The sequence below is a fragment of the Sabethes cyaneus genome, chromosome 2 (genome assembly GCF_943734655.1).
Source record: "Sabethes cyaneus chromosome 2, idSabCyanKW18_F2, whole genome shotgun sequence".
NCBI lineage: Eukaryota > Metazoa > Arthropoda > Insecta > Diptera > Culicidae > Sabethes > Sabethes cyaneus.
Genome location: NC_071354.1, coordinates 193,929,204 through 194,073,382, shown reverse-complemented (window position 1 = coordinate 194,073,382; position 144,179 = coordinate 193,929,204). Strand labels below are relative to the sequence as shown.

The window sequence follows — 144,179 nt, the reverse complement described above, 5'->3', positions numbered from 1 at the left end:
AACTCATCGCCGTCGATCACTATACTACTGCCCAAGCGATGTCGTTCGGCCTCGGTTCCGCTGGCCAGCATGTACTTTGTTTTAGACGTATTTACCTTTAACCCAATCTTTTCTGTTTCGCGCTTTAATCTGGTGTACTGTTCAGCCACCGCTACAGATGTTCTGCCGATAATATCCATGTCATCGGCAAAGCAGACGAATTGACTAGATTTGTTGAATATCGTGTCCCGCGTGTTGATATCCGCTCGGTTCGTAACACCCTGTAGCGCAATGTTGAACAGCAGGCATGAAAGACCATCACCTTGACGAAGCCCTCTGTGTGATTCGAATGAATTTGACAATCCACCTGAAATCCGAACATAGCACTGTGTACCATACATCGTAGATTTAATCAGTTTGATGACTCTGATCGTCCATGATTTTCCATAGCTCTTTCCGGTCGATAGTATCATATGCGGCTTTGAAGTCAACGAACAAATGATGCGTGGGAACTCTGTATTCACGGCCTTTTGGAGGATTTGCCGCAGTGTAAATTTTTGATCCGTTGTAAACGGACCTTCGACGGCTTGATAAATACCCACAAATCTGTTCGCAATTGGTGATAGTCGGCGAAAAATGATTCGGGACAGCACTTCATAGGAGGCATTGAGAACGGTGATCGCTCGATAGTTCTCACAGTCCAACTTGTCGCCCTTTTTATAGATCGGGCAGATAACCCCATCTTTCCACTTCTCCGGTAGCTGTTCCGTATCACAAATTCTAACAACTAGTCGGTGTAAATAAACGACCAGCTTTTCTGGTCCCATTTTAATAAGCTCCGCTCCGATGCCATCTTTCCCAGCTGACTTGTTGTTCTTTAGCTGCATGATGGCCTCCTTAACTTCGCCTATCGTTGAGGCTGGCACCTCTTTCCCGTTTGTTGCACCGTCGAAATTGCTTTTCCCGCCGCCTGGGCGCCATTCAGGTGTTCGTCGAAGTGCTGCTTCCACCTATCGGTCACCTCACGATCGTCCGTCAGAATACTGCCAGTCTTATCCCATTTCGGCTCGCGGCACAAAGCCTTTGCGGGATCCGTTCAGTTTCTGGTAGAACTTTCGCGTTTCCTGAGAACGAAGCAGCCGCTCAAACTTTGCATATTCCTGCTCTTCCAGGCAGCACTTTTTCTCCCGAAAGATTTGGTTTCGCTGCATCTTCTTCTGTTTGTGTCTTTCCACGTGCTGACGTGTGGCACTGCGCATCTTGGCCGCCCGCGCAGCGTTTTCCTCATCCATCACTATCCTACATTCATCGTCAAACCAATCGTTCCGCTGATTCCGGGCCACATGCCCAATGGAACTCTCCGCTACACTGCTGATGGCTGTTTTGATAGTGTTCCGACAGAACTCGAGAGGGGCTTCGGCCAGCTTGTCCTCTTCCGGCATCGCAGCTTCGAGTGAATGCGCGTAGTTTGCGGCGACGTCTGGCTGCTTCAGCCGCGCTAGATCTATCCGAGGCTGGCATCGGTACCGAATGTTGTTCACAACGGAGAGTCTTGGGCGCATCTTAAACATCACTAGGTAGTGGTCCGAGTCAACGTTAGCGCCTTGATCGCCTGCTACACCAGCCCCTGTTTCACCGGAGGGCCAACAAAGCTTGAAAGAGCCCTCCTTTCCTATCGGCATACGTCCTTGGCTTCCACCTGGGTTGGTTCCCTGATCTCCACCAAAGTTGCTCGTATCCCGGCTGATACCACGAGGAGGTAGGAATAAGAGTTGCTGAATAAGAGGCTATGAACCACTGTAGGGTCTATTTTATGCCTACTCGTGCACAAGGCATCGACGGTACGCATTATTCAACCGTTTACCAGCCATTTGTTCTATGAACAAATGATCAAATTCAAATACTTCAATTTTTATGCTAACTTCTCAACCAGCATTGCGTTCCTTTGACCTCTAGCTAAATATTAACAGAAATTTAATCGTTCCTGATAACTGTATATATCCAATTCAAATAATATGGCTTTTTCCCATTGCAGGTTTGAAGACAATCATCAACGCGCTGCTGCACTCCTTCAAACAATTGGCGGAGGTCATGACGCTTACAATATTTTGCCTAATGGTGTTTGCCCTGTTTGCACTGCAGGTAAGAGTTAAAACATTAACTTGCATAACATTTCACATCCAAAAAAAACCTCGAATAGTTCTAGTCTACCAAAACAATCCGTAGATATCAACATTTGAATATAAATGCACTTTTTAACGAAGTTTGTCCTTATCAATCCGTTCGTGCTGTTTTTCATCCACAGGTGTACATGGGCGAACTGCGTAACAAATGTGTCAAAAACATGCCGGAAGGTTGGAACATTACCCACGAGGAATGGCGGATGTATGTATCACTGTTGTCGTTTCATGTTGCCTTGCAGGTTTGCGCTTTCAATACGATTTGAATGAAAAACATAAAAAAAGAAGCAAATACTGATGGTTACCGTTTAACTTTTCCCATGCTGTCGCGGGTTGGTTTGTTTTCCATCGGGCGGATATTGGTTTCGCTTGAAGAGTACGAATATTTCGAAAACTGACTCCGGACAAAGCAAAACATGTCACTTGAGTTGAAATGTTGTTTAAAATGATTTTTTTTCGTACAAATTGGTAACCAAATTTGGATTTCTGATATCTTTTTAGGTCAGCTTGAAATTCTTTGGTAAACTATTTCATTCAAATCGTAGCGAACGCCATTGTATTTCATAAAAAGTACAATGCGTATTCTCAAGTAACAATATGGGTTTGATTATGTATACTTATAATGGTTTTAGTTACCAAAAATTGTAAAAAAAAAACTTAAATTAAATTTGGATTGTATTGTTTGTGAAAATTTTCTACACGATAAATTGTCTCCTAACCATAACTATAAATAAGTAGTAGACCAATGTTCGTTAAAAACTGCCGATAAATTTTAGAAAGTTTCCTTAAACTTTATTCTACAGTTTCAGTTCAAAATCAAATACACAATGCAAAAGTTTTTTTTGGCTTTTCACATCGCAGATTACTCGCACAGTTCAATAAACAATGTTGTTTTCCATAAACTATTTGATAAATGGGTCTACCGCTTATTTATTGGTAAACAGGAACTAACGTGCAGACAAATCGGAAAACTGAAAGCACATTTTTGTCATGCATATATTTGGTTCGATTTAGGTGGGTGAACGATACGGACAACTGGATAATCGATGACGAGGGTTTGCCAATGCTATGCGGGAACCTAACCGGAGCTCGCCACTGTCCACCAGGTAAATATTTGCTCTGCGAAAGTGAAACATTCGTTAACGACAAAAAAATGCATAGAATCATAAGTAAACACCCGAAGTGAAAAACGTGGCAATTTGGCAGAAAATGCAGGCAGGGGTACGGAACAAATCGATGGCAATCTCTTGGAGGCCTATTTCATTATAAATATTTTTGGTGACTTTCATTTGCTGGTCAGAAATGTCTGACCAAAATATTTCCTTGGTTTTATACGACAGTATTGTATATGTCTATAAATTTAGAGTTTAGTTTACTTCGTAATTAAGAGTTGACTTGAAGAGGTAATAATGTATTTATATTTGAGTTATGCGTTTATTTTGTTCAAACGGCAGCTCATGCTAACATGCTAAAACATTACGTAGCTACTTCGGTTTGGATGCAGATGCATCAGAAAGCATCGGATACATACATAACGCTTATGCAAACACCGATCCATCCAGTAGCTTCCTTTATTATCCTTTTTCCAACATACTGCTTGTTTGTCGATTTCAGTTATTCCGCCCATCGATGCAAATGTCGTTTCGAAGGGATGCCCAACTTGTTTACCCACCAACCTACATTGAATTTACCATTGCCAGTGCAGTGTGCTTACTAGACGACCTAAAACGACCGTGGCAGACAAGTTACCAGTTGCAGTTCGATGAAGTAAATCAATAGAAACCTCACTTCATCTACATTCTACGTTCGTTTCGGGAGCGTTGGACGAGTTCCAAATACAACTGCAACACGTACCACCGATCTCATACAAACTATTTTGTCACTTTCCTTCTGACATCATAGCAAACAGCAAATGGGATGGCGGTTTCCGCAGAGGATTCCAGCGGATTGTGTACAAGTTCAATGGTTCGTGCAGCTAACCTAACAGACCGGCGTCCTTATCGCCTCTGGAGGAAGACATAACTTCCAATGGAGGAGCAAATTGAAATTACCCATTCCCGTTACAGCTTATGGCATCGCCGTTCGTGTGTTCGTTTGTGCCAAAGATTGCACACCAAATGTGATTTTTAAATTTCATACTTTAGAAAAGATCATTAATGGTGCTGTTTCGAAATTTGACCAGGTAGAATGAGATATAATTTTTAATAAAAAGAGTTCTTAACGCTTGATGCAACTTGACCCACACTGTGAGCGTGGGCAAGAAGCAAAAACTCCCCGCTAATTTCAAACAGTATGTGACAACGTTTATTTTGCTGAACCAGAAGAAGTAACAAATTCGAAATAAAGTAGATAAGTGTAACACGTACAGTAGTAGAATGTAGATAAACGATTTAAAGAATGTTGAAAATTATGTTGCTAATGTTCAAGGGCAATTTTGGAACAAATAAAAAATACTGAAGCATTTACTCAAGTTTTTAATTATCTGCCTGCCCCGGTGAATAAATATTGTTGCAGTAAAAAGATATTAAGTGCTGAAGTCAAATAAAGACGTACGTACTTGTCACATTTCTAGAATAATAATGAAACAGCAGCAGCATCCATAAATAACACCAGCACGACTCAAACCCTAGCTGGTTGATGGGATCACTTTCTGGCTGGGAAACAGCGCGAAAACGACATTCCCTTGCATAATTCACAAGACGACAACGCGTATTGGTGCTGTGCGGTAAAAGCTCTGCCGCCTCTCTGGAGAAGGCGCATGGTATCTCACACGCAGTCAAGTGCCACGCGCACTCGTCAAACCCGATGACGCTTTATGCATTATTCAAAGTGACAAACGAATGCGACGAAGCCGCATTTGTCAAGCAATCACTGCAGCAGCACAGTTGCTGTGCTGTCACTGTTCCCATAGGGGAACGTTTGAATGCCAAATATTCCATTGTTATAACGTTATGTTGCGTTGTTGCAACTCTCAGTCTCTAAACTCATGCCGGTCTGTTTCCCGGGTTTCCCCGCCTGCCGCTCGCTTTCACTAATTGTTCATGTCAAGGATTGTTTGCGCTTATGATTTGCGTTCTGTTGTGATTAAAATTTAATGTCGATTTCCTCCTGACTATTTCCAGAGTTCACATGCCTCTGCGTGGGCGACAATCCGAACCACGGATACACCAACTTCGACAATTTCATGTGGTCGATGCTGACAACCTTCCAGCTGATTACGCTCGATTATTGGGAGAACGTTTACAACATGGTAAGTGCGGATGCGGATTGAAATTCACTTTATCATCTGAATCGCAAACTAATGGTACTTGTAGCATGTGCGTTGTTATGTTGTTATGTGACAAAAAGCTCTAGGGAAACATTAACGATTTCATGAATATTAATCAGCCAATTTGTCCCTTTAGTGTGGTACGTTTCCTGATAGCATAAACTTGAAAGTGTCTATGGACTGCTTCCTGAATGCACTAGAATGCTGCTCACATGCAATACATCTATTCGTAAATTCCGTAGAACTGCGAGTATCGATTACGGTTGGGGATTAAGAGTAGCCAGCTTGTGTTTGTGCAAAAGCTACTTTACAGCATCTGCCGGAATGCGATGTCACAATTATTTATTAGACCGTATTATTTGAACAAATCCTAATCTTTTGAAGTCATCTGATTTATAAATTCCGTCTGTGATCGAAGGTAAAGTAGACATTAATTATTTGTTCTCGCAATAGCGTCATATCACGGCTTTAATTCAAAGATAGCTTAAATCCTATCTTACATTTTCACAAAAAAAATCTACGGATTGGATATCTGAAAGCATAAAAATATAGAGTCAAGTCTTCCGCCGAACATTAACAAACTTTCCCGTTGCAGTTTAGTTCGCTGTTAAGACTGCGTTTCTGTTGCATTGTCGAAACTTTATTTTACCTATAAACTGTACAACAAAAACAAAAATTACACCTTTCTGAATTTTCGATACGTTATACAAAACAATTTCAGTTTTCAGAAAAATAAAGAAAACCTGAGTCGTTTTGGATTTTACATCCCAAAAAAATAACTATTTTTGCAATTTTTCTTCAGCTTCAATGCAATATTTTTATTGAAAAGCACATTTAAAACATATAAACGACTGTTATTAATAGTCAGGCGTTTGAAACACTTCTATGTGCTGTTGAATGGTGAAGAACACGGATTTATCGATAAGACGATAGAATGACGATTCCTATGCCGCGAATTTACTTTGAATCAGGACAAACCCTAACACAAGGTAGTCATCTAGGTCCGCTGGTGTTTGTATTGTAGTTGACGATGTAATCCATGAACTAGAATGTTCACGTCTAGTTTTTGCAGATGATTTAAAGTTGTTCAACATAATCCAAAACACTAGTTATGCTTTGTTTCTTTAACAGCAGCCAACGAACCAACGAGACGAATCACAATCCAATCAATTGTTGTGAATTCTAACAAGAAAAAAATCAACAGATAGACCACAACTATAAATTTCATGGGATTCCAGTTCAGGAAGTCAAACAAGCCAAGAATCTCAGTCTGTTACTTAACTGTTAGCTAACTGTCAAACAACACGTTTCATTCATTGTGTTCAAAGCCTCTGGACAACTAGGCTTAATTATACGAATGACAGGTGACTGACACAACCTGATATGTGAGGGACGAGAAGAGAAACCTGGTCGTAAACGAGTGCGAGGTGGTCGACAGATCAAGGTGCTTTCCCAAATTTTGTAACGTCGTCTATCCCCAATAGCAAAAGAGTTCGTAGAGCAGTATCAAGTGGGCTTTATGGGAGCCCGTGCTATTACAGATCTAATCTTTACTCTCCGGCAAATTCTCCATAAATGTCGGGCGTACGACGTACCCACGCATCATATTTCCATGGATTTCAGGGCAGCATATGATACAGTCGCTCCACATATAGGATCTACTACAACGGACCAAATCTTCACCCTTCAGAAGTGCCGCGAATTCCGAGTCCCCACGCACCACTTGTTCATCGATTTCAAAGCCGCATATAATAGCGTAAACCGACAAGAGCTATGGAAAATTTTGGACGAAAATTTCCGGGTAAGCTTACTAGACTTATCATGGCTACGATGGATGGGATCCAATGCTGTGTGAGAATCTTGGGTGGACTGTCGTACCCATTCGAATCCCGCAGGGGATTTCGACAAGGAGATGGTCTTTCCTGCCTTCTATTCAACATTGCGCTCGAAGGTGTTATAAGGCGAGCGGTGATCGAAATGCGGGGCACGATTTTCATTAAATCCAGTCAATTTATCTGCTTCGCTGACGACGTGGATGCTGTTGGCGGAACATTTGAGGCGGTGGAAGATCAGTACACCAGACTAAAACGCGAAGCAGAGAAGATTGGATTGAACATAAATAGGGTAGATGATCCATTAGTTGCGCCACTAAGCACAATATAACTTCATTTTGCTTGTTTATTGAGGTATATGCTTCAATTAATGCTTGTGGGATATAAATTTATCAAATACAAGGTATTTGTCACAAGGCAAGACAATTGCTTTCGTTGTACGAGAAGCGTTATAAAGAAAAAATAAATTTTCCGATTCAATTATATTGTACCAACAGTTGCGCTAATGTTTCCTTAATTAAGTTTGATGTTCCTTTAATTGTGCTATTCCATATACATTGCTAGGTTGCTAAGTGAAAAAACATCGTAGCAAAACTATAGATGAGCGCCTATAGTTGTGCGCTCCAACTGCGCGTTAGATTTTGGAAAATTGGCATTTTAGCAAATAATGCTTTAATTTTAAATGGTGTAGTCCAACTACCAATACTTCTAAAAACCTGTTTTATATAATGAATGTAATTGTTTTATCTAAAATGCTACGGTAACGAAAATATGCATTAATAATGAATAGTAGCGCAACTATTGATACTACCACAACTATTGGATCAACTACCCTATGTCTAAAACGAAGCATATGCTGGCGGGCAGGACCGAGCTCGACAGGGCCCGCTTGGGCAGTACCGTGGTAATCGACGGGGATGAGTTCATATACCTTGGCTCACTGGCAACAGAAGACAACAATACCAGCCGTGAGATCAAAAGACGTATTATCAGCGGAAGTCGGGGCTACTACGAAGTCGGGACTCCACAAACACTTGCGGTTGAACAATCTGAGCCCCCGTACAAAGTGCACACTGTACAAAACGTTAATTAGACCGGTTGTCCTCTACGGGCATGAAAGGTGGACACTGCTAGAAGAGGACCTACGAGCTTTCGGAGTTTTCGAACGGCGGGTGCTAAAAACCATCTTTGACGGAGTGCAAGAGAACGGTGTATGGAGGCGAAGAATGAACCACGAGCTCGCACGTCTCTACGGTGAACCAAGTATTCAGAAAGTGGTTAAAGCTGGAAGGATACGTTGAGCAGGACATGTTGCTAGAATGCCGGACAACTATTCTGCAAAAATGGTTTTCGCATCAAATCCGGTAGGAACAAGACGAAGAAGGGCTCAGCGAGCAAGGTGGCAAGACGAGATGGAGCGAGATCTGGCGAGCACCGGGTGCCCTCGGAACTGGAGACCAGCTGCCATGGACCGAAATAGATGGAGAAATTATACTGCGCAAGCCTTGTTACGACCAATTAAGTAAGTTAGCTATGGCAAATAATGCACCATCGCGGCTTTTCAGACAAACTGATGCAGCTGCTCAAAGCTATCCTAGAGCGAGTGATGTGCAACGTGCGTGTTTCGGAGAAACTCTCGAGTCCTTTTGAATTACGCAGCGGGTTGCGGCAAAGGGATGGACTGTCCTGTTTCCTGTATGTTATTTAACATCGGTAATGAAAGTGTGATTCGGCGTCCACTCACCGAAACCGATCAAAACGAGAGGAACGATGTTCAGCAAGAGTAACCAATTCCTAGCCTTTGCAGACGACCTTGGTGACACTACTAGAAACCTTGGGACGGTGAAGGCAATCTACACCAGACTAACAACGTAAGGTAGGAGGATTGGATTATAAATCAATGCTTCAAAAGCCAAATATATGGTAGGAAAAGACTTCAGAGAAAAAAATCATTTGTCTCTCATGTACAGTGACTATTGACGGCGATGAACTGGAAGTTGTTTAAGAGTACGTATATTTGGGATATCTGATCAGCCCCAACAATAATACGAGTAAGGAGATCCAATGACGCGTGCACATGCCGTATTTGAACGAAAGGTATTGCAGACAATTTTTGGCGGAGTACAAACGAATAGCGGAGAGTAGCGTAGGCGTATGACCCAGGAGTTTCAGGCACTATTTGGAGAAATTCTCATTGCATACCTGACGAAAGTTGGGTGATTACGGTGGGTCGGCTACGGCACAAGGATGCCGGACGACTGTGCAGTGAAATCCGTTGTCTTCACAAATCCCATCGGCACCAGCAATAGAGGGTACCAATGTGCTAGATGGCTCAACCAGGTTGAAGCCGACTTGCGTGTGTCGAGACGCTCAACGAATTGGAGACGGGTAGCTCAAGACCGAGTAGCCACTCCAACTCTATGTTGGTGACATAAATAATATACGTGACTTCAACATCGTTGAATGTTTAGTGGCGCTCTGCGGGCCACTAGTTCAAGCTTCTCTAGAATGCTGCTCTGTAGTATTGATTCCTCACTATAACAATGCTATCTACTGCTTCGAAACACCCAGCGTCGCGTCGTACGCTACGTTTTGACGTAGAACTACGTCTTTCAGGAAGGTAGCTGGTATAGGGGGTAATTCCAAAAAATCTTTCTCGAAAAGTGGTTAGGTTTTGAACGCTAATAGCTTAGTGGTTTCCCGATCGATTTTCAATATTCTTAAACCAATCGATTGGAAAATCTTCTAAGAATTGGCCCAAATGAAGAAAAGTATGGATTTTTGATATTGAACTATTGAAAAATACAAAATAATGAACCTATGTTTTACCAGAATTCTCGCTTCGTGATTGGATCGTTATTGGAAATGACATCATCAAAGTTCAAATGCGTTTTCACGCAACAGCTTATAGTTCAGTCAATTTTCAATAGATTTCCAAGATATTTACACCAATTGATCGGAAGATCGATTTGGAAAATATTGAAAATATAGAACTCTATTGATTTTCAATGCGCGTCATTGAAAAATTGAATTATTTTCATTTTTTTGCCTTCCCACGTCAGTCCTTCCCTAGCACGGATGACAGAAATGTATACGATATGAGCTATGGGTTAAGCTTCCTTATGATTGTATTCAATTTACGCCCTATAGGATCCGATCGAAAATTGTTGAGCTTCAGCTGTTGCTGCTTCCCCGGATAAAGCAACGAAGACATCCAAATTTAGTAAGCGAGACACCAACAAACCGAAGAATCCATCGACTCATCCGCCAGTGAACGATATGGTTTTGGCTGCTATGCCTTTTACTGCGCATCGTCAGTCGGTCAGTGGCTTTCGTTGGTGACACAGTGGCAAGCAGCTAGCTTGCGACACATCGGACAGGCAGCTTTCGAGTCACATCCGTGGCATAATTTTAAAGGTTGTATTTGAAACATTGTTTGCCTTACGGTGCACATCATCGTCAGTTGGTCGTTTTCATCGGCTGCTGAGGAAAGGAAAGTATGCTGAGTGTGTTGGAAGCACTGGAGCACTCGTCTCGCTGCCGTGATGGAATATCTGGCTGCTGAAGTTCTGGAACTGGCAAGAAATATGCTGCTCGCGACAAAAAAAACGACCAGAATTATGCTATGTCACTTGCAGTTGGGCACCTGGCCTGGACTGGTATTTCATCGTGACTCATGACCATACACGAACGACTTCGTCGATTGCATAGCTGCTGAGGCTTTCCGGCTGGTCCGTTGCAACAAGCAGTGCCTGGTTAGCGGTTATCGGTACTCCAACTTACCGAAAAGAGAATTAAGTTAGGTGCGTTAGTGCAAGTTTATTGCAAGCTAGAGTTATGATAATGAAACAAACTATTAAGGATCACACAACGATTGAAGAGTTTATTATATTTTCTTGCCCAGTTAATACCACAATAACACAGGCAACGAGGGAAAAGTTGAACTTTTTGCCATTGCGGATGACCAACAAATGGCGGGAATAAGTTTTCTGGTCACGGGCGACATTTTCTGCCACTTCCAAGACGTCTGCAGCTTGTAAATTGTTTATTATCAGTGTTCTTCTTTAGTAAACTGCAGAAAAGTTTTGCACAAATTTTTCAGCTTTTTAAAACTCGCGCGTACCGTCTATCGATTACCAGAGGAAAAGCACTATTCAACATAGAAACAGATCATGAAAATTTATTTACTGTTTGGTTTAGTGTGACTTCGATTCGTTTTAAAAAACTAGATTCAATCATTCATGGATATAACTCCAAAATCGGTTGAGGATTGAACGTATAGGGGAACTGGGGGGAAAATGAACACCCTTAGCAACTTCACCATTTTCTTCCCCAGGAACCATCCAAATGCCGATCGCACTACATGAATTGAAAGCTGGATTCATATTCCACGTAGCAATATATAAAGATGTTTAAAAAAGGACTATTTGTCATGAAAAATTCCTTTTTTTCGAAAGCGTCACCTTCGAGCCTGATTTTTTTCATGTGGGTAAAATAAACATGCAGTGAGGGCAAAATGAACATGTCATAGAAAACTAAAGTTAACATGCAGTTTACATTATCATTGTTCTACATAAGCCGTAGGTATTCAACAAGGCTGTTGGAATTAAAATGGGAGTCCACAATGTTAACATAATGTATCTTCGCCACGTTCATACAATGCTTGACTTTTAGCTCGCAGGATTTTCCAGCACTCGGTCATTTTCCATCATTTTTCGAGAGACTCGATCATTTTTGTTGCTTGAATTGTAATTATTTCGTAGCTGCTGATAAATGGAAAGTAAAACATCATGATACACACTGTTCATTTTGCCCCCATAGTGAGGTGTTCATTTTACCCGCGAAACACCAATTGTTTTCAAGTGTTTATTATAAACAAACAGTTGATAAAAATATTTGGAATTTTAGACAGATCCGTAGGATAGTGATAAGCAAACAACACTGAATGATACCAATAGTCGAAATTTAATTTGTTTCGCCAAAATAGCCTATTTACTAATAGTGGAAATTACCATCCGCGTCAGATTTCTGCAAATATTTTTTACTTTTTCCATTTTTTTTCACATTGGAAAGCTTATGATCACCACATATTGTCTCAAACAGCTTGAAATACTTCTAGGAGAAGATACCTATTGATCTGGAATAGATTTTAATTGGTTTACTGGGAATTTGGCTGCCTGTTCATTTTACCTCCCCTGTTCATTTTACCCACAGTTCCTCTACAATGTTACTACTTTGATAAACGTTGCGTATGTAGGTTGTATACATGAAAGATCGTATTATTACATACCTGGATACATCCTACTATCGCTACAAAGAGATTTACGAAGTCCTACGTCACCTATGTGGTCGTGTCTTGTGCACAACCCCTCAGATTTTTTCAATAGCGCAATTCGATCCTTCGATGGCGCTAGCCAATAATCAATACCTGATATGAGGATCGTTCCAATTCATTTGAATCGATACTCCTTAATTTCGCCGAGAAACAGCACGCGCCTTGGTTGCTTTCCCGGTTTTTGTATAGGACACGCACTAAGAACCTTTATATATTCTATAGCGCACGCAACGAAAACACCACCTCTTATAAACAATCTAACCATCACAGTTTATTCCGTATCCTTTGTGGCTCGGTAACGAAAATTAAATGCACAATTGCGAAATCTCGCCATAACCGGTGCTAGAGACAACCGCCTCGGCGCTAAAGGGTTTACATCATTCACCCCTACCCGAAAGGAAATCGAGTGAATGCATGAGATCTCGAGCGAGATAGCAGTGAAGGAACTTAGGCGTGGCATGTGATTTGACAATGAGTAGAATAGAATTCTCGTATGAAGAACTCGCCTAGGGAAATAAGGTAGGTGGGGAATTTCCACCCCGCCATAAAGACCAAACGTAGCGATGAAAAATACAGTGTTGGATTTCAACTAGTCGACCCTTAATGTCAATAAGATGTGATTTCTGGTGTCCTTTTATCCTAATATCCGATCTTTTGACGTAGGACTACGTTTGTATTGTTAATTGTATAATTAAAAAATTACGGTGGGTGCACGCGCAGTACCACCCAGTACCAGCGATTTCAACCAAAGTTGGCATAATTGTTCATTCTGACCCCACAACCAATTTTCCAAAATTTTATGCCCATTGATCAATCCCCCTGACGCTACTTCCTTTTTTGCAGATTTTCAAAAAGTCATTTTTCGGTTTCAAATATCCTCTGAAACAGTTTGATGTCAAGACATGCCATAATACTTTCCGTATGCGATTTTGACCGCGCAATCGAATGATGTTATCAGTTTTTATCTAATTTTTCAACATCGTACATTTTTTGTAATTTAAAACAAAAAATGCGAATATCTCAAAACACCCTCAATTTTATTTTAAAATAAATATGCTTAAAATGCTCGCCAGACAATTTTACATAATATTAACTTCATTGCGCTATGGGAAAAACTAGATTAAAAACCCGAATTAATCCACCTAGCGGCGTGACCTAGCCTTTCTACTGCCACAATAATCATTATTTAATTTCTCAGGAACTTAATTGTAGATGTATAGATGTTATATTAGACTATATTTTTAAATATCCGTTTCGTATTCCTCAAAATCCTTATTTGCCAGTAAAATTCACAACGTATTGTGTAGAATTATATTTTCTTTCCTTGGGTGCGTAAATACATGTAAGCGTCATTTATGTTACTTGATGAACACCTTATTTAGTTTTATAATATTTATAGAAAAATAATGTAAACACAAAAGATAATTTTTACAGACTTGAATAAATATGTATAGAAAATTAGAAATTAACCCTCTAACGGGTCTACAGACGGCCTTAACTATCGGGCTTCAGAGCCACATACGAAACTTGTTTTGAATTGACAATATGAAGTATTTGTTCATAGCAGATTTTTTGATATTTTGATATTGATACCATGCATTCAAAAGTTAGCATCTTTGAAAAACAAGAGTTCAGTAAAATTATTATTATATTTCGCTTTTGAAGAAAAAGGATATCTACAACAAAATGATTGATCTCAAAATTTTACTATTGGTTTGCTTGGCTTCAATTTTGCAATATATCTGAACTAAAAAAAAATTACTAAATAGAGCATTAGATATGAAAACGAGTAATGGAACTATTTCTTAGCTAGCGCTCCTTCAGATAATTATTTTTGCATGAAAATCAAAACTTAAGCTTCTTTTTAATGTACTTTCATGAAAAGATAGTCATTAGCTTGATCGCATCGTTTTTACAATGTTAGAGGGTTAGGAAAACTAGATGAGGTCGAAAAATAGTGCCAAAGCTGCGCCATAAACATGCTTGAGAATGGGAAATACGATCGATATGATTCCTAGTGCTTGTCTTTTTTTGATTTATTTATTAAAACATGACATCTGTCCTTTAAAATATCACTAACGAAAACAAATCTTACAAAATTTCTACCGTGCAACGTTTACTTCCTATTTTTTATATAACATTTCTAAGCTCTAGTATCTATTGATTGAAAAGAGCATCTATTGATGCGCAGAATTTGTTTGAAATTTGTACAAATTTATTTGGAAAAATCAACTCACCAGTATTTTTGATTCTATACACCCCTATACCTACATGCTTAAATAAACTGCTTTTCTTCGCTCTTTGCTTTTCTTGTACAATTGTGAGTAACAGCAAGTGAAGAAAATGACAATTGAAATCAAAGAAAAGAAAAAACTTTTCGATTGAATCCCACTATTTAATATTTATTTGCAACAGATACGTAGTTCACCTACGACGTGCAGGCTTCATCAGTGTCTTATTTCAAAGCGTATACGTATCTGTCGCGAATAAATATTAAATAGTGGAATTTAGTCGGTAAAAGTTTTTTCTTTTCTTTAATTTCAGAGTTCGTATTCCACTAAGAGGCTTCAAAAACTTCAGACAATTGACATGTTTCTCACTTTTCTTGAATTTCATTGCAAATTTTAAAATTGCAAATTGTCATCACATACATACATACATACATACACACATACATACATACATACATGCATACATACATACATACATACATACATACATACATACATACATACATACATACATATATACATACATACATACATCACACACATCTCATACATTGAATACAATCAACATTTGATTGATATGTTTTGATTTCACACGTTTTAACGGTTTAATATACGGTGCTTAAGTGTTAAAGTTTGAATAACTTTTGAATGAACCGTCCGATTTTAAATAACTTGGTTTCGTTTGTTAGATCTCAGCAGTAATTTTCAAATAATCATAAAATGTGTGATGTTTTTCATTAAATTAATGCTTATATGTTACATAAATATGTTTTAAATACTATTTTTTCACATTTTTTAAGTAACTTTCAAACTACAAGTCCAATCGTCATGAAATTTGGAAGTTAAGGGTTTGCAAGCCTCCTCTTTCATATGCAATCAATTTTGTTCAAATCGGTTAAGAGACCTATGAGATAATTAAGTCCCATATTTTTCGTATTTTTATACATAACTTTTGAACTAAAAGTCCGATCAGTATGAAATTCAATAGCGACCAATGGGACACCTAGACCTTTCATTTGACACTAAGAACATTAAAATCGGTCCAGCCATCTCCGAGAAAAGTGAGTGAGATTAAAAGCGTCACATACACACACACACACATACACACACACACACACACACACACACACACACACACACACACACACACACACACACACACACACACACACACACACACACACACACACACACACACACACACACACACACACACACACACACACACACACACACACACACACACACACACACATACATACACACACACAGAAAATGCTCAGTTTTCGAAACTGAGTCGAATGGTATATAACATTCGGCCCGCAGGACCTTCTTTCCATTTCCGGTTTTCCAAGTGATTTCTATACCTTTATACTATATATTTATATAGTAGAAAGGCAAAATGGTCGAAATACAGACTCATGTAAAATTTTCCGGCGAATCGCATGATACCCATGCCTTCCCTAATTGTCATCGAAAAATATCAAGTTTTACTAATTATCCACTATTTTTAGCAATATTTAAACTTTTTGGACTACAAGGAAAATGGCTCCGTTTCTCTTGCATTATGGGTATTCCCCTTGGAGAAGTGGTGGGTTTGATGCGTTAGGAACACACGCGTGATCACTAGAGATCAATACGAGAGAGAGAGAGAGAGAGAGAGAGAGAGAGAGAGAGAGAGAGAGAGAGAGAGAGAGAGAGAGAGAGAGAGAAGAAAGAGACATGAAAGAGTGTGATGAGAGATAGAAAGAAACAGAAAGAGAGTGAGGAGAGTGAGTTGAGACAGCGACCAGTAGCAGAGACAGAGACAGATAGATAGATACTAGCTATCTATCTATCTGTCTCTGTCTCTGCTACTGGTCGCTGTCTCAACTCACTCTCCTCACTCTCTTTCTGTTTCTTTCTATCTCTCATCTCACTCTTTCATAGATATATCGAGAATCACGATGCCCAACGTATGAATTGGCAGTTTCCGATCAAAGGATTCGCTTAGTTTGCACTTAGTGGGCAGTCTTGCGGATTTTCTTATAGTTTTTGATCAATCGCGCCACAGTAGGAACTTTTAGGATAAATTATTAATCCAGCCAGCTGCCGAGTTGATGCTGATGGATTTTATAGTTGATTGTGCATAATTCTTTTTTGTTTTCTCCTCCCGATGATGAATCATGTAAGTTGTAAGCTGCAAAAAAATGCCAATCAAAACTTTTTACAAACAATAAAACACTGTCAAAAATTTGCATATGCGATGACTGTGAGCTATCGTCATAAAGTGCCCGATTTCTAAATGATCTAAGCTTTGTACTTCATATGAGGGAGTAAATGAGTTTTTTGTTAATAAAGAATATGTTCGTAAACGAACGTAAACGAACATGTTCGTTCTTCACAAAAAAAACACATATAATTTCTTACATGAAGTACAAAATAAGCTTGACATGTATAAGACGATATCGAAAAGACAAAAGTTGATCTGAGCTTTATTATCAATTTTTGATTGGACATTAGTTGAACGAATGTCGATTTGTATAATTCATCACCGTTTCTATTTTATAATTTCGTTCGCGTAAAGAATTTATCCATAAACCTACCAAACCGAAATGCTATTGGCCAAATGGTTCTCTATAGTCATATGCGATTGGCTGCTAAACCGAGCACAAGAGAATCGTATGCAACTGCACTATAACTATAACTATAACTCAACTATTCAATAAAATGATATTGAAACGAAACAGCTACCGGTCGGTGAAACGTGCCACACCAACATCTTTGTGCAAGTGCTATGCACAAAACAATCGTTGCCATCACTTCTAGTTATAATAATGGTCGTTCCGCAAATTGAAATAATTGATTTATGTCAAGTGAGGCATAAATGCATGCTCGATAAATTATTTTCCGCAATATAAAATAAACTTGATTCAACAGTGGGCACTTTGTATCACTTGCAAACAATGTTAATAATATTATTTCTCTTTCTTCTATCCGGCAGGTACTAGCGGCATGCGGCCCAATGAGCGTTTCGTTTTTTACCGTCGTAGTGTTTTTCGGTTCATTTTATTTGATCAACTTGATGTTAGCCGTAGTAGCTCTCAGTTATGAGGAGGAAGCTGAAATTACCCAGGAGGCAAGTGACAACCCTTTTATTACTTGCTCGCAGCATCTGTCATCAATTATTATTGCCAGCCAATTGAGAACATCCGTTTCCGCTTTTCCAGGAACGACGGAAGGATCTGATCGACCATCGGGATGATTCGACGTTCAGCTTCGATCCGGCTAGTTTGAATGTTAAGCAATTAAGTAAGCAGCAGCGAAAGAAACTAGACGCCCGGAAAGGAGTTCTGCTGGCGTCCTACTCGCGGAAGAAGACCCGACGGAGAAAAAAAGGCAAGGAAAACTGCGGCGGACGGAATGAGAACAATTATGTAAGTCATCAAAAACCACCATCACAGCGGTTTCTTTTTCTTTCTGTGGTTGATTCAGAAATTTTGCAATAAAATTTTATCGTTCGCTATTTTATCGGATTTTCTCCGCTTTGTCATAGTCCAAAAGTCGCTCGGTGACACCGAGTCCCAGTCCGAGTCCGAGGCACAGCATAGTGAGACCACAGGCACTAGCACTGCAGCGAACAAAAGGAATGTTGGCGACGACGTCGAATGTGACGCCCCCGCTGCCGCCCACTCAGCACCAGAATCCCAACACGTTGCACCCTTTAGGTGGGTGGGATTTGTAACAGAAAAAAAGAACTAACTGACTAACCAAAACTGAACATTGAATGCTATTGTTCGATAGTTTGGTTATTGGTACGGTGCAAATACACAATCACTTGCTTAATTAACTCTCACTCGTAGGTCCTCACTATCGAGGCCAGCTGTTACCGTCGAGTCGCCAGGCCAGCTCCAATGCCAGCGAGGGTGGCGTCAATCGGGAGTCTTCCCTCGACGATTCCGGCGTGGTGGATGACCACGAAGAGCAGGACGTCATCGGTACCGAACTGGTGCATCCCGCTATGGTGGAGGTGAGAATTGCGCGCGGATCGTTGCTACATCAATTATCTTTGTTTTTTTCTTTATTTGCTTTCGTGCAATTTGGCACTTGTCTTCTCAGTCGTACGTGTGGCGAATGCATCATTTGCATAAAGTGAGCCTTTTGGAAATTGAACCGCTGGTATTTAGTACGATGATTTATATTCATTGGTATTCCAAGGGTGGTTTTGGGAAGATACTTATTTTTTATTTAATTTCCACTGATTAATACAACTTCTGGAGTATTTTGATACTGTACCAAAGGCCTTCACCCGCAAACTTATTTAAACAGGACACGAATGGTTGACAGAAAGTAGACTTGCATTTGAATCATTTATGAAACTTATATATTCAGAATATTATGTTATAGAAACCCGGCCTTCACCCGTCAACTTATTAAACCATGGCACGAAAGGTTGAAAATAAGTGGACTAGTAATTGAATCATCCATGAAACTTATATAAATAGACTGCTATGTTATCGAAGGAATCTGCTGTTTCGAAGATTCGCTCTAAATGATCACTGGTCTAAATGATTTTACACCATACCTAAAATTCATTAAATTTGGAAAAATTTGCTCGTGTTGAACATTCTAGAATGCCAGATCAGAATGGTCATCAAAATGTGCTAAGTTCCTGCACGCCTAGGGTGATAATGCGCACAATATAACAGTAGGTTTCCGGAATTACCAGAAAACACCGACTCACCTATATGAATTGGCTATGCAGGCAAGCGATTAAAATTTATCAAAAATTAAAAATAAACACGACTTCAGTCTCCCTGGAGCTCACAGCTTTCAGAACATGAATCACCCTTTTGCGCACGAGAAATTGTTAATACGGCTCGTTTGCATATTCTTTGCGTTACCCACTTTAGCAAAGTATACCTCGGCACTGGCAGTGTGTCCTACTGGAGGACTGGCTTCCATTGTTCGTTTGCACTGGGAATATTCCATCCAAAGAGCGTACATGATAGGATTTTCCGGCCAGCTGCACAACATCATTCAAAACTATCTGAAATTCGTGCACACGAAAATTGCCACTGCAAGCGCAGCACCCATTATTTTCGTTGTACCTCCCAATGACAAATGAAAGTAAACAGTGACAATCGTGCTAGCACCTAGAACCAGAACGATACCTTTTCTCATTACAGGAAATATAACTAACACCCCTGGATTAGCCTAATCCATATTGTAACGTTCTACGGTCATGGTGGTAATTATTTTCTCAAATGACCATACGTCTCCATTAAACAGCACACCTAGAAAAAATACTACCTTATTCAGTTGGTTGGCCCAAAAACCTGGCACCTCAACAGGATGCCCGAAATCGGTGCTGGTTCCAACCTTCCGAAACTATTGTTGACCAATTTCACTGACAGCAATTATCTAATTTAAAACGCGCTATCCACTTTTAACCCAATCAGAATGAGTTCATTTTTCCCAACCACCCTTGCCAAAAACTACCCAACCGGGCGACCATTCATTTACATATTTCGTCCTTTCGGTTGGCATCGGCTTCCGTTATAGTTCACACTCACTAACTTTAATCCCTCGGTTTTTCGTTATGGCTTTTTGACTGAAAGCTTTTTTTTTTGTTCGTCGTCTAATTCTCACGTTTCACGTTTGTTCTTTTTCCTCGCTGGCTACCTGCCAACCTGCGGTCGGATCGGAACCCAAATTTGTTACACTCCACAGCAGCGCGAAGTAACACCGGTCACATTGGCGTTATCACCGCGGGAAGTTAGAATAATAAAATGTAACGGTAATTTAGCGAAGGTTAAAAAGCCCAACGTTTATGCCCTCCACCCGGAATACTTATCGCAAATTGTTGTACTAGGTAAGTAGTAAACGTGTGCGAGTTGTTGATGGTGTGGGGCTGTGTAGGCTGTTTGCCGCATCCTTTGCGGTTAAGTGAAAAATTAAACGCATAAGCAGCCAGTATATTGCTCGACAGAATGACTCTGGAGAGTTGTTAAGCTTCCGAAGAGCATGATAATTATGCTGAAACGTTCGCGGAATTGCCTAATAAATGTTGTTCGTTATTTCTTCCACAGACGATCTTCCTGATAGAAATTGTGATAGATGTGTTCAGTGTTGCATCAACTACGAAAGGTGGTTGCAGTTTCAGAATTGTTTATACAAAGTAAGTATTTTACTATCATAAATCCATAAAGTTTTTCTTATAAATCAAGCCCATTACACCATTGCACTAGAAGCGTTTCAAACTTTGAGAATGCTACCTCAATCTTAAGGCGTAATGAGGCAATAAACTTGCAAACCAGCATTTTATATTCAGTGCTCAGCGAGACTGCGGTGGGAATTTGAATACCAGAATTTAAATATAGTTGATCAGAAGCGAAAATGTGCGAATGGAAAATGAAAAGGGGTTCCGTCAGGGAAGTGCGTAAGTGTCTGTAGCAAATGAAGCGATCTGGAAATGAACGTGACCAACATTAACGTGCAGAGAAAACTGTAAAAGTGAAACCAATTTAGAGTAATGATTTACAAAAACTTGCTGATGTGAATGTACAACTGCAGGATCTCTCTCATAGTCATAGATGCCTAGTACAAATTTTGATCTGTGGATTCACCTAAATATTTTGTTGAATTGCTAAGCAAGACTAGATATTTATCTGGTTGGAAACGTTCTGCAAGCTCAAGTTAGATGAATTGTGTGTTACGCTTGCTCTATGCTCTTTAAATATGTATCTGTAATTATTAATCTTTGGCAGGATGGCAGTCTCCGGAGAAAGTTATCAAGATTAAGTTTTGTTATTTTCCCGACGTTTCGATACGTTGTTGGTGTCTTTTTCAAGGGGTACTGTCGTACTGTGGTAAAATACATTTTTAATGTAAGTTTTAAGTTGGTTACAATCATTTTCATTGCTTACATATCGATTACGTCCTAGTGAGATTTGTTGATACTAAGGTTTCCATCGCTACTGGACATCCGTCCTTCAATTGCCTCGAACATCAATTCAACGTATATCCTACTCGACAGTGCACAGTCACCAGAAACGAGGCTCGCCTCGTTATCCTCAACGTCTCCCTGGTTCTCCACTGACGATACTTTTCACAGTTCTTTCGTCAGATATTCAGGCTGCGTGTCCAACCCAATGCAGTCTGCCACTTATTGTATTACCTTCACTATATCAGCATATTTGTATAATTCTCAACCTTTCCTGGTTCGCGAGTCACCTGGAGGGCGAAGGGTTAACATGTCTTGGCCAATACTTAGAAATCTCATATTCAATTTATGGAATACCGGAATACCTCGATATAAGACAATTTATCATTTCAAAAAGTTCTTTTATGGAAATTATCTTGTATCGAAACATGATTTTTTCAAAAAAAATTTCCATTGGCGGTCACCAATTTGCTTTAAGTTGCGTGTTTAGGTTTTATGAGCTTGTTATTATTGGTTGAGCTATCATTTTTTTACAATTTTAAGGGATTATTTTGAAATAACGATCCTTCATGTCGCTGCTTTTGGAATGAAGTTTATCTCTGGTGCCATTGACAACAAGAGGAATTTGTCTGTGAATATTGAGGTAAAAATTGTCTTATATCAAATTGTTTTATATCGAGATTGTTTTATATCGAGGTTGTCTTATATCGAAGTATCTCTGTACAGCTGAATTGAAGCAATATACTGCTCATTCTCAACATACTGCTCATACAGATGAAATCAACTCAGCATTGCCAATCTAAAAACAACGATTCGAGCGTTTATGTTCGCGTTGTTCTCTACATTAATTCATTCTCGATAATAGTGAATGAAATCAAACGTGAATCATTCATTTATTTTGAACTGCCTACAACGGCAAATAAAGTTGCAATAAACGAAAACATCGCTTCGAAGTTTTAATTAATGTCCTTCACCCAGGTTTTGGTAGATTTTAAAGAGCAGGCAGTTTAATAAACTAAACTTTAGATCTAAAATATTAGTCAAGAGCAAGAAAATTGACGACGGGCTAGTCGAGCAATCATTCAGCACTACAATTCATGAACAAATTGTGTTGAAGGGTAGAAAACTGAGTAAGAGAAACACTGTCGGCAGCTCAGTAGTCATGTCCATGGGCTGACAAATAAAAGAATACTACCAGGGGCAAAACACTGTATGCGCTGAATGCGTTTTATATTCGCTTTTATGCAGGGCTGTCAATGTTTTCGAGCACTGGACTTGGTCACACGGCAGTTTCCATTTTTCCGCTAAGTATTGATTGGCTCAAAACCCATACGTTGGCCGAGCCGAGTTGAATGTTTGAGTGGTTAATAATAGGTTTGATATCCTCGTTTAAGTCGGGTACGCGACGTTAGGCATACGGACGATAGACATACAGACATTAGGTATATGGGCTTAAGGCATACGGACATTCGGTATAATGGACGTTAGGCATAAATAAATCAGGCATAATGGACGTAAGGCATAATTTACAAAACTTCGCTTCTTCGTGCTGCTTCTTCTATGAATATGCACTTGAGCCAATTACCGCTCCCTCACAATGTAATATAAACCGGAGCCGCGCAGTTAACATAAATTCATTTCACAAAAGCAAAGCAAAGCCATGGGAAGAACTAGTGATGTCCGAAATTTTCAATTATTCGATTACCGATTAATCGGCGTGCGTTGTCTGCACTAATCGATTAATTCAACTATTCGTGCTAGTGGTATTCGATTAGAAATATTCGCATATTTTTTTCATTAATTCGATTAATCGAACGATTATGAACGATTAGCGGCCATTATTCAGGGATTTTTCGCATTCATATTATTTCCTTTGAACTATTCGATTAATTCAACTACTCGTGCTGACAGTATTCGATTAAAAATTATTCGAATATTTTTATAATTATTCGATTAGTTGAATTAATCGACCGATTAACGGACATCACTAGGAAGAACTTAAACCTTTTTTTATCGAAAGACTTCGAAGCCGGTTATTAGAATACAGGAAAACTACGGGGCTAGTGTAAAGGTCCTATTGACTCAATAGCGGCACCGTCCAGTCGAGATACAAACCTACGATGACTGGCTTGTTAGACCAGCATCGTACCCCGGAGCTAACTGGGTGAACATTTCGCATAATGCTGTTTAGTATAACGTCGTTTCCCATAAAACAAATTGGCATAGACATATGCGACCATCTGAAAGGAAAACATTGAGCATAACGACTTTTGGGCATAATTTCGTAAAAAATATTTTATGACTTTTCATTGATGATTCAGATGTTGCCGCGCCCCGTCGTTGGAAGAGCCGGCTACTGCGGAGGCAGCCCTCCCGCTCAGTATAGAGGATTGATACCACTTTCTATCTTTTAAGCGTGAGTAATGAGTCACGCTTATTATAAGGTTCGAGATCTATTTACTGTGTCCGTAGCAAACGATTCCTAAATGATTCTGGGCGAAATAGCCCGGACGCAGGCCACGAGTGTTCGTCGGCGACTCGCAGTCGGGAGCGCCGGCCACTACGGGGGCAGCCCTGCTGCAGAAATCACCTCTAATTAGGTTTTCTAGGTTTACTGACTAGTAGAGGTTATCCCTTAGCTGACTCCGAACGAGCGGTAGTGAGTAAGGACAGTATATATCCAACATTCGAGCAGATCGACAGCGAATATTTTCTGAAATTTGACCATTCGCTATTCGACCATGTATTTCAGTGATTTGTGATTCAGCCATTCGTGTTTCGGTCATTTGTGATTCCATTAAGTTAAGTTTCGGCCATTTGTGATTCGGTCATTTGTGTTTCGGCCATTCGTAGGTAATCCGATTCACCCTAAACGTGATGCTTTTCTAAACTGAGTCGATGTGACCTTTTGCAAGCTAACGCCAAATTTCGTAAGATTCCGTTATCATACATTATGCCTTCCGCACATTATACTATCATCCATTATTTATTTATTTATTTGCAGTCAATCGTGTGTAGACCGTGATACAAGCTTAACCTAATGTTATCAATCCATTTTTGCTAGTTTTCTGCTAGTATTCTATCGTTATTGATTTGAGTTACTTATTGTCCTAAAATATTGCTTTAATTTGGTTTTTTTAATTGTAAAGTCAATAAAATTACAATGTTGGTTGTATAGCACCCTCATTTGGTTTATGGGCCCGAATTTAGTATGGCTGTCATCTATTATGCATACTGTCCATTATGCCTAACGTCCGTATACCTAACATCCGTATGCCTCATTACCATTCAGCATCGCGAAAACGACTAAGATTTCATTCGTAGGACTTTGTAATCGCACCGTTACGGAGTCTGTATTGAGCAGCGAGCGATCGATTCGAATCTGTACAATTCGATGTCAAGTGACTTCACCGTGGGTTGATTCTCAGACCATTCATTACCCTTCCTTCATGCTGAATTTTGTATTACCCTAATGGAGCCTCTTGACAGTGCTGAAAATCAGTCTTATAGTTAAGTGTACTGGCCAGAGGAACGCATTAGTTCTCGCCTCGTGTCCGCCAGTATTAGGAGAATGTCGTCGTGGTTGGGCCGCCTTTTTGACATTCGCCCATAACTTCCGTTTCAAATAGAATTTTTAAAATCTAAATAGATCGTTGGAAAGGTCTAAGAAAAAGCTATATTTCTGGCAAACATTGAACTGATTTGCTTAAAAAATAATAAAGTTATAGACATTTACGTGAAGACAAAAAATGTTGTCATACTCGGGCCACGTTGTACAGGTTGGGCCACCGCTCTTAATCCAAGAAATACGTTTTGAAATTCTATGTAGAGACATCAAAAGAATTAATTTCGTTAGCAACAGCCCATATAGGTATAAATATCCTATTTTTAATAAAATCTTTGCGAAATTTTTGGTGATCTTGTAAAATCAATCGCGTTTCTCGAAGTGTACTACTGCAATTAAAAATCAGCAACAATTTAGGTTTTCATTATACTAATTTTGCTTTATTTCATAACATTTTCCGCGACGTTCTCTAGCGAAAATTGCGCTTCTGTGCTTAAAATTATGGTGGCCCATCTATGACTACACAAGTGGCCCGACCTTTACAATAAGCGTTTTTGTAGCATTTACCCCCTTACCCTACCCAAACACCTAACTGGACGGGATTTTTCAATACCCTTCGAATAGAGCACAACACACTTAATAAATTTTCAATATTTATCCCAATAATTGCATTTCATGAATCATTTATTGAAGAAAAGTTCACTGCACCTGCAAATTTTTTTTGTATTATTTCAATCAGTGAATTCAGTACGCGTGTTTTGAATACACGATTGAAACTCACAATATTGCGAAGTTAGCTGCCAAAGTAAGAAGTTTTACAATGCTTGTATATACGTATCACGAGTTACTAAAACTGAAAAGATCGTGGTGACCCGACCATAACAGTGGCCCGACGATAACGACATTACCCTACTCGAAAAAAGCTGGTTGCGGTGATTAGTCCACATAGGAAAAAACTGCACTCGTTATTCTGTGGCTTGAATTGGATCCATCTAGCGTTATTCGAATCTGCTTTACAACTTTTATCGATAAACCATGTTCAAACCAAGGTGAATTAAAATAGGTGATCTAGTTTTCACAGTTTGTAGAACAGAAATGCGCGGAACGATTGGTTAGCAACCATCGATGTTGTTTATCCATTCAACAGTTTCCGCTTTGAAAATTTCGGTGATCATCAAGGGTAACACAGCGGGGGTGAAACACAAATTTGAACATGAGAAAACCTCTCTTGACTAACCTTGGTTCAAACATAGTCTTGCACAGCTTATTTCACTTGACAGTATTGGACGCTGTCTTAGAATCCACAAACAGATGATGAGTCTGGAAGTTGTACTCCAGCCAGAATCGTATTTAACAACTGCCGTAGAGTCAACAGAGTCCGTGGAGTCCGTCATATATCTTCACGAAAACCAGCTTTCTCAATCTAAAAACGAGGATACAGAAGAGCCCTGCATACTCCGAATTGAGTATTGTTATGCTTTAATAATTTTTTTCCTCCTGTGACTTATTTAGTCTCCTATATTGTTGGCCTCCAGCTTGGCCGTCGTTTGTAATTCGTTTCTGTTATTCTCTGGACTTCCGTTTCACATGCACACAATGCATTCCTTAAATTCCTCTAGTGGACACTCTTCTTCTCAAATATTTACAATTACTCAGTGCAGTGGTCACCGTGGTACTTCACCACCGTATGCTAATCTTAGCTCGTTCAGTAATTGGTCGTTACCAGCAGAGCCTGACAACGTCATCTTCAATTACAAATCGTCACACAACATGAAGCAATGAAGCTTCAGTATCAACTGAAGTAGCACAGCTTTGCTTCAAAACTGGGTTGAATCAGCGTCAGTGAAACGGGTTTCACTTCATCATGACGTTCGGTTTTAAAGTTTCATTTGTAGTTTTCAATCAAATATTCAGAAGAAAACCAGCAACTTTGAATGCAAATGAATTTGAATTGTAGGAGCATTTCCATCGACAAATCGTCGCTGTCCTTCAGTCGTCGTCACTTGAAACAGTCACCGACTTCAACTGAAGCTTGCTGAAACATTCTACTCAACAAATGAAGCAAGTAGTTTCATGTATGAAGCGAAGGTAAGAGAACATCAGTTTCAGCTTTTTTTTTCGACGAAGCCTGGCTCAGGCCTGTTATTTTTTAACTTTCCAACCTTCTTAACTTCCTGAAGATCAAGTCCGAGCGTTCATCTGCACTTGCTCCTAGGTCGAATGCCACATATTTTCGCTTACCACTACTGTATCGCCGTTAAAATGCTCGTTCGTGGCAGTCAGTGTTGGGCACCGCTAATTCGCTAATTCGCTAACCGACCAATCGAGAAACGCTAGTTATACTTTATAATTTACTAGCTGACCCGACAAACTTCGTATTGCCACAAATTAACCTGTGTTGTACATAAATCATGAATCTCGGATGATCTTTGTCACTATCTCGAGTTTTGCAAGCCCCCCAGTGGGCGGCGCTTCCGACGGCGGGTCACCGGCAACACTCGCGACCGGCTCGTCCTGAATGATCTAGTGTTACTATAGATAGTTTTTGTGGTCTTGTTATTGATTAATGTTTTATGGAAGAGTCTCGAATTTCTCGAGTTGGATTAGTTTTTGAGTTTCGCAAAAATTTCTGTTTTATTTGTATGAGAGTCCATATCCCCCTACCACAGGGGTGAGAGACCTCTAACTATCATAAAATAAATTCAAGACTCAAAAATCTCCTACATGCTAAATTTGGTTCCATTTGCTTGATTAGTACTCAAATTATAAGGAAATTTGTATTTCATTTGTATGGGAGCCCACCCTCTTAAAAGGGAAAGGGGTCGTAATACACCACACCACACCACCAAATGGTTGCCTCCAGAAACACCCACATGCCAAATATGGTTCCATTTGCTTGATTAGTTCTCGAATTATGAGGAAATTTGTATTTCATTTGTGTAGAAGCCCCCCCTCTTGAAGTGTGGAAGGATCCTAATTCACCGTAGAAAATATTTTTGCCTCCAAAAACCTCCACATGCCGAATTTGGTTCTATTTGCTTGATTAGTTCTCGAGTTATGGGGAAATTTGTATTTCATTTGTATTGGAGCCCCCCCTCCTAATGTGGGAAGAGGTCCTAATTCATCACAGAAAAAATTCTTGCCTCCAAAAACACCTACACGCCAAATTTGGTTCCATTTGCTGGATTAGTTCTCGAGTTATGAGGAAATTTGTATTTCGTTTGTATAGGACCCCCCCTCCTAAAGTGGGGAGGGGTCCCAATTCATCATTGAAAAAAAAATTGTCTCCAAAAACACACATATGCCAAATTTGGTTCAATTCGCTTGATTAGTTCTCGAGTTATGAGGAAATTTGTATTTCATTTGTACAGGAGCCCCTCCTCTTAAAGTGGGGAGGGGTCCTAATTCACCATAGAAAATTTTCTTGCTCTCGAAAACCTTCACATGCCAAATTTGGTTGCATTTGCTTGATTAGTTCTCGAGTTATGAGGAAATTTGTATGGAAGCCCCCCCATCTTAAAGGGGAGAGGAGTTATAATTCCTCTTATAAAGAGGGGAGGGGTCTCAATTCACCATAGAATAAATTCTTGTCACCAAAAAAAACACCCACATGCCAAATATTGTTCTATTTGCTTGATTAGTTCTCGAGTTAGGAGGAAATTTGTATTTCATTTGTACAGGAGCCCCCCCTCTTAGAGTGGGGAGGGGTCCTAATTCACCGTAGAAAATTTTCCTGCCCTCGAAAACCTTCACATGCCAAATTTGGTTCCATTTGCTTAATTAGTTCTCGAGTTATGAGGAAATTTGTATGGAAGCCCCCCCTCTTAAAGGGGAGAGGAGTTACAATTCCCCTTATAAAGAGGGAGGGGTCTCAATTTACCATAGAATAAATTCTTGTCACCGAAAACACCCACATGCCAAATTTGGTTCTATTTGCTTGATTAGTTCTCGAGTTATGAGGAAATTTGTATTTCATTTGTATAGGAGCCCCCCTCCTAAAGTGGGGAGAGGTTCTTATTCATCATAGAAAAAATTCTTGCCTCCAAAAACACCTACATGCCAAATTTGGTTCCATTTGCTGGATTAGCTCTCGAGTTATAAGGAAATTTGTATTTCGTTTGTATAGGAGCCCCCCCCCCCCCCACTTAAAGTGGGGAGGGGTCCCAATTCATCATAGAAAAAAATTTTGTCTCCAAAAACACACACATGCCAAATTTGGTTCCATTTGCTTGATTAGTTCTCGAGTTATGAGGAAATTGGTATTTCATTTGTACAGGAGCCCCCCCTCTTAAAGTGAGGAGGGGTCCTAATTGAACATAGAAAATTTTCTTGCCCTCGAAAACTTTCACATGCCAAATTTGGTTCCATTTGCTTGATTAGTTCTCGAGTTATGAGGAAATTTGTATAGAAACCCCTCCTCTTAAAGGGGAGAGGAGTTATAATTCCCCTTATAAAGAGGGGAGGGGTCTCAAATCACCCTAGAATAAACTCTTGTCACCGAAAACACCCACATGCCAAATTTGGTTCTATTTGCTTGATTAGTTCTCGAGTTATGCAGAAATTTGTGTTTCATTTGTATGGGAGCCCCCCCTTTTAGTGGGGGGAGGGGTCTCTAGCCATCACTAAAACCTTTCCTGGCCCCAAAAACCTCTACATGCAAATTTTCACGCCGATTGGTTCAGTAGTTTTTGATTCTATAAGGAACACAGGACAGACAGACAGACAGACAGACAGAAATCCTTCTTTATAGGTATAGATACTCAGACTAGCCGAAATGTTACTGGGCCATGATTCCAAATAAAATGCCGCTGTCTATTTTAAAATTAATAAACTCTATCGCATTTTATCCATTATAATAGGTTTTGATCTTAGGTAAATTAAGAAAAGCCATGTAATAAATGTAAATTACAAATAATTTGTACAGCGATAGATTACAATGCAAGTTATTGCGATATGTTCAAAAATAAAGAGTAACTGTTAATTTGCAGTTTGCGATTAGTGATTAGCGAAATTTCCACGATTATCGAGCAAATTGTATCGGTTAGCGAATTAGCGAATTAGCGAATTAGCGGTGCCCAACACTGGTGGCAGTGCTGCTTTTACCTTTATATCATCTCACACATACATACTCGTTCATTAGAAGATTACGCACCAAATCTTGATACATATCGGCTTGTGGCACATAGCGCGTTAAACTTCTCCAAAGTCCCTGCGTCGTCCATCGCTTCGCTTGAAAACATTGGAGGTCAAACTGCGACCTTCCGCTGAACTGATCCGCATGGCCTGCAAACTGATTTGAGGGATGAAATGGGTCGCGAAAAAATTGGTGCACAGCGACACTCTCTGGTTCTCCTCCATGTGCTGCAGCAGTCGACCTGACAACTACATCCTTGAGAGAAAATGATATACTAGCGCATGTTGAATTTTATTTTCGCTAAGAGGAAAAGTATAAGGTTTTTATGACATTCAATTTATAACCTTAACTTTTATATAGATAGTATTTTTTTCCAATGCAACTTTTATAATTTTGATTTCTTATCACGTGTTTGGTAAAAAGTCTACGTCATTCACGTGTGATCAGAATGCAAGTTTGACTGTAAAGCAATTTCCGAAAATCAATATGTAGCTTATTGTTTTCAAGGGTTCACAACTAAACGGTATTTGAAGAATATCCTAGTATTACTTAACTGTAGTAAAATAGTAAATATAGTAATAAAATGGTAAAATTAATAACGTTTCATTATTACCTTTTTCTTCTTTTGACAGATTGTTAAGGATCCATTGTTCGAATTAGGGATCACACTATGTATTGTTTTAAATACATTGTTTTTAGCGTTAGAGCATCACGGTATGAATGCGAGCGTGCGTGATGCGTTAGATATTGGCAATAGGGTAAGTAGCAAGCAGTAACGTTTCGGTGGATACATGCAGTCTATTACTATTTCATAACTTCCATTACCAGGTTTTTACATCGGTTTTTACACTCGAGTGCATATTGAAAGTGTTGGCCCTTTCGAAGGATTTTTTCTTATGTGGCTGGAACATATTCGACCTGATTATCGTTTCAGCCAGTTTGCTCGACCTAATCTTCGAACTGATGGAGGGCCTAACTGTGCTGCGAGGGCTAAGACTGGTCAGTTTCCATCCGTACCCAGCACAATATTTCAGTTAGTTTTTACTATTCATTTTTTGTCAATTTTCCACAGTTACGGGTACTAAAACTAGCACAATCATGGACCACGATGAAGGTCCTGCTAAGTATTATCATATCCACAATAGGTGCTTTAGGTAATTTGACGTTCGTGTTGGTGATTGTTATCTATATATTTGCCGTTATCGGAATGCAATTGTTTTCCAAAGACTACACGCCAGACAAGTTTGCACCGGATCCGGTGCCAAGGTACGTTCTGTGCGAAACTTACTTTTTATTGCAGTTGCAATAAAGTTTTTGCATTTTTAAATGCAGGTGGAACTTTAACGACTTTTTTCATTCCTTCATGATGATTTTTCGCATCCTGTGCGGAGAATGGATTGAGCCACTCTGGGACTGCATGCGGGCAGAAGAAGAGGTAGAATTTTATTCTCTTTATGTGTTCTTCAAATTATGCACTTTTATTATACAGCAAAAGACTAATTAGAATGATGTTTGTCTCCCGACTAACTCCAGCAAGGAGCCTCGACGTGTTTCGCAATATTTTTACCGGCACTTGTGATGGGAAACTTTATGGTTCTCAACTTGTTCTTGGCCTTGTTGCTCAACAGTTTCAATTCGGAGGAGCTGAAATCGAAAAAGGAGGTAAGTGTTCCGGAACTTTTAACGATGCACTTCGACCCAAACACGTTCATTGAACACCTTACATCACTCTCACACAATTGTCACATTCACGAACACAATAAACAACAATCTGTACTGTACCAAAATCAGTCACTAATTCAATTTTATTTTACACGAATGGCAAATCTATCCTACTGTCGCGATTGATCGTTAGATGTTTTCCACGTAGAACAAAAAAATACATTCTCATCCCTAACTTCAGAACATTGATGTAACATTAGATGGCTGTTAGATATGTGTCAATTTTGTTAAGTGAATGCACAGTGTCCTAGGTTTAAAAGCGTATTTCTCAACAACTACCTACTAATTCTGCACTTTCTATTTCGACTGCTTGTACGTGCGTCCGAAGAAATTTGAATTTCTCTTCTAAAAAATACGTAAGCTTTTGAAATCTACCAGAAGGGAAATTGGGGACAATAATTTGTTGTCAAACTAACACGTTAAATTGCTCAAATTGTTGTCACGGAGCGGTTCAAAATGGGTTCACACCTAGCTCGTTTTATTTTCCAGCCTGTTCAGAAAACCTTTTCAGAGGAAACCAATTGTTACTATGTAGGTATATACTAAACCGTTTAGCAAGCAAATTGTTGTTTGCCGGGAAAATCCAACAGCAACTTTCGATTTTGCCAGAATATAAATGATCTGATTTTCACTGGTTTCACAATGCTAATTTTCACGGTGCTTGCAATTTGCCGTTCGGTTATTACTTATGCTGGGGCTCATCAGAATCGAATAGTGATTTTCCAGGGCTATGGCGGTGAAAACGGGTTTGCTGCGTAGCTTACTAAAGAGCAATGCATAAATGTATGCTGCTATTTGGTAGTCTAATGCTGTATGGCATATATTCACATGCTGTGTACAGAGAATATTTGCATGTTGTCAAGTGCCATACAATAATCAAACAGCTTTTTTAGGTTAAAGCACGAAGAACTTTAAAATAACAGGATTAAATGAATGAAAGAATGAAAATTAATAAAGGAATATTGTTTAAAATGCTGTACCCATAACATAATAACTTGATCAACCAGATGTGACAATTGATTGAAATGGATAAAAAAAGAAAAGGTCTACATCGAAATTTTTCAGTTCGTCTAATTAATCATTCTTTGCATCAGACACTTTCTCCATTTCTTAAAAAATTACAAACTTAATTTTTTTTATTATTGCTTCTTGATTAGTTCATTACCAATTAATAAGACAATATGTTATAGAAATCGTAATGTTATGAAACTGACATAACCTTGTTATGGACTCCTGATCGAATAGACTTGTTATAGTGAAAGTATATAGTGCTTTAAGATACTATAAACTCCTCTTTGAATAAATATAGCTTTCCGAACCATACTTGTGCATTCTGCTATAGCTGTTCGCGTTCAACTGTGTCGTATGCTGCCCTGAAATCCACGAAAATATGATGCGTGGGTACGTTGTACTCTCGACCTCAAGCCAGTACCATTCTTATATCGGGCCCCGGCTAGAGGCTTTTACTTTGCATCTCCAATCCCGTTCCTAGAATCAGGAAGCATGAAGCATGTTATAATTTGTCCATGGACTAAAGGGATCAATACGCATCTCGAGCTAGTATCACTTTTATAAAATTGCCCTAGCAATCACCCTTATTGTTGGTAAATGCAGAATTTAATGAACAGCATCCCTTTCGAGCACTCGCTCTTATTTATTCATGCACTGCGACGAGTTTTTGCGAGTGTGTATTTAGTTAATAGCCACGGTCATCGCTCTCGCTCGTCAGTGCAGCCCGAGCAACTGATACCGATCACTCCCAAAAGTCTTCCCAAAAACTTTCGAATACCGCAAATTCAGCCAAAGACAATCTTCAGTTAATTGCTGCTTTACGTACGTAACCGTAGATAGTATTGCTGTATCTTGCAAAAATTTTCTAGTACAAATGCCGCTTTTACAACTATTTCTGCAGTTGTGTAGCCATTGGCTACCCATAGAATCATCAAAAACTTTAGCGATTCGCGCGTAAGAATTTGATGTTTGAGACATTTTTACTATAGTGCAAATATTTTGAGATAAAAAATGAAATACCAGCTTTACAGCTTTTATGATTACACCAGTTTGAAAAAATGGCTATAACTATCGGTTGTTTTGATTTTTATCCCGCATTCCCATGCGTTCAACGCACTGTGCGTCGTTATAAACTAATAATGGTCCGAAATGACTCCCTTGTGGTACGCTCAAGAAGTATGTGAAGCACTGCTATTCATGAATACCTAATTTTACGGATAAATTTCGATTGCGATATGATTTCGATCATACTGGGCAAGATACCAAGGCACTCAATCTTCGCCAATAGTATGAAGTGGTCTATGCGATCACGCAGTTGCTTTTACGCCTGTATCACAGTATGCACTGGCGTTTCTTTTTCCTTAAACATAATGCAGTACGAAGTAAACTGTGCTAAATCTGTTGTTATTTATCAGCCTTGGAAAAATCCACGTTGCGCCATTAGGACGTATCCTCTCTGAATAGAACGCCATAGAACGCCAAGGATAAGGGAACGGAAGCCCCGTCCCACGCTGGGGCGTTATTGGTTTATCCATCCTGGGGTGTGGCCAAATTAGACAGTGGACCCTGCCTAATTACTATAAAATACTACAGTCAATGTGCAAATCGAGCGAGAAGCAAACGATGCCTATTTTCATGTGAGTGAGCATGAGAAGCATTGCATCCAACGCTCACATCTCTGACGCAAGCGTACGACAAACAGCTGTTGTTGCTGTGTGCAGACATTTTGCTACCTACACACTTACGAACGCACAGCATCGTAGCGTCTTTCTGCATAGCCCGCTCGAGAAGCAAACATCTTGTAAGCAACCAGCTGCCCATAAGGGCTAGCGGCACATTGGGATACCGATTTTGGAGTACTTTTTCTTTTCTTTTTCATCTTACGCCCTCGATTTTGCACACGGGCGGGAGTGCGAGCCCTCGCCAGTGATCGGTATCAGTTGCTCGGGCTGCACTGACGAGCGAGAGCGATGACCGTGGCTATTAACTAAATACACACTCGCAAAAACTCGTCGCAGTGCATGAATAAATAAGAGCGAGTGCTCGAAAGGGATGCTGTTCATTAAATTCTGCATTTACCAACAATAAGGGTGATTGCTAGGGCAATTTTATAAAAGTGATACTAGCTCGAGATGCGTATTGATCCCTTTAGTCCATGGACAAATTATAACATGCTTCATGCTTCCTGATTCTAGGAACGGGATTGGAGATGCAAAGTAAAAGCCTCTAGCCGGGGCCCGATATAAGAATGGTACTGGCTTGAGGTCGAGAGTACAACGTACCCACGCATCATATTTTCGTGGATTTCAGGGCAGCATACGACACAGTTGAACGCGAACAGCTATAGCAGAATGCACAAGTATGGTTTTCTGGATATACTGATGCGGCTGACAAAGCTACCCTGGAGCGAGTGATGTGCTACGAGCGCGTTTCGGGGGCATTCTCGAGTCCTTTCGTGGTTGCGCAGAGGATTGCGGTAAGGGTCGCGCTACGCTGTATGTTTTTCAATAGCGCTAATAAAGGTGTGATCCGGCGAACGGGCATCGAAAGAAGAGGAGCGATCTTCAGCAAGAGTAGCCAACTCCTAGACCCACAGATGCCCTCGACATCATTACTAAAAACTTTGGGACGGCGCAGGCAATCTACGCCAGATCAAAAACGAAGGCTAGGAGGATTGGGTTACAAATCAATGCCTCAAAAACTAAATATATGGTAGCAAGAGGCTCTAAAGAAAGCAACGTTTGCCTCCCACGGACAGTGACTATTGATAGCAATGAACTGGAAGTTGATGAGATCGTATATTTGGGATAGTCACCACCGACAACAACACGAGTAAGGACATTCAGCAACGCATCCAAGCTGGAAATCGAGCCTACTTTTCCCTCCGCAAGACGCTTCGATCTAGGAGCATACGCCGCCGCACAAATCTGACGATGTACAAAACGCTAATAAGACCGGTAGTCCTCTACGGACTTGAGACAGTAACTTACGGAAGACATACGTGCACTTGCCGTATTTGAACGAAAGGTGTTGCGGACTATTTTTGGCGGAGTGCAAACGGATAGCGAAGAGTGGCGTTGGTGTATAACCCACGAGTTTCAGGCACTACTTGGAGAGATTCCCATCGTACACCTGGTGAAAGTTGGGAGACTTCGGTGGGCCGGCCACGTCGCAAGACTACCGGACGACTGCAGTGAAATCCGTTCTATTCAAAAACCTCAGCGGCACTAGGAATAGAGGGACCCAACGTGCTAGATGGCTCGGCTTGGTTGAAGCCGACTTGCGTGAATTGGCGACGAGCAGCTCAGGACCGAATACAGTGAAGTTCTTGATACAGCAAGAACCACCCCTGCTCTCGGCTGGTAGAAGAAAAAAAAGACTAGTTTGAGGTGCGCAATGAACCTCTTGTCCAAGGCTAAATTATAACTAAGCTCCGCACTTTCGGACGAGCAAGATTAGCTGAAAAGCAAAAAATACCGAGGAAAAAAAGGGTAACACCGACACTCAAGTGCGGAGAGTAAGTAGTCTGCTTAATCAACAGCGATACCGCAAAAAGAACGAAGTTCGGCATTCAGAAAAATCACTTGGAAACCGTGCAAAAGAGGCGTGATTCCACGATAACGTATTTTTTAAAGCCAGTGAAAATTTGAAACTTGTCTCCTATGTGGAGCACATAAGATATTCGTACGTTTCATTAGCACAATCAACGGAATTCCATTAGGTCCTGTTGGTTGAAGACATCAATTTCCTGAGTGCGATAAAAATATCTTCGTCCAAAAAACTAAGGTTTCTAAGGATTAAAACAATTTTGAGTGAATTACGGGTGAAAATTTTAATTTGAGTCGCACTAGATTTATTTTTTTACAATTACAGCTCGGTGTTCTGGAGTTCAAGTTACGTCTATTAGAAACTCTGGGTTAGAAACATGCTGCAAGGAAGATCATTTGCTTTACGCTTCCCATTTATATAAGACTAAAAGCGGTTTGGGTTTCGCTTCTTATCAGATCGAGTACGTAACGCGTATTTGGAATGGAGAAATCGATTGTATCATCTGTAATTGTTACTAACAAGAACGATCACGCGAATTCTCAATCGGTACAGATCAATCGCTTTAATTCCGTCTGATGAATATTCGACCACTCTTAATTACTGTATAAGAGAATAAATCTAAATAAATCGATCATTTTGTTAGGTTTTTTAGAGTAACAATATCATGCTCAGCATCGGAGACAGCAACGAACAGCTCAACGGTTTTTGCGTGAGCGCCTCTGACGTTCTGGTAGTATATTGAGAGCTTTTTGGTAGTTTTCGGAGCACATAACATTACATTTCAAAATAACGTCGAAAGTGAAACACTGATCTTTACAGATAATTTGCGGTCCAAACAGTGCTCCAAGTGCTAAAAATTGTACAGCTGGATTCTATTCGACTACCGTGCATTATTTTGGATTGGTGTCAGACATCTTTTTAGCGTCTACACGTCATCAGCGTTCCAAAATTATCTGTATTGTGGTGATTATTGTAATAACATATTTCTCGAGATCGCTTTAAATTTTTCCTACTGGCTTAAATGTATCATGGGTTCATCTTTCCGAAAAGTGAAATTATGTCTTTCTGGATGATCTCTAAGGCTGAAGAGAGTACTAATTTCCTGTCAAAAAGGAGCTAGCTCTCTGATGTTAGGAACCTCATTAAGAAATATTCGTCAGTAACCCACGTAAGTGGGGCAAAGGTACACAACATGTTGAGCTTCTGTAAGGGTCATTCCATCTCCGATTTCAACCAAAATCGTTAGAATTGTTCACTGGGTCCCATTAGGAATTTGTGATTAGTTCTTCGAAAGGCTACATTATTCAAACAATCATTCACCGAGTCACTGCAGATTTGAACATGCTGCGGCAATTTAAGTAAAGCATAAAAACGTTCGAACATTTTACTTATTTACACACTGAACACGTAAAATACAACCAATCACTAGTTTTCACTAGAATCTCAAAAAAAAAGCCATCCATACATATTCCCGGTCACTCATCCATCTAATGTCGTAGATTAGAACCAATAATGTATTAGATGATCTGTCGTAATGAATGTATATGTATGTTTCTTCTTTTCCAATTGGCTACTCAAAATGACAAAAAAAAACACACACACGATATAAACTATAAAAAATATAATACGCGGCACATAATTAAACATTTATGCACCACAAAAACTGAACTTTCGATCTACATGAACGTAAACTCCCTACTCTTGGACAAAAAAAACATGTTGGATCCAAACTGCCATCCCGACGAAAAACGATCGACGGTTCGGTTGAACAAAATCACGTAACAAAAATACACCTCCCTACCGGTATGCGGAATGCATTGTCTTCGACACAACTCCACTGTACTTCAACCACGAATCAATCAATGTAAAAACAAAAAAAAAAACAACCAAATCTCCATCTGATCCGTGTCAATAGAGTTTCGAACAGGTAAACCGTCGACGAGCTTTTCAAGCTTCGTTTTTATTTTGACTCTGGATTACTTCACAATTCCCATAAAATATATATAAAGGTCACTTCTCGAAAGAAAAAAAATCCACCCGTACACGCACAGCTGCTGCACTAATTTGTACATATACTAAGCTCTCACCCGAAGTTAGACCTGCTGTTGCCGACCACTTCCCAATTCAATGAAATTAGATGAAATAGAAGAGTTATATGGAATAGCACTAGTTTAATTTTGTTTATCAACACAGAATATGTTGCTCTAGATTAGACAGCCATGTGGCCGAGATGTGCTTTTCCACGGTTAATTCTTGCATGTATTTATAAACTCGAATATTCACACTAGAATTAGCTAGAAGAATGTCATGTACAAAAAAATTTTGCTTTATCTGGTTGATTCCGCTTCTCTGAGCTAAAGTTTGTTCTCGAAACTAAAACTTTTGCTTGCCGATTTTTGTAGAATATTTTTTCTCAAGCTATTGTTGTACGATGAAATATGATGTCGCTAACAGGTTGTTGGAAATTTTCCGCAGGAAGTCGGCGAGGACTCCAAGTTGGCCCGCAGCTTCGAACGCATTCGTTCGATTGTCCGGAAAAAGCGAAATGCCAGCAAGGAAAAGAACGAAAACGATACCAACACCAGGCTGGAAAAGTTGGTCAACGAAATCGTCATCAAGCAGCGCGAGGAGAAGAAAAAGTACACTGCCGCTCTGGTGGCTTCCAAGGATTCGACCATAGTGCTGCCGACGGACTTCCGACCGGTACAGAGTGGCCCAGTGTATGGACCTAGTTATCAGGTGATTGAGAAAACAACCTACGTATTTGTTATTGTTCTAGCAAGACTTTCTTCTTTATGAAATTTAGGAGACCATGATACAAAGGATACCATCGGCAGAACTCTGCTATGAGATTCCTCTGAAAGATCGACCGCTACGGACGATCTCCGGCAGTCAGGAGACAGTCTCCCAGATGGACGACCGTCAGCTACCCGATGACAGCCAAGCCCCGATGACCGAGGTGGAGCGAAAAATCCTCCAGCAGATGTCTTCCGGCTTCGGCACCCAGCAAAGCAAAGACGAACCGACGGTAACGGAATCGCTCGAGTTACGTACTTTTAATCCAATCAGTTCTTCCGAGATCGACCCGAACGAACAGTCGATCCACATTTCCGGTTCGCAACCGTACGACGTCGCATACCTGCAGTACCAAAAGTCGTTGCTAAACCGATCGCCCAGCTATCGTAAGTCGCTGGACAAAACGTCATCTCGAACTTCCAGTGCGCACTCATTGGCCACCTCACTGGCCAAATGCCACTCACCGCTAGTGCAGGAGGTGCTGAATGCCGGTTCAACCTACCTTCGTAATAGCAATATCTCGCTCATTCGAACGCCAACGCCAATACCTAGACGTGAAGATAATCATTTTTTAGTAGCCGATAGAAAAAGTAGTTTAGATAAATCGTTAACGGCCTCTCCTCCCCAGCCGGCATCCCAGCCGTACAGCCAACAGCGATCGCCAAGTACTAGCAGTAGCATGCGTAAAGCGGTGCTGGCCGCTAATAGACTCTCGGATCACTCGCTCAACACACTTTCGATTGATCAGGACGAACTGCTTAACCAGATGAATCTGAAGGACGAGCTGCTCAATTGTGAGCAAAAGGAGTTGTTTCAGTTCCTCAACGATGATTTCGACAATAGTAACAATTATTTCAGCGACACGGTAGGATACGGCAGTGCGGTAGTCGATGCGGACACGGAAAGTCTGTTGATGAACAGTTCGCACTCCAGAAAGGAGGAACTCATATACTCACCCGATCGGAAGATCTCCAACGGTAGCCTAAAATCTAATTTAAGTAGTATATCAAATTCGATATTTCAAGCGCTGGAGAATCGCCGAGGAGGCAGCATAAATGATTCCGTAGAAAAACAACGGCCAACAATTGACGTGGACAGCGGCAGTCTACGATCAGGAAAGGACAGCGAAGACAAGGAGCCGCTGGTGAAAGCTTCCGAGTTTGACGCTATCATCCATAGCTTTGATACGGAACTCAAGAGTCTGAAATCGCTCTCGTTGGGTCGTAGTCACTCGCAGACAGAACCGCACGGATCGCCGGAACCAGAACGACGAAACTCCGACACGAGCCCTGCCAAACCTGTGATGGAAGAAGTGGTCCGCTTGCGAAGGCCCAAATCTAGTACCGTTTGTAGTTATAAAAGCAGCAAAGATAACAATAACACTAATGGCAATAATACTAGTGATAACAATAATAACTGTAATAACAATAATCCTAGGACTAGTACCGGTAACGATAGTAATAGCAGTAATACCGATAGCAATACTCAGCGCAGTGAGACATCCAAGCGGCGAAGTCTGGAAAAGCAGCGCAACATTACGGACGAGGAGTTCAACATGGGACTAGAAATTAAGAAACTCTGTGATCAATTACAGGCACCGTTTGCTCAACACGAGCCGAACGGCGTTGGCCAGCCGCCAATTAGTAGCAACAATCTCAGTACAATCCCGATCGTGTTCCGTAGGAAAAATGACTTCCACAGTAGCTTCGATCGCATCAAACGGCTCAGTCTGATCGAGCGCGTCGAGGAAGGCAACGAAGACGAAAAGACTGTAGTGCAGGCACCGAAACCATCGAGCGAACAGCTTCCGCGGAAGAACCTGTCCAAAGATCGTCTGGAGACACTATCACTCAAAAGCAGTTACAGCGTGGAAAACTGCGAGAAACCTCTGAACGAGACCAATCGACAGATCGGAATAAGCATACAGGAGTTTCAGCGAAATATTGCCCAGGAGAATAGTTTGGACATACCTAAACCTGCACCTCCGAAGAAGACTGTCACCTACGGTGACTCATCGAGACAGAACAGCTCGGCGATAGCAACCCCCAAGAGGACACCCTACAAATCTTACGAATCCGACGCCCCGTGTAAGAGCTTTCACCTGGCCAGGGTTTGTTTTCCTTTAGTATTTATCGAACCTACATCTTTCAGTGAACCTTGCTGGGAAGCCGTGGCACTGTCTGGTATCTTACGTAGACGACATCACCGTCGGTGGTCGTCGAAATTCGCAAGGTGTCTATGACGACCCCATGGCATTTCCCAGTTTCGGTCGTCGGAAAGCGCCCAAGATACCGCAGGACTGTTTTCCACAGAAATGCTACGAAAAGTAAGTACCCTTTAGTAGAATCCCGGTGGATGTGTATGAGTGTATAAATGTACTTTAAAAACATAAAGTAAAGAACAAACACAAAACAAGGTAAACGAAAGTGCACTTAAACACCACAGCTAACCAGAAAAAAAGAGGCATCCAAGCTATCCACGAAAAATTCGACTCATTCGGCACCACAAAGCACAATCCGTAATGAAAATCCTCGAAATCTCACCCCTGCTCCCTGGTAGCACACTAGATGTTGATATTGACCCCATTGACCTTTCCCTAGACACTCTACTCAGTTCTATACATATGTGTTCTAAATGTTTCACCCTCAACTCTAACTTCCTAATATAACTAAATTTTCACCACCTCATCAGTAATGCCTACAAGCTACAAACCAACCTTCGATACTGTATTTTGTTTCGTCAGTGTGTCTGTTTCGTCTAAATGGTCGTCAATAAGCGTGAAAAAAAAACAAAAACAAACGCTGAGATTTGGAGAATGTTCATGACTCCGCTTTTGGACCGTGAAACGTGAAACGAGTTTTTCATGGGTTCCGAAATCCGGGATCGTTAAACATTTTTCTCAAATACCATAGTTTAACGTAGTACCTAGTGTGTTTCCTCAGTAGAGTTTGATTTCCCCTAATAGGTAGTCTAGGTTTTAGGGATGTTACGCTTGCCAAATATTTTGCGTAGAGTTATCCGTTTTTCTTATTGCTGTCTGTTTAGATAGGAAGCAAATACCTATTATAAGTTCGATAAAAGCTTCATTATATTTCGTACTTGTGTTTTATATTCATGTGTTCCTTCTTAATGAAATTATAAAAAGCGTCAGCTTGGAATCTTGATTCTGGAAATTGATTTGGGGTTAAGGCTCGAACAAGAGCTTTTAAAAATAAACAAACAATTCGTCCACAAAAGATTCAGATTTTGTAACCACTAATCAAATTCTTATAGAGTCCATGGTATCCACGGCTTCCACTAATAAAACACCTACTGTTCTTTGAGTCGGTGTAGTTGTCTTTGGTTGCCAGTGAAATTACCCCAGCGAATGCGGAAATTGATTGACAAGATGGCGGTAATTTGTCTTTATCACCCAGAAAGTAGGGAAGTTCCTTGACTAAGTCATATTTGGTTATAGTCGTCGAGATTTTCATGTTGACGGTGATGCGAGAAGCCGTCAAATGCAGGTTGACTAACCGCAAATACAATACATAGTACGCATCCTTGGCGTTATGCAGGTTCACCTGATCGCGACGGAGACTGTCTGCTATTCGCTTGGTGTGCCGTCTTTGATCGAGTCGTTAGAACCGATAATGGCTGATGGCAGCCAGCGGCGATAACGGTTACCAGCACTAGCGAGCTTCGACAATTACAGTCGACAAAAGACCGCTACATCACCGGCAAGTTTTGGAGAATTCTCAAATTCATGATAGCTGGTCAGTCTCTGATTGTCAGAGGTCTCCCTTTTGAGAGACTAGCCGAATTTTCCGAAGCATTACGGATACGTGTTGAGCAGGCAGCGAATCTGAATCTGAATGTAGACTTGGAGTTGAACTTGAACCTAGACCAGGATCTGAACGTGAATTTGAACCTGGACCTGGATTTGGATTTGGATTTGGAGCTGAACTTGGATGTAGATCTGGACCTAGGTGTAAATCTGGATCTGGACGTAGATTGACTAGCCGCCAATACAATACCTGACCTGAACATAGAACGACCTAGACGTAGATCTGGACCAAGACCAAGACCAGGACCTGGACCAAGACCAGGACCTGGACCAAGACCAGGACCTGGACCTGGACCTTAATCTTGACTTGGACCTGGGCTTAGATTTGGATTTGGATGTAGCTCTGGATCTGAATATAGATCAGCAGCTGAACAAAAATGTGGACCTAAATGTAAATCTGGACCAGGACCTGGACCTGGATCTGGACCTTCACCTGGGTTTGGTCTTTGACCTGGGCCTGAACCTGGACGTAAATCTGAACCTGGACCTGGATTTGTACCTGAACCTGGACATATATCTGAGCCAGGATGTAGATCTGGACCTGAGCGTAGATCTGGACCTGAACATAGATCAACTTAAACGTAGAACAGGACCAGAACCTTGACCTGGAACTGGAGTTAAACTTTAACATTGACTTGGACCTGGACGTAGATCTGGATTTGGACGTAGATCTGGACCTGAACAAAAATCTTGGCCCGAACGTAGATCTGGACCTGAATGTAGATCTGGACCTAAACGTGAATCTGGACCTAAACGTAGATCTGGACTAGGATTAGGAGCTGGGCCTGGAACTTGTCCTTGACCTGGACCTGGAGTTGAACCTTGACCTTGTCTTGGACTTAGACGTAGATCTGAATTTGGACATACATCTAGACCTAGACGTAGATCTGGACCCGAGCCTACATCTGGACGCGAACCTAGATCTGGACCTTAACGTAGATCGAGACCTAAACAAAGGTCTGGACCGGCATGTAGATCTGGACCAGAACCAAGACCTGGACCTAGACCTTGACTTTGACCTGGACCTGGAGCTGGCCCTTTACCTTGACTTAGACTTGGGTGTAGATCTAGATTTTGACGTAGATCTGGATCTGAACGTAGACCTGGACCCGAACGTGGATCGTACAGCGACATAAACGTAGATCTGGACCAGGATCAGGACATAGACCTGGATCTGAACCATGATCTTCACCTGGACGTAGATCCGGTTTTGGACGTAGATATGGACCTGGACGTCGATTTGAAGGCGAACGTCGATCTGGAGCTGAACATAGATCTGTACCTAATCGTAGATCTGGACCAGAATTTGGACCTGGATCTGAATCTTGACCTGAGCCTGGACCTAAACGCAGATCTGGACCTGGACATAGACCTGATCGTGCACAAGCACCCAAACATGGACGAGCACCTGGACGTGAACAAGCACCTGGACGAGGACGATAATCCGTACTTGGACGAGGGCCTGAATGTAGACGAGCGTCTAAACCTATTCGTAGATCTGGACATGGACGAGCGCCTGGACGTGGACGAATGATAATTAGAAGTGATCGTAAGGCTGGTATCCAGCCAAATTAGGGTCACTTGAAATTGCAAAATGACTCCGGCGATTCCTTTTCAATTGGTAACGTCACCAGATCGAGAAGGTGGTCCATACGACTCTTCACCTTACTATTTTAGGAATTCAGGACCATCGACCAAACTGAAGACTGTCCATTCAGTACTCCAGTCTCTAAAACATCGTTCGATCATTTGTGCACGATTACTTAGCCTCGCGCACAATGAGATCTTCTCACTTCATTTTTCTGGGCAGCGTTACAGAAGTCCGAAAATATAAAATTGCATTTGTTGCAAAAATTCATCTCGAAGTCCCACGAGAAACTGAAGAACGAGAGTTAAGTGCCTCTGAACCTGACACATTGCAGCAAGGACAGCAATACTGCGGAAGATGGTTGATCATTAAATAAAGAATCGAAGCTTACCCATTACTGAACGATCTTCGGGTGTTAAAAGCTAACGGAACCGTAACACTAAAGTTTTTGCACAGGAGAGTCGCTTAGAATATTGTTTTAGGTACAATCTAAGGGACGAAGTCCAACACAGTTCACCTCTGTGATCACAATTACGGTACATTCATTTCACAGTATGTTGCACACTGTGGCACCGTTTTGACATTTAAACATTCTCAGACACACACAACCATACGATCGACACCTTTCCGACACAGAAAGGCACACACTAAACGTAAACATAATTGGCACGAATTAGGAGAATAGAGTGTGTTATGCGACTTAATCTTGCGTTTAATACCTCTCTGAAATTCTTCTTTTTCCCGATACTGCATTTTTATGAAAACATAACAGCAATAGTTTCATTCCTTCGAAGTAAACACTGATAAAAAAACAGATAATAAATGAGGCATGACAACATGAACTATGTATCATGATAAAAAAAGAAACAAATGGCAAGATGACACCTACTCATTTACAATGTTGCCAAAAATATTGTCTCTGTATAGTTTCATATAAAAGATTTAAATAAATTTTTATATTAGCAGACAGCAAACTTGTGTGAACCAACCGTATGGAAACCGTGAACTAAATTAATGTTAAAAAATCTACTTAAATCTACTCTCTATGGACATTCACAGGAAATAAGGACACATATTATAAGTGTGCAATAAGTCATCTTTGTTTTGAAAACGATTTAGCATTAAACACACGTAGTTAGATACAACCTACCGATTCAGCACCAAATGTTTGTCACTTTTTAATTTATTTTTGCTTCAATTGTTATGCTTTCCAATCGCAAAGCTTGGCTAAACCTGGTGACACTGATAAATCACCGCCATTTTATTTGATTTTTCTGCGGTTCTTCTGCAGAGGAACCGCAACTAGAATGCAGTGCAGGCAGCAGTGATATCAGTTCTGCTTTTTACGTAGTTATTTTAGTCGTAGTCGAATTTATTCAAATCATACTTTTAAACTCTAGTTGAAAGCTAAAGTAAAGCCAATAAAGCAAAAGGCACACAATGTACTTTTTAAACGAATTTTACTCGAAACCAGCAGCGGCTGCCCAGCGAAATGGTCGTATCTCATCCCCGCTCAACCTGTTTACTCTCTCTCTCGCTAGATGCAAATGTTGGGAAGCCTGCCTAAAAACCGACGCAGGTCAGCGCTGGTATCGATTTCGACAGTATATACTGCAGTACGTCGACACCCCTGCGTTCGAGTGGTTCGTGCTGGTCCTCATATTTGCATCGAGCATCACCCTCTGCTTCGAGGACATCCACCTGGACAAGAACAAAGCCCTGAAGCGGATCCTGTACTGGACCAACTTCGCCTTCTGCTTGATATTCATCATCGAGATGTTGCTCAAATGGGTTGCCTTGGGGTTTACCAAGTATTTCTCCAGTTTCTGGACGATACTGGACTTTATCATCGTATTTGTACGTATTCGTGTCTGTCTACTACTCTCTGTGGCGTACTTTTTGTCCATTTTTGCACCCTCTTTGACTCTTTTTGTTATCCTAATTGTTTGAAAAACAACATTTGATACACCACATAGCTAATACGGACATTTTTCTCGCCACGACACACGCTCTTTTTTCTTTTTCTTTTTCTCTTTCTCCACGCACCGGCGGTTCTGCTCTTATCACGGCTCGTCCACAGGTGTCGGTATTCTCACTGCTGATCGAGGAGAACGAAAACTTGAAAGTACTACGCTCGCTAAGAACGTTGCGCGCTCTGCGGCCTCTGCGAGCTATATCCCGATGGCAGGGTATGAGAATAGTAGTGAATGCATTGATGTATGCGATCCCGTCGATCTTCAATGTACTCCTAGTATGTCTCGTCTTCTGGCTGATCTTCTCGATCATGGGCGTACAGTTTTTTGGCGGGAAGTTCTTCAAGTGCGTTGACGATGAAGGCGAACTGCTGCCAATCGACGTAAGTATAAGGAGGCAGCTTCTATGTACCTCTTGAACCCCCTTTGTGAAGTCATAAAGCCTTAAAACCCATACATGTTACTGCAAGGCGTGCGCTGCTTAAAGATCGTGCTGCTGCTGCTTCACTTTAAGCTTTGAGACGTCCGCTAGCCCGCCCATACCCAAGACCCCTACTGAGTCTGAATTGTCGACTAACAGATTCTCTCGAACATCCCTTTTTTGCGCAAATGGCCAACCCCGTTTCTGCTTTGCCGCTCCCCTGTGTTTGTTCCTTTTCTTTCGATACAGATCGTTAACGATAGGTGGCAGTGTGACGCACTCAACTACAGCTGGATCAACTCCAAGATCACGTTCGATCACGTTGGTATGGGGTACTTGGCTTTGTTTCAAGTGGTAAGTGTTGAAAAATGTGATGAAAATAAGTTTCGTGTCAGGTTTAATGCGTGAATATCTGCAGGCCACATTCGAAGGCTGGATGGAAGTGATGGCAGACGCCGTGGATGCCCGAGGCGTAGATCTTCAACCACAACGAGAGGCAAACTTATACGCTTATATCTACTTTGTAATTTTTATAGTGTGCGGGTCTTTCTTTACGCTCAATCTGTTCATCGGAGTTATCATCGATAACTTTAACATGTTGAAGAAAAAGTACGAAGGCGGTGTACTGGAGATGTTTCTGACCGAATCGCAGAAGCACTACTACACGGCCATGAAGAAGCTGGGCCGAAAGAAGCCACAGAAAGTGATCAAACGTCCGATCAATCAGTTTCTTGCAATGTTTTACGATCTGTCCAATTCTAGGAGGTAAATGAAATCGATCGTCTATAGATAAGCGTTGATGGAAAATTTGTTTTATAATTTTAGATTTGAAATTGCTATCTTCGTGTTGATCTTCCTGAACATGCTAACCATGGGCATCGAGCACTACAATCAGCCACATGCGGTGTTCTTTGTACTGGAAGTCAGTAATGCATTTTTTACTACCGTATTCGGACTGGAAGCGATCGTCAAAATTGTCGGTCTTCGGTATCACTACTTCACGGTACCGTGGAATGTGTTCGATTTCCTGCTAGTGCTGGCATCGATTTTTGGCATTCTCATGGAGGACATCATGATCGATCTGCCGATCTCGCCAACGCTGCTCCGTGTGGTGAGAGTGTTTCGAATAGGACGAATACTTCGATTGATCAAGGTGATAATATTGATGCGAGGAATGTGACTGTTCTGATAACGAAAAACTTTGTGCTTCTTTCAATAGGCTGCCAAAGGTATACGAAAGCTGTTATTTGCCTTAGTGGTATCACTTCCAGCACTTTTTAATATTGGAGCACTGTTAGCGTTGATAACGTTCATTTATGCCATTATTGGTATGTCGCTTTTTGGGCACGTCCGGCAACAGGGAGCCCTGGATGACATGGTCAATTTTGAAACATTCGGAAGGAGTATGCAGCTTTTATTCCGGTAAGAACAAACAATGAAGAGTTAATATTTGAGCCCAGACACATTCTCCAATTCCAGACTAATGACATCGGCTGGTTGGAACGATGTTCTGGAGTCACTGATGATTCAACCACCGGACTGTCAACTAGCCCAGGATCTGTCGAACGGCGACTGCGGTCATCCGCTGTTAGCGATCACTTACTTCACCAGCTTTATTATAATCAGTTATATGATTGTAATCAACATGTACATAGCTATCATTTTAGAGAACTTCAACCAAGCTCACCAGGAGGAAGAAATCGGCATTGTAGAAGATGATCTGGAAATGTTCTACATTCGGTGGTCAAAATACGATCCACATGCTGGACAATTCATACACTTCAACCAACTATCCGACTTTATCGCTTCCCTAGATCCGCCGCTCGGCATTCCGAAGCCAAACACAGTGGCACTGGTTTCCTTCAATCTTCCAATATCTAAGGGCAATAAGATTCACTGCCTTGATATTCTGCACGCTTTGGTCAAGCACGTTCTGGGTCACGTCGAGGAGACCGACAACTTTAAGCAGCTGCAGGACCAGATGGACCAAAAATTCAAGAAACAATTCCCCACCCGCAAGGAACTGGAAATCGTTTCGTCGACACGCATTTGGAAGCGGCAGGAGAAGGCAGCCAAAACTATCCAAACCGCTTGGCGAGATTTCGTGAGGTAAAGTATTTAAGGTTCTTCTTATTTTTAGCTGAACTATCTATCTGGTCGAAATTTCAACATATAATTTCATTAATTTCCCAAAAGAATAAAAAAAGAGCGTGAACGCTCGCCGATGTCGCTGGATGACGATAACACACAGTCCAGCCCAGGCGGTTGGCATAGCAAGCTGTCGGCGCTCAACTTCCTGCATCTGCAGGTGCACCGTCGCGGTACTGCTACCTCAAGCCGGGCATCTTCACGCAAGTCGTCCCGCGCTTCCGACGATTCCAATCTAAGCGAACTGGCCGGGCCATGGTTGAACCTTCCGCTGATGCTAGTATCCGGCACTAGCGATATGGTAAAAGATGTCAAACAGCAGCACGCCAACGGGATGGAGCTGAAGGACACACCTGAGGGAAAAGGTCCTCGCAGGAGAAGCTTCTATAACTTCCCGTTTTTTCTGCGCCATCAGGATGCTGTAGAGGAGTCCACCAATACGCCGCAGGCGCGCAAGCGTTCGCTGAAGGGCAGTGAAACTAACCTGGCCTTAGCGGCCGCCCTGGAAAAATCCCCACAGACACCAGTGGCGCCAACTACTCCCACACCGAAACACAAACGGGCAACGAGTTTTGTCAAGAAAAAGCCACCCCTGGAACGTGGATTTTCAGCACAAAGCGCCTTGAGGCTCAATCGCAACCCAACTCTTGGTAAGTATCGCTTATTAAAGTAGAAAGCACCAAACTCGGGACACTACTTGAATATGTTCCAGCTGATGATAGCCTTTCGGCGTCGACCGCTGATGTTAGCATTTTGGTAACCGAGCCATCTCCAGATGTACCCACAGGTCCCAACCTCAGCACGATGCCGGGTGAAGCGACACTGGTGCACGTTTTAGTCCATCGTGAAAGCGAAGAGTACCAATCGGACGTAGACGACAAAGGTAAGGTGCCGTGTGCTAACCTGTTTAAACCACTCGCACAAAGCAGCAATACAGTGTTCGCTTCGCAGTTGCTGTACCTCGTGTGTTTGCACCCTGTTCACCGTGTGTGTTTCTTTCTTTCTCTTTTGCGTGTCTATTTCTCTTTCACTTCTCTTTTAGACGAGACTAAAGTGAAAGAGCCCCGTGATCCCTCCAAAGCTAGTGATATTAAAATCTCCCCTGGCACGAATGTTGATTATCAAATTCTAGGTGGCCACGAGGACGGTCCCCGGCCAGTAGTTACCATATGCGTCGAGAGTCCCAAAGAATCACCGGACACTCCGGACCAGCAGAAACAGTCACCACCACAGCAGCAGGACACTGTTATCGACATGGTCGATCCAGAACCAATCGACGTCAATCTTCCGCGCGATACCTCCAACATATTTTACGACTACGAAGAACCGAAAGAAGCGCAATCAATACCTCCGGAAATCCCTCCCAGGTCGCATCCACCCCATCCCTTACCAGATCTGGACAAGATCGAGTACGATATGGAGCAGATGAGCAGCAGTACCAGTAGCGCGAGTAGCAATTGCAGTAGCAGCAGTAGTGCTAGTACCAGTCACAGCAAGTCGGACGGGCAAGGTCCAGCCGGAGGTTGCGGTAATCTGCGAAGAACTAGCTGACCAACCGAGTCGCCACCGAATGAAAACAACGACAACAACGGCTGCCAGCAGCCAGACCCCAGTAGTTGACAATCTTCATCATCTTTTTGAGTAAGTTTTTGGCCACCAGCAGCCTCCTTCTGGTTCTCTGTGCTGCAACGTAGATGCCGACTTTTTGTACCTCATATCTGTACGCTTGTAACGTAGGGGCAATATTCCACATTGTTGTTGGTTGCAGTTTGCGACTGCTGTTAGGCGGCTGCTGCCAGAGCAGAGGCAACCGCAAATTCGATAAGACTTTCCTCCTTCGTGGTGTAGTTTAAAGAGTAGATAGTTTAACTTTTCCGGTAAGATCGTGAAGTCTATAAAAAATTAAGTTTTATCTGACTGTAAATATTCATTCTTCCCACACTGACGTAAGCTGTACCATTGTCATTGGTCAAGTACCGTATTAGAGTTCAAAAGGAAATCTCATTGTTTAGAAAGTTTTCATAGTTTCGATAAGCGAGCAGAGGCAACATATATTTTTATATTATCTTTTCATTCGGAGGATTTAGGATTATAACCTGACTTTGTTTCTTATTAGCAGAATGGATGCCACGGGTGTAGCAGAGTTGTAAAATGTTAGAAATTTCAGTTTTACATTCCAAGTTTTTACTGAATAATCTTGAATATGCTTTTTTTTATAATTTATATAATTCTGTCCAAAACTTTGACTATACTTATGGATGATATCCTGATCTGCATTTGAACAGAGTCGCGAGAAATTTAAAGGAATTAAATGAAATCAGCTAAGGTAAATATGTTCCAGGGAGCTCAATAGTGATTGCAGAGTAACTGTATAACTGATTTGAATCTACCTTGGTCAAAACAAATTATGCATCTTATAACAACCAAATTAGATTCAACATTTTCAGTATTTATTGGTCTATTCTCACACTAACAAAAATATTGAAACATATTTTTTCTCAAGAAGGACATTAACGAGCTAGGAACCACCCAAGTAACAATTTCAGGCTGATCAAACGCTTTTATAGCTGATTTTATTCAACCTGTGGCTGATCTATGGTTTAGGTTTAGAAATAAAAACCTTTTTTCAGCTCTTAAACATCTAAATCTGGTGATTTTATCAAGCTTCAGGCTAATTAATAGCTGCTTTCGAAGCTGTAATGAAGCTTAATAGAAACTTTTTTGCGCTTTTAAATAGCCAATTTGCGCAATGCTGTCAATTCTATTTTAAGAACGAGAAATAGTTTTGCAATCTGCTTTTTCAGTTGCTTAATCAACGCTTCATCAACTTTTATGCTTTCTGGCTGCATCTATTTTTAATCTATTTTTAATCTATCTAATCTATTTTTAAATTTAAAAAACTTTTGCAGTCAGCCAAATTACGAAATTCTATGATCTGACTCAGTATGTGTGCTGTGAGCTGAAAAAAAACTTGGTAGAAGTTTGTAAAGCCACTTTAACACCTTTAAGCAGCCTTAAAGTAGTTTGAAAGCTGGGAGCCTAATGAAAGCTTCCACTCTACACTTTAACACCTTTAAGCAGCCGTAAAACGGTTTGATGTTTATGGCTGTTTATAAGCAGATTTTTTAATAGAAAACTCCGCTATTAAGCTTGTTTATCAGCTTTTGGGAGAGAACTGGTTTGAAAAACTTAAAGTAGCTTAAACATCGCTTATTTAAACACCATTTAAGTGCTTACTTTATGCAGCTTTGTTGCAGCTACCGTTGTTACGTGGGTAATTAACAGATCGTTCCAATTTTATATGTGTCCACTTTTCAAAAGTGGTAACTGATATAATATAAGAAACTATCGTGGCATTACTAGCCTCTCTGCGTCATGTAAGCTTTTTGAAATACTAGTAAGCTCTGTTGTTCTTTCGTATATGAAGAGTTTAATTTCTGTTAATCAACACGAATTTATGCCAGGGTGATCCGTTAGTACTAATCTTCTGGATTTCACGTCAACTTGCATCTCGCCTTTAGGACAGAACGCTCAAATTGATTAATTGATGTAATGTACATCGATTAGAAAACAGTGTTTGACCGTATTTACCATCGAGTACTTTTACGAAAACTTTCCCGACTCGGAGCATCACAACATTTTATAGAATGGCCAAGTTTCTACTTATGCAATCGAACACTTCGTGTATGGCTCAATTCATGCCTTTCAAACAAATCGAGTGTACCACAAGGCAGCAATATGGGCCTATTGCTTTTCTCGCTGTACTTTAACGACGTAGCATTACTTCTGGTTGATAAACGTAAGCTGATGTACGTGGACGATCTAATATTATTTGTAACTGTATGGTCCATTGAAGAATGTCGTAATCTGCGAAAACTACTGGATATTTTTGTTAACTGGTATCACAAGAATTGGCTCATCATTTGTACTATGAAATGGCAGGTTATGAAATTCCATCGCATTGCAATGCAGTATTGGCTCTCCAAAGAATCAAGAACGTCAATGATCTGAGTGTTATTGTCAATGCAAAGCTTAATTTCAACATGTATCGCACGGTTATTATTTCCAAGCAACGCGACAGCTTGGTTTTATCTCTTAAATCGGACGGAATTTCCATACTGCTTAAACTGCCCATGGATTCATAGTTGACGTAAAAGCCAAAATGACCATAATGCACTTTTTTGGTCCTACGCATTCTTAACTATGTAATATGCATGCCCAATGCTCAAACAACATTGGTTTGTTCGAAAATATTCGAAAATTTGGGAAAATAGAGCTACTCTGCATAGTTGACGTAAATCCCCGCATAATCATCTAGCATAACAACCTGCTTTTCACGGGCTTTACGTCAAGCTATGTGAATAAACAGTCTCTTTATTCGCATAAACTGGCGTATGCATTTTTTGAATACAATACCCAAGCAACAATGTGAGTTTTATTATACTCTTATGGCGATTTTCATGACCAATTTTGGTCTTAAATGCCATCATGAGGGTGTAATAAAACCCTAATTGTTGCCTGGGTAACCGAGAAATGAATCACGAAACCCCATCGCCCATCTTTTGACTAATAATCTCTACTAAATTGACATTATATGACCTTAAACATTTTTCACGATAAAAATGCGTTTTCTCAACAATGATGGTGTTGGTCGTTACGTCAACTAGGCATCCATGGGCAGTGAAGGCTTTGTACTGCTCCCTGGTTAGACCAGTATTATTAAATTAAACAAGCCAAGTTTAATATTTTTTGAAACGATGGTTCTACAATTGATGAAGGGACGGTAGGGGAAAGTAATGAAAAGTTTTTGAAATGGAGGAAATACCATCGCCTTGTCAAAGTCCAATGCATGTTTCAAAAGGGCTTGATAACGCGCCGGAAATTCTCACACAGCACCGAACACCATCCATCGTTGCCTTAATCAGTATTGTCAGCTACCCGGGAAAGCCGTTTTCGTCCATTATTTTCCATAGCTCTTCATAGTCGATAGTATCATGGACAGCCTTGAAATCTATGAATAGGTGTTGCATCGGGGCTTGATATTCGCGACACTTTTAATGGATCTGTCGCAGCACAAAGATTTGGTCCGTTGTCGATTGCCCTTCCCAGCAACCTTGTTGTTCTTGAGCTGCTTGCTGGCTTCGATCACTTCACCTATTGTGGGAGTCGTCACCTGACCATCATCCGCCGTTCTGATGTAGTCATTCTCCTTACTCCCTAGCTTGATATTCCGTCTCCACGCCACTCAGGTGCTCAATGTAATGTCCTCATTGATAGTCCACCTTTGGATCACCTCACGTTCATCCGACAAGATCCCTCCGTCTTTATCTCGACATGTTTCGGCTCGCGGTACGTAGCCTTTGCTGGATATGTTCAGTTTCTTGTAGAATTTATACGTTTCCTGTGAACGACAGCTGTTACATGTCTTCGAGCTGGTGCGGAATCCAAATTAGACACACATTTTTGAAAAGCGGGTGGACGAATCAGTAATAGAGTGGCCATAATTTTGGCAATAAAACCTAGCTGGCGAGTGAAGTAAGATAGTTTGCGCAATTAACCTTTTCCAATATGTTTTCAATTCTATAGTCAAATACAAACGGCGATTCAATACGGTGGAATAGAATTTATTTCATTAATAACAATAATTTATCGTCTGCATATACTAATTTGTCACCAGTTCCAAGAACAGAGGCAGTATCGTTGAAGAACAAAATAAACAAAAGTGATTCCAAGTTACTGCCTGGAGGTATACCAAATTTATTTGCAAACGAGGACTATACCCAAGTAACAATTTGGGTTTTATTGCACTTTTATGATGGCATTTAAGACCAAAATTGGTCTTGAAGACCAGCATAAGAGTACAATAAAACTCACATTGTTACTTGGGTAGTTTAGACCCAACTCGGTCCATGACTGTTCATTGCCAGCAAATATATTATAATAACCGAAGTCGATATCCGCATCCAGTATACTGGTGATTTTCGAAAAAAAAATCCATCGATGATAATATGGTCGATTTGCCCCAAGGTCGGTTGGTCGGGTGATCTCTAGGTGGTCTTATAGATATCTTTGCGGGGAAAATAGTGCGTCTTATCACCAGGCCTCGGGAGCCTCCAAAGTTGATGCATCGTTGTCCGTTATCGTTCGCATCGGAGTGCAGGCTATGGGGCCCACCGGCCTATACATCGCTTCACTGCCGACTTGGGCGTTTATATCCCCGTTGACGACCTTGTAATCCCGTGACGAACTGCTATCGTATGTCTTCTCCAGCTGTGCGTAGACCAATTCTTTCTCGTCAGCGGGTCTACCTTCGTATGGAGAATGCATGTTTATGATGGTTAAAGAAATGTTCTTTAATCTCCAACATAGACATCCAACCGTTGATCGCCTTCTAATCTAACGGATGGCAACTAAAATTTTGGAATTTTTTTCTCAAGCTGTCAAAAAAAGACAAAGATACATGAAGAAGATCTGATTTTCCGAAATTAAAGATACATCATCCATTGTTGAAAAAAAAATTAGTGTACATTTGAAAACGGTCCGTAATCGGCTGTTCGGCGAAGCTTTCGTTTGACGTCGAAACAGGAGCGTTGTACGGCCGTCATGTCAGCTTTGCAAATGCATCTCTTGATTGTATCAATCAACTATCAATCTGCAATTCGTGGCTCTCCAGTTATTTTTGTACACCAAGGAACTCAAAATCCCGAAGAAATCTTCGATTGGGCGCATTAAGACAGATTTTTCGGGTCAAGGTTTTTGGGTAAAAATGGGATCGAATGGGTATTCAGGAACGATTGTGTTGTTTTGGCGTAATGCGATGATGTTATTTCCGGCCAAAACACGTATTGTCCATCTGCATGATGTTTTTGTAGAAACGGGATCAAAATTTTCTTCAAAAGTTCGCCTGTTGCATCTTAATTGATAGCCAGACCAGAGGTACCGAAATGGTAAAGAACCTATTTGTAACAATCTAAGCAGATCACTGGTTGTTTTACCTTATTATAAGCGATGGGTTGGTTAAGTGGGGTATATCAGCATGCCACCCTTTTTGTTAACTTTAGTTGTTCAAGCTGTTACTACTGAAGGTCACTATTATTAAGCTGAACGTTTGATATTTTACATTGAAATTTGTGGCACTGGAACTAATTTTAAATAACTTGAATGCATTTTAATCACCAAAGTGCTTTCTTAAGCAGCCCTGAATTTTACTGATGTGTTGCAAACTTGTCCCGAATTGTAATTGTGACCATGACATCGAATGACGCAAGCGATCAAATGTCTACTACAATATGGTCTGTGAAAATTAAGTACTTGACTTTTAGAAATGCTGTTATCAGTGCTCAAAGTAGCGATGTGGCGATCCTTTTCCACAGTAGCGAAAAGGCGATTCTCTTCAGCAGCTGAAAAAATGCATGTTTTTGACAACAATTTTTAATCCAGCATATTTCTTGTCGAAAACACAGTAAATTGTGTAAGTATGAACTACATCTATGGTTAGGTGATTCAAGATGATGTTCTTATCAAAAAATTCTGAAAATATGAATAAAATACTGCATTTGGAAATCATTTATTTTTGACTGTCATTCTTTACCCTACTTCAGTTGTGGATTGAACAAATCAAAGTCAATAAATGAAAAAAGGCATAAGTCTGAAATGTAAACAAACCTGTAAAAAACAACCCTTACTTTGATTGTTTACATTCAGGTTTACATGAAATAAAAATGAAAAACTCATTCTGTGAATTTTTCGGGCTTCTTTCTATAAACAAGTAAGTGCTGTTTTTCGTTATCGTCATCAAGAAAACATATTACGTTCAAGTTAAGGATCTGGTTTTCTTACATTGTAGTATTACTACAGTTTGGTTATGTTTTTTGGGGATCAGTAGGTTCCGCCAACGAGAGATTAGTTTAATATATGGAATAATTTACGTAACTGAACTCAATCATTGTGGCCAAAGTAGGCAAACGTGTATCAGAAATAGTTAAGTGAAAACTTTTGAAACGAAATAACAGGTAGTTGCGGTGAATCATATAAATTGTTCACATTAAATGTACGTCTTCGATGTAGTTAAAGATCAAATATTTTTCATATAGTTCGAACCCAACAACATATCCTTTAATAGTTGATTATCTCCAATCCAATTTAGAACCTTTAATATCAATAAAGATTTTAAATTTCTTTGTATTTTTAAGTAACGAATAAAGCATAGTTTTCATACACTTGAAATAAGAAAGGAAAATACACACGGGAAAGTTGGTCAGTATATTTTGTAGCTACCATTTTACCAGAAAGAATTAGAGAATGCATTCAAATGTTCAAAAAATCCTAACAAAAAACTTGAATCGAATTTATCGTAGCTAACATCTATATTTCAATAAATAATTTCTTTTATCAAAAGCTAACATTTCTACACTAGCATCGCTTACAATCACCACAAAAAAATACTGCTCAAATGGAAAAATAAAGTCGAAAAATCGAAAATTACCAATTTAATCGTAGCCAGAAGTATATGGGAACATGTGGTAAAGTGGATATTCTAATTATTTGTAACAAACAAAACGTGCGAAAAGAAAATCTTGCAAAAGCCCAAACAATTCGGTACTGTTTTGAAACATAAGATAAAAGTATTCCGAACCTAGTGTATTTATATATTCCCCACAAACAGCTGTTTGTTTCGTGGCATTTTGTCGCTAAGTATAAGTATGTGTATAGATAAAGTTCAGCTTATTTTTCATTACACACCAAAAAAACATCGAAAATATACACATCTTTTTCATCCACGCAATTTAAAAGCGCTAACAACAGTCGTTAAATAGCATTGGAGTCAATGGAAGACCTACAGACCTGGGGTTTACAGCCAACGCTTGATCTGATTTTTCTTTATGATGTACAAAAGAAAGAAAGAAAAAACTACTAAAAATTGCCATCAAAAAGGACGCAAGTTTCGGTAGCAGGCAGCAATGAAACATAGTTCCACAGGGGAACAGAAACATGAGAAGGCATGTTATTGCATGTAAAAATCAACTTGTGAAAAAGAAAACATTGTTTCTAGTGTTTTAATAAGAACAAAGAATAAATCATTGCGACATATATTAAATATACGATTAGAATATTACGTTTAACATTTTAATAAAAAAAAATATTTTCTGTTTGTTTTATCTCGGAAAATCTTTCGGAAGCGTAGGTTTGCCAGCCAAACCTCGCAATCCGCGAAGATCGTTAAGAGTTATACACCAAATAATGTGTAAATATAGCAAGCGAAGTATAAAGAATTGCATCCAAAAAAACGAGACATTTGGCCAGAAAATCGATAAACTATCACACTATCGTAGTAAATTTTCATTTATCACAATTGACGTATATTATACGTATTGTGAGCAGCACATATAACTTCTTAATTTTATTTACTCAAGAGCTTAGCTTAAGCCTAAGCAGTTGGAGGCATGCATCTTAACTTTATTATATTTCAAGGTTAATGATGATAGCAATCACATCAAATTTTATGTTATGAATGTTATAAAATTGGATTTATTTCTAGCAAATGAAAAAGCTTCAAATACGCTTAAAATACTAAAGATTAACGATACGAATAACACAATAAATACATCGGTTTCCTCGTTGTAGACATGTAAAAATCAATAAAACGAGGTGCAAAAATTGAATTTGGGGAATAAGAGTAACGTCGATACCTGAAGCAATCTTTCCGAAGAAAAGAATTATATTTTTCTTCAGTATAACATGGTAACTGGCAAGCAAGTCATCATGTAACTACATATATAACTTCCGGAAGTCACTTACGGAAAAATATCAAACACATTACTGACCGCCAACCCCTGTTTCCTTTAGATCATTTCCAAACTTCAAGCCACGGACCATTTTAGAGGTAAGTAAGCAATCGACACAAAGCAGAAATAAAAACAAAAAGACATGTCGCAAACATTCAAGGCAGAGTGGTAAAAATTGTTCTTAGTATTGCATCTAGTTAAATCTCAGAACAAACAATGATAAAAAGTAAGTCAATTAAAGTGTATATTTTTAGATAAAACGACATGATACAAGCTAACAGATGATGTTATTAGAGAATATTTATTAAATTTGCTCTTAGAATATATAGTTCCCAAAGATTACACATATAAGTAGAAATGATCCATACATATTGAGATAGAATGTATTCCTCCGAGGTTCGTTACGAACGAAAAACAGAAGCAAAAGGAAGGTTGGGAAAAATTATAAGCAAACAACCATTCCAAGCAAATCAGTAAATTGTACATGTTGTAAATATCATGAGCGTTTAAAATGATACTGCAATCTCACACTATTGAAACGAGAATATTATAACAATGCAAAAAAAATCGATGAGATCTGAATATACACCAGCAAAGGAATAAAACAAATAACCAATAAAATGTAAAAGAAGTCGTTATACAACAGCAAAATCGATCAACCGAAGTATGAAGGGGATGTTATAACGAATTTTCCTTGTTTCTTCGCTTGTTAAGTAGTTTTAGATTTTTATAATGATGAATAAGTGACAGACAGCTAAGAAAGCGATTACACCGTTGCGTTACAGCAAAGGACGATAGAGAAGATAAGTCGTTACGAGTACGGAACGAGTGAGCACACGAGCTAGTAAGTAGGTGAAAAACTTTCCTATTTCATATTTTAGAAAAACAAAAAACCAGCAGCACAAATCCCCAATCGGTTCGGCTCCCAACCTATCAAACGGAAAGTCAAATATTTGCAGTTAGAATACCTGACTGCCATATATGCTTCGTCGAAAAGAAAACATGGGATGTAAGGTATAACTGATTAACAACTGATCATGTTTAATAACGCAGCAGCTCCTTTGTGGATCATTCTGTAAAAAATACTCTTTCAAACAGAAAATAGCGTAGAGATTTTTTTATGATAGCAATCAAATAAGTTTACCGATATTTATCAAGTAGCGAGTTAGTTAGAATTTTGTTGAAATATTGAAAAGTTCTAATTGAAATTGATAGATAATTATTGACAAGGTTGTGTATTTATTTGAGATCAATATCATAAAGAAACGAGACCGAAAGAGAGGAGTGTAAATAAACAGTATGACATGAAATTTGAAAAAAAAATAGGGTTTGTGTTTACTTGTGTATGTTGCCCAGTATCTGGTCGGTGTGCAATAAGTTCATATTTGCAGAGACATCACACATTTTTCTACATTTGAAATTTGCTCTAATAAATCTATCAATTTTTACATTTATTCATTGCACGCAGAAAATGACATATTTTGTCGACTGTAGAATTTGATATTCTCATTGTTTTATTGACTGTCAGTCTTCTAAAATTAAAACAGACTTTGTAATCTTTCCAACGTTTCGACACTATATTTTTAGGATTCTTCAGGGTTTGAATACCAGCTGTTTTTTGTCAAATCTTGTAGATAGTCTACTTGTCTTTGAAATTGTTGTTGTTTTTGTTTGTTTGATTATAGTTACTTTAACACTGCTTAGGTCATTCGTTACTTCTGTGGGGTTGAGATTTGAACCCGGGTCCTCGACGTGAGAGGCATGAATGCTAACCACTACGCCGGGATTGACCCTTATCTTTGAAATTGTTTTTATCGCATTTCTGTTATTTTGCCTAATTACCCGAAATTTTTGTTTTTTTTTGTATGTACACTGACGGTCGCATTCCTCCTTTCTTCATTGCTGTCTGGTCTTTCCGAAAACCAAGTGTCCAACAGTCCGTATGCGGTCTCCGTAAATTTCATCAGCCTATTGAGGATAATACTTTCTAAAAGTTTCCAGAATGTAGCCAGCAGACAGATTGATCTATACGAAGCTGAATCTATAGGGGGCTTTCCTGGCTTCGGCAGCAAAACTAGCGGCTGCATCTTCCACATGTCCGGATAGCGACCTTTCTCCATACATCTCTACAGCACCGTCCTAAATACGTCTAGGAATGGGGTTAATTTAGGAATCTCGCCGGGGCCTGAACCCTCTCGTCTCTTTTTATTTGTTTGTCAAGCATTTGTAGATTACATACACCTCGCCTCTTTTTAATACGACCCTTGCTGTATGGAACACCAACCTACGCTTTTCTCGGTATGACGCAGTCTGTACTCGTCTTCTAGCTCTGAAGCAGCTACTACGGGGATTGCTGACTTGCTCATTCCACCAATACACTGGTCGACGTTGGTTCCTTGGTTCCTTTGCATGGTCGCGTCACATGCCCTTACTAACACGTTTGTAAGCCCTTCCGCACTTCAACTCAGAACCTCAACATTCGTTTTAGGTTTCTCGACGTTATCGTCTTCCATTTACCACAATTTTTTGTTGCCCTTACTGTATCGGATCACCTGATGATCGTTATGGATATGCACCTCGGGCACCCTCTAGTTTGCTACTAGCGATGGACTGCAGAAGGTAACATCGATGATAGATTGACGACCGTCCTTACGGAAAGTACTAGTCATATCTGCGTTCAACAGCACACCATCCAGCTTTGCAAGGGCTTCTAGCTGGCTGTATCCTCTGACATTAGTCCATCTACTCTACTGCCCAAGCAGTTCCCCATCGATGATTACAGGCATTCACCCAATTAGCTTCTCCGTAACTGCGTTGATGGAACTTGAAGGAATGATTGAAGTTGATTTAGGTTACCGCCATCATTGTTGGCCTGCTTGCTTGGCATTTAATGATAATCTGGGATTATCGTTACCATCTTTTTTTTGCAGAGCATACACCTTGGTTGCTTCGTACAGTCCTTGCAATGTGTCTCTTTTTGCCATATTTCCAGCACATACCGGATTTGTCCGGACTTCACCAGATGACCAAAGCAGATGCATTTAAAGCATCTCTCCATTTTCTTTGTGATTCGAGGAGCGGCTCTCAGTAAACACACCGACCATCCGAGTTTTATTTTGCCTACTATTAGCAGCATTTTGGCCATGGCCGCCGAGAGTCTAATCAGCGCTGTCTGCATACCGCAGTAAGTCCACTGCAGCCAGATTGTCATTGGAGCTTCCCCAAATCGCATTGTGATGTCAGCGCGCTTAGTAACTCTCCCTCCATAGTGATTTATTCCACATCAAGGCTTCCCTTTTCAGCTCAAAAAGCATCTCGCCTTTTTCGATGCAGCTGCTCGTTACCACACTCTCTCCTAGTTTCCGCAATTTCGGATATCACCTTACCTTCCAGAGAATTACTGCGTACGTAGTTTTGTCCGTAGCTTCGACAATCAGGGCATCTCCCTTGTTTTTGGCCCGACGACGCTTGGATGTTTCCTTCGACTTGTCGTCTTTCTCATTTGCACCTTCCTCTGTCTGTTCCATTTTTTTCAATTGCATTTTTTCTCCATGTCCTTCCTTTTTCCGCTTTCTGATCGTGGATTCAGGGGTTCCTTTGGTGTCTCGTTATCCGCCACTTCTTTTTCGGAAGCCTCAATCAAGGCTTTCTCGGTAGTCTCGACACTCCTCCTTAATTCATTCTGCTCTCGCTCGGCAGTAGCTATCGCAGATTAGATGACCGTCACAAGGTGGCTAATTCTTAAACAGACGTTACTTTTGTCCTTAATAAACTCATATAATTTATTGGCCTTCCGTTTAAATCCGTTACAGCGGATCTCTCGAACTGACGTCCATCTAGATGCTCGCCGTAGCCGCTGAATTTAAACCTCCGCTCGTTGTAGATAGTCGCCTTTCTCATGATTGTCTTTGCAAGCAGGGAGGCCATTCTAGGGTTGACATTGTCCCTCAAGGAGACAGTGTTCAGAGTGAGATCGACGTAGGTCAGGCGTGGTCCATCTGACCCTACTCTCCACCGACTATGGTAACGAGTTTTAAACGTACTTGAAGACCTGTCAAGGTTTTAATGGGACGTGGGCAGCCGGACTATAAAGTGCCATCAGCTCTGAGACGTCTTATCCATTCCTTGACTTGTCTCGTGTCCTTGCCATGTCACGTTATAAAGCGTAATTAGCGTAATTAGTATCTACCTTGAATACGACTAATGGGACTCTATTAATTGGCATGTATGTTTGCATGGCTTGTGTTCTTCTCTCTCTCTCTCTCTCTCTCTCTCTCTGCATGAAAATGCAAAAAAAATTGCATTAATCCAGAAAAATATAATGTGGAGAAAGTTGCTACCTAGCAAAATTTTTCAAGGCAATAGAAAACCCCAACAAAAAGTCGGAATCATTGTGTTCTACCTCATGGAATATGGTTGAAGCTATTTTCAAAAAAAAACTGAATTTCGAATTTTTATTTAAAACTGTATTTCGATCAGAACAGTAGTTGAAGTTTTGCGCAGGGTTTTTTGAATAATAAACTCTTTTACATTTTTTTAAAGTGAACTGTGCCAATTTAAAGTCATCTGAAGATGACATTTTTCGCTTTACCCTACTATATAGGAATTAATTTATTATCATTTGCCCTCCTTGAACCATAAATCAGCTTAAAATTAGCTTATCAGTAGAGCTACTGACGTTAGATACAGAGCAATTTGGTACTAAGCGAATGCATTAGGAGCACCGATTTAGAGGGTCCGATAGCAATACCGACCTATGAATGCACGTGTGCACAGGATTTGCATTCAATTGGTTTCATTACTTTGGTCGATAATGAACAGAAAGTGCTTCCTGGTAGCTATTCTAGCTTTTCTGGGACTTGCGTGCATTGCCACCGCACAAAGTGAGTCGTAAAATTTAAATCAGACTGACACTGAAAAAAAGATACGTTATGAATCATTCACAGAGCCGTTCCTTGGTTACTACCCCAGCTGGGCCCACTACCGCACCGGACGGGGTCAATTCAGGATTGAGAACATCGATCCTTGGCTGTGCACTCATCTAATCTACGCTTCCTTTGGATTGAATGAAGATGGAACCATCGAAATCAGAGATTCCTGGTTAGACATTAGTTTAGAAAATATTCGGCAATTTAATGAACTTAAGAACGTTAACCCGAACCTAAAGACGTTGGCGGCTATTGCAGAATATGGTGGAGGAATTTTTTCACGTGTTGCTGCCAGCCCGGAACTGAGATGGCAATTCGCTGAATCAGCACGAGATTTCTGTTTCGAGCATGGCTTTGATGGTGTCGATGTGGACTGGGAATTTCCGGGCAAGCATGGAGGGGACCCTATTAATGATAAGGCAAACTTCGTGCATATGCTAGCCGCTCTTCGGCAGGTGTTCTCCGCCAGTGGTTTAATACTAACGGCTGCCGTTGGTGCTGCCAAAAGCATCGCGGAAGTATCCTACGATATACCGGAAATTTCGCAACACTTGGATTACATCAATTTAATGACTTATGACTATAATGGAGCATGGGACGCTTACACTGGTCACAATGCACCGCTTTTCAGTGGTCCATCGGAAAAAACTGATTTTCAGCGGACTTTGAATGTGAACCATAGTGTGATGTATTGGCTGTCGGAAGGAGCACCGCCCAACAAATTGGTACTGGGAATTCCTCTCTATGGTAGGACATTCACGTTGCAAGATGCGGAAAACTATTGGCTGCGTGATGCTGCCACTGGTCCTGGTATCGCTGGACCGTATACTGATGCAGCTGGAACAATGGCTTATTTTGAAGTGATTTTTTTTCGAATACGTCACAATGGCCACTTTGAAACTTCTTTTGCTTTGTTTCAGATATGTCCATTTTCTACAAAAAGGTGGGTTCGGCATTGGGAAGACAATCAAAAAATAGTGTTCGGTGTGACTGGGGATCAGTGGATTGGATACGATGATGTTGAAACCACATGGATTAAGGTACCTGATGAATTTTAAATGACGGATGAACTTATAGGACATATTTGCGACCAATTTCAGTGTGATTATGCTCAACAACACGGTTTGGCTGGAATAATGGTTTGGTCAATCGAAAAGGATGATTTTCACGGTTATTGTGGATCAATTAATCCGATTCTGAACGCTATTCAGCAGTGTTTGCAATAGAAGTGTGTTTGAAGTTGCGAATTATGGTACTCCAGAATATTGCTAGCAAGATAAACAAATTCGTCGAATATTTTAAAAGTATCACTATCTAACATCATGATAGTACCAACTCACGAAGAGCTGTCGCCCAAACCCCCATTTACTTTGCTTTGAACGTTTGCGATGAGCCCAATTTTGACTGCTCCGTCTTGAATGATTTTTTTCTCAGCTACTACATATTAATGCCAGTAATAGCGTTTGCTCGGCTCTATTAAGTTCGACAATAAAAGTTTACCGATGAGTTCATTCATAGGTAAAGTGAAAGCTTTCTCTACATAGTTGTAGGCAGAACAGAAAATATTAGCTTTTCTCTCTAACATCCATGAGACTTCAATATCTAGGATTCTAAAATACCAAGTAACGAGGATCCAAACGTGGTTTGTTCTAATAATAATCGGGGTACCGTTCGACATGCTGTTTTACAAGGGCTGTATTTTGACTTGCCTACTATGCAACGGGAATGCCCACTTTCATATAACTGGTAAGATAGCTCACATTTGCAAAAGCATCTGTCCCTACCTCCACGATATACCAGCTGTGACACGAGTAATCAAGGTAAGATCGAGTTACTATATCTTGTGGGAACGCTGACGGGGAAGGGGACAGCTTTCGAGTTTCTGATTGCCTCTCTTTCATGTTATGAGCGGCTCAAAACAGTGTCTATACTTCACAGACGACCGATCATCGTCTTCATACCAGCGTAAGTTCCTAAACAGCGCTGTGTACGATGCCCCTTTGGTTAGGCAGGGGTTGCAGCAGACCCAACAAAACGCAAAATACAGATAACCCAGAAGACATTACGTCCTATACGACGAAACGAAATCTATGATGAACTTCAACCGCCCAACTTCAGAGGCGTAGCACCGCAGAAATTTTTCTGGATAAGACAGAAGGTAAGGAAAAGCGAGCATTGTGCGGCTGTGAACTGTGATACAACCAAAGAACTTGGAATAAACCATCCATGCGAGGCAGGTGACGTAACTATTTTGAAGTCACCGCGAATGAGGTGACAATTGTGATACGGGTGACTCGCTTTGTCACCTAGAGACTCGGGTGACAGGGTTGACAGGGTGACTTCACTCTATTCGACTGGCGAGTCACGGCGAGTGATAATTGTCGTATTGAGTCACGTGACTCGCAGAATAAGGGCGTTTGTAGTGCATGGTAGGATACGCCAACAAGCAATTGGATGGATGGATCTTCAACTATGGCATACTATGCGTGGTTTTGTAATCCGAAGTTCCTTCTTTCCCTGTAAAGATATCCACAACCGCAATTAGATATTACCTGACCGGTTCACCGATATGTTTCTTGTTCATACTTATCGCAGTTCAAATGAAAAGAATCGTGAGACCAATCTACATCAAGGGTGATACGTTGGATTACTTCATTTACCACGTGATCACGCTATTGAGCACCATTTACGAGGTACTCTGCCAAATACTCTGGCGTCACCTAACCAGTACCAAAAGAATTCGTGGAGCATTATGCAGCGGGATTTATAGGCAACAGAGCCACCACGGACCGGATATGGGCGATGCGGCAAACCCTGTAGAAAAGTCTCGAATATAATGTAGCCAGGCCACTCCTTTTTACGAACACGGGTTTAGCGATGAACTGAAGCGATCAAGGCAACAATCAACCGACTGATTTGCGCAGTGGAAGATGCAAGTAGTCTCGAGCCCCTTCAAACAACATGCTGCTCGAGCCAAAGATGCTGATACCTATCAAAAACTTCAGAAGGTTACGGCAAGGTGATGGGCATTTGATGTTTAATAGCGTGCTAGAAGATGTAATCAGTTAATCGTTGCACGCAACTTTAAGAGACGGAATCTTATAGAAAACCATATGTGCTACAATTGGCTTCCCAAACTCGAGCTTCTGTTTTCATTCGACAAATTACGAAACTAACTAACTGAGACGAGACTGAAGACTTGGTCCAGCAGAGTTAGACCTGTCATCAATACGTCGAAGACAAAATACATGCGAGGAAGAGGCTCCGAAGAGACAAATGACGGTAACAGATGACGGTAACGAAATCGAACTGATAGACTCACTGGCGACCACCGATAATGATGCTTGCAGAGAAATACGAAAAGCTAAGTATTTGTAGCGAAAAATTATGCTTTCTTTGGACCCAGGAAGACCTGCTGGTTATGCCAGAGGACCAGCGCAATTGGTACCCTGGAAACTGAAGGTGTATCACAAGCACACTATCTATGATGAAATGGAGATGGAACGTGGAGAAGATGAAAGCACCATAAACTGCACCACTTACTTACTTACTTACTTATTTACTTACTTACTTACTTACTTAAGTGGCTTACTGTGGGCTACCGCTATCCAATTCCTTGGACACCGAGTACTCTCCGCAAGATCTCGCTCCACCTGGTCTAACCATCTGCGGTCTTGGTCGTCTAGTTCCTACCGGATTTGAGGCAAACACCATCTTTGCAGGGTAGTTGTCCGGCATTCTTGCGACATGCCCTGCCCATCGTATCTGTCCAGCTTTAGCAACCTTTTGGATACTGGGTTCGTAATAGAGCTGTGCGAGTTTATGGTTCATCCTCCGCCTTCATACTCAGTTCTCCTGTACGGCGCCAAACATCGTTCTTAGCACTCGTCTTTCGAAAACTCCGAGCACTTGTAGATTCTTCTCGAGCATTGTTCATGTTTCATGCCCGTAGAGAACAACCGGTCTAATTAGCGTCTTGTACAGGGTGCTACAGGGGACTTAGTCTGCTCGACTTCAATTGCTTGTGAAGTCCATAGTAAGCACGACTTTCACTGATAATACGCTTCCGAATTATCCGCGACTGGTATCATTGTACGCCGTTACCAGTGAGCCAATGTAGACAAATTCGTTGACTACCTCAAACTCATTGCCGTCGATCGGCCTCGGTTCCGCTGACCAGCATATACTTTGTTTTAGACATGTTTACCTTTAACCCAATCTTTCCTACTTCGCGCTTCAGTCTGGTGTACTGTTCAGCCATCTGTTGACATCCGCTCGGTTCATAACACCTTGTAGCGCTATGTTGAACAGCAGCCATGAGAGACCATCACCTTGACGAAGCCCTCTGTGTGATTCGAATGAACTTGACAATCCACCCGAAATACGAATACAGCACTGTGTACCATCCATCGTAGATTGAATCAGTTTGATGAGCTTCCTGGGGAAGCTGTTCTCGTCCATGAATTTCTGTATCTCTTTCTGGTCGATGGTCAGATGGCTTTGAAGTCAATCATATGCGATTCACGGCCCTTTTGGAGGATCTGCCGCAGTGTAAATATTTGATCCTTTGTAGACCGACCTTCGACAAAGCCGGCTTGATAAGTTCCCACAAATCTATTCGCAATTGGTGATAGTCGGCGGAAAATGATTTGGGACAGCACTATAAAGGTGGCATTTAGAACGGTGGTCGCTCGATAATTCTTACAATCCAACATGTCGCCCTTTTTATAGATCGGGCAGATAACCCCATCTTTCCACTCCTCCGGTAGCTGTTCCGTATCCCAAATTCTAACAATTAGGCGGTGCATACAAACACCCAGCTTTTCTGGTCCCATTTTAATAAGCTCCACTCCAATGTCATCTTTCCCAGCTGACTTGTTGTTCTTAAGTTGCATGATGGCCTCCTTAACATCACCTATTGTTGAGGCTGGCACCTCTTCCCCGTTTGTTGCCCCGTCTAAATCGCTTTCCCCACCGGCATAGTTCTCAGTCTGGGCGCCATTCAGGTGTTCGTCGAAGCGCTGCTTCCACCTATCGATCACCTCACGATTATCTGTCAGAATACTGCCTTTCTTAACCCGACACATTTCGGCTTACGGCACAAAGTCTTTGCGGGATCCGTTCTGTTTCTGGTAGAACTTTCGCGTTTCCTGAGTTCGATGCAGCCAATTCTGCATATTCTTGCTCTTCTAGGTTGCGCTTTTTCTCCCGAAAGATTTGGTTTCGCTGTATCCTCTTCTGTTTGTGTCTTTTCGCGTTCTGACTTGTGACACTGCGCATCTTGGACGGACGCGCAGCGTTTTCTTTATACATCACCCTCCTACATTCATCGCCAAACCAATCGTTCCGCTGATTCCGTGCCACATGCCGGGTAGAGCTCTCCGCTACACTGCTGATGGCTGTTTTGACGGTGTAATATTAAAGATAGCCCAAGTAACATTTTTGTTTTAGAAAAGCTTATTTAACTATTATTCAGCTAATTCCCGTAGAACAAGTGCTTGATAAGCCATTATACAACAAAAATGTTACTTGGGAGTCCATCCCCTTGCCGCGATCCTCTGCGCGATTCAAAGGGACTCGAGAGTGACCCCGAAATGCGCACGAAGCACATCACCCGCTCCAGGGAAGCCTTTGACCAGCTGTCAGTTTATCCAAAGCATCGTTTTCGTGCATTATCTAGCATAGCTATTCGCCGTATTAAGCTATAGCAACTTATTTATAACTGAAATGGATGTGTGTGCTACTTGGGCAGCTGCAAGAAGAACCATTCACTGTCTATACCACGAATATCGGACGGCTGTGGTTACCTGGGCACGTACTTCGTAAGTATGGTGAGGCAGAGCGTCCCAAGACGATTTTTTTTTGTATAATAGCTTAGTGGCGTAGAATTTGTGTATAAGTTTCTTTGAATAAGTGAGATGCGTCGCTTTTGAGGTGCGAAAAAACTTCAATATTCAAAAATTAGGTATAAAGTATGATAAAAATGCTATACAGTAATTAGTGCTGGTACTATACAAACATATCCAATGGAATAATTAGAAAACAAATAAGCATCTAGCTGTTTAGCACATACATGATAACAAACCTAACAACAAACAAACAAAAAATGATCTGCTGGAGCTCTACACTTCTGCGCTCTACTAGATACTATTTCTGCTATTAAGCCTGATGTTGAAAATATCCAATAATTTCTTTGAATGATTCTTTTAGAATGAAATAATAAATAAAATTATCACTGACAGTTTACCTAACACACAAACATTTCCGAAAAAGTGTAATTACGATGCTGACCACTAATATTTTTCTCAAAATTCTTCGCAACCAGCCCTAGGGTTGCCCTTCAACAGGCTACTGTATTACTATCGTAACGTGATTAACACTCTCATTCTGTATTCCGATGGATATACCAGATATTCACGTTTTCGGATCTTTGCTTCGGCCAGCAAAGTCAAAAGGGAAAACAATTCGAAAGATGATTTTTATGTCAGGAGGTGGCACACTTAAGATTTGTACAGTAATTTTTTCAATTAATATAATGCTCTTATCCGCAAAGAAATGCACTTGATAAGTTATCAATCAACAAAAATATTTCTGGCTAACGCATAACTTGCCAGGAATTGATTAAAAGGGTCTTTAAAGGAGAGTGATATTAACCTAAATCACACAACGCGGTACTATATTAAAATTTGTTCTCGTTTTTTCTAAAATTTCTTCCGATTAAATCACACATTAAATGCCTTCATGCAATAGCGTCACCCGTAGGGTCTCACCTTAGTGATGATCTAATCTCGAGCGTCGCTCTTCTCCACTGAAAACGGAGCATCCACTGGCAGTGAACCGGAATCGGCAATCGCGACGTCCTTCACCGGACGGTCACGCCCATCAGTGTTGGCGTTTTCGATTTTCCTCACTACGCTCATACCCTCCAGCACCTTGCCGAACACGACGTGACGTCCGTCCAGCCAGCTGGTCGCCTTAACGGTGATGAAGAACTGCGACCCGTTGGTGTCCTTTCCGGCATTAGCCATCGACAGCCAGCCGGCTCCGTAATGCTTCAGCTTGAAGTTTTCGTCGGCGAACCGTTCGCCATAGATCGACCGACCGCCGGTTCCGTCACCACGGGTGAAGTCGCCTCCCTGAATCATGAAGTCTTTAATGACCCGGTGGAACTTGCTGCCCTTGTAGCTGGGGAGAGGAATAAGATGATGACAATCAGTGTAAACGTTTGCCATTTAAAAACAGGATAGCTGCTTAACCTATAGAGCCACGAGGATGACGAATTGTTCATGAAGAACATTTTTAATATCTAAACTAGCAAAATCCTTTACTTTATGATTGAGAGTGAACCATGTCTTGGAATGTATTTCAAGTCATGCAATCTAGCAAATCCAATTAGAAAGTCGTCAACCAAAATTAATGATCAGCTGCCTTTAGTAATAATCTGAAAGCTGTTTCGACCACCGCTCCGTAGATGGGTTGGATTAAACCCGAAACCGGTTAGCGAAAAAGGTAATTTTAATGTTTTGTAAGAACCATAAGTGATGTGTCTTGTTTGTTCGTGTTAAGTTGTTCTTACGTTAAGCAAAAAAGTCAAGTTATAAGCTGTTTGGAAGCTTTTGGTACTACAGATGAACCGAGAGGAAACAAACAATTAAATAATTGAATTAAGAAAAACGACAGTTCCGTGTAGTTTCAATTTCAATCAATTATCTCTAAGGAAAATTTCCAGGCTAATACTAATAACTACGTTGAATGCTGATTTGCACCTTTACGGTATCAAGTTACTGCTTCACTTCTAAAAGGCAGCAATTATTTTCACACAGTTATCATTATTCGTAAAGCCCGATTGTAATCGCTACACATAGCTATTATTATCGTGGGTACAACTACCGGAAGCACATAGCGACCACAGCTGATCATGATTCGGCTGTTGGTTGAACTATTCGACTCTCAACATAACTCAGTTAAATGACCGCTACACAAAACAATTACACTCACCCTTCGCCCTCTTCCTTCTCGGCAAGCTCTTTAAAATTTTTAGCGGTTTTCGGAACGGTTCCACCGAACAACCCAATTACAATGCGTCCTTCCGGTTTACCATCAATGGTTATGTCGAAAAACACCTAGAGTTTAACAAAATATATGTAAAATTGGAGACTCAATACACGTGTGATAATTCGAAAGATAATGTCAACTTCGGATGTATCCCAAAAAAAATTACAATGAAACAACATACGGGATTTGACCCACAATCTGGCCTATTGTACTACGGCATCGTTCCCCATACATATTTATTTTGTCACAAAAGCTCCACTTTTTGACGCACGAAAGTATGCTGATGTGTAGAACAACGCCAGCCAACAAAGAGACACGTAATCGTACTCGAATCGAAAGAGAAGCGAAAGATAACGCGCACAAATTTCCTCCTACATTGAATGGAAATAGGTAACTGTACTTCATTGGCAGCATCAGCCTAAGGTTAATAAACTAAGAACATTTTTCATGGAGGAATCACGCATCTTCAATTGGCGACGGAGTCAAACCGGTTTATTACTCTCAATTGCCGCAGAACCGACCCACAATAGGCTGACTGCCTTGCAAGGTAAAATACTTTAGTGGATCAAAAGCCGTAATTCAATTTGGGATAATGAAGCAACTACGAGAAAAGATCTATATTTATATGCATAATACGTACCTTATCCGTAACTTTCGGGCCATCTTGAGCAAATGTTCCAACCAGCAGAACACTAAGTAAAATAAACAGCTTCATTTTCACTAAATTGTTCACAGTTCAGAAAAAGTTCCAAATGCCGATCAGAAATGAACTAAAACCGAAAGAAAAAATCTAAATCCCAACCAATCTTGCTGGAATCTAGCAATGGACTGACTGACTGATATGTTGCGACGGCCGACGGGACGAATGTGTTTAAATAAGCATGGCCGGCCGGCTGTGTGACATTACAGGTAATCGTCAATTTTGCGAACGGGACACATTCACAAGACGTGACGTCTGTTTTTGTTAGGAGTGAAAATCATTTCATATTTCTGTTGAATACAGTTAAAAATAAGACGTGTTCATTCAAGTCAAGCTGAAAATTAAAAGCGATAAAATATTATTTGAACGGGCGGAGTGATTTGTCACGAAAACAAGATTTACACGAAAAACTTTAACATATACTTTCTCGGGATGAACAGAGTTGTGCAACACGTTTTAGGTCACAACAGTAGAGCTAACAATATAATCATTTTCGTACGCCGAAATGTCGCGTGTCGCGTCGCACAAAGTCCTCTATTGCAACATCGAAAACATACTATTGCAACATGTAGTCCGAACCCTCCGCATCGCATAGGCTTCGAAAATAGGGTCATCGGCTAAGATCAACCGTTCCTCAATAATAACTTTGATGCAAGCATCGCAAATATCAATCAAACATTGAGCACAAGATGCGTCTTGTCCGTCAAATGTTACTTTGAAATGACTGTTACGAAACAATTCTTGTGCTCAACCATTGATCCTTTATTTTGATTTGTTTTAACATGAAATGGATTTAATGTTGGAAAGCAAATTAGCAAATTGAAAACAAAATTTGATACCTTGATGTAACGGATTTTGATTACTCAGTATGATTTCATTTTGGTTGACTTAGTGGTTACCCAACAAACATTTTTGCTTAACAATAGCTTATTCAACTATTGTACAGTCAATTCCTGTGGAATAAGTGCGTGATAAGCTATTATACAACAAAAATGTTACTTGGGTAAAATATCAAAATTGATTGAAAAAAACACGCGCCGTGAAATTAAATTCAATACAACTTTTGATATCAAAAATATCAAACGGAATACTTATCTTGCTGTTACACTATAGGCCGTATATATAAAACAGTTTACTTTGCTTTTCCCGTTTAAATCGTATGGGAGCATTTGCTCTAAATCTTTTATTCATACGGCCTAATATTAAGGGGGCATAGTACTTTTTCAACTTAAAAAAATCGAAAATTTTTTTTATTGATTATTTCGAAAGATTGACATTTTGACCATATGTGTTTCAAGTCATTTCGATGAATTCCAAAAATTGACAAAGTTACAGCTATTTGTACCGCGCATGTCTGGAGTAGTGATCGACATCGGACCGGGTAAAGTCCGGAAAGTCCGGTCCGATACCCGGTCCGAAGTCCGATCGGAACGAAATTTTTGAGTCCGATTTTTTATCGGACCGGAACCGGAACGAAGCGTTCCGGAACCGGACCGGACCAGGTCTTCCGTTGAAAGTCCGGAAAAGTCCGGAGCACTTTTGATCGTAAAACTGACCGCAGTGGAAACGATGACTAGGACTTGCTTTCTATGTTTAAAACTAATTTCCTTTCACTTCCTCAGTATTGAGGAAAGGCAATAATTTCGCTAGCAATAATACACTTTCTGTTGAAGGCTCCAAAACAAGTCCAGCGAATCGATTTATTTTTGAAAAATTAGAAAATATCTGTGGGTCTTAAAACCGAACGTTTCGCAGCATCGGTTCGTGCCTTATGATCCCTCAAAATTTAATTTCAAAGGTAACCGATATTCACGCTTATGGTCCAATATGAAAGATAACTCAATAGTTTCATCGGATTTTTCAAAATTATCGTATAGGTTTAGGCCGAAGAGTCTCAGATTTTCATGAAATTTTGCTTACGAGTATAGGATGTTAACTTTTTAATGAAAACAATATCCTGTCCTATTTTCCCAGAAAACTCCACTAGAAATTTTTCGATTTTTTCGAACACAGCTCATTTCGAAAGTTTATAGTTTTAAAACCAAGCATTGCAGAACAATTTTTTTTATGAAAATGCTATAAAATTTTCTCAGCAATCCAGGAAAAATATTAGTTGGAACAAGCTTTCCACATCATTTTCTATGACGGTGCAAAATTCTAATCAAATGTTGGAAAGCCCATGTTCTAAGTCTTAAGAAATTTTGAAATATAGTGGACTCTCGGAAAAGTTAATCGATTGGTGAATGGGTCGATTAACTTTTTCGAAATATTACCTTTTGTGAGTAGTCCTAAGAGTCATTGAAAATGATAAACACAAAAGCGAAAAATATATTCTCGGATGCAGAATACTCATTTTTAAGTATCTGGAAGTTGTAACATAAAGAAATATGTAGCAAGATCTTTATGAAATAATGCTTCCCTACGATAAAACTGAACCTTGTCGTGGTGTAGGGCTTTGTGGGTATATGTCAAAATACTTTTGTGATTTCAAGAGGAACTCGGGGTGAAAATTTACCAAATGCGATTGTTGCGTTGTTCAGAAAGTGCTTTTATTCCGTTTAAGAATAAGGCCAGTATGGGGATCTCTGATAATTAATAGATGAATGTTTTTAGGATTCATCCCTATTTACAGCTGTCACAAATATGTCCGAAAAATGTCGGATTGGTTGGCTTAGGGCTAGTAAGGGGATGTAAGTGGGATACCAGATCCTGTTGGATGCCGAAGGACCACTCTATAATGATTACGGGTATAATAATAGAAGTGCTTAGATAGCAGATGGGAAAATTAGGTCAATTCGTGTCGTGTGTTCGAGTCTCGGCTGGGCGGTGCTGCTAAATAGTCAGTAGGATTTTTGCACTGACCCCGTGGCTGACCTGTGCTCTGATGGCCGGCCGCGGGGTCTGTCGATAGGGAGGGGTTGAGTCTTAGAGAGACGTTTAAGCCCACAGCTTTACTGCACTAGCTCTTTGGTCTCGAGGGTAGGAAGGCGGGTGCGTCTCTATAAAGCTTTATAAGCTCTAAAACTTCTGTCGACTACCGCGAACGTCCGAGTTGTACTGCGCTCAATTTACTGTGTATCTTGGGACAGTGCATAAATGCTGGGGGAATGAAAGATTCAATTTGCCCTGATAAGTTGATAACCGCCAATGCTCCGAAATTTGTCTTTCCTATTAGTTCATTTGTCGTTGTTTGTGTTAGAAAATAGAAAGCGGCCGCGCGGTTGATGACCGGTGTCAGACGGGGCTGACGAATCCTCCACTTCACTATACTACATTTTACAACTCAAGTATGACCGCATTTCAAGGTCAAGAATAAAAATATGAGATTAGTCTAACTCAAGTAGTACAAAAAGTCCAAAGCACATTTACAAATTCGATCTATCATTTTTCTTCTCATCATCATCATCATTATCATCATCATCGTCATCATTATATTTCAAATATGGCATTCCGGCCTTTCGCAGAGAGATCTTAGAGCCAGTTCATGGAGTCTGCGCAGGGCCGGAACGCCTCCGCCTGCGGGCAAAGGCGTGACGGCTATGCTTGGGACTCTACCTGTTTTTAAGTGGGCGACATTGCCTGCCTCGTCAGGTATAACTGATGTTTGAGGTCTCTCTGACACTTTGTTAACATCACAAAAGGGCTCAGCGCAGAGTGTTATATGCTACTAGCTGACCCGGCAAACTTCGTATTGCCACAAATTAAAATGTGTTGTACATAAATCGTGAATCTGTCACAATCTCGAGTTTAGCAAGTTTCTGAGGAGCTCAACCTAAGATAACTCATTTTGGCAGTTACGTCACTATGAGAGCATGGGTATTTTAATTTACAAATTTTCAATTTTTCCTAACAATAAAGTAGAAAACAATCCCCCTGTTAAGCGTTATAGCACTTAAATATGCGCCGTGATTGTATAACATTTCGCTGAATACCATTTCGCGAAAAACCTTACGCGGAATGTCCCATTTCACGGAAAACCTTTTCATGAAAAGTACCATTTCGATCCTCGGGGTGATCCTCTCCTCACTCGTTGTCGCTCGTTCGGATCCAACTGAAGGAAAGTAATAGAGGTAGACCTAGGAAAACAAATCAACCTAGACAGAGCTGATTTCTGCGGGGGGCTGCAGAAAGTTTTTGGTGGTCTTGTTATTGTCTGTTATGTTTTATGGAAAAGTCATGACAAAAAAATCCTGTCTACAAAATCCCCCACATGCCGAATTTGGTTCCATTTGCTTGATTAGTTCTCGAGTTATGAGGAAATTTGTATTTCATTCCCCTAAAGGGGGAGGGGTCATAATTCCCCTCCTAAAGAGAAGAAGGGTGCACCATTAAAAAAAATTATCTCCAAATATACCCTTATGTCAAGTTTTAATCTATTTGCCTGATTAGCTCTCGAGTTATGCAGAATTTGTGTTTGATTTGTATGGGAGCCCTCCCTCTTGGTGGGGGGAGGGGTCTCTGACCATCATAAGAACCTTCCTCGGCCCCAAAAATCCTACAATGCAAATTTTCACGCCGATCGGTTCAGTAGTTTTCGATTCTATAAGGAACTTACCGACAGACAGACAGACAGAAATCCATTTTTATAGGTATAGAAGATTAAGCGACCAGTTAGATAACCCGAAAAAAAGAAAAAAAAAAAGAAAAAAAACCTCTTTATGGAATAATACTTAGTTCCTTTCAGTAAATTTAAAATAGTCGGTTATACTAGTTAACTTTTGAGTTTTCGAAATCAACGCCAACGTTTTGGTAATGTTCGTGTTTATTTTTCGTCCCTGCTGTTCCTTCTTTAGCATTTAAAATTCAATCTAAGTTTGCGCTTTTCTAGTATGTTATCAAAAATCCTGAGAAAAGTATGTGCCCGTATTGAACTGTTGCTACAACTGTCCGGTACAAGAGTTTAATTAAATCTCAGTTATGATGAGACTCTGTAAGAAACTGTGAAAAGGCGTTAAGAAATCGAAAAAGGAGAATTAAAGATAGAAGGAAACCACACGTGTGTGAATGAACGCTTTGGATAACCAAAAAATTTAAACTCTCAGAAAAGTTAAGGCAAAAATTGCATGTGTTGCATGGGAGCTAATATTCGCTTAACTTTTCTGAACAATTAACTTTTCAGAGAGTTAACTTTTCCAAGAGTCCACTGTATTTTTTTCTTATTAGATAATTCATTTATCTGTTAGTGTCAAAAATTTCACTGCAGTGATTTTTTTTTCTTCAGGAGTTTTCCACCACCGTGAGAAATATTTTTTCCAACTGGTATTTTTGTCAAGTGGCTAAGAATTTTTTGCCGTTTCATAAAACAAATTGTTCAAAAGTTATAAACTTTTGAAGCAAGTGATGTCCGAGAAAACTGTAAAATTTGATTGGAAGTTTCCTGAGAAAATAAAAAATCGCGAATTTGAATTAATTTTCAAATTCAAAGATTCAGAACATAAACTGGCGATTGACAGGCAATTATTTAATTAAAAGCTGACTTTCATGTCTTATAGTGTACCATTCCAAGATTGGTAAGCTACCAAGCATCAGTTAATGGTGTCGCATTTCCATTTTTTTTAAATTATCCGTTTCAGGCCGGTTAGCGTTTAGTAGTTACGGAAGGTTCCACACATTCAAAGCTTTGCCTTTGACATTTACCTATTTTTTAAAAATTGGTCAATTTTGCATCCGGACAATTTCGGACTTCCGGACCGGAATCGGACCGGAACCGGAACAAAGCTAAATCGGACCGGAACGAAATCGGACCTAAAAAATTCGTTCCGATTTTTTACCGGACCGGACCGGACCGGAACCCGGACTTCAATTTTCGTTCCGATGTCGAACACTAGTCTGGAGCGATTACACAGCGAATAAAAACTTCAACGTCGTTTTTCTCGAAACCAGGTTTTGAAAGTCGGTACCATAAATATCTCAAGAACGGTTCAAGCAATTCTCACGATTCTTTTTTTGTTTCAAAGCCAACAAAATTATCTAGTGTTTGACCCATCCTTTTTTCGATATTTCAATTTTTGTATTTTTTAGAAATTTTTAAAGTCAATTTTTTCTACCAAAAACCTTACTTTTATGTTTGAATGTCCACCATTTTGTTATGCGTTCGAGTTTAAAAAAAAGGATGGGCCAAACACCAGATAATTTAATATACTTTCATGTCGTTTTGGAATTTTTTAATTCGGATAAGACCCCCAGCGCCAATCCATGGTACCGCAAATCATGTTTTTTTCGAATGATCATGTTCAAGGAGCCGTAGGGGAGAGGGAAAGACGTTCACATATGCAAACAAAATTGTAAATATTAGTATAAAATGCAATGTTTAGAATGCAAAAAACCCGAATCGATTCGCTTTTCGCGTTATCGAGAAAAAAATATTTGAAATAAGGCAAAAAATATGGTGTAAAAAGTACTATGCCCCCTTAATGGGAAAGCTGAATTAGTTGTCATTTCGTTATCATATCATCATCGTATAATTTGTACTGACTACTTTACTGGAATAATATATAAAAAAAGATTGACTTAAAAATTGTAGGTTTATTTACATTATAAATATTTAGAACATGTCAACACATTTTCTTACCTAAAAATAATAAAGAAGAAAACTTGATGAACATAAGCAAGTAGGTTTGTGAGAGGTCAGTTTTGTAGATGGGCGGTCGGAAAAGGACCAAATCATTGTAATGTAGTAGGTCAAGTCCATGGGTATAAGCGTTCTGTTGAGAACTTGACTCTTCTTTATCGACAGATTTCGCAGCCGGCTGTTTGAGCACAGGACAATTACGGGGCAAGTGAAACTATCCTACTGCCTCTATAGCAGCACCTCCCAGCCGAGATTCGAACATACGACGACTGGCTTGTTAGGCCACCATCGTACCCCGAGGCTAACTGGGGGGCAATTGTGGTTGATTCTCCAAAAATGTGGCGAATACCAAGACCCTACGCACTATTTATTCATACGATATCGATATCTTAAAAGATCATTGTTACTGTGTGCTGACATTCTGCTACCTACACACACACATATTCGAAAAAGCACAGCCTCATAGCGTCTTTCTGCATAGTCCGCTTGCGAGGCAAACAGCTCGTGATCACCCTGGGATACAGATTTTGCATTACATTTTCTTTTCTCCTTCATCTTACGCCCTTGCTTTAACTCACGGGCGGGAATGCTGGCCCTCGCGGGTGATCGGTACCAGCTGTTCGGGTTGTTATTACGAGCGAGAGTGACGACCGTGGCTGATAGCTAAATACACACTCGCAAAAACTAGTCACAGTGCCATGAATAAACCAGGGTGAGAGTCCGAAAGGGATGATTATGCTGGCGTGTTCGTTAAAAGGAGTACGCGTGTGTGTCAAAATTAGTTCGAACGAGTTTGCAACAACTGCAGCAAAGAAATTTTCAAATGCATTCTTGTCGGAAGTAGTGCTTACTGCGGACTCCACAAGACTATAAAGTTCGGAAAGCTTCATCCCAGTATTATGTGACCATGTACCGCAAATAAGATGGGTAGTACTATAAGGGCACTTGGACAATGCTTGACGAGGACTGGCAAGCACTGGTTGTTTTTGGTCGTCGTAGGCTTAGGACCATCTTTAGTGGAGTATATGCAAATTAAGGAGGTAAGGAAGAGGGCGAAACGGTGAACCACGAGCTTGCGCGATTCTATGACGAATCAAATATCCAGAAAATAGCTAAGGCAAGAAGGACAATGTCATGAAAAATAGTATTCACCTAGAATCCAGCTGATACCAGAGGGCGAGGTGAGCAGCAAACTAGGTTGTCAGACCAAATGAAGCAAGACCCGGAGGAGCTTATTTTGCCAGGCAAATGACGTGACACCACACATTTTGAGATGAACCTTTCGCGGCATCTGACTCCATTCACAATAACACCAAACTAACTGAGAATGGTAGTGTAATGATATTCAGTTTGTCACGTTACGTGCCTCGCAGAATAGACCCTAAAAGTTTGCTGTGTCACGTCATTCGTAACTCGCGGAATAAGCCCCAACCCCTGTTCCTAAACATTAATGTATATTCAATTTGAACTCTTCAGGATAATGTAGACTTCGGCGAACTGAAGTAGTAATCAAGGAGCCTTACGAATATTCTTTGGGTCATTATTATTACATTACATTTCAGCAGAAAGGAAACATATTTGGAATGCAAAGATAATTTATTGTTCTACAAAACTCTTGGAATGAATTAAATCATCAAACGTTTACAATCCCGTTTTCTTCTTGATCCAATCAACGAAGGATGTAACACGCGCAAACGCCCCCGGAAAGCCTCTTTCACAACCGGTGGCATGTCCGAAGCTGACAACTCCAACCAAAACATGTTCATTTTCCAACACCAAAGGTCCACCGGAATCTCCGTTACATGGGGATTGCTTGTCTTCTCCTTGAGCACATAGCGTCGTTTTCTTGACGACCAGTGGGTTGTACGTCTTCGTACACTGGCTGTTGCTGATCACCGTAAGAGGAGCATACTGCAGCTTTTCAGCTACACTTCCACCGTTCTTTTGCAGTCCCCAGCCACTTACAACCACCTTCTGGTCAGTATAACTATCGGCACCCGTGGGTAGTTTAACCGGTTGAACTCGCTCGTTGAACTGAACCGGCTCAGGAAGCTTAACAACAGCGACATCATTGGTGGCGAACAGTGGATTGTACTTTTCATGACGGACGTACTCCGTTGCAGTTACCACAACACGACCATCATTTTCGTTGTCATTCAGGTCTACCGCACCCAATGTAACCTCGAAAGAAGTAGCACCTTGCGTGCAGTGCCCTGCCGTTAGAACCCACTGATCACTGAGCAAGCTTCCACCGCATAAGGCACGCCCTTGCGAAAGTTGAATCTTGAGAAGTACTTGGTACGGAAACTGACCAACGGCGGCTGGCTGCCCGTTAACGACACGAACTTGGTTCTCGGCAGGATAGGCGGAAACCGCTGCCGCGAATAATGTTACAACTTCACCGAATCGAATCATTGTAAAGATGTTACTGTACTTTGGTCAAACAAATCAATTACTTTTATACCGGTGAAAGCGTTGAATGAAAGCGGAGAAGTCGGTTCAAGTATTGCTTCCGTGAAATAGGTTGAAATAGTCAAGCGATATAGTCGATAAGGTTGATAAGTACGCCAGCGATTAGATGCAGGAAGATCTGTTTGATATCAAAAGATTAGTCTTGTTTGTTCGTACGAAGAAAACACTGCTTGTACTTGAGACGACGGGATACAGGAATACCCACTTCTGCTGTTCTGAAGTGCCGCTAATCGGTACAGCGACACGCGAATTGACCATATTCTGACGTCAATGAACTGAGAATCACACAATCGAGGTTTTTAACATCCTGAACTAGATACCTTTAATTCAAATTAATAATGCTTCTTGTTGAAGATGCAACCTTAAATATAAAACCATAAATAAAAGACAAAAAAAACATATTGTTCGAAACATAGGCTTATGATTGATTTTTTTAAATAAAAAATACGAATGTAAATACTAAGCACTGACTGACCACAAAGTAGGGCACAACAAACGAAACAATGACGAATTAAAAGTTATCATTTCAATTTCATTCATGGCAATACGTTATTTGAGTAAACATGTGTATCACTGAAGCGGCACCTACTGGGTTTGTCTGCAGTGTCACAGCATGAATTCAAAATAAATGTGCGATAATTAGAACACACTAAACCAAGTGATTCAATAAGATTAGCACAACCCTTGAGTTTGAATAAAATGACTGCTGCCAAAAATTAGGCGTTCACTTCAATTCTCAAAGTCAACCCCGTTCACTAATTTGGATACAGAATGGACAAATTCCATTACACTCTCGTGTGGTTGCTACCGTTTCTATCGGTGGTCACAGCAGCAGTAGAGCACACAGATGAAGAAGCACGCGTCGTTAATGGCAAAGATGCTGAACTTGGTCAATTTCCGTACCAGGCCTTGCTGATTATTCATTTGGCCGGTGGCAAGGGAGCACTGTGTGGAGGAAGCTTACTGAGTGACGAGTGGGTACTAACGGCCGGGCATTGTGTGCAGGATGCGACATCGTTCGACGTTACGCTGGGGGCGATTGAATTGAAGAACAACACCAACGATGGTGGTCGTGTGACGTTATCATCTAGTGAATTTATTCAGCATGAAAACTATCAAGCTGGGTCTGCTGCCAACGATGTGGCCGTCATTAAGTTACCTTCAAAAGTTACGTTCAACGATCGGATTCAACCCATAAAATTACCAACCGGAAGAGATAGTTATGCTCAACAGCAGGTCCTAGTTAGTGGGTTTGGTCAACAGCATGATAATGGTGCCGTAGCCCAGAAGCTGCAGTATGCTCCGTTAACGGTGATTAGAAACACAGAATGTATGCTAGTTTATGGAGTAGTTGCAATCAAAACAAACAACATCTGCGCTAGAGGAGTCAACCGGGAATCGGCATGCCACGGAGATTCCGGGGGTCCTCTCGTGCTGGAGCAAGATCATACCCTAGTTGGAGTGGTTAGTTTTGGTACCTTGCTAGGCTGTGAGAGAGGACTACCGGTGGTATATGCACGCGTTACGGAGTTCAGAGATTGGATAAAGGAAAAGACGGGTATTTAATGCAGTAATAAAATATTGCAAAAAGGAACATTTATCAGAATAAACGATAGGAAATAATTTAAATCTGCTTTTAATGAGTTTCAAATTCAATTTTCAAATAAAAACTAAAGGTACTTCTAAGGACAACCCATGTGTCCACTACATCACATTTACCCCACTGGCTCTGATACTATTACTTATTACTTAAAATATGCGATATACTTTTTAATAATTCATAATAGTCCATTAACAATTCAGTTATAACATTATAGAGTTATTGACCCAGTACCAGTTTTAATCCATAGTCCGCGTTCGTCGTGGCCTCGTAAAGAAAAGTTGACACAGAAGTGTTGCTGATGTCGGTTCATCGAACATCAGCAGCCAGCTCTAATAACGTAAAAATAGACTTTCTTCAGATGGCGATAAAAGAAATACTAAGACAGCTAATTGAGTTTGATAAATTTCCCATGAAAGGTAATTATATTAGCATACTTACAAAAAAATTCTACGCCCTTGCTAGTGACCTTCCGGCAGTTAACCGGAATATTCGCCATGGCGTACGAAACCTTGCGAGCAGGTATGTTTTGGAGTTCTTTCTTCGTTTTATTTATCAATTCCTCCTCAGTTTTCGCGACAAAATTGTTGGAGTAGATCTTACGCTTTAGATTTGCCCAGAAATTCTCGAAGGGTTCGCAGCTGGGGGACGTTGGGCGGGCTCGCCGACTTGGGTACCAGCCGCTCCATATCCTCGAACGATCGCTTTGAGTAGTGGGCCGACGCCATATCCGGCCAGAACACCGCGTCTTCGCCCTTGTGGTATTTCTAGATGAACGACGCAACTTCCGGCAAGCACTTCGTACTTTAAATTTTCCCATTCACGGCCAAACCGGAGCGAAAGGAGAGCGGCTTTGACATCCCCTTCTCGTTGTTTGTTAGCCATAGCAGCACCTTCTTGGGAAACTTGTGTGTAAAATGAACTTCACCTCGGAGCTCACTTCCTTCGTGGGGGAAGTAAAATACGAAGTGCCCTACCACTGGTAGGCTACCAGTCGTTACCATCCAGGGTGAAATAGATCTCGTCGTCCATCACTACCGCCACGTCGCGATTCGCCGGGAAAATCATCTTGACCATCTTATTCAGCCGCTGCCGCTGCGTCATTGCCTGCACCTCCGAGACCTGTGGACGGGACTGCCGCTTCCTGATGTGTCTGTTCCTGTTCGCCAGGTACTTTTTCACGGTTTGGCCGATTGCACCGACCTCTCGGCCAAGCCCACGCAGCGATGTAGCCAATTTTACCTCGCTCTTCCTCTTCAACATGGTTTGGAGCTTCTTGTCGCTCAGGGTTGTCGGCCGTCCGCAACCGGGCTTTCTTTCAATGCTCTGATTGTTGTTTATTAGTGACAAGATGTTGTAAATGCCGGAACGGGCGTAACCGACGTCCACAAGGTGCCGCACGATGTCCGTTTTCGACGGGGCGGGGTACCGTTCTTTGAACGCGTACACTTCAGAACGGAGTAGCTTCACAGTTTTCGCCTTCACGGTTAGACTTCGACTGATAGAGCTGTAGAACTTTTTTGTCAGGTAAGCTAATATAATTACCTTCCATGGGAAATTTACTAAACTCAATTATTTGCCTTAGTTTCTTTTTTATCACCATCCGAAAAAAGTCCATTTTTTAATGCATACGTTATATCAAATTATTTCTACTATTCACTATCGTTTCATCATGAAGAGGAGTTGATTGATATGATTAGGGTTGCAAGTTCCTCATAGCCAAGAAGGCACATATTGTCTTAATGGGCCTGGCTCAAGGACAACATGTTTGCATAATCCAGCATTTTAGTAACATGTCCTGCACAGCGCCCAGCTTTTGCCCCCATCTAAATATTGAGCTCATTGTAGAAGTGTGCGAGTTCGTAATTAATCCTACGTTTCCAAACACCGTTATCCTGTACACTGCCAAAGATACACCGAATACTTCGAGTTTCTCATAAAGGACAAGCGGACTAATTAGTAGTTTGGATAAGGTGCACTCTGTACAGGCTCAGATTATTTAGTCGCAAATGCTTGCAGAGTCCATAGCAGGTACGACATCCGCTGATAATACACCTTCTAATATCACGGCTGGTGTTGTTATATTCGCTTGCACCTGAACCAGTTTATACGAAGTCGTCAACCACCTCGAACTCATTCCCGAAGATTTCCAAGATTTCCAGTACTGACTAAGCGGGCTTCAACTGCTCAGTCGGCAGCAATGATTGTTTTGACCTGATTTGTTGAAAAACATGGACAAAAAAAATCATCACTTTCTCAAAATCTTATGCAACATTCTAGAGAGTCTCATAAACCACCCAATATTCTTACACAGTACTGAATTCCATTCGTCGTAGTCATTATTAGTTTGATCAGCTTCGCTGGAAAGCCGTTTTCGTCCCGAAATTTCCATAGCGCTTGCCAGTTTACTATACCTGATATAGATGACGCTCAGAACTTACAATACTTCTGGAGAATCTGCTGCAAGGTAAAGATTTGGTCCGATGAAGTGCGCCTCATAGCTTCCCACAAATTAAGTGATGACAGCCGATGGAAAAAGACTTGGGAAAGCACTTTAAAAGCCTGCTTCCAAATTACACAATCTTGTTTATCGCCTTTCTTGTAAATAGGGCAGATACTTCTATCTTTCCACTTCTACTTCCACTCTATCGGAACGACTACTGGGTTCATTATCCCAAATTTCAACAAATAATTGATGTAAATAGCTGGCTTGGAAACGACTGAATGACCGTACCGTCGGGGCCTCGTGCACCTGTGGGCCTAATGCTACCAAATAAATGAATATGTAGTTTCGAGAGTCGATCAACTCAATGACCTCGGAGTATTGCTTGATGCTAAACTGACTTTCAACTTACATCCCGACCACTTGACTTCATCGCTAAGGTTACTCGTGATTTCAGTGATTCTCACTGTCTGAAGACGCTATATTGTTCCTTAGTACGTCCAGTGATCGAGTGATCGAAAACGCTTGCATAGTTTGGATTCCTTATCAGCTGGCTCGTTGTCGTCATCTGGGTCTCCAAAAACACGAGAGCAAAAGCAAAAATCTTAAATGGTGAAATCGATTACTCGACAATTCTATTTCTTTTGAAGCTTCGCGCGTCGCAGCGTTCCTTCGGAGCCGAGTATTCATCGAACAACCTTTCGATGTAACGATCGGGTTCCAACCACGGGAGATCGGGTAACCAACCCCGGTGGAAGTAAGACTGTATGCTGACAGGAAAGGAGGGCTCTTTTGAGCTTCGTAGGTCTTCCGACGAGATAGGGGTTGGTGCCACAGGCCTTGTAAGCTGCCGCCAAGAAAAATAATAAGTTAAGAATGAGGAACAAAAAAATTCGGACTGGAAGAATACCCGGAATATACCCATGCGACAAAACAGTACTATGAAACTTGTGACATGGAACTACCGATCTCTCAGCTTCCTAGGAAGCACTTGAATGCCCTTCGACATATTGAAGAGCCGCAAGTTCGACGTCGTAGCCTTGCATCAGATGTGCAGCAAGGGCTCAACAGTACGTACGTTCAGAGATGGACATACCATATACCAGAACATCGTCAATGTGCACAGACCTCACCTCAGAAGTACCGTCCGATGACAACAAGAAGGAATTCTACGCGCAGTTCGAGCAAGATCAAGATCGTCATCAGAGATTTCAATCCTCAGGTCGGCCAAGAGGAGGAATACAAACCGGTGATTGGAGAGCTCAGCGTACATCCACTGACCAATGAAATGGGCCCAATACTTATCGACTTTGCCACCTCCAAGAACATGGCCGCACGTAGTACCTTCTTCCAGTATAGACTCCTACACAAGTACACCTGTAGGTCACCAGATCAGACAGCATTACAGAGAGAGAACGTTTTGATCGACTGTCGGCTTACTGCACGGAGTCCAGTAATAGTAAACGTATATGTGTATATAGCTATACTCTACTATCTATAACATGTACGTGTTTGAATTTTAACTTCCGCGTCTGTGCTAGGCTTCGTCTCCAAATTTAGTTGTCTTAAGATGTCACTCTTCAATCGGCCCAAACGCCCAATATTCTAGCATCTTTTGTCAATAATGCACATCCAACGAGTACAGGGTCTACCTCAAAATCGGTGGCCCCTATCGGGTTCTTTGCTGAATTTTGCTTTTTTTATCTATACACCAGTCAAATTTAAATCAAACGATCATGAGCTCAAGCTGGCGCGGTTTTGCGTCCCTGTTTAGCGTGACGCAATTCAACATTGCTGGATACTTTTATCATTTTAGATTTTCGGCTGATGATGAGTTTGGGTAATTTCAAATTGCTTTTACTTTCATATTCCATATTCACTGGCGCTTGCTCTGGCTATATCTCCAGAACCGATGAACCGATTCCATCATTGCCTTACTTCACGTGATCTAATGAAAGTTCCGGAATTACACCCTGCGTTTTCATTTGCAATTGCAGCTATATTTCGCCTTTGACACAAATACCGATACCGGAAAACTCATTTTTCTATGTCACTTATATGCGCCACTTGCATAACGGCATCGTTTGGCAATGCTTTGAAAGCAAGCGCTAATCTATTCAAAAAAAACTAATAGAAAAATAGCATTTAAACCGGTTATGCAGCACCAATTTGCCACACATCAATCAACTTATGGTTCGAAGTTATGATAGTTTTCAATGGGGAACCTCTGAAAAGTTTTGATAAGAATACAGTGAAAATGTGCCAATAGCAATATTTTGTAATTCCATGAGTGCGATTGCAGTTATTAACTGTTGCAAAGTACCTCCAGAATGTTAGTATTAGCTAAACTGTTGAATAGAATGACTCGGCAGATCTTTTGGTTGTTTTTGCTTGTAACACATGCGTGGGCTAAGCAATCTCGGATTATTAACGGAAAGGATGCCGAGCTGGGTCAATTTCCTTACCAAGCGAAGCTGATAATCGAAATGCCCGGAGGTCGCGCCTTATGCGGTGGTAGCTTGATAAGCGATGAATGGGTTTTAACGGCGGGGCATTGTGTAGAACAGGCCAGATCCTTTGAGGTAACTTTGGGAGCCGTGGATTTTAAGGATCAAGGAAACGATGGACGAACAGTGCTCAACACAACGGAATACACACGCCACCCGGATTATAATGGAGATATGATTGAAAACGATGTCGCCGTAATAAAACTGCCTGAGAAGGTGCAGTTTAGTGATCGGGTTGCCCCAATAGCACTGCCCAGCGGAAACGATACCTATGATCGCCGAATGGCCGTCGTTAGTGGTTGGGGAAAGCAGAGTGATATCAGGGGTGGCGCAGCACGAAGACTGCAGTACGCTACGTTGAAGGTTATCAGAAATAATGAGTGCAGACTGTTATATGGTCCTGCGATTCAATCTTCCACGCTTTGCTGCCGAGGAGATAACAGGCAATCCACCTGCAATGGAGATTCCGGTGGTCCACTTGTGCTGGAGGACGACAAAACCCTGATAGGTGTGGTCAGTTTCGGACATGCCATCGGTTGTGAAAAAATGCTGCCCGTTGGGTTTGCCAGGGTTACCGAGTTCACAGAATGGATTCGTCAAACGACGGGAGTTACAACCCAAAGTCCTTCCCAGCAGGAATAAAGCGTTTCTCATATCTTCTATCATTACGTTCATGTACGACGGCCACCGTTAAGCTCAATGTTTGTAAACTTTATAGCGAATCTGTTTAAAATTATATATAATATATAATTATCTTAAAGTCTATACATAGTGTCTCTTTATCTATATTTACATCCCTTATAGGAAAACATATGAAGAGCGAATTGTTGTATGATTTTTCTTCGTCGTGTAATAAATGTAAAACGTGATTCTTGTTACTTACTGTAAAGCGCTTGTGTATTAGAGTTTTGTTTCCGTTCGGAAATAATTTTCTCCAATTAATTTTTTTTCTCTCAAACTTTCAATTATAGTAACCGATGTAAAATATTCTTTCTCCAACAAACTTGAACAATTTAGATGCTGTATGTTCCGAGGTAGAGTTCAATTTCTCAGTAGTTTGCATTTGAAATGAAATCTAAATCCAAAACGAACAAAAAAAAACAGAACACAGAAATCAATTACAGTAACATCGGAAGCGCTAGTAGCATGGCATTCGTTGTCCACTATAGTGTATAAAAAAATAAATTCAATAAATCCTATAACAACTGGTTAGCGAGAAAGGTCGGTTTAGAATTAAATAAGGTGAGCTAGATTAGGCAGTTGCTAAATGCGTCGTTATGCGGAGTAAACACAGCTGTTGTATTCGGCTGAATCTGGATGACCATAATTTTGCATTCTGTTACTAATTGTGTTATACTAATTCTCTCTTCTGAGAGTTGGCTGGCACTGGACTGCCGCAACTATAAATTTGGCTACCTTCAGAAAAGTCGAATGTGTCGTTGAAAAAATGTCTCGTTTAGAGCGGCCATTTTAGCATTAGGTATAACAAATCCCCTACCGTCCCTTCATCAATTGTAGAACCATCGTTTCAAAAAAAATATTAATATATATGTATGACCGCATTTCAAGGTCAAGACTAAAAACTTGAGATTAGTCTATAACAAATAAGCTTAATTTTGTCTGTAACTGCTACAGCGATCGAAAAACTTTGAGCAATTATAGAGCGTAAGATACAAGAACATTGTAAGGTGTCTCCAAAAGGATGCGTATAATTATGCAAAGCAAAGCAAATCCTAGGTGCTACATTCCGTTATCGAAACTTGACCTTCTGTTTTTATACGACAGACTTCGCAGCCAGTTGTTAGAGTGCAGGACAATTGCAGGGCCAGTTGCTACGATCCTATTGACTCTAACAGCCTCTCCCAGTTGAGATTCGAACATACGACGACTGGTTTATTAGACCAGCGTCATACCTCGAAGCTAACCGGAGGTCATGGGGCGTATAATTATGTATTAATATTTTTTTGAAACGATGATTCTACAATTGATGAAGGGACGGTAAGGGAAAGTAATGAAGAAGGATTTTTTTTCCCGGGAATGAAGGGGAAGGGGGGGAACAGGTAACTATGCTTAACAAGTTGTCGTTGTGACTCCTATCTTTTGTCCAATGCTGGAAGGTGCATGGGTCGAACCAAGCTGTAATCAGAGATGATAACCGGATTTGAACCCACAACACCTGCCAGGACGTGTCGCTCACTGGTACCCGTGTTGTGGGTTCAAATCCGGTTATAATCTCTGATTACAGCTTGGTTCGACCCATGCACCTTCCAGCATTGGACAAAAGATAGGAGTCACAACGACAACTTGTTAAGCATAGCTACCTATTCCCCCCCCCCCTTCCTTTCCACCCTTCCCCTTCATTCCCGGGAAAAAAATCCTTCTTCATCACTTTCCCTTACCGTCCCTTCATCAATTGTAGAATCATCGTTTCAAAAAAAAATATTAATAATATATGCCTGACCGCATTTCAAGGTCATGACTAAAGTCACGAGTTTGGTCAAGTTTAATTATGACCAACTTTATATTATAAACGTAGGTATAGAAAGGTGGTCCATTTTGAACGCAAACAGTATTAAAAAGCGTAGTAAAATAATAAAATGTAGCAGCATATAGGTACTAAAAGAACTTGAAAATAGCCAAAAAAATATCCTTCTGTGTGTACTTAACAAGTCATCACCGTAATTGATTACAAAAACTACCGTAGAAACTGCATTCAATCCGAACATCGAATCACAACTGCTCTAGGTTCTAACTCTACCGTTCAGTATTGCCTGTTAAAACGTTATAATTGCATACTATGAAGTGGAATCGGGGCATCGAATCGCTTCGCTTGTACTTCAAGCTAGAGAAGAGAACGTCGCGTGTAATATCTCTGTATATATTTCCTTCCATCGAGAGCAACTTAGGCGTACCGTGATCGACAACGAAAAAAAAATACATTACCGCTAAAATTAACTGGCGGAAACTCTGCGGCAGGCAACGGGGACTGCCCACTAAATAAATAATCTCTAAGCCACACTTTTTCACCTTACCGTTAAACTATCTCTATAAAATTGTTAGGATTGTTATTACTACTCTGCTTCAACGTTTGAACCTCCTTCTCGAGCTTATCAACGCGAGCCCTGTACTCTTCGTTCTGCTTCTGGGACAGTTCGAACTGTTTCCGCAAATCGTCCGTTTGCTTTTTCAACTCGAGAAAATGCCGTTCCAAATCACTGAATGTCATTGCCGGAGAACTGCTATTGCTGGCGAGGCTGACCGTACTTGCCGCGTTTCCTCCGCTGAGTGCGGAATTGGAAGAAAAGTTTGGATTGCTACTTACCACCTGCTGCTGCTGTTGTTGCGATCGCGGCTGGCTGGCACTTACCGTCGACAGCGGAACTATGCCACTGGCCTGTCTGGACTGCTGAACGGCAGCACCTTCCACCGATACCACCGTATCCTGGGGTATCTTGGTAGGCAGTTTTGAGATTATCTCCATGCCGGTGGCCGTTCGAAGCCGTTTTACACCATCGGCCGAGGTGATTATATGTCTGTTATTGTTACTATTGTTCATACTATTGCTATTGCTACTGAAACTATTTACAGTACTGAGCTTTTCACTGGAGTAGGGCGTTCCGCTTCCACCGGTCGTCGCAAGTCTATTCTTCGTCATAACAATCTTTTTGATAGTTTTTGATCCAGATGAGGCTAACGAACCTACCGGCCGATGGGCCAATTGTGGCATTCTAAAGAAATAGTGCAATTTATTGAAAAGTTCGTGCATTCGTTAGTTCTGTCTGAGCTACTTACCTCGTCGTTGTCGTTGATTGCATTGTTTTCCTATAGTCGGATGAAGGAAACTTCTTCAGACCTCCCACCTCCCCACCGCAAATTTGTTTAAACTCCTCAGCAGACAATATTTTTATAACTTTATTGGTTTTTATCGTCCCTCCACTTCCGATAGCTTGCCTATGCTGCTGCTGTTGCTGTTGTTGTAAGGAGTAAGGCGTAGTCTTTTTGATTAGTTTGATTGTTTTCTTCGTGGTTTGCATAGCTGAGGGTGTCCCCGCGGCACCAGTGCCCGCTGGTGAATGCACCCTAGTTTCGTTGAGAGCAAATTTGCCGGCTTCCGAGAGGACAATTTTTCGTCCACTCTGAATAGCCGACGTGATCAGACTTCCCGAATCATCCGACGGGATCATTGCAATGCCGTGCTCCTTCAGCATTTGCAACGTGTTTGAATCTAAGTTTTTCGGATCCTGCTCTGTGTTTTGTTCCAGATTGATGATTGCATCACTGATGCTGTCTTCTTTTTCAATGAGATTGTCGGTGTCGTTGGTGTTGCTGTCATGCTGATCTATCCCTCCTCCTCCTCCTCTGTGAGAGGACGACATATTGGATATGCTATCGTCGTTGCTAAGATCCATCGTAATGTTGTCCTCGGCGTCATCTAGGTTGACGTTATTTCTACTCTTATGTTCCTGCAGTTCGTACATCAAATTGTCAGTTGCTTCTTGAACCTGCAAAGGTAAAAACTTTTATAATGCCGAAGTCACCAATTACGTTAATTGAAACCCACTTGCTCTCTGCTAGCTGCACGCATCTGGTTGGCCAGCAAAAGGATACGCACCAAATCCACTTGACCCATCTCGGTTGCAATGCTGATGGGGGATTTGCCGAACTTTGACAAAGCATTTGGATCGGCTCCGTGCTGCAGGAGCATTTCGACAATTTTGTCGTGTCGTTTCTCAACTGCCCAGTGCAAGGCGGACATTTTAAGCTAAAAGTTTGATATATTAACGAAATCATTATTGACAGGTTTTGCCATAAACAGCCTACCATATCCTTAGCGTCCACCTCACATTTGCTATTCAGTAGTAACTCTACGATTTCCATGTTTCCCTGGTACACGGCAAAGTGTAGTGGTGTTCTGTCTACCTTCGTCTTGCTATCTTTGCTGATTCCGGCCCGCAGCAAAACTTTGCACGTCTCGATATGGTTATATCGAGCTGCTAAATGTAGCGGCGAAGTTCCCAACTGCAAGAAAATAAAAAAAAAACAGATTCAATTTCATCCATCCAATTGTTCATTGTCTCTGTGGCTGCATGTTGCAACTTACCCAATCAGCTGTAAACGGTGCTCCTCGACTCATCAGTTCATGAACTTTTTCCGTATTGCCGGTTTTGGCGGCCTGGAGAAGCGCCTTGCCCAAATCCGTGATGACGGTTTGCGGTTTCTGGCCGCCCATTGATCCATTAAACTGTAAAATTTAATTCAGTATAACAATCACAAGTAGTTGATTCAACGTCGTATTCGAAAATGATGGTTGTTTCTCTTGTATAGTTTGAGATATCCTACTTTTACTTAATAACTACGTACGGTAACCACCCGTATAAGTTTTTTATTTTTATATTCGGCAACCGGAAATGAAATATCTAATAACTATGTTTGTCGGTGCATATTTCATTCAAATAGAGACCATCGTAAATAATTTCTGCTAACAACTCGTCTACTATTATTTATGACAGTGAGATATGTTGAATTCCAACATCATAAAGCGCTGCATCAGTATCAATTGAAACCATTGAAACAAGAGAAGGCTTTCCCGTCAGTTAGTCTGAGCTCTTCGACGAAACCTGTTATTGTTTACAGCTTCCGTCTTGTCTTTTGAGCTACTGTAAGCATTTGCAATGCAACTTGGAAAATTTCAGAGATTACACGCCGTTGATTATTGGTATTGTATCACTACAGGGCAAGTAGAAAAATTGTCTGTCCAGAATATGCGTACTCTTCACAATATCCAAAGCAACTAGTTCAATAAAACATGGATCCGTCTATCAGACTTTGCTATCGTGTAGTAAAAACGTACGTCATTCATGCAAAATTTAAATGGCGTTGCACCGACAACATTTGCGAACACAACATTCAAGCTAACATCACCTCATCTGCAGATCACCGAACGGATTACTAAAGCGACTGAAAGCCGCTGACTGTTGCCAGAGAGGAAACAGTACAGAGGTATGAAAAACCGAAACATTCAAAACCCAGAGCGCAACGGAAATGAATCCGCACACAGCCATACACCGTCCATCCATCCATCCATCCAACCACAAGCGCACATCGCTGACCGGCAGCATGCGTGAACCGAAATAGAAAAACACACTAAAGTACAACTCACCATTCCAACTGGAACGAACTTCTCCAGCATTTCCTCCGCATCACTGCTGTTCGCTGCTATCACATCCGCTTTGACGACGCTGGCGAGCAGTTTCTCGGCAAACATCTTTTCGCTTCTCCGCTGCTCCGCTGCCTGTGTGCCAGTAATAGTAGCGGTGGAAGCTCCGTTTCTCGCTTTCGAAGCGTCCCTTCAAGATAGATCTCGATCCCGTCGCCGGCCTGCTGCTGCGCCCCCGCTACTGTCCGTGCCACCGACGATTTCCGCCTTCGCCTGTTTCTCCTTCGCTTGGCAGTCGTCGTGATCGTCGTCGTCGTCGTAGTCGTCGCCGCCGCCGCCGTAATCGTCGTTTGTTGCGCTGATGGCTCAGTTGCTGATGCTTTCACCGGCGGCCGAGATGGAATTTGCGAAACAAAACAACTCAAGTGGTCTGCAGCGCGATCCGGACGGTTGCGGTCGATGGGGCACGATGGGGCGCGCGGGTAGTGCAAATCGCACAGTGCAAAAATGCAACAGTAGGTACACAGCAAAGCATGAGAAAGAAACGGAAAGATGAGAAAAAAGGGAAATCATTGGGATACGATGCAAGCTGTGGAAAACCGCCGACGCCGCTGGCTCTCTCCGGCAAGCCAGCGGAACACAATTCAATGACTGGTCAGGAGTATCGGTCACGGATGGGCTTTTTCGATAGGTTCTTAATCGTTGCTAAAAGTTTTAATGAAACTATTAGGGTATTCTTAATTGCATAAAACTGTGCTTATGGTTCAATTCAAAGCATAAAATTAAACGTGAAATAGGAATCTAACTAAAACTCATAGCTGGCGCCATAATTAAATTTATTTTGTATAAAAATTATACTTTTTCAATAGATGGAAATTTTAAAATAGATTATTGGAAATATAGTACAATATATAAGAAATGACGATTTACTTGTTATCACCGTGCACGTACCAATAATAATTTGATTTGATATCAATAATTTGAGCCCAAAATTCAAATTGCCAAATTTCAGTGAAATCGTAAAGGATTTTCAATTTTTTAGATATTTTAGAAAGACAATTTAATGGAGCTACTAAGACGCTCCAAAAATATCAGTCAATCTTTATTGGTCTTAATTGATGGATTCTACTCGTGTAAACCGTAATTGCTCTCGGAAAAGCTGAACAGATTGACAAGATATATACAGTGAACATGGTCCTGTGGTAGATTAAACCCTAGTGAATGGTTCAGGATTCATCCACGAGGTGGTGTAAATGTACCATTTTATAAATATTGGTCGTAGTTAAATATGTTGATAAAATACAAGCTTCTTGTGTTCAGCAAGGTTGGTCAGATGGACTTGATTCGTTCTATGATGGGAAGGAATACATTGGCTCGACAAGACGTTTATCGTCTTCGACAAAATAAATCAGATGGATAAGGTCTAATCAAGAGCTAAATGTTTTACTCAAAAGATTATCAATTAAATTGTGCGCATATCATTCTGATAACATAATATGAAGTAGAATTTGGGCGATTGGATTTTATATCAACATATTCAGCATTGATTTTGACTATTTGAACAATTATGCTGAAGACCAAAATCTTACATCTAGTGAGTATTCCAAGCTGTGATAAAAAATCAAAAAACCAATGGAGCAGCAATGCCGCCCAGCGATCAAATTCTGAACCAAAATATTTGTCATAAGTTTTATTTATCACAATCCTATGTTCACTGCAGATTTTGTCTATTTGTTCAATTTTTCCGAGAGTAAGAACGATTTACACGAAGAAAATTCATAAATTTAAGACAAAAATTATTCTCGCATTAACGCTACCTAGCGAGCAAACCTTATAAGGTCTCAAACATAATTTTAAAGAACTCGTATACGCGAATATTTTTATAAAAGGGAGCAAAGTTCTATGTGGTACAGATTTCGTGATATCAACGTCTCAAATATGAAAAATCCTGTTTTTCCAATCTATTTCTACAACCCCTTTCTGCAGTTGATCTACCCCTATGAGTCGCCATTCATAATTTTATCATTTATTCCATTAAATTACCTTCCTGAAACAACTAAAAATTCCGAGATCCGTCAAGTTTTTGCTGACGTGCTGTTTTGGCAACGTAAATTTTTCAATAAATTTGTTTCAAAACGTAAGGTTTTGAAATTTTTTGATCAAAGAACTTCTGTGACAAAAGATTGTCGCTGGACACACCTAGTCGCAAAAGAAGTAGAATAATGCATAGAAAAATAAAATAGTTCTAGCTTCTCAAAGAGGCCTAGGATCAAAAATGACTATTTGAATCGATATAAAACTATAATAACTATAATATTTTAAATCGAAAACCTCTATATCTTCCTTCAGACAATAGATAGCAACTATAGCTTTAAAAAATGCATTATTTTACGCTCTAAAAGTCATCCGAACACAGGTTCCAAATTGGGTTTCAAATAAAAAAGTTAGAGCCAGAAAACTACTTTTTCAAGATCCACCCAGACTTAATCTAGTAAATTCGTTGTATAGCGATACACAGATTGTATCTCATTTGGTTTTCTCAGCAAAGTTTCTGCAAAATAAATTATTTACAACTTTGTAGTAGAAAATATTGCTCTATATCGCAAGACTAAAAAGTTAAAATATTTATAACGAGTAAAAGTGAACCATCCTAATGACTAATTATACCAAAAGATAGGTTTTTTCTTTCTTAAACAAAATCTTCTGAATACATGAAATATGTAAAGCCAATGGTTTTCGAGATATTGATTTTTGTCTGGAATTTTTGCTTTTTCGACCATAGTGCCCTCCTAAAGAGGAGAGGGGTCTCAATTCACCATAGAAAAAAAATTGCATACAAAAACACCCACATGCTAAATTTGGTTCCATTTGCTTGATTAGTTCTTGAGTTATGAGGAAATTTGTATTTCATTTGTATGGGAGCCCCCTCTCCTAAAAATGTAAGTAGTCCTAATTCGTCATAGAAAAAATTCGTGCCTCCAAAAACACCCACATGCCAAATAGGGCTCAATTTGATTAATTATTTTTCGAGTTATGAGGAAATTTGTATTTCATTTGTATAGGAGCCCCCCCTCCTAAAGTGGAAGAGGTTTCAATTCACCATAGAAAAAAATTTTGTCTCCAAAAACACCCACATGTCAAATTTTGTTCCATTTGCGTGATTAGTTCTTGAGTTATGAGGAAATTTGTATTTCATTTGTACGAAATGGATCTGTCCAATCAAGCAGTCGAATCGAACAGTTCAGTCGAGCAGTTCAGTTAAGCAGTCCAGTCGAGCAATCAAATCGAGCAGTCTAATCGACCAGTCCAGTCGAGCAGTCTAGTCAACCAGTTGAGCAATCGAGCAGTCCAGCAGTCGACCAGTGAGGTGACTGAGTATACAACCCATTGCTACGAAAGCATGACGTCCTGTCAGGGACCTGGTTTTAGTTACCGATAAGCCTCTTATAACGTCCTGTCAGGGACCTGGTTTTAGTTACCGATAAACCTCTTATAACGTCCTGTCAGAGACCTGGTTTTCGGTACAGACATAAGCCTCTCATATAAATAGATTTGTGGATTCTCTAATCTTTGTGAAGTGAAACATGATACATGCATGAATACAGCAATTACAATTGCAAAGGGCCATTGATATGTTTTAGTTTTTAATGGTTTTATATACTCTTAGGTATTTAAGTTCGAATATTTTTCGATTGAAACATCCGATTTCCAATAAAACTTAGTTTCATTTGATAGGTCTAAATAAGTACTTTTCAATTGGAATAAAATTTCTCAAGCAATTCATACTTATATGAAACATAAATATGTTTTAAAAACTCTTCGTATCGAATCCGAGCAATATAAAATTCAATAGTAACTTATGTGGCAACTAGGCTTTTCATTTGATACTAAGATCATCAAAATCGGTCCAGTCATCTCTGTGAAAAGTGAGTGAGATGGCAAAGCGTGACTACACACAGAGAGAGCCGAAAAGTTATGACCAGTTACCATCGCTTAATCAATCGAGAAAAATTATAAGGTCGAGTATTGATTTTCTTCAAAAGTTGTTGAGTCTCAACTAGACTAGGAGAGATTTTCTCATGTTTACCAGTCAATGTCCTGTCATGACAGCACATTGTACTAGCAAATTTCATCTTCGAAGTCTTGATTGCGTACAAGACTATTTTTAACGTATTTGACATGTCGAGAGAAACCTTTTGATTTAAAAAAAAGTGTGGAACACTTGGAACGCAGACTTCAAAATCTCTGAAGATGTAGTTTGCGTCGCTGATGAGGGTAACTAGTTTTATTTTATTTATTTAGTTTTATTTAACTAGTTTTATATACCGCTATATTTCAACACCGATTGCATTTTCGATTTTATCCAGTTCCAGTGTCCAGTTCAATACAAGTTTAATTTGAAGTCCACTTTCGAGTCAAATTTTAAATTCAATATGAGTCCAATTTTAAGGCTAATTTAATCCTAATATTATAGTTGATTTCAAGTTTGATTTCATGTCCTAAAATCCATATTAATCTTTGATTTCAAGTCCAATTTTATTTTCAGCTTTAAGTTTAATATAATTCCCATTTTAAGTTCAACATGAATTCAATTTCGAATTCAATTTCAAGTCTATTTTAATTCCAATTTCAACATTGATTGCAAGTCTAATATTACGAATAATTTGAAGTTCAATTTAAGTCCAATTTTCTTTCGAATGTCGTATTTGATTTAATCCAATTTGCGCTCTTTTTACTACTAAGAGAGTAGCAGCCTTATAGCGCCATAAATACAAAATTCACAGTAATCCTTTCTTCAGCAATAGTGTAGATAATAACGAATTCTACAAACGTCCCATACATCACTTTTTCAAATTTTGCTTGGCTGAGATGCAGTAATCAACAGAGCAAAATCGAAGCGAAAAGTGTATGCCAAGCCTGTCTCCTGGTAACATTCTAGCAACGAGCACAGCTTGAACGTTGGCACGTAAATTCTTACAGCCCGGATTTAGAGAAACTTCCGCTAAATTCCCAGGTCTTACCCGTATTTCCAAAGTGCGTGGCCACCTTGCTAATTTTACTAGGAAATTTTTGAATGTTCAGATTGGTTTTATACAGCCGGGTGCTTATACACTAAGTGTCATTTCGTATAGCGCATCAGCATCGTTTGCTTTCGTGCCTTGCTCGTTGCAAAAAGCACCACGCTTCCGAAGATCATTTTATATTTTTTTGGTCGCGCTTACGACAGACTGGTAACGCGTCAATAAGCCGGGACTTGCATTGAAGCGTCATAAGCGAGGTATATCCGGAGTACGCTTACATATGCAAATAGGACCTACTCAAAAATCAAGCTAGAAAACTTGTGCATTCGTTGTCAACGAGAATTTTTTTCACAAATTCACAAATATTGCGTGTCAAACGCTAAATAGTACAAATTTTAAGAAATTTTGTGATCCTTCGTCTGAAAGCAGAACGATAATTTTGTAACATTCTCATATACTATTATGAAATGTAGTATATTATAGTAGAATTAGTCAGAAAAGACGACTATTAAGATTAGTATCTTCAAGGTTCTTTTGGCATGCACACAAATATATAGAAAAATCCATTACGTTATTAGTATTTGTCTTGCGAAGACATGATTTACTAATTAGAAAATAGCGTTTGATCGTATCGACATTCACAATCCATCTACAAGGTATTGGAACCCACAACTGTACAAGCTTTTCCTTTTTGTGTTTTTTGCTTAAATTTATTACCTCGAGTTCTTCAATAGAAATATGGATTGAAGTATTCGATAGCATCAAAAGTATTACTTTTATGGTTTTTTATGGATAAAGACATCAAAACTCCTATCAGTTTGTATTTACTTTCGAAAAGCTGAGCTTTTTACATAACATATCAAAAAATTACCGAGCTATAATTTTTTGTTTTTGAGATTCAAACAATTTTGTAAAGAAACAAAATTGCTTTAATGCAATGGTGTTTCGATTTTACAAGCAATGATAAGGATATTTTTGACAATTAAATTGATATTTCAGGTGCGTCTTTGACAAGTAAAGGATAGAATTGAAAAGAAAAGTTGCCTCTTTCTCATTTCACAGATCTAAGGCACTCTCGAATGAAACATTAGTTCATGCTATTACTGTTACTAAACGCTAAATTTTTAAACGCATAGATAGATTTGTAGAGAGAAAACGAATTATCTAAATGTTATCGAAATAATATTCGGTTCAATAGCAGATACCAGATGCAGGTAGCAGTTTTAATAGATGATTGAAAGTGTTAAATCTGTGTTCGAATAGGACAAATGAATCTGAGAATCATGGGAATTCTTCGACAAAAATTATACCCAATGCTGATTTCTATTATTCAAAATTTTTCGAGGCTTCCTGTGAAAAGAGATGCCATCGAGGAACAGCAAACTTAAGCAGATTTGTATTTCAAGGATCGTGCCAACACCAGGAGACTAGGATATGGAATTACAGGTAAAGCAAGTGAATATTCAATAAAAATATGTATAAACAATGAATAAATAACGAGACTACAAACCGAATAGAATAGAATTGAACAGTTCATTTGAGTAATCAAGGTCCAGTTGTAATGGGAAAATACCAAGCATCCTATCGCATTACGGTACAAAATTTGCAACTGTTTCCTTGTCCACAGCATATATCACACAACTAGCTTCGAATTAATTCTGCATTGCACAGTAATCCACTAGTTACACTATGCACTTGTATAATTGTCCCATTCGAGGACAGAAACCACCCATAACCATTATAACCTATCGTCTCAAGGATACTGAACTTCCGGAATCCGGAAAACTACCGTAATCTAATTTTCTTATTTCTATTCACGAGTGTGCGCTTTCCACGGGTATATTGCAATAAAATTAATTTCCACTAGCAAATAAGCAAAACCACAAATTCCTTCGGAATGGTTTCTCCATCTTGTACACTGTTTCTTTTTACGCACACAGCCACTGCTGCTGCTGCTGCTGCCTGCTGCGGGACATTCCGCTTCCGTTCGCTGTCAAAGCGGAAGTGGATTTCAACGTTAATTACACCGTTTCCGTTGGAGGACCGAAAAAGCCTTTACCGGGAACCGACACTTGGACATTCGCTGTACACATTTGTTATGATTTTAACCGATTCAGTGCAATATTTACCAATAATAAAACGATTTACTGCAGGCTTCCTAATTTTAGCGTTCATTGAAGACTTTTATTTTGGAAACTGACTGACGGTTCACACATCAGTATTATTTTGACAGCTCGCTAAACTCGACGAAGTGTGTCGCTTTTTCTTTTCATCCTTTTTCTCATCGAATATCGATCATCGACCAATGTGCTCAAGGGTGTGCTAAATTCGCTAATCCAGCTTACGAGCCATAATATTTGACATTTTAGCAATACATCGCACGTTTTCATTCCGCACCGTACGTTCCTTTGGTTTTACCGTGAACGTACGGAAACAAAACGTGCGATGTATTAAGGAATCGTCAAATATTATGGCTCATAAAAAGCTAGATTTCCAGCTTTTTACGAGCCATAATGGCGGACTTGTTCGTAATATTTGAACAGCATTTTTGACATTTCCCTAATACATCGCACGTTTTCTTTCTGTACATTCCTTTAGTCTTACCGTGAACACGCGGAAAGAAAACGTGCGATGTATTAGGGAAATGTCAAAAATGCTGTTCAAGTATTACGAACACGTCCGACATTATAGCTCGCAAAAAGCTGGATAATGGTTGCTAGTGTGTGACTGTATCCAGCTTTTTGGGAGCCATAATGGCGGGCGGCGTTCGTAATATTTGGACAGCATCTTTGACATTTTCTAAATACATCGCATGTTCCTTTAGTTTTAACCAGGTCAGTGATATCTCTATCCAGCTTTTAACGAGCCATAATGGCGGACGTGCTCGTAATATTTGGACGGCATTTTTGACATTTTCCTAATACATCGCACGTTTTCTTTCCGCATATTCCTTTAGTTTTACCGTGGACGCCATGATCCGGAAAGAAAACGTGCGATGTATATATTACGAACACGTCCACCATTTAGGGTTGCCAAGTCCGAAATTTTCAAAAACCGGGTTCTGCCTGTCGCAGCATATTACTAGAGGATTTGCCTGGAATGTGAAATGTGCGGTAATTATTATTTAGGTAGTCGTGGAATCGAAACCACAACATTGCATGGATTATTGAAGATACTAGAAGTCAACTAGTTGCTTCTGGTGCTGGTAGACAATTTAATGTATATTACCGCCAGAAGCAAAGTTTTGTCACTGCAAAACTTACTATCTTCAATGATCCACTGCTCAGGATTGCTAATAAATTTATCAGAAAATTTAACAAATCAGGAAAAAAGTACCAATCCGGTTTCCTATGTCGGAAAACCGGCCTTTTTGAAGGATTGACCGTCCACCGGCTTTGCAGGTGAAAAACCGGCCACTTGGCAACCCTACCACCATTATGGCTCGTAAAAAGCTGGATAGTGGCTCCAGCAACCGATTTATGCAAAGCTGATGTGTCAAAATGCATTAGTATCGCCGTAAACAGCGGAGGAGAGGAGACACGAAGAGAATCTCTCATTTGCAGCTACGTCGAAATGTAAAAGTACCCGAGAAGTTTCCTTTTTCATTGGCCTTGCCAGCGTTGAAAAAGATTTCGTAGGCTGCTCGCACTTACAGGAAATCTCGTGCCGAACTGTCAACGCGTGAGTGTTGACAAAAGCAAAAATACTTCCCTTTCTTTTTTTCTCACGCAAAACCCTGAACAATATCAGCAACGCTGGCAAGGCCAATTGAGATTAAGCAAAAATCGTTGAATCTTTTGATCGATGATTTACATCCTTTCCATCCTTTGCACATCCCTAGTGCAGCGAATCTTTTCGATGTTTTAAATGACATCCGTCAATCGTTTCATTTCTATGAACAGAGCCGCCAGATATGTTTTTGTTTCAAGGTACATGGTAAAATTGATTTTTTTATTCTTGTTACTTAAGCTGATATATTTTGTTTTATTAATAAATAAATTAGTTTTAGTTTTATTTAATTTGTCCTTAACTGAGACGAATAACAGTCTACTTTTCAAATTACGCAAACGGCGAGTTATGCGAATTTGAAACTTCGATAAAAACATTTCAAAAAAGCAAATCTGGCATCTTTGTTGACCAGTGACATTCACCAAATTTTGCTTCGCGAGCTTCTTGTTCAGGTCGGTGATTTGGAGCTTGAGTCAAGTTTTTTCGCTTTTTCGCACAAAGTCTTTAAATTGAGTGTGCAATGGCAAGTCAAACGCAAGGAATTCAACAACTATTGGCCGCTGAAAAACGAGCTGCGGAAAAAGTTGGAGAAGCCCGAAAAAGTAAGTTTATTTCGTTGTTGGCTCAGCGGACGAACTCGAAAATATCTGCGATGTATTAGAGTAGAAAAATCAATAACAGAATGCCAGCTAGCTCTTGTCCAGCCGTTATCATATAAAATGTTGAGCTACTATTAGATAAGAAATTTAGTTACAACCAGATTTCACTTTCTTTACAAACAGGAAAACAGCGTCGTCTAAAACAAGCCAAAGAGGAGGCCCAAGAAGAAATCGAAAGATACCGTCAGGAACGGGATAGACAATTCAAGGAATTCGAAGCGAAGGTAAGCCAGAAACCATACGTGTTGTGTGAAGTGTATGACCTTCACCACAATCTTCGAGCTGGTAATTGAATACACAATGAGCATGAAATTAGGTTTTTATTCATACTTTCAATTGCAATTTGAAAAGTTTCAATTCAAAGGCTTATTTACGCGGGGATTTTTGATGTTTGACAAATGTTTGAACAACTTTTTTCAATGCCTTTTTTTAGCACATGGGCAGCCGTGAGGGCGTTGCGGCTAAGATTGACGCTGACACGGTCGTTAAAATACAGGAGATGAGTCGTTCGATTTCCGTCAATAAGGCGGCTCTGATCGACGAGATTCTACAGCTGGTGTACGACATTAAACCAACATTGCACAAAAATTTTCAAGTCATGGCAAAGTAAGGCAAGTAAAGAAACTTTCCTAATTCAACACGATACACTAACCGGCAGAATAGGAAGCAAATAGTTTTAAATCGAACATCGCCACTCTGAATGTTTCAATATAGCAAGATGCTGTAAATAATTGTTTCCCGGTCATTATTTCGGTGTTTCATTGTTTACCGTTGGATAGCTAACATAAGGGAAAAGAATCGGTTTAGTAGATTTCTGTTTTGTGTTATCATAAGAATTGTTTTGTATTTATTCGGATAAAGTATTACCTTCACAGACCCGGCTAAAAGTACCCATGCAGCTCTCGTAATTTCCGAATTAAAACGAATTTAGTAATCTAAACTTGAGATTCATTAAGCCCCGTTTAATGAGTCGTAATTTATTACTGTTTATTCTGAAAATCAATCGTAATAGAAGACATGACAATATTAATCGTTAAATGTAATCCATAAAGCTTTCAACGTTTCGATCGCCGTGTGACGAATGTGGTGTTGATTAAATCGTGTGAATCTCTTGTTCGAAATTATAAATACATACCTTCTTGTGCTATGAAATACAAATTCGAAGATTTTAAAAAGAGCGAATTTTTTTTTCTTATTTCGGTAACGAGGCAACAGTTGCGGTACGACTATTACATTTTGTTAAGTTACAGCGCCATCTAGTTAAAAACTACAAGCATGCAATAGATAACTGAAAACAGTGCAAGATTATATCGGATCACACTACACTACGCAGCCATGTAAAATACATAAATTATATCTATTATGGAGTGAATATATCGTTATGGAAGGAAGTTCTATTTATTTTCATTTGAGTATCACATCTTTCTTATCCGACCAAATATTATTGGTGCGCAATCGTGCGACTTTCGTGTTCAAGCTTTATCTGCCACAGCTCATTTCGTCTCACCGGATCGTACGGTGCCTTGAAATCCACAACTTACTTAAGTGACTTGCCGTCCTAAGATAAAGCCTGTGGAACAAAGTTTCTCCATTTAGCTAGGGGCTACCGCTCTCCAATTCTTCGGACACCGAGTACTCTTCGCCAGATCTCGCTCCACCTGGTCTAACCATCTTGCTCGATGCGCTCCTGATCGTCTTGTTCCTACCGGATTTGAGGCGAACAGCATCTTTGCAGGGTAGTTGTCCGGTATTCTTGTAACGTGCCCTGCCCATCATATCCACCCAGATTTAGCAACCTTTTGGGTACTGAGTTCGCCATAGAGCTATGCGAGCTCATGGTTCGTCCTCCGCCTCCTTACTCCATTCTCCTGTACGCCGCCAAATATCGTTCTTAGCACTCGTCGTTCGAAAACTCCGAGCACTCACAGGTCCTCCACGAGCATTGTCCATGTTTCATTCCCGAAGAGGACAAGCGGTCTTATAAGCGTCTTGTACAGGGTGCACTTTGTACGGAGACTTAGTTTGCTCGACTGCAATTGCTTGTGAATGGTAAGCACGACTTCCGCTGATAATATGCCTCCGAATCTCACGGTTGATATCATTGTCCACCGTTACCAGTGACCAGTAGACAAATTCGTTGACTACCTCACACTCTTCGCCGTCGATACTACTGCCCAAGTGACGTCAATCAGCCTCGGTTCCGCTGGCCAGCATCTACTTTGTTTTAGACGCATATATCTTTAACCCAAACTTTTCTGCTTCGTGCTTTAGTCTGGTGTACTGTTCAGCCACCGCCACAGCCCACAGATGTTCTGCCGATAATATCCGTGTCATCGGCAAAACAGACGAATGGACTAGATTTGTTGAAAATCGTGCCCCGCGTGTTGATATCCGCTCTGTTCATAACACCTTGTAGCGCTATGTTGAACAGCAGCCGTGAGAGATCCGAAATCCGAACACAACACTGTGTACCATCCATCGTAGATTTAATCAGTTTGATGAGCTTCCTGGGGAAGCTGTTCTCGTACATGATTTTCCATAGCTCTTTCCGGTCGGTGAGATCATATGCGGATTTGAAGTCAACGTAAATAGTGCTTGGGAACTCTGTTTTCACGGCCCTTTTAGAGGATTCGCCGCAGTGTAAATATTTGATCCATTGACACCGACTTTCGACGAAGCCGGCTTGATGAGTTCCCGCAAATCTGTTCGCAATTGGTGATAGTCGGCGGAAAATGATTTGGGACAGCACTTTATAGGTAGCATTTAGAACGGTGATCGCTCGATAGCTCTCGCAGTCCAACTTGACGCCCTTTTTATAGATCGGGTAGATAACCCCATCTTCCACTCCTCCAGTAGCTGTTTTGTATCTCAAATTCTAACAGTTAGGCGGGGCATACAAACGGTCAGCTTTTCTGGTTCCAATAAGCTCCGCTCCGATGCCATCTTTCCCAGGTGACTTGTTCTTTAGCTGCATGATGCCCTCCTTAACATCGTTGTGGCTGGTACCTCTTCTCCGTTGGTTGCACCGTCGAAATCGCTTTCCCCATGGTTCTCCGCCTGGGCGTCGTTCAGGTGTTCGTCGAAGTGCTGCTTCCACCTATCGGTCACCTCACGATCATCAGTCAGAATTCTTATCCCGATACATTTCGGCTCGCGGCACAAAGCCTTTGCAGGATCCGTTCAGTTTCTGGTAGAACTCTCGCGTTTCCTGAGAACGATGCAGCCGCTCCAACTCTGCATATTTTTGTTCTTCCAGGTAGCGCTTTTTCTCCCGGAAGATTTGGTTTCGCTCCATCTTTTTCTATTTCTGACTTTCCACGTTCTGACGTGTGGCACTGCGCAGCGTTCTCCTTATCCATCACCCTCCTAATCGTTCCGCTGATTCCGGGGAAACTGCTCGATGGAGCTTTTCGCTACACTGCTGATGGCTGTTTTGATGGTGTTCCAACAGTCCTCGAGAGGGGCTCCGTCCAGCTCGTCTTCCGGCAGCGCAGCTTCGAGTAAATGCGCGTCGCTTGCGGCGACTTCCGGCTGCTTCAGCCGCGCGAGATCTATCCGAGGCTGGCGTCGGTACCGAATATTGTTCACAACGGAGAGTTTTGAACGCATCTTAACCATCACAAAGAGGCACAAATATCCGAAATAAATATGGAGAACGTACCACCCGAGCCAAAAATTACAGGTAGTGGTTCAAGTCAACGTTAGCGCTTCGATAGGATCTGACGTCGATAATGTCTGAGAAGTGCCGACCGTCGATCAAACCGTGGTCGATTTGTGATTCTGTCTGATTTGGTGACCTCCAGGTGTACTTGTGTTGGATTCTGTGCTGGAAAAAGGTACTACGTACGCCCATGTTGTTGGAGGCGGCAAAGTCGTTGAGTCTTAGCCCCATTTCCTTGGTTAGCTGGTGTGCGCTGAACCCTCCAATCACCGGTTGGTATTCCTCCTGGCCAACCTGAACATTGAAATCCCCGATGTCGATCTTGATATCATGTTTTGGGCAGCGGACGTATTCACTCTCCAACTGTGCGTAGAATTCAACCTTGTTGCCATCGGTACTTCTGAGGTGAGGGCTGTCCCGTGAGGCCACCCTATTCCGCATCTCGCCTATCACTGAGAAAGCTGTACCAAACTATGTGTGTTGCCGCAGCTCTGGTAGATGATATGCCCATCTCTGAACGTACGTACGTTGAGTTCTTCCAGCACACCTCAAGAAAGCGCCCGGTCCTGACGGGATTCCGGACGAGGCACTCAAAGTGGCGATCCAAGCATATCCCAATACGTTTAGAGAGACGCTTCAGAACTGTCTAGAGGTATGCGAATTTCCAGACAAATGGAAAGTCCAAAGATTGGTACTGCTGCCAAAGCCGGGAAAACCACCTGGTGATCCTTCGTCGTACAGGCTAATTTACCTATTGGACACGTTAGGCAAATTGCTAGAGCGGGTAATCCTAAACAGGATGACGCCTGTCGTGGAAAGTGATGTCGGACTGACAAACTCGCAGTTTGGCTTCCGTAAGGAGAAGTCCACTGTAGACGCCATAAAGTCCGTGGTGGAGAGACCCGAGAAGCCATGAGACGGAAAAGACGAGGCGACAGGTAATGTGCCATAGTCACAATCGATGTCAAAAACGCCTTTAACAGCGCTTACTGGGGTGCTATCGCGTTAGCGCTGCATAGGATGAGGGTAAGTTGCATAGATTGCTTAAAAGTTACTTCGAGAACCGGACGCTAATGTACGACACGGCGGATGGGGCGAAGAAGTACAAAGTGACAGCGGGTGTTCCACAGGGCTCGATTCTCGGCCCCACGCTCTTGAATGCCATGTACGATGGGGTGCTGAGGTTCGAACTACCCACTGGGGTCGAGATCACAGGCTTCGCCGATGATATCGTTCTTACGGATGTGATAACGGAGTTGCAACGGCTAGAACGTTTGCATCGATTGGGCCTGACATAGCTTAGCCAGGGTCGGTAATGGGCTGATTGGGCAGCCCAGGCCCTAGGTGAAGAGTACTGGCCGCCGGTAGTTCGCCGGAGGGCCAACAAAGCACGAAAGAGCCCTTCTTCTCTGTTGGCATAAGACCTTGGCTTCCACCGGGGTTGGTTACCCGATCCCCACTAAGGTTGCTCGTATCCCGGCTGGTACCATGAGGAGGTAGAAATAGGAGTTGCTGAATAAGAGGCTATGAACCATTGTAGGGTCTATTTTATGCCTACAGGTGCACAAGGCACCGACGGTACGCCAACAGACAACCAGTTTTTCGTGCACTTAATGTTTCTTCACCTAACACGACGGTTGCGGCATCGTTGTCGGCCGAGCGTATCCTGCTCCATCGGTAGAGCTGGATAGAGCTTTATCCAGTTGCCACGCGTAGTTCTCGGAAACTTGCGGGTTTGTTTGTCGCGCGCCATATACCGTCGATAATTACTTGGTCCGAGATGATATCCAAGTTCCGTAAAAACTGTATGTCGGTGATGTTCGAGAAAACCCGGCCTTCGATGAGAATATGGTCGATTTGGTTTAATGTCTTGATATCCCGTGGCGAACCCGAACAGTTATCGTACGGGCCGGAGGATTGTGCAGTGAAATCCGTTCTCTTCAAGAACTCCACCGGCAGTGGGAATAGAGGGGCCCAACGTGCTAGATGGCTCGATCAGATTGAAACTGTCTTTCGTGTTTCAAGACGCTCAACGATTCAGTGGATGCTGGGACCAAGCACAGTGGAGAGGAATTCTTGACACGGCAGGAGCCACCCCGGCTCTATGCTGCTAGAAGTAAGAATTAGGAAGCTTGTCAAATCTGGCCGTGGTTGATTGCCTACCACGTGTTGTTCCAGAGAAAGTTTCAATCTTCTGAAGGCACTACTCTTGATCAATTTCGTGGTTTATGGTTCCAGAAGTTACACAAGGGTCAGTTCTCAGCTACAGTCCTTAGCTACAGACAGTAGTTAAACGAGGGAATTTTTCAGCAGCTTTGATCGTTTTGTAGTCTGCTGGAGCACTTCTGCCAATTTAACGAGATACAAAATTCTTGTCCAGAAATTTATCCGGAAACAACCCGGTCAACATTGTTACATAACATTAACCAGATTGTTACGTAACTGTGTTATGATGTGACGTTGAAGTTACGTAACCTGAGAGTAACATGATAGTTGAAATTTCCCACTTTTTTACATAACATTGTTACATTACAATGAAACATTGCGGTAATGTTTATGATGTGAGGTTGTAGTTACGTAACCTGAGAGTAACAGGATGGTTGAAATTTCCCACTTTTTTACATAACATTGTTATATTACAATGTAACATTGCGATAATGTTTATGTAACATTGCAATAACATTAAAGCAATGTAACATTACGTTACATTATTGCCATTGTTATGTAACATTCCTATTATTTCTGTTATGTAACAATATAAATGTTTTTGTAACGTCACAAAAAATACTTTACTGACACCTCAATAATACTTGCCACCAGAATGTATGTACAGCCTCGAAAATACTATGCGAATTGACTAACTGCTAGCAAGTGCACTTAAAAGCTGATCATAAACTCACGCAGTTTACGATTAGCTTGCAAGCGCATTTACTAGCAGCTACATAGTCAATTCACCTAGTATTTTCGAGACTTTATATATATTCAGGCCTCCGTCACCAATCTTTGTTCCTTAAATTATCGACAAATAAAAAGTACATTTAGATTCCAAATCATTTATTGCGGAGTTTCCACGGAGAGCATCATTTATTGCGGAGAGTCCCACGCGAAAATTATTAGCGTGGTTATTTTCTGCGTTTACTACAGATATTTGCAATTTAGCAATTTAAACCATCAGTTGGTCGTTATTGCCTCTCCACTGCACCCCTCCTTGTTTGACCTCAGGTTGACAAGTATCGATATACCAGTACCAGTTTCTTTTGATAAGTATCAAACATCACACGCAGCGCCTTGTAAGTCGCAAGGGCCTGCATAGTGTCGTCGTCCCGCCAGTAAAAACAAAGTTAGATTAAACTTCTCGGTCGGTGATTCTACAGTAGACGAAGAAAGAGGCACAGTTTGTGTCTAAAAATAACCCAACCCATGTCGCTAGCTTAATAAGGGGGATTTCCAGTATATTTTGTCCAGCACCTCTATGGTGAACACATGGTGTTCAACACTGAAAGTAACACAATTTTGCTGTTTAGTAACACAGAAGTAACATTGTAATGTTACAAGGTTATCAAAATTTGACGTAACATTTAAATAAAAAAATGGTAGCATTGTTACGTTAAAATGTTACCTGTAGGTTATGTAACAGTAACATTAAGTTTGTTACATTACAAACTTAATGTTCTTGTTACATAACCTACAGGTAACATTTTAACGTAACAATGCTACCATTTTTTTTTATTTAAATGTTACGTGAAATTTTGATAAATTTGTAACATTACACAAGGAAACTATATATAGTAATTACCCGGTCAACACTGAAAGTAACACAATGTTGCTGTTAAGTAACATTGTAATGTTACAAAGTTATCAAAATTTTACGTAACATTTAAATAAAAAAATGGTAGCATTGTTACATTAAAATGTTACCTGTAGGTTATGTAGCAATAACATTAAATGTGTAACATTACAACTTTTATCAAAATTTGACGTAACATTCAAATGAAAAAATGGTAGCATTGTTACGTTAAAATGTTACCTGTAGGTTATGTAACAAGAACATTAAGTTTGTAATGTAACAAACTTAATGTTATTGTTACATAACCTACAGGTAACCTTTTAACGTAACAATGCTACCGTTTTTTTATTTAAATGTTACGTGAAATTTTGATAACTTTGTTACATTACAATGTTGCTTCTGTGTTACATAACAGCAACATTGTGTTACATTCAGTGTTGACCGGGAACCTTTCGTCAGAAAAGTCTTAGAGCTTTCTTGAGCGTTGTTTTGTTTCACATTTTGGTTAGCATGACTGTTCGGTGCAACTTGTGGCTTGAAACTTCTCAAATCAGCCCTCCTCTTTGCACTCCTACTATTTCAACAGACGTCTCTTGATGGTAACCTCGGTTCCGATTCCGTTTGAAAAGGGTCGCCGCCTACGAATAAGTTTCAGAACCACATGCTTTGCTTTTATACCACTTCCCCAGTTGCCTGTCGATGGTTAGGAATTCTACAAGTCGTTTAAGGATATCATTCACCGTGGATTTGTGATAATTCAATAGTTCCGTCGTTCGATGTCCAGAGTTTTTCGTGTTTTACCGTTAAAGTACAGTAGCTCCACAGTTATTGAACCGGATGCCGAACCCTAGAAATGAGCTCTTACCTGGTAAGCATTCGATTCCATGGTGGAGCTTAATGAGATAGGAGTGCGAATGATGTAAAGAGCAAAGGGCGACAACGAGAAGTGTGAAGTATACATTTATATCAGTGCAAAAAGAATAGTACACACACACGTACGATACTGGCCCCTTGAGACTGATGTATGTGAGAGAAACGAACAACGAGCTCATTCGTGTAACACTTATTAATACGTTCGGTCGATATATACGAATAAATAATATGATTTCTAAATACGTCGATTAAACCTTTTTGATTCCCTTAAAATACCTTACAATGGCGACGAGACTGCAACGTGAAGTGTAAGGACAATTGCACAGAACAGGAAATTAAGAAAACCGTGTAAAATAAGTGCAACAGACGAGATTTTTGGAGGAGTCAAAATGGCGGCTAGTGCAACAATGTTCCGCACGTTTGATGCGGAATCGGAGGAGTGGGAGTTCTATAGAGAGCAACTTGAGCAGTTTTTTGTTTCAAACGTGGTAGCGGATGCGATGAAGAAAGCGGTGCTCATTAATCATCTTAGTTCCAGAACGTATAAGCTGCTGCGAGATTTGTGCACTCCAGACCAACCGAAGGATAAAACGTACGACGAGTTGTGCAAGTTACTCACTACTCACTTTACTCCTCCTGTGGTGATTCACAAAGAAAGAAGAGTTTTTACTCGGGCCAAGCGGCATGAAGGAGGCCATGAAACTGTAAATCAGTGGATTGCACGAATAAAAAATTTGGCAAATTGTAGCTTCGGGAATTCGCTACAAAACAACCTCGTAAATAAGTTCGTGGACGGTCTTGATGGCAAGGCATTTGATCGTATATGCGAAGAAAAGGAGGATTTGACCTTGGAGAAAGCGCAGGAATTGGCCCTTAAATACGAAAGCGATGAGCCATCGGCAACACTTTTTAATGTTCAAAACAAAAGCGGTTCGAAACAGAATTACAAGACCAAAAATAGAATTGATCAACGGCAAGAAGGACCCAGCGGTAAATGTTTGGTGTGTTTCAAAACCGGCCATTATCGTCGCGACTGCAGATTCAAAGAATATGTGTGCAAGAAGTGTAATAAAAAAGGGCACTTAAGAGCGGCTTGCGATTTTCAGCGCAATTTTTACTTGTCGACGGAGGAACAAAAGCAAGCTCAGGACAACAATGATGCAAACGACGACCTGGAAAAAGTGGAATTTAATCAGAACTACATCAGTAAGTGTAATATTAAAAAAATATATAAGCTTTCAAATTCAGACAAAGAGACAGATTGGTTTAAGGTAGCAGTTAGAATTGGTGGTGAAGATTTTATTATGGAACTAGATTCGGGTGCCGGGCTTTGTGTGATATCGGAAAAGTTGTACAGGCGTAAACTTTCCCAGTGGCCACTGGAGATGTCACAATTACAACTACAGCTATATTCGGGAGAGAAAATGAAAGTTCTTGGCACAGTTGCTCCGGTTTTAGAGTATAAAGGAAGCAGAAGAAAAATCATGTTTGCGGTAGTGAGAGAACGCGGTCCACCCTTGCTTGGGAAAAATTTTATGAAGGCTTTTAATGTGCAGCTGGCGATCGTAAAAAATATTGCTTGTGTTCGGGAGGGAAGGTTATCCCAGCTTCTTAAACATTATGCCAACTTGTTCCGGAAAGAATTGGGTTGCTACACTTACGGTGAGATAAATCTAGAATTAGAAGGAAATGCACAACCTGTTTTCAAAAAACCTCGACCTGTACCATTCAAATTTCAAGCACAAGTAGCTAATGAACTGGATAAGATGGAGAATACGGGTGTTATCACGAAATGCGATAGTAGTGCGTGGGGTACCCCTTTAGTACCAGTGGTGAAACCGGATGGCAGTATTCGACTATGCGGGGATTATAAAGTCACCTTAAACAGTTTTTTAAAAGAAGTTAAGCATCCCTTGCCAACGGCGGATGAGATTTTTGTTAAGTTGAACGGTGGAAGCAAATTTTCAAAATTAGACTTATCAAAAGCATATAACCAATTTGTGCTGAACGATCGCTCTAAGGAAATGTTTTCTATTTCAACAATGCAAGGAGTCTATCGTATGAATCGCCTTCCTTTTGGAGTCAAGCCTGCGTCAGGTATAGTACAGAGAGAAATAGAAAAGCTGTTGTGTGGCATCAAAGGCGTTTCCAATTTTTTAGATGATGTAATCATTTCGGGAGCGAGTGATGAGGAACACCTGGAACGCCTAGAGCAAGTATTTCGTATTCTGGACCAATTAATATTTTTGGGATATGTAATTACAAAAGATGGTCTCAAAAAGACCGACGAAAGAATTAGTGCAATCAGAGATGCACCAGAACCTACAAATTTGACTGAAGTGAGAGCTTTTGCAGGTTTAGTCAACTATTACGCCAAATTTGTTGCCGGGCTCGCTGATATTATGGGTCCACTGTACGGTTTGCTCCGCAAGGGGGCAAAATTCCATTGGGATATAAACTGTAAAATGGCGTTCCAGCGAATCAAAAAGGAAATCTGTAAAGATGTTACACTAGCGCATTTTAATCCGGATGCAGAACTTTATCTAACGTGTGATGCTTCTAATCGAGGTGTGTCGGCAGTCTTGTGTCAGAGAGAAGGAAATATTGAAAGACCGGTAGCTTTTGCGTCTAGAGTCCTTCATCCATCTGAAATCTACTACAGTGTGATAGATCGAGAAGCATTAGCTATTATATACGGAATCAATAAGTTCTTTTTATATTTAGCCGGTAATCACTTTTGTATTCGTACGGATCATAAACCGCTACTGAGTATTTTTAATCCTAAAAAAGGTATTCCGGCGATTGCTGCTAGCAGAATGCAGAGATGGGCACATTTTTTATCGGGGTTCAGCTATGATATTGACCATGTACGTTCTCAGTCCAACATCGCTGACTTTCCATCTCGATTTCCAGTGGAATCGTGGAAGATCTGGAAAGAAGAAGATTCATATTTGAACTTCATCAATACAACCGAGTTGGCGTTGGTAGATGTATCTACGCTAGCCGAGGAATCGTTGAAAGATACGCAGCTGCGAATGGTTATCTAGGTGTTAAAGAACAACAGTGACAATACATGTCTGCCAAAGGATAACCCATATAGGAAGGTGGTACAAGAACTTTCTTTAGAAAAAGGGGTGGTTATGCGCGGTTATAGAGTGTTGGTACCGCCTAAATTGAGATCGGTGATTCTGGCTAACATTCACCAATCTCATCTCGGAATCGTTAAAAGCAAAAGTATAGCTAGGTCCAGTGTTTGGTGGCCTGGTATCGATAGCGATATCGAAAGATTTTCGCGAAATTGTTCATCTTGTTTGTTGGAAAGTAGCTCACCCCCGAGAGCACAGCTAATGCCGTGGAAACCTCCAGATAAAATTTGGAGCCGAATTCATATCGACTTTGCGGGTCCCGTTAGAGGCTGGAATTTTTTAATAATAGTGGATGCATTATCCAAATGGGTAGAAGTTTTCGCTACTAAATCCTGCACAGCACAATTTGTATTAGAAAAATTAACAGAATGTATTGCTAGATTTGGAATCTTCGACGAGCTGGTTAGTGATAACGGTACGCAATTCGTATCAAGCGAAGTACAAAACTTTCTCGCGGCAAACGGTATCAGACAAAAACTTACGAGCCCGGGTCACCCTGCCACTAACGGCGAAGCGGAGAATATGGTTAAGACGTTCAAAGCTTCTCTTTTGAAATGCTTACGCGACCAGAACCGAAGTATTCACAGCATAATTGTCAACTTCGTAATGGGTTATAGGAAATCAGTGCACTGTTCTACTGGATTAACACCTGCTCTTATGATGCTAGGCAGAGACATTCGAAGTTCATTGGAATTGATGAATCCGCGAGAAGTACTGTCAACACAAAACGAAAAAACAGCCACTGATAATATGAAGCAAAAACAAGAATTGCAAGCGTCGTACTACCATGGTTCAAGATCGGTAACGTTCGAAGTTGGAGAAAATGTTATTGTTCGCGATTACACAAATCCCAATAAGCAAGATTGGACACCAGCAGTCATAACCAAGATACTTGGAGAGAGAAACTATCAAGTGCAACTAAAAAAATCCGATCGTCTTATTAAACGACACATGGATCAAATAAAAAAAGATTGGCGGAACTACAGTGAAGAGCAGATTAGCGTTGTTCAAAGTAATGCGGAGCAATTATAAAAGCCGCGTTACGTGACGAGAAATATAGCAGCTCGACGAGTATCGGAGTTACAGCCAGAGAGTAACCCCGTAGCTTCAACAGAACAGGTCAGGACTCACGCAGATGCGGAGGAGCATGAGTTTACACCAGTTATACACTCATCCCCCGCGAAGCTGTCTCAAAGAAATGGTGGGTCGTTGATGATGGAAGAATCTAGTGAACCGTCAATTACTCAGAAGGATACATCGGTTCAGTCAGCAAACAATACGGAACTGTTCGAAAGCTTAGAAGATTCTTCAATCATTGTTGACAAAGCAGAAGGGATGGTTCAGAGCAAAGTAAACAATGATCAGTTTATATCAGACGATAGTGACGAGGGGCTAGAAGTAGGAGGTTTTGAAAGAGGATATTGGAGATTAAGAGACGCTAAAGGCAGAATTTTAAAAAAATAATTAAGGTATACCTTGTTTCTGTTTATGTTGCAGATGCGTTTTATTGAAGTTTAATTACTCTGTAATCTTAGTGTGAGGGTGTGAAGTATACATTTATATCAGTGCAAAAAGAATAGTACACACACACGTACGATACTGGCCCCTTGAGACTGATGTATGTGAGAGAAACGAACAACGAGCTCATTCGTGTAACACCTATTAATACGTTCGGTCGATATATACGAATAAATAATATGATTTCTAAATACGTCGATTAAACCTTTTTGATTCCCTTAAAATACCTTACAAGAAGTGCGATTTCTCAAACGAGAAGCACACGAGGTTCAAAATCAGATGAATTTTTGGAATTTTTTGATTAGAAAAAAAGTTGAGGCTTTCAGAATTGTTATCAAAAAACAGGTTGTTTCCCTTGTCTCCTTGTAAAGAATTTATTGATGCAATAGGACGACGTTTGTCTGTCTGATTTAATCATGAGCACAAATTTTATTTTATAAGTTCTGTGTTCCACAATACTGTCCATAGTACCGTATCTCGTTCATATTTTGCCCAAATAGAACTGATACACAAGCACGTACATCATATCTTTATTCCTTTGTTAAATGTCTCTGTTCGATGCTACAAGTGTTATTTTTGTTGTTGTTAAGCCTAAATCGTATTAAATAGTGTATAGCCTAATGACATAGCATGAGAGAAAAAATAGATAAACGTTCTGTTCAGAGGAGTCCGTATTCAGAAAAAGGATGAATGAGGTTTTCTGAGGAAAGTTGGCAATTACACATCACAAAGTTATTTTCACGGTTTGAATCATGATCATGTTAAGTACCTACAAACTACCGGGCTGCTAATGCTTAAAGGGTGCTATTCAAAATAGTTATTCTATGGTTGAAAAGAAAAACCACTACAGTTAGGCACATTAAGTTTTATTGTAATGTTAGATGTTACATTAAAGTGGAAAGTAACCTCTTGTTCTCTCTGCTGTCCAGTGATACCGATGTGAAGTGGACTCTATTAGCATGTGGGCGGATCAAACGAATGGTTCTCATTAGTATATTCGTGTCGAAAAAGGGTTTCCTTTTCGCGTAGATTTATATATACTACATCTAACTAGCCAGACAATACTAAAGAAAGTGGTGCAGCTGCAGCTTGACACCTGCGGAAAAAATATCTTTTGATTGCATGATTTATTGATCTCACAAACAGTTATAGCATGTCTACAGTATATATAATTTTTTAACAGTTTGCATCCGTTCTTCTATTTCCTAGGTTCAATTATAATCCCTATAAAACTTGCAGCCCAGAGAAAAACTTTCATATCATCAAGTGCTTACTCTGCACCCGGTCTGTGGCGGGCAATCCGAACAGATTAATGTGGGTTATTAAGGAACAATCTTCTCCTCCGGAATGGCCGTTGGTGTCGTAATCGAGCTGCGGCGCTCGTCATTCTGCAGATCCGACAGACTCTGAACCGAGCTGGACCGCGATGACACCTTGGACTGTAGGAAGGGACAGAGAATAGTAAAGTTTTAGTTTTACGAATTATGTTAAACTGGGGCTTGGTAAGAATTTTACTTGGGAGCATGGTAAGAATTTTAAAGCTTTTAAAGCTTGGAATTAGGAGAAATTAGCAAACCATAACCTACCCTAACATTCTCGTAAGCCGATCCCACTCTTTCCTCAAACGATCGGAAGGAGTCCGACTGTTTCATTTCCGAGATTTTCTGTGTCATCTTGCTTGTGATGCCTCCCAGTACAGACGTAGTTTTACCGGCTGTTGTCTTAATTGCTGTTTCGGTTTTCTGATAGCTGCAAACAAAAAATGAATGAATTGGTTCGTTAGAAAAAGAAAATGTTGGGAAAGGAATATCATTGTTAGGTGGCATAATGTTATAAAACTTTTGGTTATCCATCGATCGCTGTTTTATGCTTTGGAAACAATACTCACCCTTTTGCAATCCTGTTTATGAGTAAAATCAGAAGCCAACGTGAAGAAGGAATCGTGTCAAGAAAGACATAAACAAGCAAGGGAAAATGTTCATCGTTATCAAAGGATAACCGGGTGTGTGTGAGAGTTTAATTTAGATAGGTAGCATCACCCAAAGCCATAAACCGAATTGATACACCGGCGGGATAAGGCAAGATAACTAAAAGCAAACTAATAAAGGAAATAGAAACGACACCGAAAGTTAGGGGCACACCAGAGTGTTATAACATTGAGTTATAAGACACGCTAGAAGAGTAGGTATCTATTCCGAAGAGAAACATACTTACATCGGAGCACTCGTAACTGCCGTTGTAATTTCGCCGACCTTGGACTCAACAGTGTGATAACTTAAAAGGAAAATTAACACAAAATAGAAAACGAATATAGAAAATGTAGGAGCAAATTAACGCATAAAATATACAGTTTAACAAATACTACACAAAACAGGAAATAGAATAACTGAAGATTATATCAAGCTTAGCAATCAACAAAACAATTAGGTAGTGAGAATGAAGATGTGCTGCAAACTTTGAAGATTTTTTAACTTTCAACACTTTGTAACCTGCCTAATCAATATCAAAAATATTCTATAACGGACGCAAGTAGAAACAAACTCGGCACTTACACAGTGCTTTCCTTGACATTTTTCAGCCCTTGGCTAACGTCGTCGCTGATTTCTTTCCACATAGTGATACCCAGCTTACGCTTCAGTTCACCTGCCAGTCGCATCTTGGATTGCAGAACGGTGCGTAGAGTAGTGATTTCTTCCTCTACCCGGGCGAGTTCCTGTAATAAGTGGGTGCATTAGTCGTTCGTTCGGTCACTGTTCCTCGCGGAAAGCTTACCTGACTCCATTCGGCTCGTTGAGCTTCCTGTTCTTCCAACGTCAAGCCGGAGAACTCCTGGGCGATCTCGGCTGAGCTCACCGAACCGACGGGAGATGCATCGGACAATTTGCCAGAATTGTCTGCGGGTGAGGAATTTAACATTTTTATTAATTTCGGTAGTAGACACATTACTATGTACAACAATATTAGCAATAGCGGAGAATATACGGAAAAATCCATTGTTCGATGATTAAGACAACCATTGGCTAACGTTTCAATGGATAATCACACTTGACGAAAGACTGTGCGGTCGGTCTAGTGGCAAGACACGAGTATCGGTCAGCAGTGAACCGATCCGTCGCGCTTCAGTGCGAAGAAAATCGAAATACAAAACGTGAACGACTTGTTTCCAGGCAGCGAACATGTTTTAAGTTGTACACGAATACAACACACGCAATTCCGTTGACAAGCGGAATTGAACCAGCCGGCCGGAAGCATGTATCTGTAATTCACATGACTGGCCAATAACCGTTCGAGAACTACTTGAGTTTGAACGTTGAATTGTTTATCTCAATATATATGTATATGCTGCAGTCCTGCAGTTCCAGTCTTCCAAAAATTCAGTTCAAAAGATGATGATCATTGAAGCACTACAGAAATGTTTGACAGAAATAGTGGTAGAATTAAATGGTAACATTAACAATTTGTTTCTTATCTTTTCAAGAATTCTACTAAGACGCTCAAATAACAGATAGTTAATATTAAATTACGTTTACTCGCTTTTTGTATAGAAGAATATCGTTTGGAAAGGGCCTTTTTGGTAATCGTTTTATTTCGAAGCGGACACCTTTGTGTAGTTTTTAAATATTTCCTATTTTTCCCACAATAATAGGAATGAATTCTATTCCCAATTAGGTTTGCGAGCTTATGGGGCTGAAAATGTGTTCCTTTTTTTATTTATACGGCTGAAACGTTATGTCTTCATTCTGTTCACAGGTTGTATGTAGCAGCTAACGGCACTATACTTAGATGGACTAAGCGGACTAACGAACAATAAAGCGCACACAATCTTAGCAGGTCGTTGAAATCTTCGGAGATTAAAGATAACGGCAAGCCGTCTGCAAGCGTTAATCAGGGATGCCATTGTAGCGTAGTGAGGTTAAAAGGTCAGTACGTAGTCAAGCGAAACTCCCAAACATGTGTCCGGAAATAAAATAAGCAAACTTGATCGACGAGGAAGTATGATGAATGTTCCATTTAATTCTACTACAACATTCGAAGTTTTCCTCATTTCGGGAAATTCGATAACGCGATTATTATTTCTGTTTGCTCTGAAACTGGGTGTATCACATTGCATTGGTTTAAGCATTACTCACTATCGATGAAACTATTGATAATCATAAGTGCCGTTCCGAATTATAGTGCTGGTCTATTGACCATTTTTATCAAAAATGAGATTTTTACATAAATCGTATCTTTTTGCATAGATGTACTCTGTAAACTACAAAAATTTCAAAAAAGTAGGATTTCCACCTGCTTTTGTCATGTTGAATTTTTGGTTTGGAACAGAATCTACGTTGGAATACAATATTTGATTTCTGCTCGTTAAACCTTTTCATCTGATACCCATATTGTGGGGAGTTTGTATTATTTCCAGTCATATGCGGTCATTTTCAGAAAACCGGAAGCCCTCATCTTTGATTCCAAAATGGCGTCAGAACACCATATTCCACACCCAGGTTTCATATTCTTTCACCAATACCCATTTTATAGGGGTTTTGTATCACATTTACAAATCTCATGGATTTCAGCCCCCCTGTTGGAACCTACCGGAAGTTGCCGTGATCTTTTGGCCGGACCAGGCCTTGGTCCAACCGTGCCAAGAGATCACAAGAGGATACGAACCGGCTGAAGACAAATGTTGTACCGACAATCACCAACTCTCCCAGCATCCCCCAGGTATTAGCATGTTTGGTTCGAGCAGCACGTTCCTCACAAACTGTTCGTTCCCCAACTGCGACCAATAGAACATTTTTGGCCGAAGCTCAAACGGAGCATTTACTCCAATAATTTTGTAACCAAACCGAAGAAGGAGGTAATCATCAAGGCCACAAAAGAGTTGAATATTCCGACGCCTTTCTTTTGATCTACCATAGCGAAGGTTCTAGTGAACCGCTGTCAAGCCACCTGGCAGGACGTCGAAACATTTTTGGAAGGAACACTGATTTCAGAAACGAGGGGGCGCCAAATTGGGGTTTCGCCAAGGGCGCCACAATGTCACGCTATGGCTTTGTGTTCATGTAGCAAAAAAATATTCAAAAGCTACCTACAACGATCCATTGCAAGCACAAATTATGTCCAATTTTAAGTTCTGTGTTTATAGAGACTTTGCAAGTTGTTACAGATTCCATTTTAGATCCAATTTCATGTTTTTTTTCACTACCAATTTCAATATTTTCAACCTCAATTTTACGATCAATTCGAAGTTCAATTTCAAGTTGAGTTCTAGTCAATTTGCAGTAAAATTTCTAGTTCAATTAAGTGATTTACTTTAAGTTCAAATTGGAACTATTCAGATATCACGTGGACAAAAAACCGCTTAGTTGGTTTCGAGGTAAGATGCTGGTCTAACTAACCAGTCGTCGTATGTTCGAATCTTAGCTAGGCGGTGCTGCTAGATAGAGTTAATAGGATTGTTGGACTAGCCTGATAGAGATGGTCGGGTATGGAAATTTGAATACCCGAACCCGACCCGTGCCCGATTAAGAAAAAAATTAAAAACCCATACCCGACCCGAACCCGCAAATTTATTATTTTTAATACCCGAACCCGACCGCAACCCGTCGGGTACGGGACGGGCCCGGGTACCCGACCATCTTTAGTGTTAAATGTGGTCGATTGAGATACCCGACCCGACCCGTACCCGGTTTCAAAAACAAAAATTAAGAACCCGTACCCGACCCGAACCCGCAAATTATTTTTTTTCAATACCCGGACCCGACCCGAACCCGGCGGGTACGGGTACGGGTGCGGGTTTCGGGCAAATTTTCCGCTACCCGACCATCTCTATAGCCTGACAACTGTCCTGAACTCTACTCTAGCCGGCTGTGAAGTCTGTCGATAAAGAAGGGTCAAGTCTTAGAAAAGACGTTCAAGCCCAAGGTTTGGTTTGGTGTACAAAAAATAATAATCTCTTATCTCCGTCCCTTCCCTTTCGAGGATAACCGTAGATTCAAACCATCATACTCAGTTTATTTATTCAATAACTAGCTGACCCGACAAACTTCGTATTGCCACAAATTAAAATGTGTTGTACATAAATCGTGAATCTGTCACAATCTTGAGTTTAGCAAGTTTCTGAGGAGCTCAACCTTAGATAATTCATTTTGGTAGTTACGTCACTATGAAAGCATGGGTAGTTTAATTTATAAATTTTCCTCACAGTGAAGTAGAAAACAATCCCCCTGTTACTTAGCCAGATAAAATAAAGCGGATAGCACCTCGATATTCGCCGTGATTGTATAACATTTCGCCGAATACCATTTCGCGAAAAACCTTACGCGGAATGTACTATTTCACGGAAAACCTTTTCGTGGAAAGTACCATTTCGATCCTTGGGGTGATCCTCTACTTACTCGCTCGTTCGAGCCCAACTGAAGGAAAGTTAAGTAATAGATGTCAGTAGACCTAGGAAAACTGTCTAAGTTTAGACAGAGGTGAGTTCTGCGGGGGGCTGCAGACAGTTTTTGGTGGTCTCGTTATTGTCTGTTGTTTTATGGAAGAGTCTAAAATTTCTCGATTTCGATTAGCTTTTGAGTTACGCAAAAATTTCTGTTTTGTTTGTATGAGAGTCCTTATTCCCCTATCACAGGGGTGAAGGGTCTCAAACCATCATAAAAATCCTGCCTGCAAAATCCCCCACATGTCAAATTTGGTTCCATTTGCTTGATTAGTTCTGGAGTTATGAAGAAATTTGTATTTCTTTTGTATGGGAGCCCCCCCCCCCTTCTAAAATGTGGAGGGGTCCTAATTCATCATAGAAAAAATTCTTGCCTCCAAAAACCTTCACATGCGGAATTAATTACAGTTAACGTTCCACTTACTTACTTATGTGTCCATGTCCACCGGTCCGGCAGAACAAAGGAATGAAATCAGAGATCTCCACTGCTGACGGTTATCCGCCATGCCTTTTACCTGTCGCCAGGACAGGTTTCCATCTATAGTCCGGATGTCGTTGGCTAAGCTGCGCAGCCATGACCCTCTGGGTCTGCCTCTTCTACACTGTCCTTGTGGATTCCAGTCGAGTGCTTCTCTGCATTCCTCGTTCGCTCCTTTCCTCAAGGTGTGTCCGATCCACTTCCACCAACGTTCACGAATTTCTGTGGCTATCGGCCGTTAATGACACCGACGATTGAGTTCCTCAGTGAATATCCAGTTATCAGGCCACCAGGCACGAATGATATATTTTAACGCATTTAACGTTTGAATTAAAGATTCGGGTTTTCGTACGTAGAGTGATCTGAGCGCCAAATGTTTCGCAAACCTGCAAAGGCACACCTGGCCTTTCTGACCCGTGTGGCTATATTAGGCTTGGTACCACCATCGGGCGTTGTCTGGCTACCAAGATATTGAGAGGCGTCTACCTGCTCAACTTGTTGTCCCGCTACTGTGAAGTTAGTGGAATTGTCAGTGTTCACTACCATAGACTTAGTTTACGCTACATTGACTGTGAGACCTGCTGCCTGGGAGCTCTCGGAGAGGTAATCTAACTTGCTCTGCGTATCGTTTCGGCGTTGGGCGAGCAAGACAATGTTGTCGGCTAGGTCGAGGCCATTTAGCTGCTCCATCGTTGGAGGATTCCAAGGTAATCCTCGATTTGTTCTACTGTCAATTGCTCCAACTAATATCTCGTCCATAACGATGAGAAACAGAAGCGATGATAAAATGCAGCCCTGTCTCACGCCAGCAGTAACTCTTATGGGGTCGGACAAGACGCCGTCGTGCAAAACCTTGCACGAGAACACCTCGTACTGAGCCTCGATGAGATGGACTAGCCTATCTGGAACTCCCTTACGACTAAGTGCGCCCCAGATGTTTTCATGGTTTATTCGGTCGAACGCCTTTTCGAAGTCAACGAACACGAAGTCGAACAGCAGAAGAGTGCCTTGGAATTCCTGGAAGAGCAACGTGATGCCACGCCAGTTACCGCACTTCCTTTCTTAGGCATTTTGACCAATATGCCCTGCATCCAGTCCACCGGAAAAGTTGCGGTTTCCCATATATTGCTGAAAAGGTGATGCATGATCTGGGGCTGGGCTGACAAAGATTGGATTTCATACTCTTGATGGCTGCTACAATTTCATCCAGCGAAGGCGCCTCCGAGTTGATGCGATTAATTCGACGAACTGTAGGCGTCATACGCTGCTGGCTTTGTTGGTCTCTCACATTTGAAACTCGGAAGAGTTGTTCAAAATGTTCAGTCGCTTAAGCTGTTCTGTACGCTCAGTTAGTAGCTGACCAGATCTGTCCTTTAGCGGCATCTTTGTATTCATCCTGGCACCACTAAGGCGGCGAGAAATATCGTACAACAAACGGATATCACCATTGGCGGCCATATCTCTTGTCCCGCCTACAAGCACGTTTAACAGCCCTCTCCAGTTCGGCGTATCGTTGACGGGCAGCTGTCTTAGCCGATCTGGCTCACGCTCGCTCAATGCCGGCTTTCGCCTCTCCGCGCTCGTCGATCTTCCTCCAAATTACATCCGAAATCCACTCCCTTCGCACGCTGCGCACTTTGCCGAGGGTTTCATCACTGGTCGTGATGAACGCGTTCTTGATGCCGCTCCATTGTTCTTCGACGGTTCCACCAGGTGGACACTTCGCGGCTCGGAATTCAAGTTGTTCGACAAAGGCCCTTTTCACCTCAAGATTCTCCAATCGGCGGACGTCGCAGCGGCACCCAACTTTCTCCGCCCGTCGTTGACCACGTGCGACGCGCAAACGTATTTAAGCGATAACAAGAACAACTTCCCTTGCAAGTTGAGCCAGCTTGCCCTGCTGGGCAAGGGTCAGTATATTCCATGTTCCGATTCGTGTCCGTGTTTTCATGCTAAAGGTCGTTGCCAATAATCCAGGGCGATTTCTTCTTCCATTTTCATTAACTTTTTGGGTTCCGGTACAGTAGGCTGTTAACCTAAGGTCCTTATCCCGCTGATGGGGCTGCCATCCTAATGTGGGCGGGAGCCACAACGTTCCACAGGCATTGTATAAAATACAACAGCGCGAGACACCCTGGGTTAAGACGTCGTTGAAGTTTCTGGTTTCATCTCCGCAAGGTTCAGTTTCGGTAGTAATTTGAAAGCCGTAAGTAAAGAGTTGTAGAATAATAGTGATAGAACTCCTTTACAGGTAAGCGCTGGAGAGTAGAGAAATGGAAGTTAAGTTTCCACAGGTTTTTAATTCAGATGTATAAAAATCAGGAAAAATCTGGATTTTTTTCTAAAATCACGATAAAAGAGCGACTTATTAGTATACCAGGAAATACAACAAAAAGTCTGGATAATCCTGAAAAATTAGGAATATTAGCATCTCTGGCTGGTTCCATATCCTGCTCAATTGTTTGATGCACGTTTTAGCTTGCACACTTTCGTAGGCTCACCAACAAAGCCCTCGGGTTGTTTCGTATAGATTTCTTCATCCTTGAGCTTGCCTTGTGAAAATGCCGTAATTGCGTTCATTTTGTTGATGTCGAGATTATTCTGCATCACTAAATTGATTAAGATTGATCACGGTGGGGTACCGCGCAACTGGAGCGTAGACTTCAGCAACGCTTGTAGGGTCATCTAAATCAGCCATCGTGGGAACCAATGACATCAATGTTTCGATCTATGTGTTGATCACCAGAAATGGCCTGATCATTTGCTTTTGCCCAAATCTGCTCATCGCTGCTGCGCCAAACCACTCGTCGAACTCGATACATAGCTGGTGCACAGCTTCATAAACACAACCGGTTGCTGAGTGTTCGATTTTAAGAAGTACACGAACACCTTCCGACTTGAATCGTCCGTGAAGGTTAGGAAGTAACGACTCCCTCCAATCGATGGTATCTCCACAGGGCCACATATGTTCGAATGAACAATATCCGAAGACAAGGAATAACACTGCTTCCTTCTTGAAAGCAATTCCGTTCACCATGGACACTAGTTAAGAACTATTTGTGGTTTTTCTTCTGGTTGAGCCGGTACCGGCGTTCCAGGTGTAATAACGTTCTCTTCGGAATCCAGAAATTAGTATCCCTTCGCGTTGAATACAATCGTCAGTCCTTTCTTGCAGATCTTACACTCCGATAATAGGTTTGTGCCAGATCAAGAACGTGTAGAGCTTCAAGAACTCCACCGGCACCAGGAATAGAGGAGCCGAACGTGCTAGATGGCGACCAGGCCAGCATGTATCGAGATGCACGACGAATTAGGTAGCGTGTAAACAAACCACCGATAAATATAGAAAAAATTGAGATTCACTTCAACAGTATAAAACTCTATTGGAACATCATCTTCGTTCATCAATGTGAGATGCCATGGCTGACTGTGGCAATGTATAAAAACTCCCAATCATTTAACGGGAAATTAGCAGTCATTAACTTTTCGTCGGAGAGCCCAATTTCGGAAGCAGTTTTTGGGTCCAAAAGCGGGATTCTGTTTATAAAAATATAAATACTGCATTTTTCTTGCCAATCTGAACACAGCGAGTATATTTTCATGAACAGAATTTTTGTTTCAAACAAAAAAAAACTGCTTTTGAAATTGGCAGAATCGATGACGACTAATTTCACCTTAAGTGTAAAGATTACGTCACATTTTTCAACAGCTTTGCACTATCTTAACCTATTGGGTGTTCACAACAATTGCCACATTAGAGTCATTCACACGTTCGTTTTCGGTTAAGCTTTGATTTGTCTTCGTTGTGAATCTGACCAATATACATTGCAGGACAATCTTTGCATTAAATTTGATATATTCCTGTTTCCTGACTCGGCAAATACCTTATCTTTCGTGTTGCGAAGATCACATAATATGTATTTTTTATAAACTACTTTATACCCATGTCGTGTAATACGTATTTTAATTTGAATTGTTGGCTTTGGCACCACAGAATGACATAATTATTCTTTCTATATCATCTTACTGGTCCTGTAATATGGTTTTCTTTGTGTTTTTTGCGCCCATGTGTTCCATATTTTTTTAGATTCGTAGATTTTTGCCTTCCTGTTTCGAATTCTTCTTTTTCCATTAGTATTTAAAAAGGGTATTTTTCATCTACTTAACGTTAAATTGTAAAGTTTATTATTGACTGTTGGAAATTTAATAATTCAAGCGTTTTCGGAAGGTGCCATTCCTTCACGATGACAAAAACATCTACATAATGTTTGCATACTTTGGAAAATTCCATTTCTTATTGTATTGCTGCTTTTGAACTTAGCAAAACTGAGCTTGTACCTATTCGTTGGACACAGCATCATTAATGGATAATACCGCACTCGAACCCGATCGAAAAGATAGTTTCTCTATTGTATGAACAAAAAGTGTAGTATCCTATCTGGCAGAGATAGATTTAGCCGTTCGTACGTTAGCACAACCAGTAGTAGAAGCATTATCAATTGTGTATGTTAAACAAAAAATAAAACTCGGCCCACTTCGGCACGTTTCTCAAGCGAAGCGTTTGCAACGTGTGACTGGAACGTAGCAACAAGTGCAGCAATTAGCGCAGATGTTAATTCTACCCGGCCTGGCAGAACTCACTCTATTTCAAAGCGGTTGAAGTTCGTTTAACTCGAACACAATCACTTCTTAGTCTGGTTTGAAACTTAGAATCGGAATCTATACTAGGGGCCATCCAGATACCACGTGGACAGAAAAATACCAATTTTCAACCCCCCCGTCCCCCTCCGTGGACAAGCATGGACATTTGCTCAACCCCCACCCCCCTCCCCTGTTTGTCCACGTGGACATTTTTACAGTTTGGTTTTCAACTTCATTTATGCAATATTTATTGAAAAAGCTTATGTGAATGTGAAAGGAAGCTCCAGTCTAAAGTCACCGACACAATGCATACCAATTTTTAGTCGTTGCGGAAATTTGAGTTTTTCCATGGTTTTTCCGTTAATTTTCCTCAACGTCTTAAAATCCGTATGTAAGGTGTTTGGATCTTAATTCATGTTCTACTGCAAATTATTATTATCGACTACAAGAAAGTCCGTTTCAGCTTAACTTTCGCTTGACGATTCTTCTTTGTCCAGAGCATCCCCTACTAGCACGGTTGTTACAAAGTTGTTGTGGTAGCCGAAATATGACTAATTTCAGTCTTAATTCGGTTGCTTCAACTAAATGGACCTAAAGTGTGCTACTGGGTCTTTGTCTAACCAGAGCACTTCAGCTTGACCGTCTACTTCAACACAACACAAGATCTTTCCGAGACGATGTGATTCGTTAAATTTTCTGAAGGCGAATCCTTTTGGAAATACGTTGCCCATGGATACCTTTTTTGTGGTGAGCTGCATTTGATGTTGAGGCAAAATGCCATCCACATTTTGTGCAAGCGATACAATATTCGTGAATTCATCCAGGCTAGGCAGTCAACATCTAAGTGTACTAACGCAGGCTTAATCTTTTCAACAAGATTTATGTCAGATATGTGCTCTCGTAATGCTCGGTTCATGTATTTAGGTCAACATATGCCTCAGAAGATAAAATTTTATTTAAGGTATAATTAGTCCTCGTCGATTCTGCCAATTTCAAAAGAAGTTTTTTTGTTTGAAACAAAAATTCTGTTCATGAAAATTAATTCGCTGTGTTCAGATTCGCAAGTAGAATGCAGTATAAACAGAATCCCGCTTTTGGGCCCAAAAACTGCATCCGAAATTGGACTCTCCGACGAAAAGCTAAGCTAATGCTAATTTCCCGTTAAGCTCAAAAACAATCACTGATCAATGGTCAATGTTTTTAATTTCTATTTTTTGTAGGAAAAAAAACTTGTCCACGTGGACATTTTCCATACCCCCTCCCCCCATTCCGTGGACAAGCGTGGACATTTTTACACCCCCCACCCCCCTCTAAGCTGTCCACGTGGTATATGGATGGCCCCCTACTCAAAAAAACTTAGAACATGTTGCAGAAATTCCCAGCCAGGACTACCGTGAACGTACCATATTCTGCGCAGTTAAGACATTTTTATGATTCCTCCGCTATTATAAGTATTCTAGAGTTAAATTGATAACGTTGATAGCAGTAACATGTAGTGCTACGGTCTATAATATATGGTAAAAACATGGGAATTAAAAGTCGACCAACAATTGAGTATATCTTTCGTTTTGTAAACTTATCCACGGTGCCTAATTCTGCGCACTCTCTTGCCCATGTTCCTAATTCTGCGCATGTTTGTTCCTAATTCTGCGCACCTAAAAAGTAACAATAAACATTCATACCATGTAGTTTATGTCTTTATACGCTGAAAGCACATCAAAAATCCGACATTAGCCATTACCATGATTAAATCCATGATCTGGCCTTCTTGTGCTGTCCAGGTGGCACAGGAACATTATTATCATTTGAATTGGCTTATTTTAAATATTTTATTGTCGATAACGTGAAGGGCGAGTTCATTCGGGTTTTCTCTATACTGAACATTATACTTTAGACTAATATTAACAATTGTGTTTTCATATAGAAACCACTTCCCCACTCCCTGACAGCTCAATGAAGTTCGAATGTCGAAAAAATCAGAAGACATGGTTCCATGAATGGGCGTTCGTAGGTTCGGACCCCGAGCTGTAACACAGGATTCCAATCAATGAAAGTTAAAGGTTCTACTTGAATTTCTATGCCTGTATACCTCAGCCATTTGGGAGAAGTTGCGTATTTTTTCGCGATTTCTTCATAGGATACATTACTGCGCAGAATTTGGAACATGAATAAAAAATCTGTGCCCAAATCTGCGCACTACTGCATCGCATTTTTCCAACGAAAACAAGGCATGCAATCACTCTTTTTGCCTAAAACATGACTAAAACTAATTATTCTTTCTAATTATGCTGGGTAATTTGATCATTGCAAAGAATTTCGATCATTATTTTGTTAATTTTCTAGAAGGACAGTTTTAGCGTTGGCGCTAACGACATTGTTTTCTGACATATAAAATACTTTCAGTTTCACTTTAATTTATTTCGCTGTCAAATATTATGGCCCTTTTGAGAATAATGGCGTAATATTCAACAGAGATTTATAAAAAAAAACACAATGGCCATAGTTATGCACAATGTTGAAAAATACATATATAAAGAAAAATGCGCAGAATTAGGAGCTGCGCAGAATATGGTACGTTCACGGTACATAGTATTGTAGTCAACTATTTCAAGCATCAAATTTTCTAAATGGTTTTAAATAAGACTATTATTCGGAATAGTCTGCATACCTAATTTAATAACTTAAAGCCAGAGAAAATCGTGCTAGGACTTTGCATTATGCAGATATGGGCAAAATATATGAAATATGTTTAATTCACGCAAAAATACAGTTTAAGACAGTCTATGAACAAACGAATAACTGATTTAATTAAATCAACAGATAAACAGATTCGATAAATAAACGATTGGAGGGTCAACCAAAACCAAATGAAACCTTTTATTTATTCATCAAGCCCTTCATAGCAACAATCAAGGACTGCCGGAGGACTGCTTGCGGTTACTTATTTCCGTTAGCCTAACAATTTGTACTCAGTTATTATTAAGAAAATGGTCAATGTCTAATTTCAGCGCCAATTAATCAAAGGCAAGTTGCAACCATCAGCTAGCTTATTGCCAACGAGCAACACAAAAATTCACAATCGTGAAATAATCAGCTGACCTGTGAGTGATGGTCGAGCTGTTAATGAAATCCAAGCATGTTGATAAATAAAGCCGGCTTACTAGTAGTAAATAAATGCCTACAACAATCAATAACGTTACGAAAAGGAAATCAAAAAGCCGAGCAACTAATTTATGTGAACGATGGAATAACGCTTACTACGGTCTAGCAAAGCGATTTGTACTATAGGAATTTGAACCAAAGTGTGTCATATTTATTGGTATGAAGAACAATATAATCATTTAACCGAAAAAAAACTGTCATACCTACGGCACTCCCAATGTTGAGGAAACTTTTGTAGTTGTCTCCACTGGAGATCCGAGCGAGGTATGGTTTCGAGAAGTCTATAAAAGTTACTCTCACATCCCGTATCCGTTTTCTGTTAAACAGCTTAAACCTACTGGAGCTGCCATTTAGCAGTTTGTGTGCCAGAATCCGTTCCACAATTTTTCTAGCTCCAGTCGATTGACACGGGACAGAAAAATCTGTCGGAAGAGGCGGGTTGAATTCCGTTTCCACTGTTTGCATTTCCAGTTCAGGATCGGCGTCCTCGTCGGAGGACAGCCCTAGGATCTGATCCAGCGTCAGCGAACGTAGATAAAGTTCGGTTTCCTCAGGCCAATTCTGCTCGTCCCCCAACTCGTCCGGATTATATTCGGCGACATCATCCAGGGAAGGCGTAATGCAGCTGTCCAGTTTTGGAAGGTACGGATCCTCGATGTACTCCAAGCTGGGTATTTCGTCTTCACCGACTCTCATTTTCGGGAAGAAACTTCAGTGTGTATCGATTTGATTACTGCCCCTTGGCCGATATTGATTCGCCTATGACTAGAGTATGGGTAGTGCGGATTGCAAGAAGCAAAAAGCAGTTACGACACCATTTCGCTTGTTACGATTGTTTATAATGAACAGTACTAAAGCAGTTGAGCTGTACTGCGTACCCTTTTCGATATATCACAGGTTTAGATTTTGCGTACGAGACAGCATTCAGCTGTTTTATTGCGGTTTTGGTATCCACCGTCAGTTTTTCAACGGCATTTAAATGGGCAGGTAGTAAGTTTTCGTGCAAATACGACAAGCGACGAACGAACAAAAAGAGCTTGATTCCTTCTGGTCTGGCGGTGTGGCACTGATGACTATCGCGTACACTTTATGTAACGGGTCACGTTGATGATGATGATGAAGATAATGACAATGGTGTAATGATTTTGGTGGAAACCTCTTTCGCTACCTATGAGAATCAGTAAAGTTTGCTGAAACAACTGGTTTCCATTTCTTCTTTGTTCAATTAGGTCACTGTTTACATTCACAATGATGTGTACCGATCAGCTCTGATTATACTGACCATATTCTAGGCGATTAGGTTTCTATAAATTTATTGAATTCAATGAAACACGTTCATTTGCACGAGCCAGATATCAAATATCAATTTAGTAAACTGCACTGTAGAGACACAAACCACAAAAAGACACAGCAATAATCGCACAATGAATTTGAAATTCAGATCTTTATAACATCTTCAAGTTCTCGACGAGACGAATGTAATTCTAGTTGGTTCGAGGACATGGCCATCAAAATTACTCTACATTATTGCCGATCACTTTCACGCGCGCGTGCATTGGATCGAACGCGAACGACCACGCTCTAGGTATTATGAGCCCGCGAACATGTGGCTAAGGCAAAGTACCAACTTAAACTGGTCGGGTTGGAAATCGTGTGAAGCTGAAAGCAGAAAGCAAGCAAGCTTTTTTTTCCTTTGTGCCTACTTCATTCCGACACTATACACTCGTAGATAGGTATGCGCCGTAAGAAGGAAATAAAAAAAACAGTCATTTAGCGAACCTGGGCACTGGAAAGAGCAATCTAACAAAATAACAACCTAAGAAGCTCTCAACTTCGCTAATGTTGAGAAAGAGATAGATGTCTTGAAAGGCCGTATACACTAAAGTAACTGTATAATGTGTGTAGGAATATCTATTTGAGATGAGAAAAAGTTAACTGGGTTCTGGCTCAAAATTATGAAACATATGCTAAAAATAGTGAAATTGTTTATGAATGTTCTCATGAAAAAGTGGTATAATAATTTCTGAAAACAAAATCTCAAGAGTATAAAAACTTAATTGTGGCACTCAGATACAAATTTAACATGCCAAGCGGGCTATTACAAAACTGCCTCGTACAATGCTCTTCTTAAAAGCTTATCTTTCTGCACGCTACGCTATTGATCATTAGACCCAAGGGTTGTTAGCGGTTTGTATTTATTTCACATGTCTTTTAAAATCTCAATTGCATCACGAGAACATAACCTAAGCTAGACATTGAAACCATAAATCGACAATAAAAGTTTTATTACCACCAGAGTGAATGCGCGTTACCATCATCCTATAAAATTTTCAATTTTCTTTAAATAGTTTTCGATCTAAATGAACTAGCTAATGCGAAAAATTCAATAATGCTAGGATTATTCTTGAAATGGTTTACTCCTAATGAGCCGATTATTTTCCAACATTTATCTTTATTATCAAGTTTGGAATTAGCGCTCTCACTTCTACTCTTGTTTTTTAATTTCTGAAACAAGCTAGAATTTATTTTAACCAAATTAAGGTGATTGCTCTTAATTCTTTTTATATATTTTACTACTTTCAGTAGTAATTCATGAAATTATTCATTTTTATAATAGTTTCGCTGAAAAGTTGAAACCGTAAATTAAATTGTTAGCATTTTTTTTAGTAATTACTGGAAATTTCTTTCCATTGAACCCATTCCGTTTCCTATCGAAGTGGTTGGTTTCGGTAGCCAGGCAGTTAATGGATGCAATTAACGAAAAGTGCAGTTTACGATTAATATTAATGCGCACATGGAAAAACCTGGTATACGACATAAACGTTAACAGAAGATTAAAGTAAATGTGAACACCGAAATCGTTAAACATTATCTATTATTACATTCTAGTTACCTAGTGACATTGTAACATTTTTAACATTATAATTCAGTAACATTTCTAAACCGGTATCAGTTTTTCAATATAGAGCAATAATTTTCAAATCAAAGGATTTTATACTGTAAAGCTGCAATGATAAGCAGGAGAAACCCCCTGATAAGAGTAATTTTGATTCGCGTTACAACTTGTATAACCAACCAAAGTGTAGTGTAGTGACTCATACCAGATAATCAGCGTGGAATGAACCCTAGCCACAATGATGTAGGCACTACTGTTTTATTTTCATCAATTCGTCCCTCATAATAGTGTCACATAGAGGAATAACAAATAATTTGCCTAAAGGGTTTTTGATCCTTCGCCGGTTGTAACTTTGTTGCTCGATAATCGGATTACATTGTGATGATACGAACTGAAACCACTGAATCGTTTCCACATACATAAAGGAAAACATTATCCATTTAATTCTAACAATCATCGTAATTTTTCAAACAATGGATTCTTCAGCAGATCCCCTTCATTAGCCGACAATCCTCCGAAGCACAAGTTAGCAGAAAAGTTAATTGGTACTTACAAACTGGGGTTTCCTCCATTGCGCACGTTTGCGTTTGATGATAGACGGGAATATCAAAAACTTATCGACAAATATCAGCAGTAGCGTAACTGTAATCTGGCCACAATTTATAATTTTTCAACCCAAAAACTTACACGAATCGTATAAATGCACCAGCAGTGGTTTTTTGACAATTTTTTGCTGTGTGACGTATGCAACGATGCTGGTGCTGTCAGAAATTAAGAATGAACCTAAATGAACCCACGAATACGTCAGGGTTGAAAATTTGTCACTATTTGCAACTTTTTTTTTTGCGAATTTGATGTCTACTTTTATTTTGTTTAGCATTAAAAGTCAAGAAAAAAGTTTGATTTTTTTAAATGTTTTACAAGTTTGTGTTGTATAGTTCCTATAAGTGATGCCAAGTTTCCTCTTCCGGTATCGAGTTGCTAGTACGTTTTTAGTGAAAAGTCATATGCGCTTGCGTGTGTGGCATTTGCCATGTTCCTCGCCATCAGTGAGCATCATAAGATCATAAGAACCGTAAAGTTGTTAAGTAACAAATATGGGCTCTGTGTAATTGGTGTTTTTTGCAACGTTATAGTTAATAAAAAACCAAAAATCAACCGTATATGCAATATATAATTTCTTTTTTATTGATTTGTACTAATGATGCAAGTGATATAATGAATGCAGTTCACTGCGATATCCTCATAATTCGCGACTACGAAAGTAAAAGAGATTTTTAAGCCTGTTCGCAACTTACCCAAAAACTAATGCCCAATTAAAGTAAAAATATTTTTTAATTTTTTTTCTCACTCAAAAACTAAAGAAATATCAGCAATTCGTAGTCGTGAATGAGTTTTTTATTATTTATTTTTCGTTTATTATTCGTTTAACTTGGTCGATTGGAACTGGATGAATTTTTTGTGTTCATTTGCTCCTATCTGACAGATAAAATTCATCCAGTTATAACCCGGATTGAATAAACAAATTCGCTAAATTATTCAATACGGATTATAACCAGATGAATTTTATGGTAAATAGACGCATCAATAATAAACACAAAAAACATTCAGTTTTAATAAGGTTTTGCAAGGTGATGTCACAAATGAACGCGATTCACCCATTTGACATCCACTTGTGGTTTGTTTAAATTGTTAGTCGAATTTTGCAAAACGCGATATTCATAAATGCGAGGTAAACGTCTCAAAACCGGCTTGTTCAGCATCAGCAGTGTTCTCCTCCTATAACCACTTGGAATTGCAGCTTTTGTGCTTTTCTGACCTGCCGCAGACGCCTTTAACAATATTCACTTTTATCATTTTAACTCGCATTAGATCAAACCACTGATAGACTACAAAAAAGCGAGGTTATGTTCGCCTGGGCAAAACTATCCTGATTGAATAAATTATTGCCCTATTGTTATATAGACGAGCCGAAGGCTTTATGAGATGTATAAACAGTAGCACTTACAATTACAATTACAGAAGATTTGATTTTTACAGGCCCCCATACAGTTATGCTTACGACGGGTTTCAAATTACCAAAAAGGGGGGTTCCGTTGCCGCAAGCTTAAAGAGTCTACTCTGACAACCCAGATAACACAAAATCGTAATAGAAAGTTCACATTAAATCGTTTTCATGTCAATTTCACATTGGAATTGTATAATGATTAGAGTATGTCAAATCTAAGTGAACAATAAGTTGTTTTGCAGTCGTGCGTGCCTTCATATACAATTCATGACTGTGAATTATAAAGCAGGATAGACGATTGCAATATTTGATTATATCTTAATCATATATTCAGGAGTATTTAGTTGCGTGTTATAAAAACTACGCAAAATAGAATTACAAATAATTGACAAAGCTTTCGCACGTATATCGCCTCCACTTTGGTACATATATGTTCTTATATGGCGTGAAATATAACTTTTTCGTTCAGATATGATTTCGTATATCTCAGTTGCAATCGAGATACACAAACCAAATGGTTTACTGGGAAGCGTTAGCTCAGTTAGCTTCGAGGTACGATGCTGGCTTAACAAGCCAGTCGTCGTATGTTCGAATCTCTGCTAGAAGGTGCTGCTATAGTCAGTAGGATCGTTGCACTAGCCCCGTAATTTTCCTGTACTCTAGTAGCCGGCTGCGTAGTCTGTCGATAAAGAAAGGTCAAGTTCTCAACAGTTCGTTTCTACCCATGGCTTTTTTGACAAGCGAGTGGTCGCGGGTTTACATCTTATCTATACGTACTAAATAAGTGGTTGGCTATACATTGCGTATAACAGTTGCACATACCTAATCAGCGTCGTGTTTTTTAAATTCTCCAAAACCAACTGTACAAGGATTGAAGACAGGTGTTTGGACATGCTTTAAAATGCGTTTAAACTGAACAGTTTTTTTGACAAATTTGTGATGCGTTGCCATATAGGGCAACAGTTTGGAAAAAGTTACATGCCACATGTTGCCAATCTAAAAGCTTTGGGCCTGAATTCGCAAATATTTTTGACCAACATGTTCGTGATTTCAGGCTCAACCAACAGGTTTGCCAGTGTGTTATGTGTGAAAGCCTCGAATCAAGTTGGCAGAAGATGTTGAATTCGGTGCTCGGCCTGAAATGACCAAGTGAATGACCCATCAACATTTTGTTCATTTTCAACCCAACATATGCGCACGTGCAGGGAGGCCTTAACTATTGAACCGCATAGAAGATTGGTAAAAAACAAGCTTAAAGTTGCGTGTCAACTATGTCAATATCAAATACACAAAACCAACAATTATCTTAGGACCCGCTTTGGCTCAGAAAATTAGTGATGCAAAATGAATATTTTGAGCCACCGAAACGGGTGAATTAATAATTTCCTCTCACCTCTGCATTTTACAATCTCTACCAGTTGTTTGTCGGGTTTCATTTCCAATAGGGTTTCCAGCAGCGCTGCTGTCATCGCCATCAGCTTCAGCATCAGCAGCACCAGCAGAATCACACAGCAGCAGCAGTAACAGCAGTAGTGTCAGAAAGTGCTAAGAAAATTAGGAAGATGGAAAATGTAGTGGACATAAACTTCCCTGCCGGTTCTCTGGTTCCAAAAAATGAAACCGGAGCTCTGAACTTTATACGCAAGTATCCGGATTACGATGGGAGAGGTGTTACCATCGCCATCCTGGACTCCGGTGTCGATCCACGAGCTAAAGGACTGGAGGTAAGATGGTGTGGTTGGTTTATCATGTTTGGGTTCTTTTGTTACGATGTGTAACTTAAATAAGGAAATAGCACGTTTGTTTGACGGTATGATGGTAGTGTACAATGGCTTAGTAAATGATGATGCAAATTTGCAAATCATTCTGATGTATTTTATCACAGTTTCAAAGGCACTTGATTTGGACTGATAAAAAATATAAATAGGATAGGTACCTAAAATACGTATATTTTATGATTTTTATGCAGAAAATTCCTGGCGGAGAGGTTAAAGTAATTGAACGATTCGACTGTTCTGGTTGTGGTGATGTAGATACTAGCAAAATCGTCACGGCTGCGCCGGACGGGACCATCGTGGGGTTGTCCGGTAGAGTTCTTCGGTTGTCCAAAATGATGGAACAGGATAATGTGGGCGGTGAGTTTCGCATTGGGATCAAAAGTATGCATGACTTGTACCCTTCGAGGATCCGCGAGAAGATTGTGGCAGATTCTAAGCTGAAAAAGTGGGACGAACCGCACAAAAGGGCCGTCGCTGAGGCGAGCCGTGACTTGGCCGAGTTTGATGCCAAAAATCAAGCCACACAAAACTTGTCGTTGAAAGAGAAGCTAACGAAGGAAAATCTAGACTGTACGCTGGAGTTTTTAAACTCGTCTGAGAAGAAGTATTCCGACTTGAAAACTACCTACGACTGTGTTCTGTTTCTGTCCAAAAGCGGCTGGGTAGCGGTGATTGACGTCACAGAATGTGGTGATCTGGAGAACGCGGTACACGTTCGAGAGTACAGCTCGACACATGAGATGGCTAATCTGGACGATTTTCTCTCCATATCGATCAACGTACATGATGAGGGCGATGTGCTGGAAATTGTCGGAATGTGCTGTAAGTAGTTGATTTAAATGTCTAAGGATTTTGGTTGACATTTATTTCCTTTATCAATTCAGCAAGTCACGGTACCCACGTTGCCTCAATTGCTAGTGGTTACCACGAGGACAACCCAGAGTTGAACGGAGTTGCACCGGCTGCTAAAATTGTTTCTCTGACCGTCGGAGATGGTCGGCTGGGATCAATGGAGACTGGAACCGCGCTGGTACGTGCCATTATTAAAGTGATGGAGCTTTGCGAAGCTGGACGGAAAATTGATGTGATCAATATGAGTTACGGCGAGCATGGTCATTGGTCAAACTCCGGCCGCGTTGGGGAGCTGATGAGTGAACTTGTCAATAAGTACGGTATCGTGTGGGTGGTATCGGCTGGAAATCACGGTCCTGCTCTTTGCACGATTGGAACTCCACCGGATATAAGTCAACCATGTTGCGTAGGAGTTGGCGCTTATGTTTCGCCAGATATGATGGAAGCCGAATACAGTCTTCGGGAAAAGCTGCCGGGAAATGTGTACACCTGGACTTCTCGAGATCCATGCATTGATGGAGGCTTTGGAGTGACAGTATGTGCTCCGGGAGCTGCCATTGCTTCTGTTCCACAATTCACGATGTCCAAAGCGCAGTTGATGAATGGAACCAGTATGGCCGCACCACACGTGGCCGGTTCGGTTGCAGTTATAGTATCTGGATTGAAGCAAAGAAACATCAACTACACAGCATTTAGTATTAAAAGAGCCCTCTGGAACACTGCCACAAAAATCGATTATGTAGATAAATTTGCCCAGGGTAATGGTTTACTGAATGTGGAGAAAGCATTTGAGAATTTGACTACCTATTCCGGGTTGGTCGAGAACAATCTCCGCTTTGCCGTTACTGTTGGAACAAACGGAGCAAAGGGAATCCACATTCGACGTGGATTGCTGACCAAACCGGAAGAGTTTAGCGTTAACATCGAGCCAGTGTTTTTCAACGATAAATATACATGTAAGTTTAATACAGAGATTAAATCGAAAATCAAAAAATAATCCACTACCTGCTACAGCTTCCGCCTATAAAATCAGTTTCAACGTAAGACTGACACTCATCCCCTCGGAGCCGTGGATTCAATGTGGATCATTTTTGGATCTCTGCTACAGCACGCGGTCAATCATCGTAAGGATAGATCCGACTGGATTGGCTCCCGGAGTGCATAAAGCAAGGTAATAAAGTTGAACATGCAAAACCTCATAATTTTTATAATCAATTTTTAGTGTCAAAGCTTTCGACTCCTCTTGCGTGGACAAGGGAGTTTTGTTCGAGATTCCCATCACCGTTGTTCAACCGATTGTCGTTAGTCCGACAACATTGGAATACACTAGCCCGGAGGCAATAACCTGCAAACCAAATACCATTTTGCGCAATTTTCTCCTAGTCCCGAAAAATGCCACCTGGGCAGTGCTTGAAATGATTTCAACCGACAAAAACGATTCGGTGGGCGGTAAATTTCTAATCCATACGATGCAAATTCTTCCAATGAGATTTTGTAAAGCGATGGAAACGCAGAAAATTCTACCCGTGAACAGTGCGGCAACTACGGTGTACCCGTTTGTCTGCAAGGTAAATCATTTGCCGTCGTCAGAATTTAATAGTTTTGAAATTTTGAAATCAATTCACAGGGCGATAACATTCTGGAGGTTTGCATAGCCAAATACTGGTCGAACTTCGGAACCGTGCCACTTAAGTATTCCATAAAGTTTCATGGCATCGCGCCTTCAAATGGAGGTAAGTTTGTTCACTAGAACCATCCTGGTTTTCTATTTTAATTCCTTTGAAACTGAATTTTACCCACAGGTATAATGCACAGCGCGAACGGTATTCACCGAATCGATCTGACTACTCTCTCAACAGAGGAAGTATTACCATCGGTTTCACTGAAATCAGCGATGATGGTGCTAAAACCTTCCGACAGTAAGATTACGCCTCTCTCGGAACGAGACGTGATCCATCCGGGTCGCCAAATCTATCAAAATGTGCTATCGTACAGTTTGCATTTAAATAAAAGTCAAGAAGTTGCATTTTATGCACCGTTATTCAGTAGTGTTCTATACGAGAGTGAGTTCGAATCACAGTTCTGGATGATCTTTGATGCGAACAAGATGATGGTTGGTTGCGGCGATGCGTATTCTAACAGCAACTATCTAAAGTTGGAAAAGGGCGATTACACAATTCGGTTGCAGGTCCGCCACGATAAAAAAGAATTGTTGGAGAAGGTGGCAGAAGCAAATCTGCTGGCAAACATAAAACTTGCCAACACACTTTCAGTAGACGTTTATAAGTCGTACAATCAGGCGATTGTCAATGGGAAAAAAATGGTGACTTACATCTTTTACCCAGGTGTAACACATCCTGTCTATCTGGCACCGATTTCCAGTGATAGGCTGCAGAAAGCTTCGTTACCCAATCAGTGTTCTTGGCTAGAAGGAACAATAGTATTTGCTAAGGATGAGTTGGCCAAGAAATGTGACTTCTATAACTTCATGTATATTCTTACCGAGGGACCCCCTGTGAAGAAAAACGGGAACTCTCCCAATTCAAAGGAAACCAAGAGTAAATTCGAAGAGTACAGTGAAGGGTTACGCGACTATCAGGTCGCACAGATCGCCAAACTGGATCCGGAGAATGCCGAGGCGGTCTACAAGACAGTACTGAAGGACAATCCGAACTTCCCGGCTGCCCATCTGGCGTTCATTGATAATCTGGACAACAGCGATCTGAAGACAAACCTGCCGCTAAACTTTGCCGCTGGTTTGGAAAAGGAAGAAAACGGCGCTGCAGCTGCTGCTTTGCTGAAGGTAAAATTGCTCAAAATCATCGAGCTGGCTGATCTGGTGCTGAAGGACATTGAACAAAACGCGTTGCTGGCATACTACGGAATGAAGACGGACAATCGACAAAATGCGGCTAAAATCAAAACGTAAGTCAGTTTGTTTAATCCATTTCCAAAGATTGTGCGGTCTAATATTCACAATGTATGGGATAGGTCATAAATTTTAAAATTTCCTCATGTGTTACAGTCAGATGGACAAGCAGAAACAACAACTGCTGGAGGCGTCCCAGAAAAAACTGATAGCACTCTGCAAATTGCGTATTATTAAGACCATTGTGGACACCAACGAAGTGCCCGGTGAGCCCGATGCCGAAAAGCTGGAGGAAATCGATCAGATATTCGGTGACGTAGGCAAATTTATCGACTACAATGATTCGAAGGTAAGCGAGCCAAAATTTTTCCACCGTGTAGTGAATTTTTTCTCTTATATTCTGTTAAACAGGTCCTCTTGGTTTCGATTTGGCATGCGTTCACCCAGAAGCAGCATGGTCGCATGCTGAAATATCTCGGCAAGCTGTACGAAGAGAAACTGGCCTGGGAGGTTCTCGATGAGACTATCCGGGTGGTCGGTGAACAGAAGTGGTCCCATGTAGAGCAGCTGCTGAAAAAAGTGATTGTTACCTCCAACCCTCAGGGATATCGATTGTTTTAGGTTGATGACGCAAACAAAGAAATAACAGAAAATCCTCGAATGCTCATTTCGAGCAGGACGGGAAATATTTTAGCTAATCGTTTCCGTTATAGGCAAAATAAGTCTTGTAAACAGTTCATTGTTCATATTTTGCAATAACGAGACTCACAGGTACTCCTTACTAATTAAAACTGCGAAAGTTCTGATGATAAGAGACAGAGAAACGAAGGAAAAGCAGTACCCAAGATCTCAACACGTTTAAATGAAATTGATAAGACTTTATGCTGGAGTTTATTTCGATGGTAAACTCATTAGAGTAAAGTTGTAAATCAACAATGTGAGTGGCGGGTTGAACGCATGTAGCATAGCTTTTCTAGATTTTTCATATTCAAGTATTGTATATTGCAATTTCCCGAGGAAGAAAAGGGTTTACAAAGTACATAGCAGGAAAAGATTAGTTAGGCACAGAACTTATAACTCGTATCTTCGATTTCACTAATGCTGCTTACAGTATAGTCAACATAAACCATCCAACTTTAAAATGCGTATGTAGTTCATGTCTTTTATCTGGAAGAATTATTGTAGATAAAATTCAGTAGGATGATTAATCAATAATACTAAACTAACCAAGATTTCTAACGGATTTTGCAGAGTTGAATATTTCGATGGCAGTTTTGAAGAGGTCTAGCTTAGGGGCTCAAGCAAACAAGCAAGTAACAACTATACACAACTTTGGGGTAATTCCACCATGGGTTAAGCCTAAATCGGGTGAAGCTTCCAGGAGCACAACAATTGAGTTCTGATTAACACGGAGAGGTTTCTTGATGGGTGCTCTACAAGGGGGGATGAGAGGCCTGGATTTAAAAATACTTTCGGTTGGTATGAGCAGCTGCAGTTGTTATTTCTGCGTCCGTCTACGAGGTACCGAATATTCACCGAAAAAGGTACTTTAATGCTTTTGCCACAAACTCCCACATTCCCCCGAAAGGCGGGAATTGTGTTGGAATAATAACGTAATTTGCGCATCTTGGGATCAGTCCCAATGAAAGTTGTCGCGTTATTCGCCGAAACACGATTACCAGAATGCGTCGAGCTATGAAATGTTTTATAGCGTTAATGCAAGCGTCCGACAATAAGTCTGGAACGATCTCGACGTGTACAGCTTTCAACGCCAGGCATACGAAGATTGGGACCTATATCTTCACGCTAGCTTCCCCTGAACCGCGACGACCGACGACCAAAGATGGAATAACGTTTATATCCGGCAATTCGAGCTGCTTCGGCAGCTGTGGAATGTGAATCGGTCGAAGTCCACGTTAATCTTCTGATGACCACTCGGCACGAGTTGGCTGCAATCGGATTCGAAG

General features: G+C 40.6%; 10 protein-coding genes across 12 annotated transcripts in view; 6 read left to right on the top strand and 4 right to left on the bottom strand.

The window, feature by feature from the left end:
• Nucleotides 1-51,034, top strand: part of LOC128736493 (sodium channel protein 60E-like) — a 56,020-nt gene extending 4,986 nt beyond the window's left edge. Inside the window, exons 3-31 of the mRNA XM_053830977.1 lie at nt 2,015-2,121; nt 2,285-2,364; nt 3,174-3,265; nt 5,282-5,409; nt 17,809-17,943; nt 18,035-18,241; nt 18,361-18,532; nt 18,668-18,834; nt 20,538-20,679; nt 20,897-20,985; nt 31,082-31,207; nt 31,278-31,448; nt 31,522-31,715; nt 31,782-31,884; nt 31,983-32,111; nt 38,647-38,658; nt 39,207-39,470; nt 39,538-41,614; nt 41,679-41,853; nt 46,483-46,802; nt 46,918-47,297; nt 47,585-47,689; nt 47,754-48,100; nt 48,161-48,488; nt 48,555-48,757; nt 48,815-49,444; nt 49,532-50,133; nt 50,196-50,366; nt 50,526-51,034. Of these exons, the coding sequence (XP_053686952.1) occupies nt 2,015-2,121; nt 2,285-2,364; nt 3,174-3,265; nt 5,282-5,409; nt 17,809-17,943; nt 18,035-18,241; nt 18,361-18,532; nt 18,668-18,834; nt 20,538-20,679; nt 20,897-20,985; nt 31,082-31,207; nt 31,278-31,448; nt 31,522-31,715; nt 31,782-31,884; nt 31,983-32,111; nt 38,647-38,658; nt 39,207-39,470; nt 39,538-41,614; nt 41,679-41,853; nt 46,483-46,802; nt 46,918-47,297; nt 47,585-47,689; nt 47,754-48,100; nt 48,161-48,488; nt 48,555-48,757; nt 48,815-49,444; nt 49,532-50,133; nt 50,196-50,366; nt 50,526-51,034 (8,165 nt within the window). The remainder of the gene's footprint in view (nt 1-2,014; nt 2,122-2,284; nt 2,365-3,173; nt 3,266-5,281; nt 5,410-17,808; nt 17,944-18,034; nt 18,242-18,360; nt 18,533-18,667; nt 18,835-20,537; nt 20,680-20,896; nt 20,986-31,081; nt 31,208-31,277; nt 31,449-31,521; nt 31,716-31,781; nt 31,885-31,982; nt 32,112-38,646; nt 38,659-39,206; nt 39,471-39,537; nt 41,615-41,678; nt 41,854-46,482; nt 46,803-46,917; nt 47,298-47,584; nt 47,690-47,753; nt 48,101-48,160; nt 48,489-48,554; nt 48,758-48,814; nt 49,445-49,531; nt 50,134-50,195; nt 50,367-50,525) is intronic.
• Nucleotides 51,035-64,081: 13,047 nt separating this feature from the next.
• On the top strand, nt 64,082-65,422 carry LOC128736492 (acidic mammalian chitinase-like). Its single transcript, XM_053830976.1, has 4 exons — nt 64,082-64,151; nt 64,215-65,056; nt 65,117-65,236; nt 65,297-65,422. Exons 1-4 carry the CDS (start codon nt 64,082-64,084, stop codon nt 65,420-65,422), a joined length of 1,158 nt encoding a protein of 385 aa, XP_053686951.1.
• Nucleotides 65,423-70,875: 5,453 nt separating this feature from the next.
• Nucleotides 70,876-73,068, bottom strand: LOC128737909 (peptidyl-prolyl cis-trans isomerase 5). Its single transcript, XM_053832679.1, has 3 exons — nt 72,892-73,068; nt 72,195-72,319; nt 70,876-71,381 (listed from the first exon to the last, which is right to left on the bottom strand). The coding sequence occupies exons 1-3, from the start codon at nt 72,964-72,966 to the stop codon at nt 70,979-70,981; spliced, it is 603 nt and encodes a 200-aa protein (XP_053688654.1). The 5' UTR covers nt 72,967-73,068; the 3' UTR covers nt 70,876-70,978.
• Nucleotides 73,069-81,163: 8,095 nt separating this feature from the next.
• On the bottom strand, nt 81,164-81,937 carry LOC128737908 (collagenase-like). Its single transcript, XM_053832678.1, has one exon. It carries the CDS (start codon nt 81,935-81,937, stop codon nt 81,164-81,166), a length of 774 nt encoding a protein of 257 aa, XP_053688653.1.
• An 828-nt stretch (nt 81,938-82,765) lies between these two features.
• LOC128736491 (collagenase-like) lies at nt 82,766-83,560 on the top strand. The gene has a single exon (XM_053830975.1). It carries the CDS (start codon nt 82,766-82,768, stop codon nt 83,558-83,560), a length of 795 nt encoding a protein of 264 aa, XP_053686950.1.
• Nucleotides 83,561-88,424: 4,864 nt separating this feature from the next.
• LOC128736489 (collagenase-like) lies at nt 88,425-89,186 on the top strand. Its single transcript, XM_053830974.1, has one exon. It carries the CDS (start codon nt 88,524-88,526, stop codon nt 89,184-89,186), a length of 663 nt encoding a protein of 220 aa, XP_053686949.1. The 5' UTR covers nt 88,425-88,523.
• A 1,726-nt stretch (nt 89,187-90,912) lies between these two features.
• LOC128734587 (serine/threonine-protein phosphatase 6 regulatory ankyrin repeat subunit A) lies at nt 90,913-101,868 on the bottom strand. Of its 2 annotated transcripts, none has more exons than XM_053828855.1 (7): nt 101,852-101,868; nt 94,705-95,131; nt 93,646-93,786; nt 93,366-93,563; nt 93,106-93,306; nt 92,337-93,046; nt 90,913-92,272 (listed from the first exon to the last, which is right to left on the bottom strand). In XM_053828855.1, exons 2-7 carry the CDS (start codon nt 94,807-94,809, stop codon nt 91,579-91,581), a joined length of 2,049 nt encoding a protein of 682 aa, XP_053684830.1. In that variant the 5' UTR covers nt 94,810-95,131; nt 101,852-101,868; the 3' UTR covers nt 90,913-91,578. The 2 variants fall into 2 exon arrangements, with proteins under 2 accessions (XP_053684830.1, XP_053684831.1); XM_053828856.1 differs by lacking the exon at nt 101,852-101,868 and adding an exon at nt 101,233-101,343.
• Nucleotides 101,869-103,890: 2,022 nt separating this feature from the next.
• On the top strand, nt 103,891-105,501 carry LOC128734518 (V-type proton ATPase subunit G-like). Its single transcript, XM_053828760.1, has 3 exons — nt 103,891-104,053; nt 104,234-104,334; nt 104,544-105,501. Exons 1-3 carry the CDS (start codon nt 103,972-103,974, stop codon nt 104,718-104,720), a joined length of 360 nt encoding a protein of 119 aa, XP_053684735.1. The 5' UTR covers nt 103,891-103,971; the 3' UTR covers nt 104,721-105,501.
• Nucleotides 105,502-117,451: 11,950 nt separating this feature from the next.
• LOC128733461 (tumor protein D54) lies at nt 117,452-135,433 on the bottom strand. Of its 2 annotated transcripts, none has more exons than XM_053827058.1 (6): nt 135,259-135,433; nt 119,868-119,989; nt 119,648-119,808; nt 119,310-119,369; nt 118,682-118,844; nt 117,452-118,534 (listed from the first exon to the last, which is right to left on the bottom strand). In XM_053827058.1, exons 1-6 carry the CDS (start codon nt 135,275-135,277, stop codon nt 118,418-118,420), a joined length of 642 nt encoding a protein of 213 aa, XP_053683033.1. In that variant the 5' UTR covers nt 135,278-135,433; the 3' UTR covers nt 117,452-118,417. The 2 variants fall into 2 exon arrangements, with proteins under 2 accessions (XP_053683033.1, XP_053683034.1); XM_053827059.1 differs by lacking the exon at nt 135,259-135,433 and adding an exon at nt 132,013-132,640.
• Nucleotides 135,434-138,235: 2,802 nt separating this feature from the next.
• On the top strand, nt 138,236-143,449 carry LOC128733557 (tripeptidyl-peptidase 2). Its single transcript, XM_053827214.1, has 9 exons — nt 138,236-138,437; nt 138,683-139,313; nt 139,376-140,299; nt 140,358-140,514; nt 140,566-140,911; nt 140,971-141,076; nt 141,146-142,268; nt 142,369-142,561; nt 142,624-143,449. The coding sequence occupies exons 1-9, from the start codon at nt 138,276-138,278 to the stop codon at nt 142,831-142,833; spliced, it is 3,852 nt and encodes a 1,283-aa protein (XP_053683189.1). The 5' UTR covers nt 138,236-138,275; the 3' UTR covers nt 142,834-143,449.
• Nucleotides 143,450-144,179: the final 730 nt, after the last annotated feature.

Coding starts and splice junctions, on each gene's coding strand:
- LOC128736492 (XM_053830976.1), top strand. CDS start 64,082: ATGAACAGAAAGTGCTTCCTGGTAGCTATTCTAGCTTTTCTGGGACTT. Junction 65,057..65,116: donor GAACAATGGCTTATTTTGAA/GTGATTTTTTTT, acceptor GCTTTGTTTCAG/ATATGTCCATTTTCTACAAA. Junction 65,237..65,296: donor TTGAAACCACATGGATTAAG/GTACCTGATGAA, acceptor GACCAATTTCAG/TGTGATTATGCTCAACAACA.
- LOC128737909 (XM_053832679.1), bottom strand. CDS start 72,966: ATGAAGCTGTTTATTTTACTTAGTGTTCTGCTGGTTGGAACATTTGCT. Junction 72,320..72,891: donor GCCCGAAAGTTACGGATAAG/GTACGTATTATG, acceptor GTTAAACTCTAG/GTGTTTTTCGACATAACCAT. Junction 71,382..72,194: donor GAGAAGGAAGAGGGCGAAGG/GTGAGTGTAATT, acceptor TCCTCTCCCCAG/CTACAAGGGCAGCAAGTTCC.
- LOC128737908 (XM_053832678.1), bottom strand. CDS start 81,937: ATGATTCGATTCGGTGAAGTTGTAACATTATTCGCGGCAGCGGTTTCC.
- LOC128736491 (XM_053830975.1), top strand. CDS start 82,766: ATGGACAAATTCCATTACACTCTCGTGTGGTTGCTACCGTTTCTATCG.
- LOC128736489 (XM_053830974.1), top strand. CDS start 88,524: ATGCCCGGAGGTCGCGCCTTATGCGGTGGTAGCTTGATAAGCGATGAA.
- LOC128734587 (XM_053828855.1), bottom strand. CDS start 94,809: ATGTTTGCCGAGAAACTGCTCGCCAGCGTCGTCAAAGCGGATGTGATA. Junction 93,047..93,105: donor GTGCAGCTAGCAGAGAGCAA/GTGGGTTTCAAT, acceptor TTACCTTTGCAG/GTTCAAGAAGCAACTGACAA. Junction 92,273..92,336: donor CAATCAACGACAACGACGAG/GTAAGTAGCTCA, acceptor CTATTTCTTTAG/AATGCCACAATTGGCCCATC.
- LOC128734518 (XM_053828760.1), top strand. CDS start 103,972: ATGGCAAGTCAAACGCAAGGAATTCAACAACTATTGGCCGCTGAAAAA. Junction 104,054..104,233: donor AGTTGGAGAAGCCCGAAAAA/GTAAGTTTATTT, acceptor CTTTACAAACAG/GAAAACAGCGTCGTCTAAAA. Junction 104,335..104,543: donor TCAAGGAATTCGAAGCGAAG/GTAAGCCAGAAA, acceptor GCCTTTTTTTAG/CACATGGGCAGCCGTGAGGG.
- LOC128733461 (XM_053827059.1), bottom strand. CDS start 132,505: ATGAGAGTCGGTGAAGACGAAATACCCAGCTTGGAGTACATCGAGGAT. Junction 119,990..132,012: donor CAACATTGGGAGTGCCGTAG/GTATGACAGTTT, acceptor CCTCACCCGCAG/ACAATTCTGGCAAATTGTCC. Junction 118,535..118,681: donor CGGCTTACGAGAATGTTAGG/GTAGGTTATGGT, acceptor CCCTTCCTACAG/TCCAAGGTGTCATCGCGGTC.
- LOC128733557 (XM_053827214.1), top strand. CDS start 138,276: ATGGAAAATGTAGTGGACATAAACTTCCCTGCCGGTTCTCTGGTTCCA. Junction 140,300..140,357: donor TTTCAACGATAAATATACAT/GTAAGTTTAATA, acceptor TACCTGCTACAG/CTTCCGCCTATAAAATCAGT. Junction 142,562..142,623: donor TCGACTACAATGATTCGAAG/GTAAGCGAGCCA, acceptor TCTGTTAAACAG/GTCCTCTTGGTTTCGATTTG.